General features: G+C 50.9%; 8 protein-coding genes across 12 annotated transcripts in view; 4 read left to right on the forward strand and 4 right to left on the reverse strand.

The window, feature by feature from the left end:
* Window positions 1-7,474, reverse strand: part of SRRM3 (serine/arginine repetitive matrix 3) — a gene marked incomplete at both ends in the record, with an annotated part of 19,778 nt that extends 12,304 nt beyond the window's left edge. Inside the window, 4 exons of the mRNA XM_080629793.1 lie at window positions 1-42; window positions 150-284; window positions 4,028-4,129; window positions 7,251-7,474. The exon at window positions 1-42 is cut by the window's left edge and continues 39 nt beyond it. Coding sequence (XP_080485919.1) covers window positions 1-42; window positions 150-284; window positions 4,028-4,129; window positions 7,251-7,474 — 503 coding nt within the window. The remainder of the gene's footprint in view (window positions 43-149; window positions 285-4,027; window positions 4,130-7,250) is intronic.
* Window positions 7,475-20,868: 13,394 nt separating this feature from the next.
* Window positions 20,869-31,687, reverse strand: MDH2 (malate dehydrogenase 2). The gene is made up of 9 exons (XM_080629809.1): window positions 31,584-31,687; window positions 29,858-30,026; window positions 29,013-29,096; window positions 27,927-28,036; window positions 27,300-27,425; window positions 26,561-26,638; window positions 25,311-25,410; window positions 24,723-24,874; window positions 20,869-21,120 (listed from the first exon to the last, which is right to left on the reverse strand). Exons 1-9 carry the CDS (start codon window positions 31,653-31,655, stop codon window positions 20,989-20,991), a joined length of 1,023 nt encoding a protein of 340 aa, XP_080485935.1. The 5' UTR covers window positions 31,656-31,687; the 3' UTR covers window positions 20,869-20,988.
* A 193-nt stretch (window positions 31,688-31,880) lies between these two features.
* Window positions 31,881-46,157, forward strand: STYXL1 (serine/threonine/tyrosine interacting like 1; the record flags this gene model as incomplete). The annotated part of the gene is made up of 8 exons (XM_080629897.1): window positions 31,881-31,983; window positions 34,180-34,241; window positions 34,694-34,811; window positions 36,105-36,250; window positions 37,548-37,705; window positions 42,020-42,102; window positions 43,789-43,898; window positions 46,026-46,157. 8 exons carry the CDS (start codon window positions 31,881-31,883, stop codon window positions 46,155-46,157), a joined length of 912 nt encoding a protein of 303 aa, XP_080486023.1.
* A 1,280-nt stretch (window positions 46,158-47,437) lies between these two features.
* Window positions 47,438-54,578, forward strand: TMEM120A (transmembrane protein 120A). Of its 5 annotated transcripts, none has more exons than XR_013958085.1 (12): window positions 47,438-47,542; window positions 48,956-49,074; window positions 49,530-49,646; window positions 50,568-50,627; window positions 51,266-51,361; window positions 51,617-51,706; window positions 51,995-52,060; window positions 52,241-52,302; window positions 52,517-52,609; window positions 52,928-53,028; window positions 53,701-53,769; window positions 53,837-53,897. XR_013958085.1 is itself a non-coding variant. In XM_080630212.1 (12 exons), exons 1-12 carry the CDS (start codon window positions 47,465-47,467, stop codon window positions 53,948-53,950), a joined length of 1,029 nt encoding a protein of 342 aa, XP_080486338.1. In that variant the 5' UTR covers window positions 47,438-47,464; the 3' UTR covers window positions 53,951-54,578. The 5 variants fall into 5 exon arrangements, 4 of the variants coding, with proteins under 4 accessions (XP_080486338.1, XP_080486339.1, XP_080486340.1 ...); XM_080630212.1 differs by having other exon boundaries at window positions 52,928-52,992; window positions 53,837-54,578; XM_080630213.1 differs by lacking the exon at window positions 53,837-53,897 and adding an exon at window positions 53,912-54,578 and having other exon boundaries at window positions 52,928-52,992.
* A 481-nt stretch (window positions 54,579-55,059) lies between these two features.
* Window positions 55,060-83,713, reverse strand: POR (cytochrome p450 oxidoreductase). The gene is made up of 17 exons (XM_080629970.1): window positions 83,657-83,713; window positions 81,742-81,864; window positions 70,882-71,073; window positions 64,325-64,373; window positions 63,455-63,583; window positions 62,712-62,861; window positions 61,774-61,898; window positions 60,859-60,948; window positions 60,588-60,686; window positions 59,940-60,056; window positions 59,292-59,410; window positions 58,097-58,278; window positions 57,812-57,961; window positions 57,028-57,295; window positions 56,151-56,296; window positions 55,864-55,949; window positions 55,060-55,683 (listed from the first exon to the last, which is right to left on the reverse strand). The coding sequence occupies exons 3-17, from the start codon at window positions 71,058-71,060 to the stop codon at window positions 55,539-55,541; spliced, it is 2,034 nt and encodes a 677-aa protein (XP_080486096.1). The 5' UTR covers window positions 71,061-71,073; window positions 81,742-81,864; window positions 83,657-83,713; the 3' UTR covers window positions 55,060-55,538.
* A 4,902-nt stretch (window positions 83,714-88,615) lies between these two features.
* On the reverse strand, window positions 88,616-93,311 carry RHBDD2 (rhomboid domain containing 2; the record flags this gene model as incomplete). Its single annotated transcript, XM_080629991.1, has 4 exons — window positions 93,095-93,311; window positions 91,617-92,018; window positions 91,096-91,246; window positions 88,616-89,024 (listed from the first exon to the last, which is right to left on the reverse strand). Exons 1-4 carry the CDS (start codon window positions 93,246-93,248, stop codon window positions 88,616-88,618), a joined length of 1,116 nt encoding a protein of 371 aa, XP_080486117.1. The 5' UTR covers window positions 93,249-93,311.
* Window positions 93,312-95,970: 2,659 nt separating this feature from the next.
* On the forward strand, window positions 95,971-117,798 carry LOC308227305 (TATA-binding protein-associated factor 2N-like). The gene is made up of 16 exons (XM_080629794.1): window positions 95,971-96,065; window positions 99,888-99,924; window positions 101,048-101,096; window positions 101,289-101,379; window positions 101,458-101,575; window positions 104,250-104,533; window positions 105,335-105,449; window positions 112,173-112,207; window positions 112,815-112,847; window positions 113,458-113,567; window positions 114,096-114,225; window positions 114,890-114,979; window positions 116,342-116,426; window positions 116,517-116,602; window positions 116,707-116,809; window positions 117,103-117,798. Exons 1-16 carry the CDS (start codon window positions 96,056-96,058, stop codon window positions 117,140-117,142), a joined length of 1,416 nt encoding a protein of 471 aa, XP_080485920.1. The 5' UTR covers window positions 95,971-96,055; the 3' UTR covers window positions 117,143-117,798.
* A 5,908-nt stretch (window positions 117,799-123,706) lies between these two features.
* On the forward strand, window positions 123,707-137,933 carry MMP28 (matrix metallopeptidase 28; the record flags this gene model as incomplete). Its single annotated transcript, XM_080629899.1, has 8 exons — window positions 123,707-123,808; window positions 130,582-130,661; window positions 131,248-131,411; window positions 134,095-134,316; window positions 134,871-135,116; window positions 135,804-135,953; window positions 136,439-136,606; window positions 137,533-137,933. 8 exons carry the CDS (start codon window positions 123,707-123,709, stop codon window positions 137,931-137,933), a joined length of 1,533 nt encoding a protein of 510 aa, XP_080486025.1.
* Window positions 137,934-139,422: the final 1,489 nt, after the last annotated feature.

Here is a 139,422-nt window from a genome sequence, read left to right on the forward strand (position 1 = left end):
TTGGGTGGAGGAGAGGTGGAGCTGCTCGAGCGCCGTTTCAGCCTATGGAACAAAGCAGGCAGGGCTGGGGGGGAGCAGGGACAGCCCCCTGTGCTCTGTGCCCCCCATGGGGACCTGCTCCCCACGCTCCCTGCTTGCTGCAGCCAGACCTGTACTCGCGGTGGCTGCTGTCCTCGCGGTAGCACTCGGCCGAGCAGTCGCACTGCAGCAGGCAGCCCTCGCCGGAGTCGGGGTACTCCACCGCGTACTCCTCCCCATCCACACCGTGGTGGTTTTCTATCACGCTGCAGAGGGAGGAAGCACAGCGTTAATCCAGGGATCCCCGTTCCTCACATCCCACTGGAGATGCTGGAGGGAAGCCTGGGACATCCCCTCCGCCACAGCATCCCTTGGTAACGTCCCTTGAGGTCCGCACACAGCAAAGCTCCATGGTGGGGGTGTTTCTGGGGCTCCTGTTGCTGCAGAAATCCCTGCTGGGCTGGCACAGGGATACGATGGGATACGGGTCACCAGGATCTGGCCTCAGCATCATTCAGAGCCCCTCTTGGCATCGCTCAAGTGCCAGGGCTGGGCAGGAGGCTGGAGTCAGCCCAGGTAGGTGATGGGGAAGGATTAGGGTGACAGGAGCTGCAGGAGGCTCGGGGGATTCAGGTGATTATCCAGGAGCTGCCCAGGATGATCCAGGCTTTCAGGCCAGCACCCCAGTGTGCTGCTGGCTCGGCAGCAGAGCTGCAGGAGGGGATGGGTGATTTAACCCCCAGGTAGGTGAGATGAGGTGGGAGCACATCAGCCCTGGAGCCATCAGGGTCTCCTCTCCCTCCTGAGGGACTCCATCAGCATTAATTTTCCCCGCTGCCATGGAAACCATCAGGAGGTTGCCATTGACTGCAGGGCTGCAGGCAGAGGCCCGGCAGCTGGACCACAGGCAGGAGGGACCCAGGAGTCTCTGCCCAGACCTTCCCTCCCAACCCCCACCTCCTTGTTCCTCCTCTGCCATTGGCATCAAACCCCACCAGAAGCCTCTTGTTTGCTCCTGTTCCTGGGGGCTGTGGAACATCTCACACAGGATGTGGCCATCCATGGCATCACAGCAGCCCAGGCACTTGCTTCTCAAAGGAGATTTGCCCTTGGAAACCACTGTGGGCTCCTCCACCCTTCCCACCTGGAGGTGTATGGCAGGGAATGCTGGTGGATAAGGGCAGCCTCACAGCACTGGTCCCTTGTCAGCCTGGCCAGTGTCTATGGCTGAGCCGAGGGATGCTCCCATTCCCAGAAGCAGATCTGAGAGCAGCACATTGGCATCCCTGGCCACAGGGGCCCTGGGCTCTTGAACCCAATTGGAAATGGTTTGGACCAGAACTACAAGCGGATCATCCTCCTCCTGACCACAGGTGATCACTCAAGCGGGTCTCAGGCTCCCTCCTCTGCCGCAGCCATGGCATTCTAGGTCCTCTCCAAGTGACTCCTGCTTTGGCCGTGCCCTGAGGGCAGGAGCAGCCTTTCAGCCACTCACCCAACCATGGGAAGGGGGAGAAAAGCGAGGAGTGAGCAGGGATAATTCCCTGTTGGACTCCGCTCCATGAGCAGGCAGAGCTCCGCGCCTGAGTCTGCTGCCAGCATCTCATCCATTAGCTGTGCTCAGCGGCTCAAGACAGGCTGCTGCTGCCCCAATTATCCCTCCCCGTTCCTGTTTGCTTGCAATCCCACCAGCCTGCCTATCGAGCAGCTCTTCCTTGGGGACCAGGCTGTGCATGCACAGGGATAGGAGATGGAAACACAGGGAACAAGCCAGGGACTCAGGTGGCCACGGCCCTGCTCCATGCCTCAGTTTCCCCTGGGGGTTTGCAGATGATGCTGAGCTATTTGAAACAGGACCAGCTGGTTCAGAGTCATGGTCCCAGCAGCCAGCGACTGAGCTGTGAACACCCACAGAGGCCCTGGAGCAGGACCAGCCCACGAGATGCTTTGCTGGGTACATTCCCAGCCAATACAAGGGCTGGGGCTCTTTATTTAAGGTTTATTTAACTCCCTTGTCCAGCCTCTTCAACCTTTTACACTCAGGACAACCCTTAGTAGGGCCTTCAGCAGCTCAGATCCCTGCTGCTTGATAGAGCCACCTCCTTTAGACCCAGCTCCTACCTGCCTCCAAGTGCATCCAGCTTCACTCTGCCACAAGCAATCCTCTGCTTTGAGGCTGCTCCTTCCAGCTCAGCACTATTATTTATAGCCCCTGGGCTAATCTGTAATGATTACCCTTCCTTTCACAAAAGCAAGCCCAGAGAGGTGACAGCCAGGGCTGTCTGGGTAACTTTAACCCACCTCTGGCTTCCCTCTGTGCTCCTTACAGCACCAGCCCTAATGAACCTGGCTGAGAAGATGCCCTGGTGATGACTGATGCCCCCACAGGCAAAGGCCACTTGTTAACACCTCGGGCTTGACACTCCATGACCCAGGCAGGTTGTTTTCCCCATGCCTTGCTTTTTTCCTGCTTGGAAGAGGACCCTGGATGTTTTGTGCTGCCCCAGCACCACTCAGATGTGCCTCATCCCAGGCCAGGGATGTCCCTTCCTGCCTGGGCGCTGGCGGAGCAGTGGGAGGAAGGCTTTCCCTTCCACCACAGCTTCCCTGCCTCCCCCCTTGCCCTGATTTCCTGCCCCTAATGAAGCATTAATATTCAGTGAACCTGCAGCATCTATTCCTGTCCCAAGTGACCTGGTTTCCAGGCTGATGGATGGTGTGTGCCGGGCCAGCCGCGCTGCCTGGGCCATTAAGAATCGTGCAGATAAATCATCACCGAGCACAGGGCAGACCCTCGTGAGGCTCGGGGACAGCCCTGCCCGGGTCAGCAGCAGCGAGTGGCATGTGTCCAGTACGAGATGAGCTGCTTTGGACTCCTCACCTGAGCCCTGAGCCCCCCAGGGCAGAAGCAGCCCCCAGAGGCCATGTGAGGAGCAATTGGGAGGCAGAGGAATAGAGCAGGAGCCTCTTGGAGAAGCTTCCTCCCTGAGGCTTCTCAGGGTCACACCAGCCGGATAGAAACACAGGCTGTAGGTGAGAAGCAGACTCAAGCCCAGCCTATCCAGCCTGGGCCCCTTGCAATGGAAATAATTACTGTTATTAATGATTATTATTATAATCAATAATGATTGTTACTGTTATTAATTATTATTATATTCAATAATGATTATTACCGTTATTTATGATGATTATTATAATCAATAATGATTATTATTGCTAACACTAATATTTTTAGGATTACAGACCAGCCTGGTGAACCGTCGCCAGCTGAGCTGAGTTACCCCAGCTTCACATCCAGAGACAGGACTGTTCTGCACTACAGAGTTAAGAGCAAGGCAGGAAGCTGGTGCCCTCGCCCGGCTGGAGGCAGAAGCTGTGGTTTCAGCCCCAGGGAGAGAAGTCACCCAAAGAGGCAGAAGCAGGCAGAGGTGAGGCACAGCAACCCCGCTGCTTGGTCTCTGCCCCTGGTTGCTGGGATGGGCCAAGCATTGAGACCTTCTGCACCTTGGTTTCATCATCTGGGAGAGGAGCATTGCAATGCTGGCCTCTGTACAGCACCCTGAGAGCTCCAAAAGACCAATGCAGGACAACCTTTAACCCCTCCAGAGGTAGGATATGGCCAGAGGCAAACCCTGCCTCCAACCAACCAACCAACCAACCATCAAATCAACCAACCTATCATCCATCCGTCCATCCATCCATCCATCCATCCACCCATTCATCCATCTATCCATCCATCCATCCATCCATCCATCCATCCATCCATCCATCCATCCACCCATTCATCCATCCATCCATCCATCCATCCATCCATCCATCCATCCATCTCTATATACTTTCTCTATGTCCATCAATCTGTCCAATCATCCCTACATATACCCTTTCTGTATCAATCCACCCAATGTATCCATCCACTTCAATCCACTTGGAGGCAATCTGGGATGTGCCTCTCTGGGATGACGGATGGGAAGGACACACTGACTGGCCAGCTTGGAGCTGCCTCACTTACATTTGGCGCCCGTGCTGGTCCTCCCTGGTGAGCACCCCTTCCTTCTCCATCAGCATCTGCCGAAAGGTCCCCACTTTCTGCCGGATCTCCTCTTCGGAGTACCTGGATGGGCAAAGACGTGGTCAGAGCTGCTGCGGTTGGAGCGTGGGCTCCCCAGAGACCTGCTGAGGACCTCTATACCTTTGGGAGCAACATGTGGGCTGCTCAGGAGAAGTGTCATGGTGACAGTCATCAGGGCCTGGAGGAGAGCAGGTCCCTCTGAGCTTGGTCCCCTGCCACCACGCTCCATAGAACCATAGCATCAACCAGATTGGAAAAGATCCTTAGGATCATCAAGTCCAACCATTACCCCAGCACTGTCATGCCCACTAATCCATATCACCCTCCCGTCTCCTGCCTCCTCCTCCCAGCAGTGCTTGGCAGAGAAAGGGACATCAGGAAGGGGTAAAAGAAGAGGATGACCATGAGGTTGCCATTCTGCCCCACTGCCCCAGGCTTTAGGGCATGTCCCCAGCAGTGCCAGTGATGCCAGTGCTCCCTGCTGGTGCCTGCATCCTATCACAAGCCTCTCTTGCTTGCCGAGCCAGCTCTGCACTAACACCAACCGCTGACTCAGGCCACTGCAGAGTTATTAATGACAGACACCAATCACTTTGTCCCTGGCATCAAACCACGGTGCTCAGCCACTGAGGTGTCCCCAGGAGGGACCAGTGACAGCCCTGGGCAGGCAGTGCTGTGCCGCATCCCTCAACAGTACAAGGGCACCACAGCATCCCCCTCAACCTGCAGCCCAATAGGATGCACGGTGCACCCAGCATCATATGTGGGGACAGGGTAAAGGGAGAGGGACCCCATGTCACCCCCTGGGAGGGAAGGGGTCTCTGTGTGTGCCTGTCCTCACCACCTACAGGCAGTGCTCATGGCCAATCCTCACTACCCTGTCCCATCAGCATCACTGCCAATGAGGCCAGAAAAATGGGTGCCACAGCCTGGGCAAGCCCTGTGGTCCCCAGTGTTGGCACATCACAGAGCCCATGAGGGACAGTGATGCCCCTCACAGTGCCATGGATGTCCTTGGGTGCTCTGGGTGCAGAGGGGCACACGGCAGCACGCAGCCCTCCTCACTGCCCATGGAGGTAACAGCGAGGAGAGGGCAATTAATATTAACAAGCTCATTTGCACTGAAGGGCTCACTGATTCCCCAGCCAGGCAGGACCGAGTGCTGGAGGGCACTGAGGCTGCTTCCCTGCCTGCGCATGGAAGGGGGACCACAAAACAGGGCAGTACCCCCATATGCTGCCCTGCACTGTTCCACCAACAGCAATGCACCCAGCTGGGCAGAGCGACAGAGCCACCATCCCTGTCCACCCCATGGACCTGAGCCAGCAGCAGCAGCAGCAGGCAGCAGCAGCAGGAAGATGTCTGCCCGGGAAGACGAGCATCACTGCAGCACATTACAAATGCAGCCAATGCTCTTGGAGGGGGGACACGAGGCCAAACAGGAGGTGACAGATGGGCCTGCAGGGGACAAGGCCAAGGCGAGGAACCCCCTGCACCCAGCAATGCTGTGTTGGATGCAGGAGCACCAGCTCCTTCACTCCTACAACGCCCCAGCACTGTTTATAACCCCATTGCAGGAGGTTTGTGTTGGCATTTAGCACATGAAATGGGGTTGTGAAAGGAAGAAAATCCGCTGACACCTGATTCTGGACAAGAACCCAGCCTGCAGGCAGGGAATAACAGCATGGGGAGCCCAGAGCAAGCAGCAGCACAGGCAGGAGGAGCCATCCGCATGTATGGAAACGAGAGTGCTTAAATCCCTGCTAAACCTCTGCTGTCGCACCCGCTCATCCCTCCCCAGGGATTCCCCCGAGGCCATGGCCAGGATGCAGCTCCCAGCCCTGGTAGAAACCTCGGGGGTGCAGAGTGCTTCCGTGGAACCCCCCAAAGAGCCCCTGTGCAGAGGGGAAGAGCAGGAGCAGGATTAACCAGGTTGACCAAGATGATGACTGTAATTATCTTATCATTTCAGCATATCATCATCATCCCTGTTATTAATAGCCTTAATAATAGCAAAGGCAATTACAGCAATAACAACAATAGCGGGTGCAGCATTGCTATTACCCATCGCACTGATGGTACTACTAGTAGTAAGATCCCTAGTAGGAACCTGACAGGAGGCTCCCCAAAGTGCCAGGTCAGCCTTATTTATTTCCATAACGACAAATTAGGCACCCTCATTATTCCAGCCTGTGTGAGACAATTTAATTCTAGGTCATGCTTGTGCTCTTAATGAAAGCCTTGGCGAAGCCTTCCCTCAATCCATTTTCCTCCTCCCCAGCTGATACCAGTCTGTGTGTGCCGGAGAATTTCTTCCATCCATCAGGTTTTAGTGAGCTGTCATGGGGGGATCAGGCTGTTGGGCTGGTGCTGGAGCTCCGGGGCAGCCATGGGTGCAGTGGGGATGGGGGTCTCCTCACTGGTCCCCCATTTCTGTCTGCCCCCAGAGACAGGGATGCGCTCCAGCCCTATGGGTTTTCCCCCAGTTCTTTGCTTCCCCATGGAAGCGAAGCAGCTCACAGTGCCCAGACAGAGGCATGGCAGGATGGGGGGATGCTCTCGCCCCATAACTAGGGGGAGAGAAGAAGGAAGGACAAACTGAAGCACCAGAACAGCCTCACCAGACACTAAACCCCAGCTCTCCTTCATCTCCTCAGTACAAGACACAGATATGTCCCATCCCAGGGTTGGGTGGCACTGATGGCTTTCATGGCCTCGAGCAACTTGGTCCTCCTTCCGGCCTTGGGTTTCCCGGGACAACAAGCTGGAAGCCCATATTTCCAATTGGAGGAGCCAGAGTGAGCCTCCAACCTGTGTGTGGATGCACTCCCAGGTCTGTATCTCTTGGAGGCATTTACCTTCACAACCAACCCACCAGTCCACCCCAAAGCTGTCTGATCCCCCCAAAAGTGGATTTACTTGTTTTTAACAGGGCTTTGGACGACATGGTCTGGTGCGAGGTGTCCCTGCCCATGGCACAGGGCTGGAACTGGATGATCTTAAGGTCCTTTCCAACCCAAACCATTCTATGATTCTATACTTGGACCAGGGGACATCTGCCACATCAGCTATAGAGAGGACAAAGGGGGAGAACAAGGTGCCACGAATGAACCCCAAGCCATGGGCTCCACCTCCAGCCCAGCCCCAACCCCCCGGCACTCACCCCTGCTCCTCCATCATCTCCTGCAGCTCCATACACTTGAGCTCCACGCGCCGCTTGCGCTCATGGTCCAGGATCTCCCTGTGAGCCTTCTTCACCAGGGTGGGCTCTGCCAGGCGTGCCTCCTCCTCACCCTTGTGCCACGCTCCCGAGGCTCCGGGCTGTGAGAAGCCATTGGAAGCTTCCTGGGGTGAAGGCACTTCGGCCCCGTTGTTGTACAGAGCCATGCTGGTGCGGGTGGCCTCGCCACCAGCACTGCCTATAGGGACAGAAAGAGCCGGGGTCAGTCTCTGCCTCGGTTTCCCTCTCAACCCATCATGGCACAAGGACCTAGCCAGGACCTGAGGGCAAAGTTTGTCCCACAAGAGGTGTGGGCGCAGCAGGATGATGGGGACAGCGATGCAGACACGTGGGTCTTCTGCCAGTGCCCTTCCTGCTCCTTTTCCTGAGTGCTTCGGTTTTCCCACCTGCAAAGCAAGTGGGGCTATTCCCATCACCATGGGAAGGGAAGGAGGATGCTCTGCACCAGGCTCATGCCAGGGAAAGCCTGGCAGAGTGTGGGTCTGCAGCCCTCAGATCATAGGGACAGACAAGCGGGGTCCTTCCAAGCCCTACGGACAACGTCAGCCAGTGTGGTGTGGAGCAGGGGCAGGCATCCATCCTCACAACCCTCTGAGGACACCCCCAGGCACTGTCCCCATCCAGCAAGGGGATGGAAACTAAAGGTCAGGTATCCCCTTGCATCCCCCCGCTGCACTGGTTAGTGTGGATGCAGTTGTGGTCCATCCCAATGTCTGCACCAGCCACCAAGTGCCTGCAGATGCCCTCTGGCAATGCCCTGGCACCCTCTGGCACATCAGTGCTGGCTGCAAGGAGAGGTGAGACTTCCCACTGGCTCCTGCTCTTCCACATTCACGTGTCCCTGCCTCCTCCTCACTTGGCTCCCGAAATAGCCCCTTGGAAAAGGACAACTGTTCCAAGCAGTGCTGAGGCTCCAGGTGATGCTCCTGAGCCTGAGGGAGGAGATGCTCCCACATCTCCTGGACCAACCAGACAGCCAAAGCCCTGTCTCAGCGACCTCAGGCCACCAGCACACATGTAAGCACTCATTCCTCAGTCTCCCCATCCCGTCATGCTCCCCTGCACAAAGCACTGTCCCTCTCATCCCCAGCATGGGATGCTCCCAATGGAGATACGCTGCCTTAATGACCAGCAGCAGCCGGGTTGCCTGAGCTCTACCAGGGGCTCCTACAGTTGCATCTCCTGCTAAGTCCTACACAAAGAGAATCACGGGTGAAGGCAGAGCACACTCCAACCTGGGTTTGGGCTTGGAGACAGCTTTTGCCAGCAGCCACTTCTCTGGGGTGTTTCCACCCCAGGGATCCAAGGATGGATGTTGCCTGCATGTTGTTCCCTATGTGAGAAGCAGGCAAGCCTTGCCCATGACACCAAGGGTGCCCGATACACGCTGCTCAAGGATGGGGCTAAACACTGGCCTGGGGAAAGAGGGAGATCCCAAATTGCCATGGGAGGCTTCGAGGATGTTTCTCTGCTCTTTGCGAGGAGAAAAAGCCTCAGGTCCCTCCTCACGGGTACAGCCAGGCGGGAAGGCAGCTCCCACCCCATGGCATTCCCAAGGGACATCCCCGGCTTCCCCACTGCCACCACCTGCCCCACGCACTCATCTATGTGCTGCCGAGCCTGCCTGGGGAGGACAGGAGCTGACTGCTTAATTACAAGCCTTTATTCTTCACTCTTCTCCCCATGATTGCCATGCAGAGGAGCCATCAGCCATTTATTCCCATAAAGGCAGGGAGGAGCAGGCAGCAGGACACACCGCCGGTGGGACAGGAGCCATTGGAATACCCAGAGGGTCCCTCAGCATTCCGTTGCCTGCAGCAATGGGGCAGCACCCACATTTCAAGCCCTACGACACCCCACAGAGAGGAGCTGCCCTGGGCAAGAGATAGGAGAGATGCAGCAGAATAACATGGCTTAGGGGCTCCTTTTTCATCAGGGCATGAAGCCATAAACCAGGAAGGGAATGGGGGAAGCTCCCCCTGGGAAACCTCTATCCAATAAAGGGCTCAGGGGAAGAGAGAAGGAAGGAAAGGATGCTTTCCACAGCAGCCTCTGCTTGCTTTTCCCCAGTGGGAAGTAATATTATCCTGAGCCTGGCAGTGGGTAAATTCACTGCTGCAAAGCCTTGCGAGCATGTGGGATATACAGCTGGGCAGGTAGATGGAGGAGCATGTGAGATAACCCAGCAGATGGATGGGTACTTGCACGGTGTGGGAGACATGCAAATCCCAATGGGAAATGCTCGCTGTATCCATAAAAAGGATGCGGTTGGAGCTATCCTGCTGCAGCCAGGGATGGACACCGCACTGCATCCTGGTGTCTCCTCAGCCGTGAGCAATATCCACAGGGAGAGCTGATTCCAGAGGCCTCAGCCACAGCATGAGCAGGAAGACAAAGGAGGAGAAAACCCATCCTCAACCCCCCTCCAGCTGCCAGCAGCAAAGCCCTGGGTGGAAAACGGAGCCAGTCCCACCTCCCTGGTCACAATGGGGACAGAAGGAGCCCAAGTGCCCCAGGATGACTTCTGTGCCTTCCCTGTCCCTAAAGGAGACCCCTAGTGATGCTCTGCACCCACAAGGGACAGCTTGGGGACACTGTGGTCATCACCACCGCAACCTCCATCCATTGGCCACCATACAATGACCTCCCGGCTTTGTCACCTCGGCCCAGCACCAAACCCAGCACCAGATCCATCAGTGCAGGCACAGCCCTGCCCCACCAGCAGCAGCTCCCGCCTGGCTCAGCACTACCCCCAGTAATGAAGATGATGGTTAAATATTTCATTATCTGTCTGCAGTAATTACCCACAGATCATCTAGCCCCGGAAACCACTGCCCTGTGCATCCCAGAGGGAGAGGAGGTGCCTTGGGGCCAGCACTGCCCTGTGCTCCCATGCTAAAGGCTGCAGGATGCGGCCAGAAACAGTCCCCCCAACCCAAGTCCCCTTAGTGCCCGCCAGAAGGGCTCAAACTCATGGGCTGGAGCTGCTGGGGAAACTCCCATGCAAATCCCTCTCTTTCCGTTTCGCAGAGCCATTCATCCATGTGCTTTGGGATCCCGATCTTCCCTGCTGGCACTCCACATGCCACCTTGGGGCTTGGGGAAGTCAACACAGTGTTTCAGCTCACAGGCACTTTCTGCTGCCTGCATTAGAGCTTTGGGAAACGTTTAAAGCTGCTCCTTCCCCATTCTCCGTCCTCATCCTCTGTGCTCATCCTCATTCTCATCCACATCCTCCATATCCATTCTTCATATGTATATCCATCCTCCATCTCCATATGCATATCCATCCTCATCCCCATCCTCCTTCTCCATCCTCATCCTCATCCTCCTTCTCCATCCTCAATCCTCCATCATCATCCCTATTCTCCATCCTCCTCCTCCTTCTCTACCCCATCCCACACCTCACACCAAGCACCAGGACCAGCACACTGGGTCTCTCCATGCTGAACTGCACACAGGGTCCTCCGCACCCAGGCACCAGCATTCCCGGTCCATGGAGGCTGGGACAGACACACAGCACTGTGCCCCTGATGCACAGGCAGGACAGGCCCTGCTAGCGTGGGGTGCCAGGACCAGCCTCACCATCCTGGGGCTGATGATTTCCAGCCAAGCTTTGAACCAAGCTCCCTCCCTACAGGCTGGGACCCTTAGGGGTGTCCCTGGGATGTGGCTGTCCCCATATCCCAGCCTGGGCTTTGATGAGAAGAGCAGAGGTTGTGGAGCTCCAGCCGGAAAAGAAAGAAGGAAACAAGGAAAATGAGCAAAAACAGTGTTATTTCCCCAAACTGCCTTTTCCCTTTCATTTCCCAGCCCAGAAACAAACCCCTTCCCAGCTGCCTCTGCTCAAATCCCCCATGGGCACTGCTCACTCAGCTCCCTGACCATGCCCACAGCACCGCAGGCATGGGGCTGTGCTGGAGGTAGCTGCCCATCACCCCTGCCCGCTGCCGCCGCAGGGCCCTGCCATGCCATAATGCAGATGAAGCCACATTCCCGGTGGGAGCGGTGCCTGGATGCTCTCCCGGCATCATCCCTTCGGTGAGGAAAGGTGACAGCGGTGCCAGGCATCCCCCCCCCCCTCCTTGCCTCGGCTCTAATTAAAGCTGCCTCTGGCCGGTGCTCCATTAATTCTCACCACATCCAGCTGCACCAGGGTGATGGCGAGACGGGGATGCGGGCACAGGGTGCAGGGATGCAGACACAGGATGCGGCTCCCTGGACCACTCATGCACTGAGCGTGCCAGAGCTCAGGCCCAACAAGCAGCAGACAGCCCAGTGGAGGTGAAGATGCTCCAGCACCACCAGAGAGAATGGGAGGAGTGGTCCCCATGGTTCCCCTGCCCGCCGGGTCTCCTCAGGGCACACCACCACTTATTGAAATCATCACCCTGTCTCCCAAGCATTAACAGCCCCATTCCAGGCTGCTCCCATGGGAACAGCTGGGAGAAAGGCTTTTTGTTTTCCATAACTTAAAGTGCCAGAACATCACAACAAGGCAGCAGCATCCTCTGAACACCGGGCCAGCACTGCAAGGAGGAAAAGTCCAATGTCGCTGCCATGAATTGGGCTGACCTCCTGCAGAGCTGCCTTCCGAGTGCCAAAACCCACGAGTCAGACCTCTAAGAAAGGGCTAAAAAAGGCAAATCTGGCTGTAAAAGTGTAACTGGTTCTGAGGCTCATTAGAGCTGCATCCCAGTCCCAAGCCTGCAGGGATCCTGCCCATAGGAAGGGACAGCAGAAGGGGCTGGGTACATCCATCCCAGCCCCTCCATCCCTATTTCCCTGAGCCCAGAGCATCCTTTCCTCCACCCCAGCACAATTTGACACCTCGCAGACTTTAAAGAAATTAATATGGAATATATGGATGCTGGCTGGGGGGGTCATGAGCTGGGTGAGGGCTCCCTGCTGCTTATGCATACCTATGTCTGTGCAGATATATATATATAAAAGGATATATATATATATCTTTTAAATTAGATGAGGAGGCTGGTGGAGAAGCTAAACAGTTGCTAAGCAACTGGGCTCCTTCCCAGCTTGGGAATGTGGGGATGTAGTGATGGGGGAGCCAGGGGTGGGGACCGGTCCCCCCCACTGATGGGCACCGCACAGCAGAGATCCATCAGCTCCCCTGAGAGATGCTCTGGAGAAAAGGGATGGATGAGAGGAGGAGCTGGGCTTTGCTCCTGTCCCACAGTGCTGTGGCTGAAGCCTGACCCTCTTGGGCTGTCAGGGGAGGCCGAGCAAACCCCATTCTCAGCTCCATCTGGAGGAGAGCGGATGGGAATGGATCACACCATGATGGGTACCAGCCCCAGGGGACCCTAGGATCCCTGCAGGATCCCATCCCTGGGCCAGGGATGAGGGAGAGGAGGAGAATCATCCAAGTGACAGCACCAAATCCCCATTCTTAGTGTGGTGATGGGTATCCCTATGGGATGCCCCAGCCCTGTACCCCTGGCTACACTCTCCTCAAACCCTTGGGGCCACCTCAGCCATTATTACTATTATCATATTATTATTATTATTATTTAACAATAATAATAATAGTAATAATAACAATAATAGCAATTACTGAGCACACAGGAGCAGGCCAATGAGAATCACAACGGGGTCACCTTCTTCAACAGGGATATAATCCGGGCAAATGACCCCTGGAGCCGAGTGCTGTGGGAATGGGGGGGTCATGTCCAGCACAGGGGGAGCATCCAGCCGGGATTCTCCCCCTCCATGGCTGACCGGGCGGTTGTGTAACGGGAGGAGCTATTCCGGGGTTTGAGCGCATTATATAAGCCGTGGGCCACCTGGCCGGGAAAAGCGGGAGCTGGGAGACAGGGAGGAGGAGGAAGGGATTTGGGGATCACGGACCCCCCCCCGGCTGAGCCCATGGGGTGACCTGCACCCTGCAGGCATCCCCTGCACGGAGACGCGGCGGGGGCACCTCTGCTCCCCCATCCATTGCCATGCATCCACCTGCAGCCGGATCCAGCCGCTGGGGCAGCAGCCACTTTGCCTGGGGTAAAAGCACCATTTCCCTGGCACCAGGGACAAAACCAAGCGAGAGCTCTGCCCCCCCGCCTTGGCATCACCAGCCGTGACCTAGGGATCCCTTAAAAGCTGCCCAACTTGTGTCTCTGAAAGAGTCTGCCTCTGTGTGTGCTGCCAGGATGAGTCCTCGGGCAGGGGGAGGCGGGATGCAGGGGAGGGAGAGGGAGGTAGGGAAAGGCAGGGGGAGGAAGGAGGGATGCAGGCGGGATGGAGGGAAAGGCAGGAGGAGGCAGGGAGAAGCAGGCGGGATGCAGGAAGGATGCAGAGGGAGGCAGGGGGATGCAGGGGAAGCAGGAGGATGCAGGAGGGATGAAGGGGGAGGTAGGCGGGATGCAGGGGAAGGCAGAAGGATAGGCAGGCGGGATGCAGGGGGAAGCAGGGGTATGCAGGAGGGATGCAGGGGGAGGCGAAGGGAATGCAGGGGAAGGCAGAGGGGCACAGAGCGAGGATGTTGTGTGTTTGGACACAAGCCCCGTGCACTCCTGTTCCCAAAATCTCCCCACGCTGGGAATGTCCCCATGCTCCTGCCAGCGGCAAACCCACACGGCAGGGCAGGGAGCCCAGCCGGGGCATGTGAGCCCCTGCACCCTCTGAGATGGTCCTCGGTGCTTCCCATCAACCCGAGGCACCCTCAAAAGCTGGCAGCCCCCGAGTGACCCCCTGCAGCAGCAGCAGGAGCGCAGGCAAGCCAAGAAACATCCATCTCTGCTCCGGGAGGGATGAATGGAACCCGCGGCCCCACACACGGAGCATCCCTGGGAACAAACCTCCGGATCCTGGGGCAGAGGAGCGCAGAGCACTCCCCGCTCCCCATAGACAAACCTCGCCCCTCTCCTCCCGTGCATCACCGCAGGGTTTGAATCGCACCAGGAGCTGCGGGACCCCCCTCCCCTTTCTGCCTGGGGGGGTCGAGCGGGGCTTCGGGGCTGTTATCCCGGCCCCATCTCCAACCCGCACCCCGCAAGGCACCGTCGCCGTCCCGTCCTTCCCAGCCCCAACCCACTGCTAGGGGGTGGGGGGGCCCCTTCTCAGCACGGAGGACACGGAAAAGGGGTACCCCCCAGCACCGGGCACATCCACATCCCTGCGCCTCCAACGCATCACCGCACCGCGGGGTCCTCCAGCCACGCCGGCACCCCCGGGGCGCTGCCTCCCGCTCCCTTTGGAGACCCCAATTCGCTGCCCCATAGCAGCACCGTGACCCCCATCCTCCCCCTTGGAGGGCTCCGCAGCACCCCCAGAACCCCTCCCGTTTATCCCCATCCCCTCTCTGCCCCCCTCCTATGCCCAGTGGGGTCCCCCCCGCCCGGTGCCGGCCCGAGCCAGGCCCGGCCACGCCGCCCCACGCCTCACCTCTCCCCGCCGGGCCCGGCCCGTAGCCGCTGCCGCCGGGCGCTGCCGGAACCCCCCCGCTTGGTCCCGCTTGGCCCCGTTCGGCTCCGCTCGCCCCGCTCAGCCCGGCCCGGCCCGGCCCCTCCCGGCGCGGCTCCTCCTGAAGTGCTGGACAGCTCCGCGACACAGAGCTGAGCGCCGAGACAGCGCGCCGCCGTGGCGCACAGCGCCGCCTGCAGGGCGGAGGGCGCGGCGGCAGCCGCCCCCCCCCCCGACACCCTCCGATAGGCACCGATACACCCCGATAGCACATCTCACCATAAAGCCCTCGGCCTCCATCTCCTCAGAGCTCTCCCAGTGCCCCCCTTTTCCCCCCCACATCTCCCCATCCACCTCCACCCCAAGCCCCACATCTCCCCAAGAGCCCCCCCCAGCGCCCAAATCATCCTCTTGAGGGGCAGCACCAAGCACCGGGCACCCAGGGTGCTGCCCCAGCCAGACTGCTCCTGCCTGGGGGATGCAATGGCCAGAACAAACCATCCTGTATTCCAGCCCGTGCCGTATCCCAACCTGAAAGTCATCCCATACCCTGCCTGTATCCAATCCCAGCCTATCCTGTATCCCATATCCCAGCCTGTATTCCAACCCACCCCATAGAATCATAGAATAGTTAGGGTTGGAAAGGACCTTAAGATCATCTAGTTCCAACCCCCCTGCCATGGGCAGGGACACCTCACACTAAACCATCCTTATCCCACGCTGAATCCCATCCCATATCCCACCCTGTATCCCATCCTATTTTGTATCGCGCATCCCACCCCATCCTGTAACCCATCCCAGATCCCATCTTGAATAAAATTCCATCCCATACCCCACCATCTATCCCATCCCATATCCCATCCTTTACCTCCTCACCCCCCCCCAGCGGGGTGAGCCGGGGTGACTCGGGATGTGCATTTACCCCTCCAACACCTTGCCCAGCACCACACCACAGGTGATGAGCCCATAGGAACGAGCCCACAATTCCCATTTCCTTCAGCAATGCCAAGTTTCCCCTGCCCTGCTCAGTGCACCCCTGCTCCCTCCCCAGTCTGGCTGCTCATTCCCAAGCAGAGAGCAAACCAAGGCACCCGGGTGTTCCTCCACGGTGAGATTGGCCTCGGGAGTGGGATGTGGGGAGGGGAACAGGATGGGGAGACAGGATCAAGCTCTGCTAAATGGAGAGCTGGGTTCAGGAGCTGCAGTGCGGCCCCCGGAGCATCCCCAGGGCTGCTGCTGCTGCCTTTATCCCTGCCACATCCTCCCCAGGACAAGAGCAGATGCCAGCTCCTAGGAGACACCTCCTGCTTGGTCAGTGCCTCTCCTGGCTTAATAACAGAGAGGGAAAACAGCCCGTGACAGGAAAAGCAGCATCCCTGAGGTGAGCCCATGCCCTTCGCAGCACCATTATCCTTCCAGCACCCGCAGCACTGAATAATGCATCAAGCCCTGGGAAACAAAGGAGATGGGGGGGATGCAGCCGAGCCCCGCACAGCAGCAAAAGCAGAGTGGGGACACCCTGGCACAGGGCGCAGCAGCATCATGAGGTTCCCTGGGTCCCTGCTTTGCAGTGGAGCCACTGCGGGGTGAACAGGAATGGAAGATTTAGTGTACACACAGCCAGGAATGGGATGGAGACAGGTAATAGGTGGGAAAACCAGAGAAAAGCAGCGAGAATAGCAACCAGGCAGGGAGAGAGCTCAGGGATGCAGCCAGGAGCACGGCATGAAGGGACGATCCAGTGCAGGACAAAGAGGGAGAGAGATGGAAGGACAGGGAGAAGGGATGGTGATTGCAAGCAACCAGGCAGAGGCACCCGCCGCTGTGGGGAGAGGAAGGGAATAACCACTTGAAAGCAAGCAGGGATTTGGGAAGGAGGGGGAAAAGAAGGCGATAAATCATTAAAGGAGATCAAACAAGGCAGGCAGCAGAACAGGCCTAATTGCAAGGATTCACATCGGGGCTCAGCAGCTCCTGATGCAGAAGGAAGGCAGCCGGGAGCGGCTGTGCTGCTGCCCCTGATCAAAGCCCAGCACTGCCTTGATGCTCAGCAAGGGAATGTCAGCAAAGAGGGGGAGCAAAGCAAAGGCAAGAAGGGGAAGGGTTTGGGGGCACCGTTATCCCTGGGTTATGATGGAGACTGGGCACCCGAGCAGCCTGTGTGCATCTAGGGTGACCTTGGGCCAGTCGATCGTGGGTCAGTGGCTGGAGGCTCCCATTGATTTGGGGTTGACCCATGGCCGCACGGTCATGCTTGGTGCTGGGTGGCATCTCCTCCTGCTCCCTTGGGGCTCTCTAAGCCTCAGCAGGGATTTATCTTCCCTGTGGATTTAGCTGGCTGCTGTTTGAAGGCCTGGAAACACTTCGTACTGCTGCAGATCAGGGCAAGCTCAGTCCTCCCAGAGCATCACCCAGCATGAGTCCCCTGCTGTATCCTTCCCCATGACCAGCTCCCATCCTATCCTCGGTGATGCCATGGATCTGCCCCATAGTCCCCAAGGACCCCCAAAGGCAGAGTGGTAGCAGAGCTCAGCTGGAGCATGCTAACCTCTCCTAACAAGCAATCAAATCCCGCCCCGGCAGGAGTCCCTGCATATTAATCTCACTGCGTTATCCAGCCATCTGTTCCCACAGCCAGGAAAAGAGCAGTCCCTTTGCTCTCCTTTATTAACAGGTTTCCCTGTAAATGCAAACAAATCCTCCCATCCCGGTGCCACGCTCCAGCTCAGCTTTGAGGCACCCAGGAGGGAAGCGACAGCTCCCGGGCATCAAGAGTAGCGAATGCAAAGGTGGTGATTTCACACTGCCCGTGGCCAGGAGGGGGCTGACGGTGCCTGATCCTCCTGCTCACATCAAAGCCTCTCTCTATCACCCTGTAAAGAAGGGGGAAGCTGCAGGGGAGAGGAAATACACCACGTTGGGGTGTATTTCCCTCTCTCCCTATTCACCCACCATCACCCTGGGCAGGATGCTCTCAGGATGCAGCCTGTGTTGCTCCATCAGAGGGAGGTTTTGCACACTGACCTTGCTCATAAGCAGTGCTCGGTGCACAGGAGAGGCTCTGCATGGCCACACATGTAGGATGTTGCATGTGTCCTGGTGAAGCCAAGTGAGACCTGGCTCTGCCAGCCAGTGAAGAACTCGCTTTGCCCACTGAGCAAAGCATAAAGCCTCCCACAGGGGATCAGCCACACAAAGTCTGTTGTGAACCACCAGCCCCAGTGAACTGAGCCTGACTGCAGTGACAGGGCACCAGCATCTTTGCGTGGTACCTCCAGCCCCTGGGTTTTGCTCCTTTCCAGGAGCTGGGAAGGCAGCCAAGCTTTAGCAAGGCAGAGGCTGCAACTGTCTTCCTGTTGTTTGCCCTGATTCTTTTAAGCATCACCAAAAAGCCAGTGACTGGCCCCAGGCTTGGCTCTGCCTGCTGCAGGTATACCAGGGCAGCAACCCTGGATGGATGGAGCTCAGGGGATGGTTGGGATGGAGCTCTGAGGTGGCAGCTCTGGACTCCCATCCAAGGCACCAGCCCTTAATCAGAGTCAGGAAAACAGCATTCCCAGGCATGAGGGACACAGGGCTGCCCGCCTGCACTCTGCTCTGCAGCCACCCCACCTGAAGCACCCCTGGCACATTGTGCTTGATCAGGTTTAAAGACTCAAGCTGCAACGCTCACCCTTTGCTTTTCTCCTTGTTCTACCCTTCCCTGCATTTTACCACGTGGCCCCAGCAGCACAAGAGTGGCAGGTGGGAGCAAGTGGCCTGGCATCTGGCCATCTGGAGTAGCTTTATTTATTACTCTTACTACGCATCTCCTCTGTATCTCGACATCTGGGCTCTGGCACAGAGCTGGGCTGAGCTAGGAGGCACCTGCTCCATGCATTAAGTGATGCTGCGATGGAAGAGGTCAGATGCTTCAAGACCCTCAAGACAAAAGCCTGCTCAGGAAACAGGATGAAACACAAGAGCACTGACCAGTGCAGGTTCTTCACCTCCTCCAGACCTGGTCACTCCCCTCCACAGGAGGTAAAACCCCCAGAGTTAGTGCTGTGACTCAGCAAGGCGGCCGTGCTGCAGCAGCAGCTCACAGGACAGAGGATGAAGGTCGTGTGTCTCTGAAAACACCAGGCAAAAACCAGTTAAACCCAGCTAATTCCCACTTCTAATTCCTATGAGCACACTCCAGTTCCTTTCCCCCTCTGAGAAACCTGTTCAGAGAGAAGGGGTTGGATGTCCCACACTTACCTTTGCCAACCATCTGTCTTCACAGTGATTAAGTTATCCACCACAGCAGTGTTCAGCCAGGGGAACAGCATGTCTGACCAAGCAGGGAACACCTACACAGGTTCATTTCTCACCTTCATCCAATGTCCTTCTGATCTCCATCTTCACTGCAGAAAGCCATAAGAAGGGCATCTCATTTCCCTTCCCAAAAGGACAGCACATTTCCCGCACAGGCACAAGGAACAGCTGCAACTCCAAGCATGAGGCATGGGACTGGGAGGAAGAAAAGCCCAAGCAACCCCAAAACCCAACAATACAGAAAGGGAAGGGAGGTTGTTAATATTAAGGGGATTAGAAGGAGACCCTGAAGATCTGTGAGTCAGCAGGTGCTGGGAAATAATCCTCTTCCACCTCAGCTCCACTTACCCATGGTTCCCCCGAGTCCCTACTGGTATAAGCAAAGCTTCCTGCTTGTCCATGCAATTCCCACAGATTTCAGTGGGATTGGACTGCTGACACAAGAAAAAGGTGGAACCACCTGAGCCACACCATGAACCTCAAGTTCTAAAACCTATCTCCAACCCTCAAATCTGCTTCAGCTGCTGTCTTAAAAATAGCAGGACTACAAGAAGTATATGTGCTTTTCCTCCTGGTTGTAAGGCAAGGCTCTCCCTGCAGCCATTGGCTTGGTGTCATAGCTGGCCAACGTCTGGCCAGTCACCACTCTTCTGTGTCCTCCAATTCCTACATCCTCCTCTGCACCCCTCCAACATTATATTTCATTCTATTAATACCACCTAATAATTACTTTGTTCCAAGCCTGCTGAGTAATGACTGCCAACGCTTCTATTACGTACTATTCCTGTAAAGAATCCATGCTTTAATACAGTGAATTTCTGCAGCAATGACAGGAACTGTGCTTGCTATCCTCTCTGCCTCCGTGTTCCATAGGGCAAGGAAAGAACCAAGCCCTTTATTCTCCATCTTCAAAGGTGTCACAACCGCATCATCCAATTCAATGACAAACTAGTTAAAAATCAAATAAATAAATTAAAACCCAGTTCAGAAGAGAGTTAAAGTGGGAGGAATAAAAAGGCAGTGACCAATGAGCACCTACTACCTTTAGGTATCTTCCTTAGAGGCTTCCACACCAGGTTCTCTTGCTCACCTCAGTTCCCCCAGAAGTGCTGGGCTTTGGAGTTTCCTTCATCTAATCAAAATAAAGTCTGTTCAACTTGGAATTTGACCTACATGGATTAAAGCAATTCAAAGCAATAGGGTGAGCAGCACATGGAGGAAGAGGGAATTAATAGGTTCTTTCCTTAAAGTTTACCTTCAAAGAAGTCAGTGCAGAACTCATCATCACCATCTTCTTGCAGACATTTGTTTTTATATCCACAAGAGGATGAATGTGAAAGAAGTTTATGCAGACACTAAATCAAGGCTTTTGTTCCTAACTAGAAAGTCACTTTCAGCATTTTAATTCTTCTCCTGGAGCAGGACTGATGTTTCAGCTCTGTACTAACTCCTTTGAAATCAAATTACATAAGAGACTAACGCAATGCCAGGTAACAGAGGAAACAGCACCTCCTGAAAAACACCTCTTGGATCATTCAGTTACACCTTGCACAAGCCTCTTCTGTCCATCTTGATCTCACTTCTTCATGCCTGGGTTCCCAGCTCCTGCACCCAACAAGCAGCCCAAGCTAAAACCCAGGCAGCAGCAGAGTTGAAATTCATCAGTTCACCCACTTTAAGAGGCTGTTTCATCCCTCCTGAAACTGATAACTTGAGACCTACAACTTCAACCTTCAAAAGCCCAGCACACCAGGACAATTCCAGATGGTACACTGAAAAAATGAGACCGTTTTATTGATGATCAGACTCAGCACTGGCAACAATCATTAATCTAATACAGACAGACTTCAATCAAAGCAGGAGCTTTGAATCAGAAGTCATAAAGTGACATGATGCCTTAATAAATTAAGGAAGTTGTTAATTCCTCTCCATTATCAACTCTTCACTTGAAGTTCTTCGCAAACTCCTCTCCTTTCTTAATAGAAGCCTTCAGTTCAGACATAGCATCAGCAACCATCTTCTGTTCAAAGGGGGTGATCTTGCCAATGCCTAGGTTCTTCTCAATTCCATTTTTCTGAGGGAAAGAGGATTTAAGAATTAACCATTCATCAAATGACCTACAGAGTAACTTAACAGCTCTGATTAGGTATTATCAAGCTGAGATGAAGACCCAGCCCGGGACCTCTGTCATCTCCAGTCTGCCAACCCTGTGCTTCCTTGCAGGGCTCAGAAGCCTCTTAATATCTATAGCAGCTTCTACAGCCTTCAAACTTCTCATTCACTGCTCAGAAGTGTGAAACTTGAAGCCAGTCCATCAGCTCCTTCAGGAGACTGACAGCAACTGCTCCTTCACATCTCTTCCTACCTTCAAACCCACCATTTGCCAAGAGAACCTCTCTACTGGTGCATGCCCTTCACTTGCCACTGGCTTGCAATCTGAGACTGAGCGAGTTGAGAGTCTATGGGTGAGAATTAAGGGGCAGGCTGGCAGGGGCGATACTGTTGTGGGTGTCTGTTACAGGCCACCAGATCAGGGTGAGGAAGTTGACGAGGCCTTCTACAGGCAGCTGAGAGCGGCCTCACAGTCACAGGCCGTGGTTGTTGTGGGGGATTTTAACTTCCCTGATGTTTGCTGGAAGGACTACTCAGCAACCCAGCCACAGTCCAGGAGGTTCCTCCAGTGTATGGATGATAACTTCCTCATGCAAATGGTGGATGAGCCAACCAGGAGAGGAGCGCTGCTGGATCTCATCCTCACTAACAAGGAGGGTCTGGTCGAAGCAGTAAAGGTTGAGGGCTGCCTCAGTTGCAGTGACCACGAGATGGTGGAATTCAGGATCTTGTGTGGTAGGGCCAGTACAACAGCAAGTAGAATTGCAAACCTGGACTTCAGCAGGGCAAACTTTGGCCTTTTCAAGCAATTGCTAGGGGAAATCCCATGGGCAAGGCTCCTTGAAGGTAAAGGGGCCCAAAATAGTTGGTTGGCATTCAAGGATTGCTTATTCCGAGCTCAAGATCAGAGCACCCCAAAACGTAGGAAGTCAAGGAAGAGGGCCAGGAGACCTGCGTGGCTAAATAAGGAACTGCTGGGTATGCTCAAGTGGAAGAGGAGAGTTTACAGGTCATGGAAGGAGGGGCTGGCCACTTGGGAGGAATATAAGGCTGCTGCTAGAGGATGTAGGAAGGCAGCTAGGATGGCTAAGGCCTCCTTAGAATTAAATCTCGCAAGAGGGGTCAAGGACAGCAGAAAGAGCTTTTTCAAATACATAGCTGATAAAACTAACACCAGAGGTAAGGTAGGCCCACTGGTGAATGGGGTGGGTGCCCTGGTGACAGAAGATACAGAGATGGCAGAGTTATTGAATGCCTTCTTTGTCTCTGTCTACTCTGCCGGAGGCAGTCCTGAAGAGCCCTGTACCCCTGAGACCTCAGATGAAGTCAGGTCAGTGGAGCAGTTTGCCTTAGTCGATGAGGAGTGGGTTAGAGACCAGTTGAGCAATCTGGACATCCATAAATCCATGGGTCCAGATGGGATGCACCCGCGGGTGCTGAGGGAACTGGCGGAAGTCATCGCTAGACCACTCTCCATCATCTTTACCAAGTCTTGGGAAACGGGAGAGGTGCCTGAGGACTGGAGGAAAGCAAATGTCACTCCAGTCTTCAAAAAGGGCAAGAAGGAGGACCCGGGTAACTATAGACCGGTCAGCCTCACCTCCATCCCTGGGAAAGTGATGGAACACCTTATCCTTGATGCCATCTTAAGGCATGTCAAGGATAAGAGGGTTATGAGGGGCAGTCAACATGGCTTTACCAAGGGGAAGTCATGCCTGACCAACCTCATAGCCTTTTATGAGGAAATAACATGGTGGATGGATGACGGCAGAGCGGTGGATGTGGTCTACCTTGACTTCAGCAAAGCATTTGACACAGTCTCCCACAGCATCCTCATAGCTAAACTGAGGAAGTGTGGACTGGATGATCAGGTAGTGAGGTGGACTGCGAACTGGCTGAAGGACAGAAGCCAGAGAGTTGTAGTCTATGGGGCGGAGTCTAGTTGGAGGCCTGTATCTAGTGGAGTGCCTCAAGGGTCAGTATTGGGACCAGTATTATTCAATATATTCATCAATGATTTAGATGAAGGAATTGAGTGTACTATCAGCAAGTTTGCTGATGACACCAAGCTGGGAGGAGTGGCTGACACGCCAGAAGGCTGTGCTGCCATCCAGCGGGACCTGGACAGGCTGGAGAGTTGGGCAGGGAGAAACTTGATGAAATATAACAAAGGAAAGTGTAGAGTCCTGCATCTGGGCAGGAACAACCCCAGGTTCCAGTATAGGCTGGGGAACGACCTGTTAGAGAGCAGTGTAGGGGAGAGGGACCTGGGGGTCCTAGTGGATGGCAGGATGACCATGAGCCAACACTGTGCCCTTGTGGCCAAGAAGGCCAATGGCATCCTGGGGTGTATTAGAAGGGGGGTGGTTAGTAGGTCCAGAGAGGTCCTCCTCCCCCTCTACTCTGCCCTGGTGAGACCGCACCTGGAATATTGTGTCCAGTTCTGGGCCCCTCAGTTCAAGAAGGACAGGGACCTGCTGGAGAGAGTCCAGCGCAGAGCAACTAAGATGATTAAGGGAGTGGAGCATCTCCCTTATGAGGAAAGGCTGAGGGAGCTGGGTCTCTATAGTTTGGAGAAGAGGAGACTGAGGGGTGACCTTATTAGTGTATATAAATATATAAAGGGGGAGTGTCATGAGGATGGAGCCAGGCTCTTCTCAGTGGCAAACAATGATAGGACAAGGGGTAATGGGTACAAACTGGAACACAAGAGGTTCCACTTAAACTTGAGAAGAAACTTCTTCTCAGTGAGGGTGACGGAACACTGGAACAGGCTGCCCAGGGGGGTTGTGGAGTCTCCTTCTCTGGAGACATTCAAAACCCGCCGGGACACATTCCTGTGTAACCTTATCTAGGTGTTCCTGCTCTGGCAGGGGGACTGGACTAGATGATCTTTTGAGGTCCCTTCCAATCTCTAGCATACTGTGATACTGTGAAACTGCTTCAGAGTTCCACTCCTAGGATTCCAAGATCCCATGCCTACATCCAACCCTTCTCCTTTACCACCCCTTTACCTCCATTCCTTCACAAGCCAGCACCTAAGACAGCATTAAACTACCCATTTCACCAGCCAAGACAGGGCTGCAGCATCCTTGTTTTTCATTCCACCCCCAGGGTAAGCGTGAAAAAAGGAATGCTGCTTTCACAGTTCAGCAGAGGTCCCGAAAGCAATTTATTAATCCTAATCCACGCTATAGTTCTCCATGTGCCTCAATTTCTGATGGATCTGCTTGTAGCAGATCAAGCTGAGGAGACAGGATTGCTGACTCTGGTTAATAATATGAAAGCCCCCCACAAACAGGCACTGACTTGAGGCAAGCATGACCTAAGCTGGGCCTGAATCTCTAGTTACTCAGCACAGACTCCAAGCAGATAAAAGCAGCTTCATCCCTGTCAAGCAGGAGGTATCTGCCTAAGCACAATATCCAAATGTTCAAGGACTGTTAAAGGCAGGCTCAGCTGTTAACCTCAGCGATACCTAGCATTAGACTAAACTGAAATCACTGAGCAAAAGCCACAAGCCTGTAGCTGCTGTTTGTAAGCCTCATCATTTAAAGTACATACTCCCAGGAGCAGAGGTGTAGAGAAGTAGGGGCTCTCCGTCTCGTCCGATCGAACAAAGGCACATTCGATGACCCCTTCCTTGCCATTTATTGCATTCACCAGAGAGAACACAAAGCGAGCACCGGCATAGGCCATAGACAAGGTGGCAGACCCTGTAAAAGTTAAATCACTTTTAGAACAGGTCATGTTGGAATTGCATACTTTCTTCAGCTTCAAAGGCTTCCACATGTTCACAGAGCTGCAGTGTCAGACTTCAAGCTCCCAGCCAGCCAGATAAAGCAGCAGCTTTTGGCCAGCAACATGGTATTCAGTTGACCAGACTGATAGGAAGAAACAGCTTAATCTGACAGAGCAGATTCTTTCTAAAGCCATACATGACACATGATCAGCTAATGTTTAGTCTTACCTACATACTGAGCTGCTTCTAGTGCCACAGTTCAGGCAGTCACTGACATGACAGAGGAGCTAGATTTGTAATCAGCAGCTCCCAATTCTGCAGCACAGCTGTAAATAAGATTAAACTGAAGAAGAGTGCATCCATTCAGCTAGCCAAGAAGAATTACTTGGAAGCTGTAGTCAAGAACCAACCTGCTCCTGCTTTAGCTTGAACAACTTCAGTGCCAGCTTCTTGAATTCTCCCTGTAAGCTTCACCAGCTGATCTTGAGGAAAGTCCACTTTTGGTGTGCACTACATTGGAAAAAAAGAAGCTACTATCAAAGACCAGGACCCCTCCAGATTCAGCATAAGGCCAACCACACGATGCTTTCTGTACTGTTACAGTTGTTACCAACAGTTCTCAACCGGGAAAATCACTTACCCCAGATTGTGTAACACTGAGGCTGCTGGTTATTGCATGGACTGTAACAGGAAACATGCAGCCATGCCCAGCTAAAGGGCAAACCACAGGCTGCCAGCAAAACCACAGCCTGCCATGGTTACTCACTACGGTGTAGTCCTTTGCACTAGACAGATGCTCTCCAAGCATGTAAAAGGCCTTAGGAATTTTAAAAAGCCACCTTGTAAATATTTGGGTCACTGTGGCATTATGGTAGTCAAGAGCCTTATGAAGGATCCAGTCTGCCAGCAGTATTTAGGAAGCTACTGAACCTTCAGATACAGCTACAAAGTATGTTAAGCACAGCTGTGTAGGTCCCAATTGACTAACGGGAACACCCTCTCAGGATTCAGCTGCTCCAAAGCTCATGCTTTTATTCCCTAACAACATCCTTCTGTGAAGCATACTTTACTCCCCACTTAGAGCAAAGCTCTTTTCTCCCCCTTCTTACAGATTAATTGGCCATATCCTAGTTATTTCCTCATGAAGCTGGAGTCTGCTTTAGAGCTGCATTTCATTCTGCCTTAGATCCCTGAAGGGAGCCTCTCCCTGACTACCAGTAACTGCTGAAGCAGGCTTCCCCACACAGCCTGAGCTATGCCTCCTCATTTCAACGCTGTGTGCCAAAGCAATGTTTCTAGTCCACCAAGGCAAAATCAATTTCATTTTCCTGCTGAAGACAGGTACAGGCATCATGAAACACCTGTCACAGAAAATAAGAACCAAACCAACCAGTGTTGAGACATCTGAACACCTGCACTACACCTCAGTTCTTATCCCAAACTCCTTCAGAGGAGAAAGGCTGGAACTGTTTAAACCACCCAAATGAGCTCACTGCCTTCCAGCATCCTGTCCCTCACCTCAGAATGAAAGCTGCCACAAGAGCAGGGAAGAACGTCTCTGCTGTATCTTAGCACATTACATGCCATCACAAAGACACTTTACATCAACTTTAACACACTGATGAGTATAATGCCACCCACATCAGTAACTATGACTTACCTGAGAGATCAGAGGGATGATAGTCTTCCCAGCATGGCCACCAATAACTGGAACACTTACTCGAGCTGGATCTAAGCCCTAAGGGAAACATGAATACACTTCCAGCTTCTGAAGTGTATTAGCAAGAAAAAACATGTAAAACCACCCTGCTTCATTTTCTGCTGTGGGTATTCAGACACACTGATAAACCAGTGCTACACAGGGCAAGAGTTTCAGAGGCAGTACTCCAGAAACAAAGCTGAATCTATGGAACTGAACTTCAGGTTACTCTGATAACTTTAGACAGGTACAGGATATCATTAATGCAAGTTCAGATAAATAGCAGTGCATGTGCAAAGTTCACCAGGGATATTAGGAGCAGGAACCTGTTAACACCTCCTGATAACTGCAGAATATCCTGTAACACGCAGCACTGGTAGTTTGATCTGCAAACACACATTACAAAATACAATCCCCTCCTCCAGCTGCACCTGCAAATGCCAACAGAATGAAGACGAACATGTAGCTTGCTCACAGGGGACAGCTATGAAAAGGAAAGGTCAGACTCTTGAACCACATATTGCAGGAAACCCTATCCCAGGCTGCTCTAGAGAAGAGAGCAGGGAATCACTGCCTTCACCTCTAGCTCTACAGAAATCTGAGCTCCTTCGGCCCTCTGCAGTGATTTTAAACAGTGTTGATAGATCTGATGACTGAAACAGGCAGCATCCTTCCCCTAGCATCTGTCACTATGAACTACCTTTAGTTCAGCCACAAAAGTATTCGCTCTGACAATGTCCAGCGTTGTAACACCGAAGATTTTCTTGGGATTATACACTCCATGCTTCTTGAAGACTTCAGAAGTGATTGGGATGGTTGAATTTACCTATAAGCAAGAACAGGCAAGCATTTGTTGAAACTAGTGTAATAATGAAGCCAGTGCATGAACTGAACAGGGCAGTAAACAACCTGAAGTCAACTGCAGCCAATTACTTTAATTCCTAAATTGAAGAGCAATTTACAGTCAGGAACTCATCCATTTTAAATAACCATTAAGACAATAAATTTGCTCATTCACATTACAAAGGCTGTACCTTTAGGGAGCTAAGACATTTATTCCAACTAAAACACCAGCATGTACCAGAACCATGGGCATACCAATGTAGAGATACTAAGCACCTTCATATCCAAGTCTCCTCTGACTTAAATACAGCCCAGAAAAATAGGTTAGCAGAATCAGGCTTTTACTCCTTTTCTGCACATAACACTGTAGGCATTGAAGATACTGGTCAAAACTAATAGGAACTCAGATTACTGCAGTATTCTCAGTCTGGGGTGGAGTTTTTCCCCGCCCTCTACATTTTCAAGGTCTCCACAAGATGCTTACCGGGTTAGAAATGATACAGATCATGGCTTCTGGACAGTGCTTTGCACAGGCAGATGTCAAAGTAGCAACAATGCTAGCATTGGTGTTGAACAGGTCATCACGGGTCATACCTAAACACATCCAATACAGTATTTTAAGTTACTCATAGTCTACTTACTAATGGGCAAGCAACCCAGTCAAAACTCTGCTCTGGAGAGAGGAACATCAGCTTCTGGATTCATGTATCAAAAAGAAATTCTGCAGCTGCAGCAATTAATTGGCTCCAAACAGAACTCCTCTCACTAATAGAAGATTTCTGCCCTTTCAGCTGGAGCAGCCTTTTTCAGGAGCAACCCACCCAAGTGTCAACCAGCAGGACTTATGTCACCCAGGCAGCTTGAGGTACAGTGTGACCACACTGACACCACTGCATAACTGCTCCTAAGATGAGTTGTTCTCCTCTGCAGTCACGTCCACAGCTACAGTCTGAATGCCAACTGCTCTGTGTACAATACTGCTGGTTGCTGCAAGTGCCACCTCTTATTTCTGCTGCAGCAGCTACTTTAACCATGAAAAATTAAGAATCAGAAAGAGCTAAGCTATCAAGTCTAGGGTTTTCTTACATTCCCAATAGGGTACTGAAAAACAGAGCAGAAATGGAGCAGGTCAGAGACATTCCAGGAAGCCTTACCAGCATTAATTCAGAGATGCCCAGAGAAGTTAGAGAACAGTTAATGCAAAACAAACAGATTATTTCTGTTCTGCTGAGAAATGAAACAAAGAACCAGGTTTTTCACTATAGCATTGCTCTGGGCAAAAAACATGAAGGGAGATTCAGGATCACTTGCATGAGAAGTCTTTGCACCTCATCCCTACACAGGAACCCCAGAAATCAATCCTGCCCATTTTAGGAGGGACAATCCAAGAGACAGGCTAAATGAGATACCTGATATGACAACAAGCAAACTCTAGGTCAGTGTCATTAATAGACACTTATATCCCAAGCCAACACTACCACAAAGCACCAGATACAGCTCTATTTGAATAACACTACTGCAGAAACACACTTCAATGAAGCCCTAGGGCTTTTTAACAAAGAGAACATACCTGGTTTTCTAGGTACTCCTGCAGGAATAACTACAACATTACAGCCCTTCAGACATTCTGGCAGCTGCTCAGGTCCCATGAAGCCTGAAATGGAAGACATTCAGGCATTATGTTTTGCCAGCTATTCAATACCTGACACTTTGAAATGCAAGATTATGCCCAGAAGCACCCAATTCCTTATTTAACTGAGCCTCCAACTCAGCCTTATGCCGAAAAGCAAAGCAATACAACTACGAATGGATCCTATTTGATGTTATATTGTTTCAAAACTTACAGAATGAGTGCTGAGAATCTCATATTCATCTGTTTCAAAACCCCTCAGTTCCTCCTGCTATATGTATTTAACTCTCCAACCCCCTTCGCTTGCATTAGTCATTGCAGATAGGCACCTTCAAGTCAAATGCAACCTCTTGGTGATCCTTGGATAAAATGAAGATCAGTAGATTATGTTTTGATTTCATCGGAACTTGACAGCCATCCCTTCAGAAGAGCAGCACACAGAACTCACACAGACACCAGGGGAGCTTCAGTCTATTTGCAGTCAAACTTTTTAATTCAATGCTCAGGCTTTCCCCCCCTCCCCAAGATGATTTTACTGAATGTTTCTTGCCAGTTATTACAAATTCCCCTTCAACAGTGAAACCACAGCCCATCTTCATCTCCATACATGTCAATCTAATCAGCTAAGCCTTCACTCCTCACACACTGCTTGAGTAAAAGCTACTTAAACTGACACTAGGCTTCAAGATCATGTGAAGATTCCCCTTCACAAGCAACGGGCATCTTCAAGTATGAGACAACACCCAAAGGACCCCTTCAGAATCACTTCCAGCAGTGCACAGTACCTTTCACATTCGCTTTTGTCTCGATGTGGCTGAGGTCAGCTGCCACGCCTGGAGTGTGAGCAATATCATAGAGGCTGAGCTTGCTCACCAGCGGGCTGTTCTTCAGCAGAAGGGAGAGAGGCTGCCCAATGCCTCCTGAGGCCCCAAGCACTGCTACCTTGGCATTGTTCTGAGGACAAAAGATGACAAACCATTCTGGTTACTGCAGATGTAGCTGCATCAGTGACGTTGGGGATTTCACCACTCTCTCTTTGCTTTTAGTTTTATTTCCCCATGTTTTTATGCGGCACCACACAAACTCAATTGCCTAAGTCTACAGAAAGTGACCATCAGGACAGCTTCCCGAAGATCCTTGAGGTTTACTGGTAAGGCAAATGTTCTTTTGTGATCTGAAGCTCAAAAGGGAAGCAAAACTAGGCAAAGTACCCAGAAGATCACCTTTCTTCAGATGGAAATGTCTGCCTGAGACTAATACCTGCTACCTTGTGGGCCTAGGTCTGACTTAGGGCAAAGTCTGGTTCTAGTTTTCATTGCCAGTATAAGAAGAAAGCACACCTGCTCATTTGGCAAATCAATACAGGTGATAGATCATAACAAATGCAATAACCATTGTATATGAAGAAAATGTGTATGCCTGAAACAGATTCAAATCAGTAGCTGCAGCTGCCTTAGGACTGAGGCCCGAGAGCACTAAGTGACTGTAATTTCCAGCTTTGATAAAAGGTGGCTGAAGCCAGTAACAGAAACGTTGGTTTGCTGCCCTGGTGAACCAACCTGAACTCTAATGTGCTCACTGTGAGGAGGTTAATCCTCTCAAAAATGCCTCTTCTCCTATTTGTAGATGAGAGGAAACCAACTTTCAAAGTCCAGAACAACCCTAAACCGCAACACTCTGTCACAGTGATGGAGAACCAGAGGCTAACGCAGAGACGTGACATGGTAATACAATTACCGCTGATAAGGACATTCTCTATCACACTGCATTACCAGATAAAGCCATAATAGCTCTAAGCCCCAACATGAACTGCTTAATTATTTTACCCTGACAAGAACTAATCGACCCAGGAGCTAGATCAGCCTAACCTCTGCTTGGTTCTCTTGCTATTGCAACAAACGTGGGTTAGCATAAAACTTCCCAAAGGGAAGCATGGTCTAACACTAGTCACTGCAATGCCCAGTATTTATGGCTGAGCTGATAGCATGAGGCCAAAACCTCATTGATAATGAAGAGAATTCCTAGCAAAACAATCACAGCAGCCTCTCTTGCAAAGCATATCCTTAAATAACCATTCCGTCATATGCCACTGGGTGCTGTTCACATTAGAAGACAGAGGCCGGTCTCTATGTACACAGCCACAGTCCTCTGCTAGCATTAAATCACACACTTTCAGAATATTAAGGATTCAGAATTTGTTATTCAGAATATATTAAAGATTCAGAATATTAAGGTTTCAGAATACGATTTATTGTTAAACCCCAAACCACCAGCTTTAGCTCTTAAAACGTACTGAAGGGCACGAAGGCAGCAGCAAACAAGCCTGAGCACGGCCCATGCCATCCTGTCCCGTCACGACCAGACCTCACCCCTGCCCGGAGCCACAGCTTTCAATAGCGCAGAGGCACAGCCCCGGCCCCTCGGCTGCGCTCCCCTCCCTCAGCACTCGGACACCCGCAACCGCCTCAGGGCGTTTTATCCGTCGCCGGGGGACTCAGGCCCGGCTCGTACCTGCGCGGAGGTGGCGATGCCACGGAGCAGGGCACCGGTACCGGCTACGGGACGGGCGATGCGGGACAGCATGGCGCGGGTCCGTGACTCCAACGACCTCCACGACACAGCGCCTGCGCAGAAATGCCGCTACTCTCGCGAAGCTTCAGGTCTCCGCTCCGCTGGCCGGAACTCTCGCGGGATCTGACAGCGCCCCTAACGACCGCCGAACCTCAGTGGTAACCGGCAGGGCCGTTGCCACGACAACGTAGCCAGGCGGTTTGTGAGCGGTTGGCGACAGTTGAGGTTCTCGGCAGGATGGCGGGGATGGAGCTGTGCGAGCCGAGGGACCTCTACAACATCCTCAACCAGCAGTGGCTGCTGCCGCGGGTGGCCGACCCCTACTACCTGTGCCTGCTGGGTGAGCCCGTGGAGCCTGACACACTGACACATTGACACTGCCTGACCATGCCTGCAGCCAGGCATCACACGCCAGCCTGGACCGGCATCCCAAGGCAATGGGGTTTGTGGGCTCCAACTAGGGGAAGAGCACATGTTGCTTCTTGCTGTTACTAGGGGTTGCAGTTGGGGTGTTTCAGGTGCCATGACATGGTACTCTCTGGTTTGTATCACATACAGCTCTTGCTGCTGCGATCTGTCCCAGGGATACATGGATACACTCTGCCACTCCCAGGGGTTGTAGAGGTGGATTTCTTGACTATCGCACTAAGATCGCCCATAAGCATTTTCATCTTACATGGTGCCAATACCCCCCAAAGGGTGCCTGATATTGTAATATTAAATGCTTTGGTGAGGGAGTCAGCCAATTTTGAAGTGGGGTTGGGTGCTCCTCTCCCCATTTCTCGGATGTTCATGACCTGAATGTAGCATGTGGCATTGCACATAGACTCGCACCAGTGTTGGTGTTCATTATATCATAGAATCATAGAATGATAGAATAGTTAGGGTTGGAAAGGACCTTAAAATCATCCAGTTCCAACCCCCCTGCCATGGACGGGGACACCCCACACTAAACCATGCCACCCAAGGCCTCATCCAACCTGGCCTTGAACACCACCAAGGATGGAGCATTCACAACCTCCCTGGGCAACCCATTCCAGTGCCTCACCACCCTCTCAGTAAAGAATTTCTTCCTTATATCCAATCTAAACTTCCCCTGTTTAAGTTTGAACCCGTTACCCCTTGTCCTGTCACTACAGTCCCTGATGAATAGTCCATCCCCAGCATCCCTGTAGGCCCCCTTCAGATATTGGAAGGCTGCTCTGAGGTCTCCATGCAGCCTTCTCTTCTCCAGCCTGAAGAGCCCCAACTTTCTCAGCCTGTCTTCATACGGGAGGTGCTCCAGTCCCTGATCATCCTCGTGGCCTCCTCTGGACTTGTTCCAACAGTTCCATGTCCTTTTGATGTTGAGGACACCAGAACTGCACACAATACTCCAAGTGAGGTCTCACGAGAGCAGAGTAGAGGGGCAGGATCACCTCCTTCGACCTGCTGGTCACGCTCCTTTTGATGCAGCCCAGGATACGGTTGCTTTCTGGGCTGCGAGCGCACACTGCAGCCGGCTCATGTTCAGTTTCTCATGGACCAACACCCCCAAGTCCTTCTCTGCAGGGCTGCTCTGAATCTCTTCTCTGCCCAACCTGTAGCTGTGCCTGGGATTGCTCTGACCCAGGTCTAGGCCCTTGCGCTTGGCATGGTTAAACTTCATCAGGTTGGCATCAGCCCACCTCACAAGCGTGTCGAGGTCCCTCTGGATGGCATCCCTTCCCTCCGGCGTATCAACCGAACCACACAGCTTGGTGTCATCAGCAAACTTGCTGAGGGTGCACTCAATCCCACTGTCCATGTCACCGACAAAGATGTTGAACAAGACCGGTCCCAACACCGATCCCTGAGGGACACCACTCGTTACCGGTCTCCAGCCGGACATCAAGCCATTGACCACAACGCTTTGCGTGCGGCCATCCAGCCAGTTCTTTATCCACCGAGTGCTCCACCCATCCAATTGATGTCTCTCCAATTTAGAGACAGGGACGTCATGCGGGACAGTGTTGAATGCTTTGCACAAGTCCAGGTAGATGACATCAACTGCTCTGCCCCTGTCCATCAGTTCCGTAGCCCCATCATAGAAGGCCACCAAATTGGTCAGGCAGGATTTCCCCTTAGTGAAGCCATGCTGGCTGTCACCAAGCACCTCCTTGTTTTTCATGTGCCTTAGCATGCCTTCCCGGAGAATCTGCTCCAAGAGTTTGCCAGGCACAGAGGTGAGACTGACTGGTCTGTAATTCCCCGGGTCATCCATTTTCCCCTTCTTGAAGATGGGGGTTATATTTCCCTTATATTATATATTATATATTATATATATTATATATATTATATAGCCACATGTTACATGTCCACATGTTGTATGTCCACATGTTGTATATCCACATGTTATATATCCACATAGAAAGTCTCAGCTTCTAAAAACCTGTATCTCTTTCTCTGGTTGATGTAAGTGCCTGAATTCCCGCTGGCTGAATTACAAAGAGGAATCAACCTTGAATCATCAAACAGACCAATTGCTCTGCCTTGGCTGTTTGGGTTTGTTTTTCAGATGTCCGCACTGAACGTGAATACAATGAGAGCCATATTCTTACAGCCAGGAGGATTGCACAGGTGAGTCTGTGTAAACCATCCCTGGATTTCGCAATTAGCAGTGAGCCAAAATTGGCTTAAAACCCATGGGAATTTTTCCCAGCCTGTTCTAGCCATATTCCACTTCTGCCACTGGGGGGTTGTGTTCCGTCACAAAGCAAAGGCGGCTCCAGTAGCCCAAAGGACTGGCATCAGGAGTTGTATATCAGGAGGAACATTGCACAAGAGCTAACTTATTGTAGCCTTGTCTCACGAAGGACAAAGTGCTGGCATCTTTGCTGCTGTGGCTGATGAAGCAATCTGGTGTAGTTTGCATCACTACTGAATTCTATCTGGGTGTTCCGATGTCAAGTACATGCATAGACACAAATCTGTACCATAGCTATAGAGTAGCAGGTTGCAAAATGTCAACAATGTCAATGCCACAAGAGTGGAGCTGTGCTCCTGATAAAATTCCTCTGTGATTTTGGCAGAGTCTTACGGGGAAGTATCTGGTCCCGCATTCAGAGTTGCTAGCGCGTGTCAGATACTGTGTGGTGTATGACCACGAGACCAGCTCATTGGATTGCCGTGACTCTGAGGAAGAAAGAGGTATGTGTGACCCACGGTAGTCAAGACCTCGCTATCAGATAGATATTCTTTCCATTCCTCATTGCATTTTATGAGCTTATTGGAAGAGATACGAATTTACCCAGTTTTACTTGAGAAACGAACATCTGTGCTATGCCTCTGGTTTTTCACTGTCTTGTGTATGTTCTTAGGCTTCAAAACCCCAGATTTTCTTCCAAAGCATCCTGGCAGGCCTGATTTCCTAGCTGTAGGCTGATCCCTCTGAAGCCTTTTATCACGTGTGAGGAACGGGTTCTTTTTCCCCTATATTACGCTGAGATTAGGCTTGTCCTTGCCTTTCAGAAATCAGGCTTTGTAACTCAAGTTCCACGTCTTCACAGTGTGAGCACTTCCTTCTTGGAGGATTACAAAAGGCTTTCACATCATCTTATTTAAAAGGACTTTGCTTTAATGGGGGTAGTGATTTGATGGGAGTTCACTGAGAAATGTGAAGAGCTGGAAACTTTGCCATGCACTTGTTCGGCTTTCCTTGAACCATGGAAATTTTTACCTCACACACATCCTTTGGTAAGGAGTTCTGCTGGGTGCAGAACCACTTGTGTGTGTTTGTTTGGCTCCTATTTAGCTGTATAAAGGCTACTGTAGTTTTAGTCAAGATTTTTAAAGACAAAAGCATGGGAGTGTAAGGGGAATGAATAAAGCAAGAGTGTTCATCACTGCATAACAGTGATGAGACAGTAGCAAGGGAAGGTGTGAAGAGTCAGAAGTGGGTTTCTATTGTGCTGATCTGTTTCCAAATCAGTCATAGCTAGAAGCAAGGGGGATGGATCCCTTGGGAGAAGAAGTGGGAGCAGTCATCATACATCATTTCCTTCACTGAGAGGAGTGTTTAAAACATGAAGAATGGATTCAATATACGTCATTCTCTACCCCTTTGCCTAAAGCAGACTAAAGAAAAGAGCTTCCATAAAACTAAAATTAATAGATCTAATTTGATAATACTTCCCCATTATGGGAACTTATTACAAGCATTTCCTAATGCATAATGGGGAGGAGGAAAAATAGCTTTTATCTAGACCTACAGAAGAAACCAGGAGAGGAATAAAAGCTCAGGACAAGAAATGACAGGCAGCATGCCATGTTACTGACCTGCAGCAACAGTTAAAGAGTAAGTGTAGCTTTTAGCAAGGCGTTTCTCCAGAGCATTAGATGAAATGAGAAGGAATTTGCTGTGGGTGTCAGTGGGACAGAGGTAACCCTCAGCACTGATGGAGACACTCTAACCCTGCCAAAGAGCTTTTTGATCTCATTTAGATGCCAAGGAAGGAACTGCCATCAGCCATGCTAAAGGCTTAGAGCAGTTCACCAGCCACCCCGTGCTCGTCCTACAGGGAGGATACAAGAAGTTTTCAGCTTGCTATCATTTCCTGAGGACTCAGAGGACTCTGTGGATGCCCTGGGTAAGACGAGACTAACTTGCAAATAGAAGACATCAGCATTCATATTCAGCTGGTGATAGCTAATTATGGTGGCTTAAACCTCACATCAGAGTCATTTTCAACAGAGGAATCCAATGTAATTTGAGTGGCCGTGCTTGCCCTGAGTCTCACCACTAATTCTTTGACCGCCATACTTTGTCTTTCTTTCCTCTTTTATTGCTGGGAGGGTTTCTCTGATAACCCTGAAACTGGCCTACTGGAGAGTACAGACAACTGAACAAACAGTAGTAAATGATGAAAAGAGGCAGGTTCCTCTCTCACATGTGGTTGTCAGGGATGGTGCACAGTAAATATTTTCAGATGGAAGTACAAACCCTATCAAGCACTGTGTTCCATGTCTATAAAGCTTTTCATTAGAAAGGATCACAAACCAGGTGCTGCTGCATTGTTTCAAGAGGCCCAGAAAGAAAACAGCCATCTACTGCAGCACTGGTGTCCTCATTGTTTGGTTTCACCTAGGAACATTGATCTATTTAGCTTATGAGAAACAATTACCCTTTTTTCACATCTAAGGACCTGAGGCAGAGCAGATTTAGAGGGTGCTGTACAGCAGAGAGCACCTCATTGCAACATGACTTTTGTTTCTGTGGTTCCTAGTCACTTCTGATTCACATGAAGTGCCCATGATACAGTGCTAACCTGTGGGACGCTGCAGCACAACATTGAAAACCAGTTTGCTTTGTGCTCCTCTGTGAAGAGTAGCAAAGTGCTGAACTTCCCCATCAGATTGAGCTCTCAGTTTAAGCTGTTGCTCTCTGTTGCTTTAAATTGTGAGGCTGCTGCTTTGTTCTGCCATAGCATCAGCTGAGTATCAGGAATGTAGAGGCACTGCTGGCAACCCACCCTTCACATGCAGACACAGGATGCAGTTGCACACTTGTGTTGTGCCACTCCAGGGCACCTGCAGCTCTGCAGGTGGCAGATGATGCCATTCAGCCTTGCGAACAGTAACCAGGGAAAACATCAAATGAGTCTGTTATGCTGCAGTACCCCAGAAATGGAAAGACTCCTGTTTAGTTAGGGTTTGTTTCAAGTAAGGCCACAATGGCAGCAATGCTGTTAATGACTCTCAGTACACTAACAAAGACTTCGATATACACAAAGTCCAGATGATTGAATGAGTCATTAGAGCAGAATGTGTCATGGGCTGTTGACTAAGTTTGTGTTCAGTACTTCACATGACTTACGTTTAAGAACTTACGAAGCAAATGGAAGCAAATACGCTCTCTAAACTGAGCCAATGGTTTCTCTCCGGCAGGAACTTGCTAAGCTCCAAACATACCCTGTAGAAATACTACCTGAAAGGTTATATATGGGCGATTTCAAGCAGGCCTGTAACCAACAAATACAGAAAGACCTGAAGATCAAAGCACAAGTCAACATCTCCGAACAGTGTGCAAAATTGTACGTTAAATAGTGCATTACCCTCACCAGAGTCTGTGCCTGTGGAAGGAGGGAGGTGATGCAGCAGCAGAGCCCATTCAGAGAGGAGTCAGTGCCTGGGGACTTCCGGGGAAGCCCCTGTTATTTGCTGCATATTTGAGTGCTGTTTCATGCTCTTGTTTCTGATCTGCACTCCAGAGCTAGCACAGCAGCAATGCAGTCCTGCAGCCCTCCACCATGACATGGGTGGGTTGAGTGACAGGAGGACTGGGAAGCCCTTGGCATTTCGAGTCTGTCACGTTCTACCCTCCTTCACAAAGAACCTACATCTCTGAACAGCTTTCAGAGCAAAATCTTACAAACACATCAGTGTAAAAGCTAAATTACTGATGTTTCTCAGATAAGGAAGCTGTAGATTAAGTTAAGATATCAATGCTGATACCATGTGGAATGGAAAAACAGTAATTAAACTGTAAAAAAAGTAAAAGTAATTAAAAGCAAGGGGCTTCCTCCTAAATCTGTTGTCCCCACCCAGAATTGCTTTGCTGTCCTCCAGGGGGCTAAGAAGGAAGGGCACTTGCACCAGAAACAACCGGCTGGTGCACCAGTAAAGAAGATCACTACTGGTGCTGCCAGCAAAAAGAGGCGGGTCATAGTGGTAGGGGACTCTGCTTTGAAAGGGACAGAAGCACCCATCTGTCAGCCTGACCCACTCTCAAGGGTCCTACCTGGGGCACGGATCAAGGATGCTGCAGAGAGGCTGCTTGCTCTAGTGAGTCCCATGGACTATTACCCACTTCTGGTGATCCATGTGGGTGCTAATGATATAGATAGCAGTAGCCTGGAGAACATAAAGAAGGACTACAGAGCCCTGGGAGAGGTGGTTAGGGGTTCTGGAGCTCAGATTGTCTTCTCATCAATTCTCCAGGATACAGGGGAAGACCTTAAAAAAGCTAGGAGGATTGGCCAGGTTAATAAATGGTTAAAAGGGTGGTGTCATAGTCAGGGGTTTGGGTGTCTTGAACACGGAACCCAAGTTAGTAGGCCAGGTCTACTGGGGGCTGGTGGAGCTGGTCTGACAAAGAAGGGGAAGAGCAGTTTTGGTAGGAGGCTTGCCAGGCTGGTCAAGGATGCTTTAAACTAGATGTGTTGGGGGAGGGGGGTGTTGTTCCATCCCAACACACCCAGGCAGTTGCCAGCACCTAAAATAAATGCTCGGAGCGATGCAGAGATATTCCAGCCGCTCCAGCCAATGAGCCGGCTTCATTTGAAGCTCAGCTCAGATGCCTGTATACAAATGCCTGTAGCATGGGGAACAAACAAGAGGAATTAGAGATGTGTGCATGTCTATGGGGGTATGATATAGTAGTCATCACAGAAACATGGTGGGATGGCTCCTATGACCGGAGTGTTGGAATGGAAGGTTACAGGCTCTTTAGAAAAGACAGGCCTGGCAGGAGGGGAGGGGGAGTTGCTGTTTATGTTAGGGATAGGCTGGAGAGTATGGAACTCTGTCTGGGGACGGGTGAGCAGTCGACAGAGAGTTTGTGGGTCAGAGTTAAAGGAAGAACAGCAATGGGAGACATTACTGTGGGGATCTGTTACAGACCACCTGATCAAGAGGAATTTGTGGATGAAGTGCTCTGTAGACAGATAGGAACAGCCTCACGCTCACAGGCCCTTGTTCTCATGGGGGACTTCAACTACCCTGACATCTGTTGGAGTGAAGGTACGGCCTGGCACAAGCAATCCAGGAGGTTCCTCGATTGTGTGGAAGACAACTTCCTTCTGCAAGTAATAGAGGAGCTGACAAGGAGAGGTGCCATGCTTGACCTTGTGCTCACCAACAGGGAAGGGCTGGTTGGAAATGTGACGCTCCAGGGCAGCCTTGGATGCAGCGACCACGAGATGGTCGAATTCAAGATCCTCAGGACAGTGAGAAGAGCGTGCAGCAAGCTCACTGCCCTGGACTTCAAGAGAGCAGACTTTGGCCTCTTCAGGAACCTGCTTAGTAAAGTTCCATGGGATACAGCCTTAGAGGGCAGGGGGGCCCAAGACTCATGGTTGTTATTCAAGGATCACCTGCTCCAAGCTCAGGAGTGTTGCATCCCAACTAGAAGGAAGCGCAGCGGGGGGCCAGGAGACCTCCTTGGGTGGATAAGGAGCTGCTGAGGAAACTTCGAAGGAAAAAAGAGGCTTATAGAAGGTGGAAGCAGGGACAGGCGGCCTGGGAAGAATACAGGGATGTTGTCCAGGAACCTAGGGACCAGGTTAGGAAAGCTAAGGCCCAGTTAGAATTAAACTTGGCTAGGGGTGTGAAAGATAACAGGAAGGGATTCTACAGGTATGTAGCGAACAAAAGACAGACTAGGGACAACATATGCCCCCTCCGGAAGCTATCAGGAGAACTGGCTACCCAGGATTTGGAGAAGGCTGAGGTTCTTAATGACTTCTTTGCCTCGGTCTTCACTGGCAAAGGCTCTGACCACACCACACAAGTCTTGGAAGGCAGACGCAGGGACTGTGAGAATGAAGACCCCAGGCCCACTGTAGGAGAGGATCTGGTTCGAGACCATCTTAAAAACCTAAATGTACACAAGTCCATGGGACCTGACAACATCCATCCGCGGGTCCTGAAGGAGATGGCGAATGAAGTTGCTAAGTCATTGTCCATCATATTTGAAAAATCATGGCAGTCAGGTGAAGTTCCCTATGACTGGAAAAAGGGAAATATAACCCCCATTTTCAAGAAGGGGAAAATGGATGACCCGGGGAATTACAGACCAGTCAGTCTCACCTCTGTGCCTGGCAAACTCTTGGAGCAGATTCTCCGGGAAGGCATGCTAAGGCACATGAAAAACAAGGAGGTGCTTGGTGACAGCCAGCATGGCTTCACTAAGGGGAAATCCTGCCTGACCAATTTGGTGGCCTTCTATGATGGGGCTACGGAACTGATGGACAGGGGCAGAGCAGTTGATGTCATCTACCTGGACTTGTGCAAAGCATTCAACACTGTCCCGCATGACGTCCCTGTCTCTAAATTGGAGAGACATCAATTGGATGGGTGGAGCACTCGGTGGATAAAGAACTGGCTGGATGGCCGCACGCAAAGCGTTGTGGTCAATGGCTTGATGTCCGGCTGGAGACCGGTAACGAGTGGTGTCCCTCAGGGATCGGTGTTGGGACCGGTCTTGTTCAACATCTTTGTCGGTGACATGGACAGTGGGATTGAGTGCACCCTCAGCAAGTTTGCTGATGACACCAAGCTGTGTGGTTCGGTTGATACGCCGGAGGGAAGGGATGCCATCCAGAGGGACCTCGACACGCTTGTGAGGTGGGCTGATGCCAACCTGATGAAGTTTAACCATGCCAAGCGCAAGGGCCTAGACCTGGGTCAGAGCAATCCCAGGCACAGCTACAGGTTGGGCAGAGAAGAGATTCAGAGCAGCCCTGCAGAGAAGGACTTGGGGGTGTTGGTCCATGAGAAACTGAACATGAGCCGGCTGCAGTGTGCGCTCGCAGCCCAGAAAGCAACCGTATCCTGGGCTGCATCAAAAGGAGCGTGACCAGCAGGTCGAAGGAGGTGATCCTGCCCCTCTACTCTGCTCTCGTGAGACCTCACTTGGAGTATTGTGTGCAGTTCTGGTGTCCTCAACATCAAAAGGACATGGAACTGTTGGAACAAGTCCAGAGGAGGCCACGAGGATGATCAGGGACTGGAGCACCTCCCGTATGAAGACAGGCTGAGAAAGTTGGGGCTCTTCAGGCTGGAGAAGAGAAGGCTGCATGGAGACCTCAGAGCAGCCTTCCAATATCTGAAGGGGGCCTACAGGGATGCTGGGGATGGACTATTCATCAGGGACTGTAGTGACAGGACAAGGGGTAACGGGTTCAAACTTAAACAGGGGAAGTTTAGATTGGATATAAGGAAGAAATTCTTTACTGAGAGGGTGGTGAGGCACTGGAATGGGTTGCCCAGGGAGGTTGTGAATGCTCCATCCTTGGTGGTGTTCAAGGCCAGGTTGGATGAGGCCTTGGGTGGCATGGTTTAGTGTGGGGTGTCCCCGTCCATGGCAGGGGGGTTGGAACTGGATGATTTTAAGGTCCTTTCCAACCCTAACTATTCTATCATTCTATGATTCTATGAAACTGGTTCTGTATTACAAGTGTCTCGGTGTCTTACTTATAATAATGCTAATTATTATAATGCTAACGATGGCGATGATGTAAAGCTCACACATGTAACAGCAAAGACAATTGTCAGCTTGCCTCCAACAAACATGTTTCTCAAAGCTGCTTCTCTGGTTCATATCACATAATGTGCTCTTTTTCCAGGTTTGAGGACAGCGACAGATATCTCCATGTGTCTGTTCCAGATACACTTGAAGTAAATCTTTTTGATTCCTTTCCCACCATTTGTCATTTCATAGGTGAGTTGTTCCTGCTCTGTGATCCCTGAGACCTTGCTTACTGTAGGGTATTAAGTGGGAGCAACTGTGATTCACTTGAACAGGAAGCTCAGACAGAAGGGTCTGAAGCTGTCAAAATCAGTATGCTCCCAAGCAAGCCCACACCCCAGTGGACATCTTTGCCTCTTACCAGTCCAAATCTTCAGCCACCAGAGCTTTATTTGAACCAGAGAGTGACACACATTAAAGAACTCACCACAGTCTTTGTGATTTGCAGTGCAGACCCACTGTAGAGCCTGGGAAGACTTTCAGGTTGGACGGCACAAACCTGCCTTCAACTGATTACATCAGAGAGGGCAAGAAAAGACATGCTCTCCAGCTCAGTGCCCATGGCAGACACAGCTCCCACAGCTCCATCCTGTCATTGTGTCCAACCCCATCATTATCTTTTATCACACTCATGAAGTAACACCAAGGCCCTGCTGAGCTGAGCACTGGACCAACCCAGAAGCAAAAGACCACTTTGTCCCCACAGACCTTATCATCCAATATGAGAAATGACAACTGGGCACAAAGAGAGAAAGAAAGAAATGATATTTGAGGATCTAATGGTCCTGAACCGATTCACATGCATTGAAACCCAAATAGAAAAATCCACTTCCTTGCCTTTCATTTTGCCCTGGGTTTTTCCCTGTAGTATTTCAGAAGACTGTAAGAGTTTATGAGCTGTAGCTCTTGTGTTAGTGTATGCTGTTTACTTGATGGTCAAACTGTTCACTTGATAGTCTAAAGTAAATCACTTAAGCTGGAACTGTTATGGGTGAACAGTACACTAAAGCTTTCCCCGTACTCTGAGAGGAGTGTGAATATCATCATGCCAGGTGTATGTTGGAGTGGGGCCATTTCTACTCAGGTCTTAGAACAGAACTAGTGTCTCACGATAGAAATAAGTTATAAAATACTGGTCTGATGCTTAAAAAATAATCGAAACCTCACAACCTCTTCACAGCAGTAAAAGAAGAACCTTTGCCCTATGAATGCTAGAGTTCAGTTGCTGATAAAAACATGCCATGCTGCCTGCTCTGGAGAGGGAAGGAAAGCAATCAAAAGGCTATTGATAAAATATGCAACCTTTCAGGCATAAGTAGCAGAGTTACCGTGGTCAGGAGTGACTGACAGCATCCTTGGGCTTAGCTTTTGGAGAAAATGAGTTTGCTCATCAAAACATCATAAAACCTGTGCCCTAGGTGGCATGTATGCATTTCTTACTAGTAATCCCCATAGAAAGGTAAGGGATTTGAAGTCTAAGTCCCCTCCAGCTTGAGTGGACAACAGGCTTGCATTCATTGGCAATTTCAATACCTTTAAACCTTTCTGGGAAGAGTTTGAGGAGTTGATGTGGTGCTGACGAAGCTGACTGCTCATGGTGGACCACTCTTCTTCAGCTACTTGATGGAAAGGTGACACTGATGTGTAATAAAGCATTGACTGGTCATTGCCATCTAGTTCTGGTCTTCAAAGCCATGTCTTAACTCAGGCAAATGCTTCCAGCAACAGGGGCTGGCAGTGCCCATCTGCTGCTGTCAGGGCTTGTGAGGGTCCTGTCACCCAGGCTGGGAGCCTGTCGGCTGTCACTGCATTAGTGCTTGGCTGCTGGAAGCTTGATTTCCCAGATTCCTAATCCGTGATTGGCATTTATTTCGCCAGATGCTCAGATGGATTATGGAGCAGTGCTGGTGTTCTCCAAGCAGGGGATAAGCCGGAGCAGCACAGGAGTCATGGCCTATCTTATGCATTCCTGCGTGTTTTCCCTGAAGGTAAATCACTGTTGTATTTCCCAGAGGTACTGGCTGGATCTGCAGTTTATTTCTGCTTCTGTAGCTTCATTAGTGCAGTAATGAGAGAGGCATTATCTATGCTTTCATGCAGGCTATCCACCTGATAATGTAACAGATTATATTACACAAGATCGCATCTTCTTAATACCGTTACGGAGGTGGCTCACGTGTGATTTTAGAGCTGTGAGTCCTTATCCTGGCACCTCTGATATTCTTACATTTCCCTACTTAACTATGGGGCTATACAAATAAAGCTGTGGTTACAGAACTTAGTATTTCTGCTCTCCTGGATCTGAGAAAGACAGGATCTGGAAGCTGCTGGAGTTAATCCCATCTCTTAACACCATGGGGTTACAGGGAAATTTGGAACCCAGCGCTTGCAGGGCTCTAACTCACCACTGACTTCAGCGCCAATCCTATTTTATTTCTCCAGAAGCGATCCCCTCGCATAGATACTACTGTAGAGAAATCCGGAATGGGATAATACTGGCTCTGGAGGGATATACAGGTTAGATGGCCAGCACCTGCTGTTCTAGAGCTCTGGATAACAGAAGAATAATAGTGAATGATGGCTGAGAGTGACCTGGCTGTGCTTTAGCCTGGTGGCCTCGCCCCTGGTGCCAGATCCTTCTTCCCTTTGTGTGCAACACTTGGGCATCGTGCTGCCATAGGCACCCTCCAATGGTGCCTGCTTAACACAGAGCCAGCTAGTTCCCATGGGAACTGAAAAGCATCTCCTTAAAAGCCTTGTCCTTGTTTGGAAAATGTTTCCTCCTTTGGGAGCCTGAAAGGATTGATCCAAACTCCACTGAAGCTGGGCCTATATCTAATCATTTAATTGATCTTGTGCAAACATAAGGGGAAATCTTTTACCATTGCTGGGTGCCAAGGGGTAATTTCAGGCTGAGCATGCCAGCAGGGCTGCAGACACTGCTGATAACGTGAGGTGTGATTGCTCCTGCACACTGATAACCATTCACATGCTGCATTACTGCAGTGCCAAAGTCAAAGGCTGACCCTCGCAGATTTCCCTCCATTGGTATCAACAGGTTGGTGTCAGCATTTCACCAAGTGCCAAAAAGAAGGAGCAGGAAAGGCTGACCCGGCAGCAGCATGCTGCGGCTGGCTGGGGTGCTACTTGGCTGGGAAAAGCTTTCCTGAGGGATTCCCCTGGCAGACAAGTTTGTGTCTTGCTGACGAAAGCAGTGCAATAGATTCCCATGGGATCCTTCAGCCAGTCCAGCCAAAGAGCTTTGAAAGCTTCCAAAGATGCAGATGTTGCAAAAGACAGACAGATGTGGGATGTGTGGCCCCTTATTCGATTAGTAATCGATCTGTTGAGTTCAGGGGAACCACAGGCATCCACGCTGTGGGCTCAGAGGGGTAAATATTGGAATATATCAGCCTTGGAGCCTGCAGAATCGCTGAGATTAGAAAAGCAAACCAATGGAGCACTGTCTGCTAACCTTTGGTCTCATTAGGCTTAAGCAATCCTCCAAGTGTGGGGAGCAGTCTGTTTTAAAAGTAGGAAGAGGATGGATAAACCCAAGGATGCAGCTGGAGCAGAGCACTGGGATCCTGGTGGATCTACCCTGTGTGTAGCAGAGCTCTGAGCTGATTACTTGGAACTCACAAATAAGATGGCTGTAATCAGTGCAGCGGGGTAACTGAAGTGTCATAGCTGCTCTATCACATCGGATCAGGCCAGTCCAGAAACATGATAACCTTTGTGGCTTACTTGTGAATAGCTGATAGTTCACTGCTTTGCTTATCATCAGTGGAAGAAAGAGAGTTTTAGGGTAGAAAATCCAGGACTGCAATGTTCCATCAGTGTAAACTAAAGGGAGATACCTGCTGGGTAGTGAAAGCAGCCTGAGCTGTCCTCGTGTCCAGGAGAGCAGTGTGTGAAGGTGACAGGCTTGGCTGAAGCTCATACCTGAATCTGTGTGTCCCTGCTTTAGTAGCCGAAGTCTTACCTGCAGGTTCTTACAGCCAACACAGGGGATCAATACAAAGCTGTGCTGTCTACAAGTGCAGCTGTTTCATGTAAATCCCTGAGATCCAGTTCAGATTCTTAATGCTGTCCTGCTTTTCTTCTGTTCATAGAGCGCTTGGAGCTATGTCCTGAAGTGCAAAACGAACATGAGACCACACCAAGGCTTTGTGAAACAGCTCTTAGACTGGGAGACCAAACTGTACAGGACCACGATCACAGACATCTCTGAACTCAACTACTGAAGAGAACACCCAGCAGGGAATAGCATTTCCCCATCTGTGCCACTGTGCTGGTTGAAAGCTGCTTGAGCTTCAGATATAATAGAAAGGCTTTCCTCTTCAGCTCTGTGGTTTTGGGGATCAAGTTTTGAAGCCATTTAGGGAACTCACCTGTGCTGTTGAAGGCAGCAAGGTTGGGAGAGCAAATCCTGCAGGATGCAGCCCTTTACGTGCTGCTCATCTCTCTAGTAAGCTAAGGGGATGGTAACCATGTTATTGGGCACACTCATTACCCCAGGTACAGGGCAGCCATTCGGGATGTCCCTGAAAAGGTTTGTCAATCCATAGCCTGGGATGGTAAATTCAGAGTTTGACTGCGATTGCTTCCAGCCCGGAGAGGTGATGGCAGGATTTCCCTGTGTCAGTCCCAGTGGAAGCTGGAAGTCCCTGCGTTCTGCATGCAAATTCATACCCAGACCCTCCTATGCTGGCAGCAGGACAGCCCTTTGAGCTGCAAAGAGCCCTGTGCACTGGGAAGGGGCTGTGATTTTGCCTTTAGTCCCTCCTTATTTCCTTAGGCCAGGCTGCTGTTTACAAGGAAAACCAGAACACAGCTCACAGCCCGGGAAGCCAACTGTATCCTGGGCTGCATCAAGAGGAGTGTGACCAGGAGGTCGAAGGAGGTGATCCTGCCCCTCTGCTCTGCTCTCGTGAGACCTCACTCGGAGTATTGTGTGCAGTTCTGGTGTCCTCAACATAAAAAGGACATGGAACTGTTGGAACAAGTCCAAAGGGGATGTGCAGGGGCTGGAGCACGTCCTGTATGGAGACAGGCTGAGAACATTGGGGCTGTTCAGCCTGGAGAAGAGAAGCTGATGGAGATCTCAGAGCAGGTTCCAGTGTCTGAAAGGGCTACAAGGATGATGGGGAGGGGCTCTTCATCAGGGACTGTAGTGACAGGACAAGGGGTGATGGGTTCAAACTGGAACAGGGGAAGTTCAGGTTGGGGATAAGGAACAAGCTCTTCCCTGTGAGGGTGCTGAGGCGCTGGCACAGGTTGCCCAGAGAAGCTGTGGCTGCCCCATCCCTGGCAGTGTTCAAGGCCAGGTTGGACACAGGGGCTTGGAGCAACCTGCTCCAGTGGAAGGTGTCCCCGCCCGTGGCAGGGGTTGGAGCTGGATGAGCTTTAAGGTCCCTTCATCCCAACCCACTCCCTGCATCCATGGATCCTTCACCCTCTGCTCTGGCCCGGCCCTGCCGCTGTCCCCGCCCCCTGGGCGTGCCGGAAGCGGGCGGGCCGCGAGCTCAGGCCGCCGGGTCAGGCCGCCGCCATGTCGGCCATGGCGGGCTCGGCAGCCGAGTGCCTGCGGGAGTGGGAGGAGCTGCAGGACGGCTTCCAGCGCATCCAGGTACGGCGGGACCGGCACCCTTGCGCCGGGGCCGGGCGCTGAGGGCAGCGGGGTGAAGCGCACGGGGGCTCCGGCTCCACTCAGCTCCAAGCCGGGTGCTGGAGCAGGGATCCCACCGGGAACACAGCCCCCTGTACCGGTGGGGCCCGCAGCGGCTCTGTGGGACCCCGGGGCGCTGGGTGCAGGGCAAGGAGCGGGCAGGACTCAACGGTCACCCAAGGAGAAGGTTGGGCAAGGGTCCTGTGCTGCATCTGCACCCGTTCCCTTTCCCCCTCCTTCCCTCCCGGGAGCGGATGTGTTGCGGCTGGGCCCGGATCTGGGACAAGGGAGGCTTTGAGAAACCTCCTCTTGCTCCATAAGGGTTGCGTGGATGTCCCGGGTCAGCCCCTGCTCCTGGGATGGGTCCTGAGCACGGCTGAAGGCGCCATCACAACAGCCGCTTGCGCTCAGTTAACTCCAGAGCAGGAGAGGATTCCAGGTGGGGATCAGGAAAGCTCGATGGGAAAGTTCATGGAGAGACTGGGACATAAATCACTGCCGGGGCACTCTGGGCTCCATGCCCACCCTGCCGCTCATCATCACCAGAAGGAGAAGGGGTCCTTTGCCTCCTCTGCATCCCCGTTTCACCTTTCTCCTTTGAGAGCTGATGATGAGCTGCTCGATAACAGCCACGGCAGCTGAAACGTGTGTGTGTGTCAAGGTCTGGTCCAAGGGTTGGTGTGAGCAGCACTGAGTCCCCGGGGGGAGGTGGTGCTGAGGCTGTGCTGCAGCTGACCTGGACAAGCAGCAGCATTGATCCAGCGTGCTCTCGCCTTCCCCTTCTAAATATAGTGAGGAATAGGATCTGGCCTTACCCAGGTGCGGTTGGGTTACCACTGCCCTGGGGGCTGGCTGCAGCCTCCTTGTCCCAGCTCCTTCGGGGTGCTTGGGATGGAGCCCCGAGCTGGTGGTGCATGAACCTCCAGGCAGGGAATGTTGCTCATCCCATCCCTGCAGCCAAAGCCACCGCTCCTGTGTGGCTGTGGCTCTCAGTTATATCCCTGCCACCAGCTGTGTGTTTTCCCCCTGAGGCTTTCCATTCCCCTATGCCACAATCAATGGATTCCCAATGATGGGAGCATCCCTGCAGCGGGACCATGTTGCTGGCTAAACTTTCACAAGGGGGCCAGACCCAAGCCATGGGAAAGGCAGGAGCAGGCTGTGCCATGTGGATGTGCATGCACCTGTAGATAAATCCTTTGGGATTGGGGATGGGCATCCCCAGGGGCTGATTCTGCCCTCAGGCTGTCCCCAGACACGCCTGTCCTTATGCAGACAGCTCTAGGTACCAGTGCCCTGCAGGTGAAGTTAAAGGCAGCAGATACCTTCACAGAGGGCAGGCAGCTGTAGTGCGTGGTGTTCTCTGCTTCCCAGGACAACCACAAGCTGTACAAGCAGAAGCTTGAGGAGTTAACCAAGCTGCAGGACGGGATCTCCAGCTCCATCGCACGGCAGAAGAAGCGGCTGAAGGAGCTGGCATTGTCCTTCAAGAAGTAAGCTGTTGTCCTGTGAAGGATGGGACTGTCAGACCTCACAGCACAGCCCTTCCTGCAGCCTCGCTGGTAGCAAAGAGCTGTGGAGCTCTGAGCTCACCCAGGAGGATTTCCCTCAGCTCCCCTTTCCTCTGCCCCCATTTGTGCCTTGTTTGCAGCTCAGAGCTTCCAAGGGCTTTGCAGGAAACCTGAGCTGTACAGAGCTCTCCTCATCCTTCCTGGAGGGTGAAAGGACCCATCTGGCCTCACCTCGCTCTCATTCCTGCTTCCTTTCCTTGAACAACATCCCAGCCTGACAGAGGAGCTCGCTCTGCACATGGAGTCATGGACTTGCCTCCTGCCCATCCTCCCTGTCCTTGCGGTGTCCTTGCCTGAGACAGTCACGTATTGAGTTCCAGCGCATGCTGAGTGTGTTTCAGATGCTATCCTGATGCCAGCACATTGCTTCCTCCCAGATGCAAAGCCCATGCGAGCCCCGAACAGCAGGAGACCATCCAGGAGACCCAGAGCCTGATAAAGGAGAGGCAGAACGTGTTCTTTGAGATGGAGGCCTACCTGCCAAAGAAGAACGGGTAAGAGGCACCTTGTCCCAGGGGGAAACACCACATCCTCCATCCGCAGCCTTGGGGCTGTCACCCTGCTCCTGGTGACAGCGTCACAGCCGCACTGGAGGATGTCTGGGCAGGAGCCAGGCTGAGCCTCTGCCTGCTGGTGGCCTGCATCTGCCCTTGAAAGGTGGCTATGGGCCAGGGGAAGCCCTGGTAACACCCCCGTACGCGTGGGACATGGGGTGTTATCGGGGTTTAACCACACCAGCAGGCAAGTACCAGGCAGCCACTTGCTCAGTCCCCCCTTGGTGGGATGGGGTGAATAGGAACAAGGTAAAACCTGTGGGTTGAGAGGTTTAGTAATGGAAATAAAGTAGAATGTAATAATAATAATAATAATCATAATGAAAAGAGAGAGGAATAAAGCCTGAGACAGGCAGATGATGCACAATACAGTTGCTCACCATTCGCTGACTGATCCCCAACCAGTGGCTCCCACCCAGCTCCCCCCAGTTTCTGTATTGAGCCTGATGTTCTCTGCCATGGAATTACCCCTTTGGCCGGTTGAGGTCAGCAGTCCTGGCTCTGCTCCCTGCCAACCTCTTGTGCAGCTCCTCACTGGCAGAGCACAGGAAACTGGGAAGTCCTTGTTGCTAAGAAGCACTTATCCTAAACCATCGCTGTGTTATCAGCGTTATTCTCACACTAAAGCCAAACCAGAGCACGGCACCAGTTCCTAGGAGGGAAATAACCCCTATCCCGGCCCAAACCAGGAGCGGGGTGTGCTCAGCCATGCGTCCCCATGCCCTTGGGAGGCGATGCCAGCGCATTTGTGCCAGTCACATTGCCTGGCAGCTCCAGGTGGGAGACAGCTGGGAGCTCCTGGATCCCATGGGATGGCTCTGCAGAGCACTGCCTGTCCTAACGCCTCTGCTCTCTCCCCAGGTTGTACCTGAGTCTGGTGCTTGGGAACGTGAACGTGACGCTGCTCAGCAAGCAGGCCAAGTACGGCTCCTGCACCCGGTGCTTTGCCTGGCTGGGGACCCCCTGGCACCAGGGAACAACGGCAGCTCCTCCGGGATGAGCTGCTGCGTGTGCAGATGCATGGCCTGCGTGGTGCGGGTTCTGCATCCAGAACCAGCTGAGCCCTCAACTCCTTACACCATGGCTGCTGGGCTGGGCTGGACCCTCAGCTCTGACAAGCTAAATAGGATCCTCCACCGATGCCGTGCCGGGTTTCCCCTGTGTTAGGGACTTCCAGGAGAGACAGACCCATGCAGCCACTGGCAAACCCCCTGCTCTTCCCTTGGGGAAACACCAAGGGCTGGTTTTGGCTCCTGAGAGAATCCCCATGGTGGGACACCAATGCCAGAGGTCCCCAGCCGTGAGCTCATGTTCCCTCCCTCCATTCCCCAGGCCTCTCCTTGGAGACACATCCATCTGCCCAGAGTCCTTGATGGTGTCTGACCTTGTGAAAGCAGCCTGGTGTGCTCTGCTCAGGAATACCAGGGAGATAAGGCCTTTCCTGAGCATGTCCTAGTGATCCCCAATGGAACATCACTTTTGCCCAGCCAGGTGGGATGGGAGGACACAGATTTCTAGCAGCCACCTTGCTCCAAGCCTGTCCTTGTGTTTCCCTGCAGGTTTGCCTATAAAGATGAGTATGAGAAGTTCAAGCTCTACCTCACCATCATCTTACTCATTATCTCCTTCTCCTGTAGGTTCCTTGTCAATACCAGGTGAGTCTGGCTTGGATACTGGGCAGGGATCTCCTCCCAGAGCCCTTGTGTCCTCCTGTCCCATCCTGAAGGGTCCAGAGGAGATCCTGGCAAAGGATCTGGCTGCTGCCCTGGAGTGGGGGTGGCTTTTGTGGCTGCTGTGATCTCACTGTGGCCATGGTGATGGTGGGGAAGCAGCTCTCACTGCCTTGGTGGGCATCCTGCTGTCCCAGTGCCTCTGCTGCTGCCTTTACACCCTGCTTTGTGTGACACCAGGGTGACAGACGCTGTCTTTAACTTCCTCCTGGTGTGGTACTACTGCACCCTCACCATCCGGGAGAGCATCCTGATCAACAATGGATCCAAGTGAGTCCCATGGGCTTGGGAAGGGGGCATGCAGCAAGTTGTCCTCTGTAAGGAGAAGTTGTTGGGAGTTGGGACCCATCACGTAGCTCCGTGCTTCCCAAGGGACCAGGGTCCTCCTACTTGGGGTGTGTAGCAAAGCCTGGGGATGAGCTGTAGGAGAGGGGCAGGAGGAGCTCCCCAAGCACAGCTGGTGTGGGAAGGTGGAGCAGCAGTGGAAGGGGCCCTGCTCTCCTGATGCGTGTTTGGGTGCTCAAGACCTGACACCCCTTCTCTCTTTCTGCCTTCCAGGATCAAAGGCTGGTGGGTTTTCCATCACTACATCTCTACTTTCCTCTCGGGGATCATGCTGACATGGTAAGTCTGTGTCCCCCATCTCATGGGGGTCCTTGCTTGGGCTAGGGATGGCTCAGGTGCCTTCACAGCCCCAAGCCATGGCCATAATCCTGCTCTGTGGGTCTAACAGTCAGCTCCACGTGCTCCTCACCAGGCAGGGTTGGCTGGGCCTCCTCTTACCCCACACCTGTCTCTCCACAGGCCAGATGGGCTCATGTACCAGATGTTCAGGAACCAGTTTCTCTCCTTCTCCATGTATCAGAGTAAGTGCTGCCATGGGGGGGTGTGACAGAGGGCTGGGCATGCCTGCCTGCCTCCATTGCATGGGCAGACCTGGCTGTAGCTGCTCCCAGCTCTTGGGCTCACCTGGGTTTTCCCTTGGCCTCCATCCTGGTGTTGGGATGGGCAGTGTGGTGGTGTCCCAGCGCCAGGCTGATGCCTGGGCCCGCGCTAACCATGGCCATTCCCTCCTTGCAGGCTTCGTGCAGTTCCTGCAGTACTACTACCAGAGCGGGTGCTTGTACCGGCTGCGAGCACTGGGCGAGAGGCATAACATGGACCTGACCGTGGGTAAGCTCGGATCTTCCCAATCCCAGCGGAGCTGCTGCCACCACTGCCTCCATCCCAGCCTGGTGCTGGGCTCACTGGGAGCTCTGGTTTCTGGTCAAGGCAGTGGTGACAGTGGCTTTAGTTTCGGGGTTAGTTTGACTCTGGTTTATCACTGGCAGAAGCAGGGAAAGCTGCAAGTGAAGCCAAAGCTCTGAGAGCAGCATCTCCCATGAGGCAGCAGCATCCCATAGGGTGGATGGTCCCCTGCTCCTGCTGTCCTGGGGCCACCGGGCCCCAGCTGGCATATTCTCAGGCCCTCAAAACCTTCTTCCTTTGCAGAGGGTTTCCAGTCCTGGATGTGGAGAGGCCTCACATTCCTGCTTCCCTTCCTCTTCTTCGGTCATGTGAGTGCACACTGATGCAAGAGGCCAGAGCCTCAGGTGGGAGCAGATCCTGCTGTATTCCTGGCAGCACAGGTCATAGACTGTTTTGGGTTGGAAGGGACCTTGAAGCTCATCCAGTTCCAGCCCCTGCCACGGGCAGGGACCCCTTCCACTGGAGCAGCTTGCTCCAAGCCCCTGTGTCCAACCTGGCCTTGAACACTGCCAGGGATGGGGCAGCCACAGCTTCTCTGGGCACCCTGTGCCAGCGCCTCAGCACCCTCACAGGGAAGAGCTTCTGCCTAAGAGCTCATCTCAGTCTCCCCTCTGGCAGGTTAAAGCCATTCCCCTTGGCCTGTCCCTACAGGCCCTTGTCCCAAGCCCCTCTCCAGGTTTCCTGCAGCCCCTTTAGGCACTGGAGCTGCTCTAAGGTCTCCCATTAAGGAGCCTTCTCTTCTCCAGGCTGCCCCAGCCCAGCTCTCTCAGCCCGGCTCCAGAGCAGAGCTGCTCCAGTCCTCCCAGCATCACCATGGCCCCTGCAGGCTGCTTTAGCTGCACAGTGTGGATGCTGGGAAGTGCTTTCAACAAACACTGAGCCTTTTCTTCCCTCCAGAGCACCCGCAACCTCCACCACTTGTGTTGGTGCTTGGTGTTTGTGCCCAAAGGTAGCAGTTGGGTGAGCATCAACGTGGGGCTGAGCCTAAACCCCCCTCACTCTCCTCTCTCCTGCAGTTCTGGCAGCTCTACAATGCGGTCACCCTCTTCCGGATGCTCCAGCACCCAGAATGCAAGGAGTGGCAGGTAAGGGGGGGTCCCTGGGCAGAGGGTGCCCCTCACCCATTGCTCCTGCTCACCCATCCCTCCATAGGTCCTCATGTGTGGCCTCCCCTTCCTCATCCTCTTCCTGGGCAACTTCTTCACCACCCTCCGTGTTGTGCACCAGAAATTCCAGAACAAGAACAAGGACATGAAGCAGCACTGAAGTGGGGCAGCGTGGGGGCCAGGACTGTTTCTCCCCACCAGCTCCATCTCCCATCTCTCTATCTCCTTGATGCCGTCCGGACTCTGGTGTCTCACCCCATTCCTTGGGTGTGGGATGGGAACAGACCGTGTGTTCTCTGCAGTGCTGGATCCGTGTCCCTGTCACTCCTCTGGAGTTGGGAGCATCCTGCACCGCCTGCCCCATCTGCCTTTACCTGCAGGGGAGCTGCGTGCCCGGGGCTGCTGCTCCCTCCTCTCTGCCCTGAAGACAGTTACTGGTCCTTGGGGTCAAGCCCAGCTCTGTTAGTGCTCCCCATCCCAATGCACCACTGGGACAAGGCTGTGTCCAAGGGTGATGGCCACCCCTTCCACAGCTCCTGGGGTGGCCAAGGCCCTCACAGGCATCCCTCTTTATGTTCCAAATCAGCTGGAAGTGCTGGCTCTTACCCCAGCTCCTGCTTTACCATCAAGCCACAGGGCAGAGGTGGAGGAGCCACAGCACCAGAGGGGTGGGAACACCACGAGCCTGATCCAGGCTTCATCCTGGAGCTGTGCAAACAGCACCTTCGGCATCTCTGGAGGATGCGCTTAGGACAATAAAGGGAAGGTGCTGCCTCGGTCACTGAGGTGGTGTCACAACAGCTCCTGTGGTTTTGGCTCTTGTGGCAGCAGGGCCCTGACACAGAGCATCTGGGGTGGGAGGGGGGGAAGAAACATCACCAAGTGCCCCTGGGGTGAAGGGTGCTGTGGACACCTTCCCTTTGGCCAAGCTGAGCCCAGCAGGACCTCAGTGTCCCCAGAGATGGGAGAAGAGAAGCTCTGACCCCCCCTCGAGTGCTGTGCCCCAGTGCAGAGCCATCGCTGTGGCCCAGCAGAGACTGAGCAGGAAGCAAATGACACAAAGAGGGGTTTTATTCCAAGGGCAGATGTATTTAAATAATTTAGAGCCATTGGACAGCCTGAAGGTGCCTCCCCCCCGCCCCCCCCGATTAAATCACAAAAGATGTTAAAATAAAAACTATTTATAAAATGACTGTGCACAGCAGGAGGAAGGGGCTGGGCACAGGGGAGCTGCAGGGCCCCTGAGGGCTGAGACCCCCCCAAACAGAGGCATCCCCTCCCTGCTGCAGCAAAGGTGGGCAGTGGGGATCGGAGCAGGGTCCCTGTGGGGTGCTGGTGGCACAGGGCAGTGCTGTGCCCATGCTGTGCCCTCACACCAGCCCCACAGCACAGGGCAATGCTGGCTGCTCCACACGGGACAAGGCAGGGAAAGACCCCAGAGCTCCCCCAGCACCATCCATCCCCTCTGCCCTGCATCAGCCACATCCCTACCTCAGTGCTGGTGCCATGAGATGCTCCCTGGGTACCAGCAGCACCACAGCCCCAGCTACCCCACTGCCCCTATCAACCCCATCCACCCCAGGGCACGCAGCCTGCCCTGGGGCTGCCATGGCCCAGGAGGGGTTGGGAGTGACACCAGGGTAGCTGGGTGCTGGGGACACCATCACCCACAGCAGCAGCGGGCGAGCAGGCACTTCCCACCTCCCGTGGGCCCAGGCTGGGGACCTGTTCCCTCTGCGGCCCCGCTCTTAGCTCCAGACATCCAAGGAATACCGGCCCTTTGTCATCAGTTTCTTTACATAGTCCACGGCCTGGGGCTGGCTCATGTTCCCAAACTCGGCCACGATCTCGTAGAAGGTGTTCTGCACATCCCGGGCCATGTTGCGAGCATCGCTGGAAGCAAGGGGACCATGAGGGAGGCATCAGATCCCCTGTCACCTCCTGACACCCAGACAGGGACAGTTCCACCCCAACCCATCGCCCTCCCCTGGACAAGGACAGTGTAACCCTGATAACACCGAGTCCCCCTCATCTTCCTGAGAACAGGAATGGTTTCCCTGCCACTGGACCTACCCGCACACGTAGATATGAGCATTCCCCTCATGAACCAGCTTCCAGATGTTTTTCTTGTTCTTCTTCAGCAAGTGCTGAACATAAATCTGGTAAGAAACAACGCAGGAGTGAGGCGAGGGGAGCAGAGCCCCACAGCCCGTGGGGAAGCAGAGCCCATGGACATGGCTGCACAAGACAGCGGTGGTGCTGGGTGCTCCTATGACTGCAAGGGGAAACCTCCAGCCCTTGGGGTCTTTCTCCACTGATGGGGGGCAATCAGGCACACAGGCAGGGGAGCAGGGTGGTACCTTCTCAGCCTGGTCCCTGGAGAAGGCGACGTGGAGCTGGGTGAGGACCCCATCCCGCTGGAAGCGGCCCAGCTCCTCACGGTACAGGTAGTCCTCGCGCTCGTGGCGGCAGCCGTAGTACAGCACCGTCTCACCCACCTCTTTGCCTGCAGACACACAGCACCATCAGCTGCATCTGGTAGCCCTGTCCTTCCCCCTCCCCTAATTCTGCCAACCCAAGGGAGGCAGAGACCTTGGAGCATCTCCAGTGCCTAAAGGGGCTATAGGAAACCTGGAGAGGGGCTTTGAACAAGGGCCTGTAGGGACAGGACAAGGGGAATGGCTTTAACCTGCCAGAGGGGAGACTGAGATGAGCTCTTAGGCAGAAGCTCTTCCCTGTGAGGGTGCTGAGGTGCTGGCACAGGGTGCCCAGAGAAGCTGTGGCTGCCCCATCCCTGACAGTGTTCAAGGCCAGGTTGAACACAGGGGCTTGGAGCAAGCTGCTCTAGTGGAAGGTGTCCCTGCCCGTGGCAGGGGCTGGAACTGGATGAGCTTTAAGGTCCCTTCCAACCCAAACCAGTCTGGGATTCTGTGACTGCTTCTGTTCCTGAGGGGAAGCTCGAGGACCTATTCTCAGAAGCAACCATAGAAATGAGTCTAAGTGATGGCTGTGGTTACCCAGAGACATGGGGGCAGAGGACAAAGAACTGACTCAGGTCTTTCTGCCCCCCTCTATGGCCCATAGGAGCACAAAGCATCCTCACGCTGAGCGAAACCCGTTCGCTGCTGTTCACCGGGCTCTTGGCTAAACCCATGGGTGATGTGAACAGCATGAGCTGCACCACCTGGTGCCACAAAGCACCCTCCTGCAGCGGCTCCGGTCCCCGGGGGCACTCACCCTGCTGCTTGAGCCAGGCCCGCTCCTGAATGAAGCCCATGAAGGGAGCGACGCCGGTGCCCGGTCCGATCATGATGACGGGGGTGCTGGGTTTGAAGGGCAGGCGGAACTGAGACTTCCTCACATACATGGGCACCAGGGAGCTGCTCCCGTTGTCGGTGGGCACCTTGCCCTTGAGCCAGTTGGTGGCCACCCCTTTGTTCACACGCCCCGTCTTGGTCTTGTACTCCACCGTCACGGCACAGATGTGGATGGAGTTGGGGTGAACCTGCAGGGAAGGGTCAGTGCCAGGCAGAGACAGCCCCACAGCTCAGTGTGTTCAGGGAGCAGGAGTTTAACCCAACAAATCAAGGCAGAGCAAACCACCCACTGGACCCCACACGGGGCTTCTGTCTTACACCCAACTCATCGCAGGAGCACTGAGCTCCCCCCTCAGTAATGCCAACAGCCTCAAGGGCTTCAGGCACAAAGCAATGAGTGAATTTCGACCAACCCCTGAAGTGCCACCTTCCTTCCAAGCCGTGAAAGCAAGGCCTATGAGTGAAGAGGAGCAGGGCTGTACAGGAGGGTGGTGGTATCCAGGCACAGCCAGGTGCAGTGTGGGATCCTCTGCACTCCCTGTGGCAGCTGGGATGACCCCCTCTTCTCATGCATACAGAGAACTAAAGGTGCCCCTCTCACAGAAAGCATTGCCAGGGTGAGTTCCCCATGTGCAGCCCCCCCCATGGCACCGTGGGGCTGCAGCTGAAGGGGTCCCTCAGCAGCCTCAGCCCTGCACACTCACCTTGGAGGAGGAAGCGATGGAGTAGTAGCGGGCTTGCAGGCGGGGCAGGAGCTCACACAAGTGGTCAATGGGGGGGCAGAGCGACTGCATGTCCTGCAGGATGGCCAGGATGTTCCTCCGGGCTTCCACCACCCAGCTGAGGTACAGAGCCTGTGGGCAAGGAGGGCACAGGCATTACAACTGCCCTATGAAAGCAGCAAACCCCCAGCTTTCTGCATCCCTTCTGGGGACACCCCGGCACCCAGCTGAGCCCAGCAGTGATGCTGGGAAGGCCACGGGTGCCACCTTGCCCTCGGGAGCAGACGATGCCATCTTCCGGAGGCGCTCCTGCTCGCTGGGATCTGTGGCGTACTGAGCCAGCTCATAGAGCACATTGGTGCGGGGCGGGTTGGTGATGTCCAGGTAGTACGTGAGCGCTGTGCGGTAGGACGTGGGGCAGGGGAAGGGATGCTTCTTATTGGATTCCTCTGCAGAGGAGGGAGAGGAAAAGAAACTGCAAGTCAGCAACCACACGCTGCTATGTCAGGTTTCGTGCCAGCAGATACAGGTAGTGGATGAGAGCTGGAGATAGAGCAGGGGAACAGGCTTCAGGGAGCCCTGGGCTCAATCAGCCCTGATCCCACGTTAAAGCAGCTCCATCTCCCAGTAACCCATTTTGTGTTCCACAGATGCTGCCTGGCAGCTTATCAGCAAAACAATATACCCTGTGCTTCACCAAGTGGGGCTCTCTGCCCTGGGATACCCATACACAGAAGCACTCAATAAACTCCAGACCAAGCAGGGTGCCTGCTCTCCACAGCTAATTTGGCCTCACACATTTATGCCTCCTTCAGATCTGGCCTCAAAAGTGTTCTCAGTCTCCTTTGGCCACGGACAGTTGTGCTCAGAGCCCCCTTGGGAAAGGTAAGCACCAGCAGACAAGGCTGGAGCCATCCAGTTCCACAAATTAAGAGGTCCATCAGAGACAGGAGCTCTCTTAAAGCTTCTGGGCGACCATATCCGATGCCTCAGGAGCAAGATGGGCAGCAGCTGCCATCTCCCTCCTGCCAGAGGCCACCTCTGCTGGGAGCCCTGCCCAAGAAGAGCTCTTTGTATCAGCACAAGTGCTCCCTGCTGTGCCTCCTCCAAGGGCTGAATAACAGCATCTCACACACTATGGCCCCTGTTGAGCGCCGGGGCTGCTGTGGCAGAGGGATGCTCTGGTGGGCTGATGCTCTGTAATTAGGAGCGTGCTGTTGCATAATGTGTTGTTGAATGGCACACAAGTGCATTTCACAACTGACCCACTTCAGCTGGCTCGCAGCAAGCAGGCTCTGTGCCACTGTTAAAATGCCATGGCATTCTGAGTGGCAACAGGACATCTCTGTCTTCCTGGAGGTGCCCTATGGGACCTGCAGGTGACCTGGCTCCTGCTCTGGTGGAAAGGACAGAGGCCACAGCTGCAGGAAAACTGCAAACATTCAGGGTGATCCATACTCACCATCCAAGTTGTTCAGGGACATGATAGTGTCCAGATTCGTGCCCAGGATCTCACCAATCTGATTGACCAGAGAGGAGTCGTTGGCTGGGAACACAGCCACGTGGTCCCCGGATTCATACCTGGCATGAGAGCAGGAGGAGAGCAGATGAAACTGCTTCCCATCCACCCCAACCTGCTCAGCTGGATGACAAACGGGCTGGTGCAAGGGGCAGCAGGACCACACCAAGATCTGAGCTGCTACACAGTGCCTGCACAATCAGGGATCCCAATCAGCCACCAGCAATAGCAGAAAGGACCATTGTGGAATAATGGTTTTAGGAACCAGGGTTTTCACAAGGAACCTCCAAGATAACAGCAGTTTTTGCTACAGATTTCAACCAGGTCAGACTTCCAGCAGGCACAGGCCAATTCTGTGACAGGCAAGGAACAAAGCAGCTCAAAACCTCTGTAGTGCAAGAGCTGGGAGCAAGTCCTCATGTGGGGTACCTGATAGGTGGTACAGAAGCCCAGAGAGGCAGTGTTAAGTGGTTAGGAGAACAGGGTCCCCTGCTGAAGTGCTGGATGAGGCCAGTGCCACATCCTTGTTCCTTGCTCCTGGTGCAGACTGCTCCTACCAACATAGAGGCGCAGTCTCCCATGGGAAGCTACCTGATTTTGGAATTGGAGATGTCCAGCTCCAGATGCATGAGGTGCCGCTCTCCACCCTCGTTCAGCTTGCGGTTCTCTGTCACCTGGGCCAGGAAGGGGTTCTTGGCATCAAACGGCCTGGAAGGGAAGACAAGCACCCCCTGTTACCCTCCTCAGTGCTGGCTGCATCCAGGCACGTTCCCTCTGCCCCCAGGGCAGGCTCCCAGCATGTGAGTACAGGACTGTCCTGGTTTGTGTTTCAAAGCGCACCACAGAACTAAACAAATGATGCTCCTGCTGCTAGCCAGGGACTGTCACACCCCAAAGAAATACTTCAGGTTGGCCTTAATTTATACAGCTCATCTCCCCACAGCAACAGGGCAAGCACCCGTGGTGCATTTTAGCTACCCCAGGTGAGGACAGGCTCTGAGTGACCTCAGGAAGTCATTTGTACCACCCAAACAGCACATGTGAACGCAGCCATCCTCACACAACTTATGGTTCATAACTGGGGAATCTGAGAGCCCCAGTGGAGATCTGAGCCCATTTCTCTCAGGCAGAGACCTCCCCACAGCTGCATTGCAGGAATGATCCTGCCTGCAGAGTGGGTGGTGTTGGGAAGAGCAAGGATCCATCAGTTGATCCTGTCCAGGGTGTACTGGCACTTACGGCTTCTGGTTCTCATAGCTCTTGAGACGACCCATCTCACCGGTGTAGACCTTGTTCATGTTCACATCTGTGTGCACCACCAGCTCATACTGCCGGATGCTGGAAGAGGAAGGGGGAAAGAGGACAAAGTCAAGCTGGAAATCACAAGGTACAGCTGGAAGCAGCACTTCACAAGTCTGGAGAGGGAAGAGCAGCTCAGGGCTGGTGGCACAGCCGCAGTCAGAGGTGGCCAATCTCCCTGGCACTCAAAAGAACCTGCTCCCATACCCACCTGGACTCTTCTCCTGTAGCCTCCACCCCGAAGTGCTCACACACTGCTGGCCAGAACTGCTCTCTCCAGGTGATGAAGTCTTCCTCCAGGCTAGCCAAGGCAAAAGAAAGATTCAATGAGCTGTGGCTCGCCAAGATCCCTATGGACTCCCTGCCTTCACGATGGGAAAAGGCATTTGTCCCTGGACCCAAGCAGTTTAGTACCTCCCCATGCCCACAGGGGAGCATCTTCAGGTTCCTTGGGAACTGTTGCTATACCAGGCACCCCTCCCTTCACCTACTGTACCAAGGAAGGCTCCGTTGCCCAGGTTCATCTTTAACTCATCTCCCCTTTGCCTACTCCTGCCACCAGGTCACCCTCCTCGGAGGCAGATTCCACCATAGCAATGCCTATTGTTCTATGCTGAGCCTCCCACGCACAGCACATCCGTCCATCAGATCTTGCTGCCCTTTGAGGTAAAGCCACAGGATGATGTGATTTTCCCAGGTTACGCTGCTACCCACAGGGTGCACCCAGAGAAAAATCATTGTCCAAGGTGGAAAATTGCTGCCTTCCACCATTAAACAAACAGTTCACAAGGAAACAGTTTTCCTGCACCACAGGGATAGATAAGTTTATCCATACAGGCTGGGTTAGCAATGGAGCTGCGGCAGCGCAAAGCAGACTGCAAAACCTCTTCAGGTACGTAATTATGGTCATTTAAAGGTGATGTGGGATTTTCCAGACACAGGATCCCCTAGGATACTCTAAGGGTACAGGGATCTGATTGTGGGTGAGAGCAGACAGACACAAATTCAGAGGCATGCCAGCTCCCATAGCTATCCCTATGGAGTTTATTGCTGTCTCAGCAGTAGAGCCAACTCCCTGCCAAAGTTCCTTCCAACATGCTTTGGCATTCCAAGCCAAGCTACTCACTTGCCATCATCATCTCCCAGCCCAAGTTCAAAGATACGCTGGGCTCCAAGTTCTTCCAGTCTCTTATCCACATACTTCCCCATGGCATTGAAGTGCTCGTAAGTCTTGTTCCCCAGCCCAAAGACCTGGAAGGGAACACTGATGAGCATGGAGAAGCAAAGGATTGACTCCTCCCACCCTGTTGGCATCCTCTGAGCAGTATCACTCAGTAAGGGATGTTGAAGACAGACAGCAAGACCTCTCCCAGCTCCCCATCAGCTCTTTGTGGGCCTTGAGGAAGAATCTACCACTGGAGAGTAATCAGGAGGCACCAGCACCCCAGGCATGTCAAGAGGATGCACATATAAAAGCTGCCTGCACCATCTCCTCAAGGGACCAGTAAGAGCCTGGACACCCATTGCTGTCCCTTGCCTCCCACAAGCAGCTCAGCAAATGTTTGCTCACTGCTTTATAAAGAGCAGCTTAACATCTCCAGCACTGGCTTTTCTCCTCACTTGCAGTTAATGTGCTGCCTAAGGAATTTGGCTGGGGTTTAGATGAGGTGGCTGTCTCAGCCAATTATTCAGCAGAGGAAAAGAGCTCCCTCCACACTGCACCAAGTGATTTAATTTGTGGGAGCAGATCTGGCCCAGGGCTGCTCAATTAGCTTCTGAACAGCAGAAGCAGCCTCTAACTCATTTAGAGACCTTGACAGCCTGCTGCCTGTTTGTGGCAAGACATTCCCTGCAAACCCTTGTGATTTAGGGAGCGAAGAGAGTTCTCCAATATTTGCATTTAAAGCCCACAAAGAGATGTTTGCAAGTGTCCATGAAAAGGGACTGCATCTGACACAGGCACAGACATCACACTGTGTCTTCACCCAAGCCATGCGCAGGCACAATGGAAGGCTTCTGACTTTGCTGCCCAAATACAACATAAACTGGAATGGAGCCACTTACTGCAAACCGGAGACCGGACAAGTCAGCATCAGCCTCCTGCAGCCAGTCATAGAAGTCTTGGGCATTGTCTGTGGGGTCCCCTTCCCCATACGTGGCCATGCAGAACACAGCTAAGGACTTATCAATCTCCGAGAGGCGACTCAGGTCCGACTGCAGCCAAAGGAAAGAATAAATCCTCAAGGATCCTGCAGTGTGGTTACTGGGCAAGCCTATTCCTACTCTACAGCTCTGGTGTGCAGAACAGCACCATGCAATGGCAAGCAGCTGATTACAAATGGGATTGGGAAAGGCCAAACCCACCCAAAAGGGCATGGGAAATAAAGGTAACCACCCTCACTGACTGCAAGCCAATACTTCTACCCCACCAGAAAAAATCATGGGATTGTCCAAAGCTTTAAGGGACCAGGATTGTTGTTCACTCTGGAGAACACCACAATGTCAATGCCTCTGCCCAAGACTGCACCAGTATGGGATCAATGCTAACCACTGAAGGAACAGAGCAAGTTTCATGCTGCCAGTGGATGACTCAACTCCCAAACACTCCAGGTTACCTTCCTCTTTCAGTCATATTGCAGCATTCCACAGCAAGGACCAAGCCCATCTCTGCATCTCTCAGGCTGATCTTTTCTTCCCTAAATGACACCACTAAAAGGGCAACTTATCCCTTGGTCCGGCTCCTTCTGGGTTTTTAGGGTTCACTAAAAGGATGTTGCCTATCCTGAGGCTGTTCATGGTTAAGTTACCAGGTCATACTCCTCTGGATCTGCTGCCATGCCCCGCAGGCCGTAGCGATGAGCATCTTTGGAGAGACGATTGGCAAACTCCTCTGCTGTACCCGTCTGGGAACCATAGAAAACCACTATGTTCCGCCCCTGGAGAGAAGGAGAAATCCCTGTTAAATGATGATTATTCATTCAGCAAATGCATGGATGAGCACATCTTAGAGGCAAAGGAAACACCTAGGATTAGGAGCCCTGCACAGCAACCTAAAGGCAACCAGGAGTCTGCGCTTGTACAGGACTCCCCGCTGGGTCTGTGGCACACAACTACAAGTGGTATTACGAACATGACTCTTGTCAGCCTCAGAGAGGTGACTCAGATCAAACACCCAAAGTAAAGAATAAACCCTCGAGATCTACCCTCAGCCTCAAGGCTGCAGTGTGACTCCTGTAACAGGGAACTCCCTGGATGAGAAAGGCTCCCAAAGCTCTGGCAAAGTGCCTAAGCACCGGAGCTCCTACTCTGCCACAAGCCAGCTGCTTTGAAGTGAAACAGGAAATACATCCAGCCCTTGCTTCTTCCTCTGCTTCCTCTTGTGTCCAGTCCAGCACAGCCAAAAGCTGCCAGTTCTGTGTACAATTCCCATTCCAGAGTGAGCCAGTTTGGGAACAAGCACGCACATGAACAACAGCCAAGCAATGACTTTAAAGTCTCTGCCATTTCCCTCCTGACTTTGACCTCGTGTTACTCTCTTTTTGCACCACAATTTCACTTCAATTTTGGATGCATGCGTCTGCATCCAAACCAGTCCTCTCTGTGACAGCTAGACAGAGGGGAAGGAAGGACACGAGCTCCCTTCTCAGCACCCCATGGAGCCAGAGCAAGCAGCTTACCGTCTTCTTCATCTTCTCAATGAAGCTGCTGTCTCTCACCGAAGCTGCTCTGAAAGACAGGAGGAACATCCTTTCAGATGAACGTGTTCATTCTTTAAGGTCAGAAATAAGCAATTGAAGAAAAGTGGCCCCAGAATCTCAGGACAACTGCCCAAAGGGGTGGGAGTCCCCATCATTCACTCTTATTTACCCAGGAATGGCCATCACTCAGCTGGGGAGCTTCTTCACACATGACCATGGAGCAGGGTCTCAGAGGGGGGAATGCGGACCCCCTGCCCTACCTCCATCAGTAAATCCACAGGCACTCAGCCCTGGGTGTCAGAAAACCTTTCCTCCATCAGAGGTTTCACAGCTGAGCAGGTTACAAGGACCTCACAGAGCTACGATGCATGAGCAGGTCTCCAGATAAACCTCAGGGGGCAAGCCACGGTGGGAAAGAAGGGAATGGAGAGCTCCCTGCTTCCCTCATTGCAGCAGCTCAGTCCTAAGCCATGCCCCCCAGGGCAGATTCCCCAAGCTTGAAGTCAGGCAGGCCTAAATCCAGCTGTTTCCACCCCAAAACCACAGGCCAGACACAAGTCCCAGAGCTGGAGAGCCCTGCAGAGCAACGGACATAGCTCATCAGACCCACAGAGCCTTAACAAGGGAGCTGTTGTCTGATGAGGTCCTGCAGGGCTCCCACGCTGGGGTTTCCATTTCCAGCATGGATCTCCAGCACAAAGGGTTTGCTTTATTGCATGGAGGCAGCTTTCTCTAGCCTGGAAGAGGGATAACCTACAGCAGCATCAGTAACATCAAGGCAGAGATTCACACCGCTCTGGCTACTCCATTAGGTAGGGAGCCAGAAGAGCTTTGCTATCCTAAGCACAGCCATGGGTTTTAGAGCCCTGGAATGAAAGCAGCCCAGCTCTAGGGAACTTCACAGGCAGAGGTGGCTCTAGCTACAGTCACATTAGGTGCTGGGTCTTTTCAAGGCAGGAGGACAAGTGCCAGGAGCTCACTTGCTGTCTTTTTCCCGCTACTGAAGCTCCAGCAGTGGGGAGGAGGAACGTGGGACCAGCTCCCGTTTCTCTTTCACAATGGAGGAATGCAAGGCTGGGTGTCCTGTGGGAAGAGAGAAGCCTCCAGGCAAAAAAGAAATGGGGTTTGGCTCAGGCCCATGTGAGAATGCGCAGAGCTCACCAACAGCTTCCTAAACTCTGCAGTCCAGAGGGAGGGAGCTCTGTGGATGCGCAGAGACATTCACAGGGCACACATGCAGAGCAGCAGGGTGGGGGACACAGGCAAAGCACACCTTCAAGCACCCCCTTTTACCCAAAGGGATCCAGGAGCTCCACAACCAGGCTTGACAGCTCCAAGCACCTACAGCCTCATACAGCACACATAAAAGATGAGCAGACCCTACCCAAAAAAGCCATTCAAAGCAGAAGTGCTCCCAGGAGAACACTGCTTTGCACCCCCCAGTTTGCCCTCTCTGAAGTTACCAGTCTCTCCACACTGTCATTTGTCCCCTGTTGGGAACAGGGATATCACAAGCACCTTGAGAGCAGCTCCAACACTGTCAATGCTGCCACCAGGACGGGGGTTTTGGCAGAGCTGCCCCCCAGCGCGCTCACAAGACTCAGCTCTCACTTTGCTTCTGGCTCCCCAGTGAGCATCTCTGGTTCACTGCCCTCTGCAAACGGGACCCAATTAAAACCACTGCTGGGTCAACTGCTAAACAAACTGCTTTTAAAGGAGGGAAAGAAAGTGTTTTAAATCCTTTCAGTGGCTCCCTTTGGAAGGGAAAAGGGTGCAGCACATGGAGCTGGTCCCTTTTCAAAGGAGCAACCCTGCACTGAAGTGTTGTGGTGTGGAACAGTCTGCGGCTCAGACACAGCAGAAATAATGAGTCTGGCTTTTATAAAGGGCTACACAGCTCCCTGGAACTGCTTCATCAGAGTGGCTTGAAACTCTGAGCTGCAAAACCACACAGATGCCAAAGACACAAACGACAGACAGGAAAACTTAGACATGTGTTTGCAGCGGCGACTGCTCACACAGCTTAGATAGCTCAGGGTAGCGACTAAGAGAGTCAGAAGTGAGGGGTGAGGGAAAGGGGATTAACTCCATTGCATCGAGTCTTTAGCTTGTACAGACTGCCTAGCCCTGGTGAGAGCCCCCAGCCACTTTGATTTCAGGAGAAAGAAAGGAGGGAAGGAAGTTCCCAACAGCTTAGCAACAATATCAAAGTCTGCCTCAGCTGAGCACCTCCCCTTCAGAGAGCTCCCATGCCCGTGCCTGTCCTCCTGGAAGCACACGCACATCCAGAAGTGAGAACACAGCCTGGCCATCACACAGAAACCAAGCACCAACAGCAGGGTCCAGCACAGCATCTCCCCTTCCTTCTCCTCTTGCCCCAGGGGTGAGAGGCACCCCATTCCTCCCAGCTTTGGGGTGGGAAGAGCCACCCTCTGAGCCGGAATGATCCCATCGGGCAGTAACTCACCTCTCCACAGCAGCCTCTTCTCGTGGGGCCGAGTACACACAGCCCATGGTCAGGGCAGGGAAGAGGCAGACAAAGAGTCGCAGGGCAGCCGTGTCTGTCTGCAATGGGAGGTGTGGGGGACGGATCTAACTTAGCTCTGGAGCAACACACGCACAGGCCTTCCCATTCTGCTCCTCCTGGGCTTTAAAGCCAAGTGTCAGCCTTTTGTTAAGGAGAAGAGAGCCAGCACAAAAGGTCCCAGCACAGGTCATAGCAGGAGTGGTCCTGTGCACTCAGCTCCTCATGGTGGGGCTCTGGAAGTAACCGAGTGGATCCACACAGCCCTGAGAAACTCCAACATCTGGCAGCAGTGGCAGAAAGGAATTAGGAGTAGGAGTGGAGAATGAAAGCTCCCAGGATGCTCCGCAGCACACGTCCCTCTCCCATCCGCATGGAGCAGGGGGACGGGACACAAAACCCTTTCCCCTGCCCCGTTCCCTTGGAAACTGTTTATATCACAGCTGCTTTTAGATATATTCTGGTTTGAAAAGAAAGGCAAAGCAACGCTGTGGCTGAATGAAGTGATTCCAGACACTGCATGAGCAACGCCACGGGTAACTATGGCAGTGCCATTGCGGAGGCAGCTCAAAGGAGTTTGTTCTCTTCAGGATCCCATTAAATTAAATTAGAGATGGTCTATCTCTTAACCCACACACAGGCAGTGAAGAGAGCTAATTAGGCTGAGGAGCTGGAGCAATTCCTGCCACAGGAAGCCCTACAAGCACCAGAGACTGGATTGCTCTATAGCTGTGGAACAGAGATAAGCCAATTTCTGCCTCAAACAATGTTAAGGATGGGGGGAGAAGGGAAGGGGTGACACCCAGCATACCAATGCCTGTGTTTCCTCAGTCTGCACAACTCCAGGGTGGGCACATGAGAAAGGAAAGGAATCCATGATTGAGAAACACAGAGGAGGCAGAGTATAAAGCAGTGCATTCCCCAGCAATGCCTCTGTGAGGAATGTGGTGGCCACAGGGAGCCGCTCGCCCTAATGACATCTGCAGAGCAGGCTGCAGGGAGGCTGCTCCAGAGGTTTCAATTAAGCCTGAAAATGGTCACAACAAGAGCAGTTCTCAGTTAGCAGCATCCCTGCCTGCCCACACACACACCTATTACACAACACAGGTACAGGACATCTCGTACGCAGGAAGCCTCTGCATGGGATGAACTCTGCCTGTTCCCTGGGTAATTGGACAGGAAAACAGCTTTAGATGTAAGAGTGAAGGATCAGCAAGCACCTGAGCTGTGGTTGAACCCAGAGAGGCATTGTCAGGGCAAGGTCATGACTGTTCCTGTGCCGTGCAGGCTGATGGAGCCATGCAGAGCCAATCCAGCCCAGGTGCCATACAGAATAGGGTATTGTGAGCATGCATCTATTCTTCTACAATCAAGGGCAGCTGCAGCAGCATTTCCTTCACAGACCCTGCTGAGATAACATGGCTTGATCAAAGCATGCTGCTCAGCAGCAGCTCCCAAAACCCCAGGAGAGCACTGAGTGCTCAGGTCAGAGGCTCTGCTTGCACTCCCCCACGTTGCAAGCAAACCCATCAAAGCAGCAGCCACGGGGATGTGTCTGAATTGCTGTTCAGCACTTCTATCCTGCAGCCTTCCAGGGCTGAAGCTGAAGGCCAAAGAGACACAACAGAAACCATCACTCAGCACCATCAGATAAGGTCTGGAACAGTTTGGAGAGTGAAGGCAGAGCTGCAGAGAATGTGCTGAAGGAAAGCAGCACTTCTTTAGGTTAAGGTTCTCCAGCTGGAGAAAGCCCCACGGAGGGCTCTTTGTCATCATGGGTCTGGAACTGTTTCCCTGCCTGCCCATGGATCAGCCTGCTACATCCACAGTGCTATCCTGTATCTTGCCTATTTGCTTGTTCATCAGAAAGGAAACTCCACCCCAGCCTCAGGGATGACAGGAGGGAAGGAAACCCCAGGCTGAACAAGCTGGTTTTCCCCACTTATTTCCCTCCTGGTTCCAAGTGTCCCATAAAATAAGACTGCAAAAGCTGCAGGAAGTAGCTGTCTCTGCCCCAGAGGATGGATGTGCCACCAGCCACAGCCTTAGCTTATGGGTCCCCTCTGCCCATAGACCGAGCTTGCTACAATGACCACAGCAGCTCCACTTGGACAGAGGTGCTGACCATAGCTGAGTTGCTCTTGCAAGGAGCAGTCGCACAGTGCATCTTCCATGCAGATGGAGAAGGCAGCATGGACCTCAAGGAGGAAATGAAGGCAGAATGCCTGAGAGTCAGCTCAAAGACAAAACCTCCAGCCAGTCTCAGATGGAAGCCCATGAGAAGAGGTCCTGCAGCAGGACAAGGTGGTAACATACATGCAGGAAGGAGTCGGAAAGCTTCTCTGCAGCACAACTTCCCTGCCAGGTCAAGGCAGCCTCTGGAATCGCTGCATGTGATAGATGCCGGGTGGAAATAGTCCCGAGGATGGGGGGCACAGGAGCTCTCCAAGTCCCTGTGCCATGTCAGGATCTAATTTCAGATGGATAGAGCCACTTCTGAGCTTTCAGCACAGAGCAGCCATCCCCATTACAATCTCCAGAGGCAACTGCATGCACAGATGCACACAGCCTTCTCCTGCAGGCTCAAGAGGGAAGGTATCCAACTAATCCAACACAACAAATTCCCAAGGTAAGGCTGAGCAGGCACAGAATAGCAGCCTCGTGTGCACCCACCAGCACAAGATCCCACAGCCAGGGACACTACTGCTTGTTCAAACCTTCCCAAGCTAGAATAGGTACTTTCCATCCTCCTGTGACACCAGTGCACAGCCTGCCTGGGAGTTAGTTGTGTGTTACCCCTCCTGTTACCCAGGGACTTCACAACAGACCTGGCATCCCTGGCTTGCCTTCAAGCAGAAGGCTCTGCCACCACAGAAGGTCAGAGCAGAAACAATGAGGCCAAACCTGCTCCTTTCCAATTCTGACCTGAATTACAACACAAGCACTGGGTGATGAGCCCTGTAATCTGAAAGCAGCGTAACCCACTGAGGTAGACATACAGGTCTGAGATAACAGACCACAACTGCCTGCTGTGTTTATTTCCTACGCACAGGGTAACAGGAGCATCAATTCCCTCCTGAAATGGGCCTTGGCTTATCACCAAACATCCTCATGTGAGCAGCCTTGCATTACAAACCCAGAGGCTTGACCTTTGCTGTGTGGTTACCTTCTGCAAAGGCTGAATGCTGGAAAGCACAGAGCTGGGCTGAGGCTGGCTTTCTCTGGGGCAAACTGCACACACACAGGAAGCAGATCCCATGAGACTGAATGGAAAGGTATTGCACAACACCAGCTCCTACAGTGAGTTTCAAACCTTGTAGTGCTCTTATCAATGCTCCAGGAGGAAACAGAAGAAATGAGCTAAAAAGTCCAGCAGAAAACTGGTGTTAAGTTTGGTATGGGACAGAGACAAGGAACCAAAAGCATCCAGATCTTCACCAACACTGCTCGCTCCTGGCCCTAAGCCCTTTGCAGAAGACAGGGTGGAACAGGACTTCTCTCTCTCCAAATCCAGTCTCCTGCTGCTGCGGTAACCTGGCATCTGAGCCAAGCAAGTTCCACAGGAGCTGCCAAGCAGCTCATGCTCAGGAACTATTTCTTCTCTTCATAGCTAAGGGTAGACAAGATTTGATAGGAAACCCGCATAAGAGCACGTCCACCTTCCTCCAGATTTATCTAAATATGACTTTTATCAGGAGACACAGAACAGCCAAAGCAAATCCTTCAGGGTCTGAAATATAGCCAAGAAGCTCTCCTGCCTTGCTTTGCTTGGGAAAGGCACATTACTGATGTGGACCATTCGGTGGGGTAAGGCAGAACTGCTTCTCCACAGGGATTTCTGCATTGAGAGGTGAAAACACAGCTCAGAAGGAACGTGAGGGGAGAGAAACCCATTTTGAGACCAAGTCCCCTCACTGGAGCACCTCTATAATCCATCTGCAGAGCCTCTAAGGCCTCACCACGAAGACAGACAGCTACATTCACCCCACGCTGCCCGAGGGTTGTTACTTACACTATCTGCATCTTGGGGAGGTCTGGCACTTCCTCCTTTTTCTTGCGGAAGAACAGCCAGTAGGTAAGCAGCCCGGTGATGAGGGAGATGAGGAACACGTCTGTCATGCTGAAGAGAGAGTCCTGCTGTGCAGTGCTGTCAGGAGTGGAGATGTGAGGTCCCATGTTGGCATCCCCCATGATGGTCAAGGCACTGTAAGCAAGAAAAACCAGATGAACACCAGCAGTGACACAGTGCCACAGATCACAAGAGCATGAAGGGTCAATCAGAGCATGCTTTCTCACTATACATTTAGTCCTAGGAACGCAAGGCAGCCCAACAGCTCTTGGGAGCAAGGCTTTCCATCACAATACTGTGAGATCATTTTGTATCCCAAGGTATTTCCCTGTCCCACCAAGCCTTTTCCTTCCCAAAGCATCCATGCTGACCCATCAGAAGTGACTCCTGCCCTCCCTGGGCCAGCAGCCCCATATTTCAGCCAGGGAGCACAACCAGGCCCTCACTAATGCACCAGCAAAACTCAGTAGGGACTCACAGCCAGCCTTTACTAACCCCTTACTCATCACAGAGCCCATGGGATATGAGTGAGGAAAGACCCCACTCTTCCAGTCACCCCACACATCTGGGGCTTTCTCCTTTTTCACAGGGTGATACAACGCCCTGGACTTACTGCTGGGCTTATGAACTGCAAAGCAGGACTGTGGCATGGTACTTCTGTGAGCAACCCCACGTTAGGTCGTTACAACACAAGTGATGAATAGCTCTGATTTATTACCCACCTCCACATGCAGACTGGATTTATTATCCACCTCTTTTTGGGCCTCTGGCTTCCCAGCCCCCTCCACTCTCTTCCCCAGTTTGACTTACACCTCTTTGAATTACTCCTTTCTACTTGCCAAGGCAGAGATAAAGTGACTTGTGGCCATACCCAGAGTCTGTGGTAGCACAAAGCTGAGCGCCCAGCCCTCAAGTTCTGCACCAGGCCTATGGCCCCTGACCTTCCCCCGGGAACCACCCATCATTCCCTCCCTCCCACTGCTCTGCCAAAGCTCTGAATTCCCCTGACCCTTATCCAGATGGGAAGATTATCTTCCCAATGCACAAGGACGCACCGTGGCCAAGCAAACAGTAATCAACTCAAAGCTTGATTTGTAAGGGCAAAGTGACTCTCTTCTTGTACTTGGGCACCCCGCCAGCCCAGAAGACCATGGACATTTGAACTTACACACAGAGAAGTGACTCAGAGCTCAGCGTGACTCCGTCACCAGAGAGAAGGGACACATCCCATGGCTGAGGGTAGAGTTAACCTCTTCAGCAAAGCTGGGCCTGCTGCATTAAAGCTCCCAGACAGCTTTCCTGGGTGGGGTGAAAGAGAAGCAGCAAACTTCAGGCTGTGCCTGTGCTGAGGAATAAACCTGACTGAAGTGATGCTAATGCATTCAGGAGTGGGGGAGAAAAGGGAAGGTGATGCTTAGGGAGTCCTAATGCGGGACAGCAGGTAAGGTCTTCAGCAAAGAACCACCCCTTGTTGTTACCCCCACAAAGTTCAGCCCTAGAGAACATGAAGCACTCTGCCACAGGCCAGCAGCTAGACAAGGCAGCCCTAAGGAGCACAGGGAGAAGCCCACAGCCACCTGCAGTGACCATGGGCAGGCTGCTGGGTACTTCTGCAACACAACTAATTCTTAACATCAAGTTTAGTTCTTAACCTCCAGTTTAGTTCTTAACATGAAGTTCAGTTCAGCAGAGAACTAGGCAAGTGACTGTACTACAAAGGGCACCAAAACCCTACTGCAAAGCTTCCCATTTGCTTCCCAGGGATGACATTAAGCAGATGACATCTGCGACTGCAGATGAGCAAATTGCCCATTTCTCTCCATCAGGTCACCCTGTTCTCCCTCCTTGCTTTCCAATGCTGCATCTCTGAGCCAAGCAAGAGCTGGGTGTTCTCTCTGTACAGCTGTAGACTAAACTGTTAGTTAAAGCCTCCACAACTAGAGCTTCATTGCCAACAAGGCACAGCTCCCAGCAGGGTCTCTCTCCTCCTCCTTATTCCGTTCCAGTAAATCACTAAGGAGCTGGTCCAGCAACTGACACCAAGGGAATGCACCAGTGGGGGGAAAAGTGTTGCTGGTTTATTGCCTTCATTCCCTATTGCAGTATTACAACAAGCAAGACTCCAGAAGTTTTAATTGCAAGCTCCTCTCCTCTTACTCCAAACCTTTGCCCAAAGCTATAGGAAAAAATAACAAGGCTGACAGAGCCCACCCTAAGCTGGTTTTGGGCAGGAGCTGCACCTCTTCCCTTGCAAGCACCAAATCCAGCACTGGCAGCAGCCAAGCCCTAGGAAAGGCCCCTTGCACAGAGCACAGCAGCATCCCTTGCAGCAAACTGCACATGGAGGAGAGTTTCAAGCTAGACACATCTTTAGTGAGCCAGACTGGGGTGGAAGGGGTACAGGCTGCATATGCCTGGCCGCACAGCAATTCCCTTACACAGGGTGAGAGAAGGAGTTCATGGGCTCATGAGCAAGGCAAAGGCTACATCTCCCATCAGAAGTGCATTGCTCTGCCCAAAGCAGCAGAGCTCCTGGGGACAAGCAGCAGCCAGGAAGGGGTTTGCTTTACAAGGTGGTCTGCCCTCCCAAGCAGTGATGCCTTGGAAAGAGGCAGCCTTGGGAAGGCAGCTCCCAGGAACGCAGTGTGGACACACAGGGGAGAAAGCTGCACTGTCTCCTGGCCTTCACCACGCTGCAGCTCTCCAGCTCTTCAAAGGGGAAGCCTACAGCTGCCAGACCACCTGTGGCTCGCTCCCTCCAGCCAGAGGGAAGAGCACCATGTCTGCAGACCTATGAGACTGGTGCATGGACCAGTCTTGCCTTCTCTCTTCATCCACAAGTCTTCGTAACATACAGGTCATATATGAACCTCTAATCCTGGAAGGAAACACAGTGATAGAACCAAAGACACAAGAACTGCTTTAGTTTTGATGATGGGCTCTATCTGGTCCTGGATAGGTACTGTCAGCAAGTTTGCTGATGACACCAAGCTGGGAGGAGTGGCTGACACGCCAGAAGGCTGTGCTGCCATCCAGCGGGACCTGGACAGGCTGGAGAGTTGGGCAGGGAGAAACTTGATGAAATATAACAAGGGAAAGTGTAGAGTCCTGCATCTGGGCAGGAACAACCCCAGGTTCCAATATAGGTTGGGGAACGACCTGTTAGAGAGCAGTGTAGGGGAGAGGGACCTGGGGGTCCTAGTGGACGGCAGGATGACCATGAGCCAACACTGTGCCCTTGTGGCCAAGAAGGCCAATGGCATCCTGGGGTGTATTAGAAGGGGGGTGGTTAGTAGGTCGAGAGAGGTCCTCCTCCCCCTCTACTCTGCCCTGGTGAGACCGCACCTGGAATATTGTGTCCAGTTCTGGGCCCCTCAGTTCAAGAAGGACAGGGACCTGCTGGAGAGAGTCCAGCACAGGGCAACTAAGATGATGAAGGGAGTGGAGCATCTCCCTTATGAGGAAAGGCTGAGGGAGCTGGGTCTCTATAGTTTGGAGAAGAGGAGACTGAGGGGTGACCTTATTAGTGTATATAAATATATAAAGGGGGAGTGTCACGAGGACGGAGCCAGGCTCTTCTCAGTGGCAAACAATGATAGGACAAGGGGTAATGGGTACAAACTGGAACACAAGAGGTTCCACTTAAACTTGAGAAGAAACTTCTTCTCAGTGAGGGTGACGGAACACTGGAACAGGCTGCCCAGGGGGGTTGTGGAGTCTCCTTCTCTGGAGACATTCAAAACCCGCCGGGACACATTCCTGTGTAACCTTATCTAGGTGTTCCTGCTCCGGCAGGGGGATTGGACTAGATGATCTTTTGAGGTCCCTTCCAATCTCTAACATACTGTGATACTGTGGATATTTATTTATTCCAGTCCTGTATCCAAGCTACAGGGATAGGAAGGTGTTTGCTTAGATACAGCAGGAGAAAGGCAAAGGATATGGAATGAGACCTCATATCTCCTCTCGTAAAGGGATGTTATAACTCAGGGACTATTTAACTCGCTTCCCCCAGCACAGGAAGGTTATTCCTCAATTTATCTCATTTTATCTAGTTGGCTGCAGCAATTATTTGCGAGAAGCTCACTGCAGTTCAAATACATGTCCTGTTCTAGCTTCCCATGAAAAGAATCCTGACTCTTACTGGGAATACAGCTATCCTGGAACTCCTGCAGCCCCTGACAGAATCACACCAGCTTTTTGAAGGAGAAAAGAAACAAATGTATGATGCAGAGGTAAAAGTGCTCCTGATATCAGTTTTAAGGGTAGTTATTTTATCTCTAATGTTTATTCTATCTTTAATCAAGGTAAGACAAGTTTCTATTTCCTTTTTAAGTCATGGCTCCAGTTCTTGGATCCTTGCTGATGCACACAGTACCTGGTGTAAAGCAATCAGTCTCAGACAAGGTATGAGGCTTCTATGTCACACAGAAAAGTCATAGAAACACAGAATGGTTTGGGTTGGAAAGGACCTCAAGATCATCCAGTTCCAACCCCATGCCACAGGTAGGGACACCTCACACTAGACCATGTTGCACAAGGCTCTGTTCAACCTGGCCTTGAACACTGCCAGGGATGGGGCATTTACCACTTCTTTGGGCATCCTGTTCCAGTGCCTCCTCACCCTCACAGTAAAGAGCTTCCTTATCTCCAACCTGAACTTGCCCTGTTTCAGTTTGAACCCACCATCCCTTGTCACAACACTTTGAAAGATGACAATGAAGCTATGCTCTATTTTAGCACAGCTTTTCACCCTCTGAATGCACCTTCATTCATGTGAAGTTGCTTGATACACAGCAGCTCACAATCATTCAAATCACAGGGACCCTCTCTGCACATCTCCATGCTACCAAACACACGTACCTCCTTCTCATATTAAAAACATGTATTTCTAATTCCCATGCCCATCTTTGAAGGCCTGGAAGCACTGTCAGTGCCAAGCATCCTCAAATCCCCCACCAATTCCATATAGCCTAAAGGTGCTATCAGGTTTCAGTGTTCAAAACATTACAATAGAAATATAATATTACAACAGACAAGACAGGATGAGGAGTGTTCCAAAAGCCAAGTGGTCAGCAACATGAAGAGATCTATTCTTCCCCCTCTCTTGCACACAGCTGACAGCAGCATCAGGAGATAGGTCAGCAGATACGCCCTAAAAGCATGCTGGAGCACAGCATTACCAACACAAAACGTGGCTGGGAGGGCTCCCTCTCTGCCAGTCACATTGTACTGACCAAACAGCCTTGGCTCTGAAACTAAGCTGGGCAGGAAGTTGGGACTTTGTGAGCTTGAAGTACCTTCTTTATGTGATGTCTGTTATGAGTTTCAAGCATCTCAGGACAATTTCACTTCCCAGTTCCAGACCAGGACTATAACTCTTGCTCCAAAACTGAGTGACCAAGCTCTGCGCTTGACTCTCCTCTGCCCTGTGCCACCATACCCTGTTCCCATGATAGGAAAGGAGAAGGAAGACTGCTGACCAAGCACAGCCAGGGCTGCCCACTGATCCCCAGGCTCCAGCTGACCACAGCTTGTAGCACCAAGAAGCTCCAGTGTTGAACTTAGATGAACCCACAATTGCAGAGATAGGCACGAGTCCCACTGTGCCCTATGGATGCTGCCTGCCCTGGCACAGGGCAGCACGGAGGCTGCACCCCCATGTCCTATGCTCCTGAGCTTATCCAAACAGCCAGAGTTTTCCCAACAGTAACCGAGTGGCATCAGCACCCTTTGGACACCTGCAGATAGAGCTTGTGCCTGCAGCTCCTGTGTTTATCTTGCAATATGTGCAGGGAAATATCCGTGATGAACTGATGACATACCCACGCTGTGTCATCAGTCACCCTCTGCCCAGCACTCACACTGCTGCCAGGCACCACTCAGAGGGAGCTGAGCAGGGCACTGGCTGTCTCCAGCCCACAGCAAGATCCAGGCTGTCCCAGCTAAATAAACACTTACAGGGACACCACATAGGCGGTGTGAAGTCAAACCATGCCTGCAGCAATGAGCTCCCCTTGTGTCTCACAGCAACACCATCACACTGCACAGAGCACCCAGTCCCTCGCCACTCACCCAGCAGCAACACTCACCAAAGGACCTCTTTCCAGTTCCTTGTAAATGGGAATCCATGCACATCACGACCACATCCAACAGCAACACACCCTCAAAAAGCCAGCGGCTCTTTCAGACAGGCTTTCTCCAGTGCAGACTTCCAGTAGTATCCTGCACAAGGCACCAGGGAAGGGACAAAGGGGCACTGCTGGCAGAGCTGACTTGGCAGGGCACCCTTCTTGCTCTCCACAGCCACATGACGATGACTCTCATGGCACTGACTCAGCACATGCACTGCATTAGCGAGCAAAGCAGAAGCATCGCTGTCATGGTTTCCACCACTGGGAGCTCAGTGTGGCTGGGGATGTCAGCACTACCATGAGATCTGCCACAGACACCTTTTGGATCAAGAAGGAGCAACCCAAATTCCCTAGGTGTACATGGGTGACATAACCAGACCTCCCTTCCCACCACGTGCCTTGTCTGCCCCAGGGATCACCCCTCCTCTTGTGCTCACAGTTCCTGCACAGGACCACAGCACAACACAGATCAGGGGCATGAGAAGAAGCCTTAGAAAAGCCCAGTTTTAAACTAGCAGTCAGTTCTTCTCACTGGCACCACAGCACAGCCCCTAAAACAGCTTCAGGACAGATGGAAGACACCCAATGGCAATGCAAATGGGAACTCCTTCTCTTTGTACAGCACTGACCTGCAACCTGAGCTTTAGAAACCACGGCAAAAAGAGAAGACTGGAAATAGAAATGAACTAAAACACCTGGGAGGTAAAAGAAAACCACTCCTGAGCCCCCTCACAGGTCTCTGTTCCTGTTCACAGCACCTCCAGTGCTTGTCAAGAGCTCACACAGACAGCAGCAGCACCATAGGAAACTGCAGTGAGCCCCCAGTGCTCTGCACATTAGTAGCAGCAGAGGAAAAGGAAGAGCCTTGCTTACAAAGAGCAATTCAGTCTCGTGACCAGCACAGGGCTGTCTTCTTTTACCCACCAAAGATGCAAGGCAGGCAGGTTATTGACATGTGTCAGGAAGAGGAGCCCCACAAGCCCATGAGGAAGGGAAAGAGGCAGCAGCAGCAAAGAGATGGTGGAGATGGCATTTCTGCCCTGGGCCCTGTCTCTTCCAAATCCACTGCAGTGATGACTTTCCTGTGTGGTATTAAGCCAGGAGACCCTTGTAGCAAAACCAGATCTTCTTTCATTCCTCTTTGGGTATGAATGCAACTGATTGGAAGAAAAAATTCTGTTTATATCAGCCAGTGCCAAGCCTTGGCAAGTCTCAAATTACCTCTTTCTGTTCTTTCTTTTTAGTAAAAGGAGACCTGGCAAGAAAAGTGGCCCTTTCCAAACCAAAAGCAGACCACTGAAGCAGGCACTCAGATCCAGGTTGTTTAACATTGCCTCCAACAGCCCTTGGCTTAGCCTTTTCTCTGCACAGAGATTACATTCCCCATCAGTAAGATTTGGCTGTGCTTGGTGTGGTCCATGCAGGCTCCGTGCTTTGGGTGGGCTCACCCCTGAGGGGCTGTGCTGCGGAGGGCAGGCATGGAAGGAGACCTCAGGGCTTCCTCAGCCCATCAGCCTCAGTTCAACCACTGTGAACCAGGGTGGCCATTGCACACAGCATGCTTTCCTCATCACAGTGATAACAAGCAGTGATCCAGGGCTCACTTCCACCAATGCTACAACATCAAGGCTTGGCTTTCACTAGAGATGAAGGCTCACTACACCTCACACTTCCCCATCGCTTTCTTTCCCAGCACATCCCACAAGTTCCCATTAACCAGCTCAATAAAGGGTGGAAAGCAGCAGAGTCTCTTTCACACAACAGTGGGAAAGTGCCTTTCCACCCGACGCTTCCACCAACTCAGAACCCCCAATCTAAACAGAGCAGCACCTTGAGCACAAGGATAAGAAACACACAAGCTGGGGGCAGGGGCTGTGAAACAGAACAAACTACTCTTGCTGTGCAAGGTCTCTCCTAACCAGACCTTGACACACCAGCTCAGACAGCAGCAGAATGTCTATTTTAGGCAGGAAACAGATGCAGAGCGTGCATCAGTCAGTCTGGAGCTTGAAATATTGCATATTTGAGCTTTCACTGTCACACGTGGACTTGTTTCTGGCCAGCAGGTCTGATTCAAGGACAGCAGAGCAGCTGGAAAAGCAAGGAAGAGAACAACAAGGAAATATTTTACTGAGGCAGAAAGCAACTCTATGGGTATGTCAAAGTAGGGCTATTGCGGAGAGCCCAGTACACTCAACCAAAGGACTTAAGGCATTGTCCATCACAAAAATGAATTCAAACTTGCCAAACTGCCTTAAAAGAAAGCAACCTAGAATTACTGAATTTGCACACTTCGTTTCACCAGATAAAAGCCTGTCCTTCTACGTTCAAACAAGGATGTGGGTCATCCCACCAGCTTAGGCACCTGAACACCTTTCTTCACACAGCTCAACACGAGCCAGCGCTGAAAAACAAGTGTTCAGGGTTATACAACCACCAACACCTGAGAAGAGCAGGTAAACTGAACCTCCTGCTAACTAATGCTGTTCCAATCTCTACTCCTAGGGAGGGACAAAATGCTCCATGCTTCAGGTATCACCTGAAAGAGGAACAGGGGTCTCAACCCCACCAATATCCAGGAGTTGGGACAATGCTGCAGGAGTTATAGACCACTCTGTTGCCAACTACCATGGGCAATACTCAAACCAACCACGCAGAAGGCCACACGTGTTGAGGGTTCGTGTGACAAGTGGTGACTTTGCCTGAAGTCACTACAGGGAGGGGACAGCTCAGGGTTGGTAGCCATAGACTTTGACCTCTTTCACCAGGAGGAGTTTGGACAGCAAAACCTCCTAACACTGCTCTTGTTTGGGATGTTTCCTTTGAAACTCAGAGCTGGAAGACCATCAGAGGAACAAGGTTAAATAGATGCAAATGTATTTAACTGTAAAGATCTCCAAATAGAACAGCATGCTTTGGGGATTTACTTAGAGAAAACCAAGCACTGTTTGTATAAAACTGGGACACTGTGTTCGTAAGACAGCTTTCCACTGAGGATGCAGGAGCTCTTCAGACATTACATGCCTGTATCCTATGGTGCTGTACAGGAAGGAGGTGTTACTAGCAGATGTAAAGATTGTGTAGTAACTCAGTAAGAGTTGTCCTCTTGGTCCCAGACCCAGGCTCCACATCTGGCCCACCCTATTAAAAGGGTGTGCAGTCACCTACGAACCTCCCTGCCTGCTATGGGTAAGGCAACCTGAGCTACCTTTCATCTTTTTGACCATTCATGACATACAACTTTCCAGTCCCCTGCAATCACACCCAGTCACGTGCACCAGAACATCAATCCTGTATGCAAAGCAGACATTCCTGTGCCAGAAAGTGACACGAGCCACAGGACAACGGAGAAGTCAGGCAGAGAATAAGCAAGGTCACAGGCTGAAAGGCTGACCTCGAGTTGCAAAAGCCGCAGCTCTTCAACTCCACACTCCCAGTACAGTCAACATAGGCAGAAGATACTCAACACAGGCAGAAGATACTCAACACAGGCTTTTCCTTTCCCTTTGTGAGGCAGTCTGCTCCTCTTACCTCCAGCAGTTATGCACACAGCCCTGTTACACAAGCAGGGCTTGCACAATCCTTGCAGGCATTTTATCAGCTCGCTCTTCCAAAGCTTGGAGTTGGCTAAAATGAAGAGATGCTAGCAACGACCCGCAAAAGCAAGTCAATGGATGTGTTTCTCAAGCAACCACGCAGCAAGATCCAGCATTACCTGCCAGCTACCACAAAGACAGAGCTACCAACTCCCTTCAGCTGGTTATTAAACCTTTCCAGCAGGCTTGCACACAGTGCAGGGCCAGATTTGCCAGGGAGAAAAATCCAGTCTCATCTTCAACTCTGAACCCCTCCATCTCCTACCCCATACAGTGAGAAAGGAATGGAAAATCGGTCAATAACTCTGTTCCTTGCAGAGGAACAACTGGAGGTGCACACATGGCTGACGACTAAACAAGCATACTACAGCAATCTGCCACCACAGGTCAAACTCAGCCACCCTTTGGACCTGTGATGTGGGAGAAGCCACTGGAGCAAAGTGTACAAGAGCTTCTCTTCCAATCCATTTGGATTCCATAAGCAATCTGCAGCCACGGTTGACTTGAATGTTTACTTGGGGAAAGGAGCAGCCTGTAATTATTTGTTCTGATAGATGAAATTTCAAACTATAAAGCCCCAGTCTTGGCAGAGGTGTGCCTGACACTGCAGGGCTTGTGACTCACCCTCAACAATCGCAAGTAGAGAGTAATCTCACCACTGGGATCAAATGATCACATTGGGAAAGCAACTTATGCAAGGTCTGTGAATTGTGGTTTTAAAGGTAGGAGAGCCCACATCAGGAAACTGAACTAAATCCAGTCAGCAGAGGTAACTGCCAGGTGGCTTTCTCTGTACCCCAGGAAAGGGATGGGAGAAGGTGGCAGGAGTGCAGATTCAAGCAGGGAAACTTTTCCCTATTGCGCCAGGACTGAGCAAACACTTTACCTTGGCTGCACCACAACAACCAAAGGAGAGAGTAAAGATCAAAGGGGATCTCAGTTTGGACACGGTTCCACACACTTTTCCTGTGGGTGCCCTGAGTAAAGAGACCATCACTCTCAGTCACCCTCCCCAAACCCAGCTGCACCCACAGATGCTCCATAACCTGCAGTGCTGCAAAGAAAGAGGTTACCTTGCACCTACGGCTCTGCAAGCTGATGGGGGCAGTGAGCTCCAGCAAGAAGGGTGGTGGCAGCAGGGAAAGCCTCCTCAAGACAAGCAGGTTTGGTTGTGTGGCCACGTTGAGCTCCTCCAGCTGCTTAGGAAGAAACAAAATCAGAGCTGCAGAAAGCACTTACTTGCTCAACCCTGGCTACCCAGAAGGAACCACCCCAGCGACTACTGAACTGAACAGTAACTGCAAAGCAATGACAACACAAGAGGTTTACAATGCACAATTAGTGCAGGACTAATTAACAGAGGGTTAAAACTGTTTGACACTACCTCATCCTTCCTGCCCTTTCTTCTCCAAGGCTTTCACACTAGAAGATTAAATGGAAGTGCTTAGTTGTGACAGTCTGTTCTCTCTCCCTGTAGCACTGCTATTCTCCCTACCTTTTCATACATAGCTCTTGTGCACCACCATGTCCACAGGCAACACAGAGGGTTCTGTGAATCCACTCTTTGCCATGCACATCCTGTTTCAGTGCAACCAACCAGCACAAGATGCACCTGAAGGAAAACCAAGAGCTGCACTGGGACAATGCCATGCTCTCCAGGAGGGGTCTGACTTACCAGCCCAACCACCAGTTTCCTCCCCTGCAGCAGATTAACCTGCAGATTTGCTTTGCATGTGTCCAACAGCTCATTGGGATTCCTCAGAGAGCTATGGAAACACCAGAAGAAAGCACATCCCCTTCTATCTAAAGGGATGCATACAGCAGGGCACTCCACTCCTCACAGCTCTGCCCTAACCAACACTAAACTTCTCAGGATCCACACAAAGCACGCAGCACTGTGGAAGAAGGGATGCCCCCACCAACACTAGCACTGTTTCACTTCCAGAAGTTAGAAGCAGAGACCTGATCCTGCCTTGTGCTTTTCCAGCCTGGATATTATTCCCACTTTCACTATTTCTCTTCACGCTCTGAAAGCTGGCCCATGGTTGAGACACATGCAAAGCAGAGCACGGCACGCTCCAAGCTGCTTATCCCGCAAGCAAGACAACTTCCTAAGAACCAATTCCGTGCTGATAACTATCTGCCAACACTGTGATCCAGGTGTCTCCATACCCTCCAGCTTCAGTATTCCCAAACAGGGGGGTTTCCATTATGTCCTTCCACAAGCACATTCCCTAAGGGAAAAACTTCATGCTGCAAAGCAATTCCAGCAGGAAAAGACAGGGCAACCTTCCCAACACCCTAGAAGTTAGGTAGAACAGCAGCAAACCAGCCCAGCGTGCAGCAAAGGTGTCACTGAGAGGCAGGAAACGCATTCTGCAGCGAAGTGCCAAAGAAATAACTTCATTTAAGGCTTTTAATCCACAACAGCCTGGAATGGGGTAAGCATAAGCAGTGCTGTGGATGCAATGCAGGGTGGGCATCACCCCGGAGCACTCCCCTGCCTTGCATCTCTTCCACCCGACCTAGCCCCTGCCCTACAGCCACTGGGGAGACAGGGACACCCCCTACACCCCAAATAACAGGGGGCCCACACATGCCAGCCCCCCATACAGGGGATCCCAGCCACACCAGTTCCCTCCAGTAACAGGGGGCCAGTCACACCAGACCTCCACCAATAACAGAGGCTCTCCTCATCCAACCCCACCCCCCCCCAGTAACAGGGGTCCAGTCACATTAACCTCTCCCCAAATAACCAGCGGCCACTCACACCAGCCCCCCATACAGTGGACTCCAGTCATCCCAGTAACACGGGCCAATCACACCAGTGCTCCCACCCCATGCAACAGCGCCCCATTCACCCCAGTGCCCCCCAATCAGGGGGTCCAAACCCCCCCCCCAACAGACCCCGGCCCCCCTCTGCCAAAGGGGCCCCCAGACCTGGCCCCCCCCGTCCACAAGGGCTGACCCCAAGCCCCGCGCACTCACCGCGGCCCGTCCGGCGCAGTCGGCGGCGCCCCCAGTCCCGGCGCGGCCGGATCGCACTCACTCTCGCACACGCTCGGAAGGGGAAGGGGAGCACGCTCCGCCCCCACCGCCCGCCAATGGGCTGCGAGCGCGCCCGCCCGTGAAGATCCCCCCCTTCCGCCTCTGCGGCGGCGCAGTTGGTACGGCCCCACGGCGCCCAGCGTAATGGGGCGTCTTAAAGGGGCAGGGAGTAGCGAGTCGGGTTGGAGTTAACGGGCAAGGTGGGGGGCATAAAGCGGGCTTAGGGGAGGATGATGGTGCAGGAGAAGGGATAGGATAGGATTAGGGTGTGTATGGTCAGGGGTGGGGGTCAGGTTTGGTTTGGGGTTAGGTCTGGTTTGTGGCTGGTTTTAGAGTCAGGTTTATTTTGGGGTCAGCTTTGATTAAGGTCTATTTTGATTTAGGGTCAGGTCTGGTTTGAGGTCAGGTTTAGGGTTAGGTTAGATTTAGAGTCATTTAGGTTTGGGGCTGGTTTTGGGGTCAGGTTTGGGGTCAGGCTTGGCTTGAGGGTAAGGTTTATTTTGGGGTCAGGTTTTATTAAAGGTCTATTTTGATTTAAGGTCAGGTTTGGTTTGGGATTGATTTTAGAGTCAGGAGCGCTGGGCATACGCAGGGCCAGGACCCGCAGACCCCTGGGTGCGCACTGTAGTGCTGTGGGACCCCCAGTGCCCGGTGTAGGGCTTACGGGAGTCTGGGGCACCAGCACCCTCCCTCCCTGTGAATGAAGGGGCCGCTCCCCCTGGTAGAGCCAAGCCCGCCGATGATGGAGCCGCAAACCGGACGGGTGGGATGCTTTGGGGAAGCCTCGCCTCCCGCTGCAACCCCGGGGGTTGCACAAGCAGCTCAGCGGGACGGGTTTCCCAGCCCAAACCCCGGCTCCCGCGGGCATATCAGGGCTGGGGCTCTCCCCTCCCCTTTCTTTGTGCTGCTGGATCACGGCTCTGCTAAGCCCAGCTCAGCCCCACACCACGCTCCAGCATCGTGCATGGGGTCACCTCAGGGCTGGGTCCCCTCCCTGGCGCATCCAGAGCCGCGCTCCTGCCGCTATCGCTGTGTTGACGCTGGCTTCAAAGTCAATAAAACCCTCATGGAAGGTGCAAAGTCTGCGGTGGTGGAGCCAGGGCTGGCAGGCACCCGAGGGGGGCAGGAGGGGGGCGAGGAGGAGGCTTGGACCCAAAAAGCATCAGCTTTGGGTCAGCGATGCCCAGAGCAGCAGGGATACCCATTCAGGACAGCATCCAAGAGGGCTCAGGGGCCACCCGGGGAACATTGGCTCTGGGACTGACCCCACAGAACCTCTCTGGGGTCACAGACTCTGGTCTGTGACTCTCCCCCATGGGGTGAATGGCCACAGGTTAAAGATCACCTGCAGTAGCCCCGAGGAGACAGCAGGACAGAGCTGCTCCATGGTTTGGGGTTATCCCAGCCCATCAGGTGCCCGGAGCAGGAACAGGCATCACAGCACAGCCCATCCCATTCTATTCCTGCAAGGAAGGGGCTGGGCTCCCATCACATCCAGCCCAAACCCTCCAGAGGACCCGGAAGCCCGCGGGGACCTGTTTGGCGAGTGCTTTGTCTCCATGCATACTTATCCCACACTCCCTGCTCACACCTCTCTGGCTCTCCTCCATCTCCAGCACAGGCTGGGGCTGAACTTTTGCCCATGGAGCTGCTACAGTGCTGGCAAACAAACTGAGACCCCATAGGACCAACACAAAGGTGGTGTTTGGCAGTGTCTTGGCCATGACACAAGTATCTGCATCTACATCTGCATGCGTGTGCTTTGCCACAAATGAATGAGCAACAGGAAAGCTAAGAAATACAGACCTGATTTTCCTCCAGCGTCAATGCCAGGCTTCTCCGTGCTCCCACACGGGGCAGTGGTGCAGGTCCAAGTCAGTTCTGCTTTCCTCCTTCCTGACTGCTTGTCTCTCACACCATGCGGGTGAGGAAGAGCAGAGGGGATGCAGCCTGTCGCCAGGCTCCTCTCACTCTGCAGTGACCCCCTGAGGACACAGGGGCAACACAAGGGGCTCTCTGGACTCATCCTGTCTCCAGAGTGGATGCAATCCTGGCATTGACAGAAGTGGCAGTTTTACTGGGAATGCAGGCAATAACAGCAATAACAACCCCCCCGGCACAGCACGTCCAGGCTGAACTGGGAATTTATCCATTATTTTATTTTTTTTCCTTCCCCCCCCCGCCCAATTCCGTTTTAAGAACTTTGCTTCTCTATCTCCCCTCCGAGGCAATGACCTGGTACTGCAACATGCAACCACTAGCGCTGTGAGCTGAGCCCAATGAGATGATGATTTTTACCTCCCTCTCTTACAAATTCCTCTCTTCAGCCTTAAACACGTTTGCAAATGTCTCATCCCGACCTCTTCCTTTCATCCAGCAGCTTCCCTTCCCTGGGTGAGGAGTTCTGAGTTTGTCACCAGCACTGGGAAACTGGGATTCGCTGGGACTCCACTGCTGGAGGAGCAGAAGGTCCTCAGCTGACTGTACAAGAGCATTGCACTTATTAGTGTATATAAATATATAAAGGGGGAGTGTCATGAGGATGGAGCCAGGCTCTTCTCAGTGGCAAACAATGATAGGACAAGGGGTAATGGGTATAAACTGGAACACAAGAGGTTCCACTTAAACTTGAGAAGAAACTTCTTCTCAGTGAGGGTGACGGAACACTGGAACAGGCTGGCCAGGGGGGTTGTGGAGTCTCCTTCTCTGGAGACATTCAAAACCCGCCTGGACACATTCCTGTGTAACCTTATCTAGGTGTTCCTGCTCCGGCAGGGGGATTGGACTAGATGATCTTTTGAGGTCCCTTCCAATCTCTGTATCACATACTGTGATACTGTGATACTGTGATACCGTGCAGTGGCTCTCGGGAAAGGTAGGGAACAGACTTCACCAGGGAAAAGAGGGATCATTGCAAACATCCCTCTGAAGGCTGCTGAGGACAGGTACATCACAAGTGACACGCAGTCACCACGGCAGTTGTGCAGCTGGATGTGGAACAGCCCTGGGGACATGGTGGAAGAGATCAGAGAGAGCCCAAGTGATCTGCCAGGGTCACCAGGAACTCACAAAGGGAAAACCCCAACCTGTGGCTTTGTGCCCATCCCATCGTGTCCCATCCCCTGGGCTCACCTTGTCCCAGCACGGAAAGGTCAGTGGCTGGTACCTGCTCCCCTGCACATACTCCCACTGCCTGGGGATGTAAAGGTTTTCTGTCTGTTCCCCACAGCAGCCAGGCCTAGGACTGTTCTCACTGCCACCAGTGATGCTATGGTGATTCTCACAGGCCAGGGCTCTCTGGACCACTGTAAAGCCGTGACACGACTGGCTGGAAAGATGCCATCGCTTTGCTGGCTCTGCAGGGAGAGTGATCTCTTACCAGATCAACTGATAAGAGTCAGAAAGGAAAAACAACTGGTTTCCAGCCCCAGGAGCGTTTTCCAACGTGCAGTACCGCTCACTCCCAGTGTGTGTCCTTTGTCATCGCCTCACAGGCACGAAGCACCCATCAGACCAACACAGCGGGACCCACAGCCCCCATCCCAGCTGGAGGGGCAAGCAACACCTCCCAACTTGAAAGCAAACTCAGAGACGCAGTAGTCTTTCAGACTGTGTTTCAAGCTTACAGTTTGGAGGTATACAACATTTGCAATTGCTACTAGTCCTCATCAACCTTTCCACCATGTTTCTGGAATGAACAGTGATAAAATTCCTAGTTTGCAGGCAAGGATCTCACAAGGAGGAAAACCAAGGCACTAAGAGTGGAGTATCAAGGTGTCAATGTTATCTATAGCATTTCTTTCCTGATATCAAAACCATGCTTTTAACTTCCAAATAAGAGAGCACAGATTCCTCCTGGGCATGGCACAGTAAAGCAGCCACACAGCTGGAAACAAAGCTCAAGTCCCACCAACTCAACCAACATCCTTTGTTACTGTCACAGGCACCAAACACTGCATCCTGCTTTGAATCCCTTACTGAAACCTCCCTTATCCCTTTCCATCAGCTCTGAAGAAAACAGAGAGAGATTGTGCTAATATTGGTGGGAGAAACATCTAAAGCTGAGCAGTGTGAACACCCCCAATGGCATTGCCACATTCCAGTCAATTCTTCTAACCCACTGTTAAGGTCCCTCCCAGCTCCTTGGATTTATACATTTACCTCACAAATGCCCAAAATCTTACTGAAGAGGCACATAGGCTGAGCTAGCACAGGGCTGTCAGAAAATGAAGGCAATATGTTGATGCATGCACAGACTGCAGCTAAAAAGGACCTTCAGCATTTCAGAGCTGTGTTTTGGGGGGCAGAAAGGGATGCTCTGTATTCTGCCCTCTTGCTCACCCCGGTTTAACAAGCCCCCTTCAAGGCACACTCTTAGTGGAGAAGTCACTAGTAGAAAAGACATTCGTCCTTCACTCAAATATTAAGTTATAAATTAAGGCTTTCATGATTTAAACCTCTTTAGGGTCCTGTAAACAAGATAGGACATTAAGGCTAAAAGATGGAGCACATCCTAACACTGCAGCCTAGTTAAACCCCAGATTAGTCCAGTGTTTTGACAATTGGGTTCCTACCTTGAGTCAGGGAGCTGATGCACTACAGCTCGAGTGGAAGCATGGAAAAAGGCAGCTGCTAAATCTGCTAAATACAGCAATGAAAACAAGACTCCAAAAGGATGAGAAGCAGAAATGAGTCCCACCCCCAGCAATATCCAAAAGAGTTAAAAAAATAATTATGAAAGAAATATAATAACGCCTCCCGGGCCAGGGAGCAGGGGAATGGTCTATGTTGGACCTACCAGCCCTTTCCACAGTCACCCCAGATACAGAAAAGATGCCAGCAGTGCACTGCTACACAATGGTCCTGCATGGCACAAGAGTCCTGCTGCTTTCTAGAGGATCAGTATACCTGGACTCTTGAAAGTTCAGTTGGAACAGGAGCCCCTGTGGGTGCTGGATACCCCAGTGCTTGCTGAACACTAGCCAGGGGCACCAGGCCTGCAAGTGTCCGTGGGTCAGTCAGGCATATGTGTGGTGAAGGGGAGAACTGGCAGCACTGTCCAGGCGAGGCTTCCGTGTGAGACTGCATGTAGCACTCTTCAAAGGCACCTCCGGCTTGGTAGGAGGAAGACATGAGGCTGTGTCCTGCAGCATGGCTGTGCTGAGATCCCTCACCACATCCTGGAGCACAGCTGTGCTGAAACCCCTGGCTCTGAACACTGGGATGCTGCATCTGGAAAGCAGGAAAAGCTGGAGGTGAAGAGCAGTAGTAGCTTTGGGTGGGGTAAGTGCCTGGTGAAGGGTTAATCCTGGAAAGGAAGAAAACAGAAGGTTACAGTGTGTTCAGAATTGCCCCGAGGGCAGATTTCCTCCTGACCAGTGCTTAGAAAGGTCACTGCAATCCATCAGAGGGATTCATTACAGGAGAAGCTCTAATTATAATCAGCACTCAAGTAAAAACAGGTTTACTGGCCTCCCAGGACAGATGTTCCCACTTCCAACCCACAGCAATTCCACACCCACTGAAAGAGCTAGATTCTTGGTCTCTGTGCAAGGAATACTCAAGCCAAACTGCAACGTGCTTGAAGATTAGCATACACATCCTCCCTGCCTTCCACTGAACAACACATCTGCTCAGTTATTAATCAGGAGAAGCAACAGCTGCCAAGTGTTATTTATCAAGAAGCCATAAAGGCCTTTGGTGCGAGTAACAGACCAGGGTATAGAGTGAAAAGGGAAGGAAGAGAGAGTTATATGTAAAATTAATCATTCAGAAGCAAGGCCTAGAAACAGCCTTTGCCAACAGCAGGCATGACTCATCCCAATGGAAGTATCAAGAGAGGCAAGCTGCCTGGAAGCCAAAGCCTCTGGGACTTCAGGAGTACTGCTCAGCTCACGCTCAGCACTGAATCAAGACAATACTCATGAAGAACATGACTGCCAGATTCCCAGAAAGAATAAAAGAGTGGCTCATGCTGGGGGTTTGGGGCTTGGATTTTATTTTATATGAGGTGTGGGTTTGGTTTGGGGTTATTTTTATTGTGATGCCAAAGCCTGGACCTCCTGGAAGTGTCTCCTGTCTGGTGGCAAGTTGATACCTGAAGTCTTAGGACAATTTAAAGAGAAAAACCCAACAAAAAGCCATCAAGAGCTTTTTCTTGGGAATAAGAATCAACCTAATACAAATTAATCCCCAGACACACATATAGAACTTGTGTCTAAGACACAGAGACATGCAAATTCAGCTGCAGGAATGGAAAGATCCTAGAAACACCTTCCCACACCCTGCTTGAATGTAAATGTTTATGTAAATACCTTCGAGGCAGAACAGTCTATTTATGTCATCTCACCTGAGGCAAGCAGGTTTAGACACAGGGCTGAGGTGCTGTGTGCAATAGTCATCAGCAGAAGCGTGAGACTGATGCAGACACAGCGCAGCAGCGAGACAGTCCCTCCTCCCAAAAGCAGCCCTTGCACAGAAGGCAAAGACTGAAACCACAAATGCTGCTGGATCTGCCTGGCCTCCCCTGCAAGCGCTCACATGTCTGAGTGCCCCAATGGATCTGGGGTACCCTCCTGCTGCAGGCAAGGGTTTGTTTTATGGTTTCCCCACAGCTGAGGGCAGATGCAAACACTTGGGAATGTTTCCATCACAAAGCTTTACAGTGAGCTGATGGCTTAAACAATATGTAGAGTTTAACCTTTAATAGAAAGCTGAAATCACATCTTAGAATAGGGAAAAATTGACCTACATTTCCAACCTGTTTTAGAATACAAGGGTGTTCTCATGGTTTGTGATCCACCCAAACCTAAAACCATTCCTGAACGTCAGACGCAGGCCCCAAGGTTTGTTTTTGCTAATGCAATCTTGCTTTGACACTGAAACAATGCATTGAAAAGCTTACACTGAACTTCATGACATCTTCAATTTATAACGTTCTGCTCTTGCAGAGGTTTGGACACAACTCACCTTGCAGCATTCCTGGGAGGAGAGGTGGGGCAAAGAAAGATAAAGATCATGCGTGAGGGAGCCATACAGCTCCCACTGTAAATCCTAATGTTGGGGCAGAACTGCACAACTTAACTTTCAGGTCAGCCCAGCTGCAACACCTCTGCACGTGCACACACTGCCCTTGCAGCAGGTGAGAGGTAGATCACTTCAATTTAGCTTTCACTGAAAGACCTGGTTGAATTAATGTGGGATAATGTATTCGTCACAGTAACCCCAGGCCAGCAGTGTAACATCAGTATGTTCCTCCTAACACCTAATACATGAACACAACAAGCACAATACAGCTCTTAAAGGCAACTTAATGCCTCTACTTAGGCTTCAAATTTCCCCTCTATCATAAGATCTTTCACAGGAACTCCTGTACTTACTTGCTGCTTTCGAAGGCTTTTCTCTCTGCTGAGGACCCTGGGATATATTTCAGCCCTGGTATCCTCTTTAGCAGACTGAAAGGGAACACCCGGTCCAGCTTAGAGCCCACGGACTCTGGAAAATCCAAGCAGAAAGAGTAGCCAAGCCCATCTGAAGTCAGCAGCATGTTAAGGAGGACCACAGAAAAAGCCCACTTCTTCCTAACACAGTCATATGCAATCCCCCTCTGGCCATGAACCACTTTCCCTTGGAGAATCCTCCCAGTTCTACCCAGAGCCTTCTCTGCTCTGTGTTCTCTGCATGCACCAGAGCCACAGGGAAGTGGAAGCACGAGGCAAAAACCAAATGCAGAACTGGGTGGGATGAGGACCAGCAAAGCCAGTGATAGTTTAATGCAGAGCAAGAGCCCAGGAAACACCATAAAGCCAGTGAATCTTGGCAGTAAGAACCGCAGGATGTCCTCCCCCTCCTGAGCCAGTGATCCCACTCTGGTTCAGGGCTTCACACTTGGAAAGGATACAGGCTTCCCCAGCTAAGAGCCCACACAGGTTACTCAAGAGACAAGAATGAGGGATAAACCATGCAATGCAGAGCATACACCATGGCACCAGCACCACTGGGACTCTAACCCCAAAAAAGAGAGTCCTTTTCATCCGTGAGCGGGTGGTGGAGACACCCAGCATAGCAAAAGCTACTGGCATGAATCCTTTGGCATCTTCCACCTCTGACACCCTCGAGACAATGGGCTCAAGTAAGAGGTAGAGGAGGGCAGAGAGGACAGCAAAGGTGACAGTGAAGAAGCAGTGCTTCACAGTGCCCACGTTCTTCTCAAAGCTGCCAGCAAAATACCAGATGATAATGGCACCGCAGGTCAGGGATATCAGGTCTTCGTAGACGAAGATGTAGGTAATCAACCTGTAAACTGAGCACACCAGCACTTTAGAAAGGCACAGGCAGCAGTGCATTTCTTTACAACCACTACAATGACACACTTGAGCAAGAGGGAGAGTGAGCCTACAAGGATTAATGGCTTTCATTTCTATCCTGGTGTAGAAGAGAACTTGAGGGCTTTAAAACCAGGCATAAATCATCAGTTAAAATAACTGCTATCTTGGGTATCACAGACATAGGGACTGACTCCTGCTGCTTCCTGGGAAGTTGCCTGGAAAAAAGAAACAGTATCTGTGGTAAATTTCAGTCTCATTAAAGGAGAAGGCAGGAGACATAAAAACGACTGGTGTTGTAACTGGGACTTTGCTTAAAGGATGAACACTACTTAAACTGCCAGGAGGCTGGATTTCTCACCAAAAAATGCCTGGAAGTTACCAGAAGTAACCTCAGGTTAGCTCTTCTCCTGGGCACCCAGTGAGGATGCAGCCAGAGAGTTCTCCCTCAGTCCCACAGTCAGCAAAACAGCAGTTGTGAGTACAACCCGGTGCAACCCAACTACACCCTTTGGACACATCAGATGAGATGGGAGAATTCACCCATCAGCTCAGAGCACTGCACTGCTAAAAGAGATCACTCCCTGGGGGCAAGCAAGAGCATAGGAATTAAAAGAGTGAAAAAAATCTGTCTGGGAATAGCACAGGGAAGCAAACTGAGGAAAGCAAACCCCTCCAGCTCCTAGCAGTGTACCCACACTGCACAGTGTCACAGAGATAGGGCCGAGGGGAAAGCAGTCTGATATTGGGGAGCTGAGATGGGTGCCCAGCAAGCTGTAGGTGAGGAGAAGGGCCTGGGGCAGGGAAGAAAGGGGCACGGTGCGAGTCATGGGGAAGCCATGGAGGGAGCAGCAGGCTGGGTGAGGGACTTGAGGAAGTGCTCAGAAACAGGGGGTGAGGAGGGCAGACCGAGGGGCTCAGTGCTGGACCCCCCGACCCAGGGGTTCTGTTCAGGGAGGCCCGGAGAGAAGGGAAGCAAAGGCTCGGTGCGGGGACCTAGGGAAGGCCTGGAATGGGAGACCGAAGGTGGGACCATGGAGGAGCCCCCTCTCACCTTCCCCGGCGCGCAGGACCGCGGGCCGCAGCACGGCAGCGGAGCGGGCAGTGGGAGCTCCCCGCAGCAGCCCGGGCGCGGAGGCACCGAGCGACAGCAGCAACGTGAGGGCAGCGGCGGCCGGGACCGGAGCCGGAGCCCACCGAGGGGCCATGCTTCCGCGCACCACCCTTCTTCCGGCCGCCGCCGGAAGGCATGGGCCGTTCCCGTGGCAACGCGAGGCTGTTACCATGGAGACGTGCGGGCGGTGTTTCTTTTTCTCCCTCCTTTTAAATTTAAATTTTCACTATTTCTTATTCTTTTATTTCCGCTTTTCCAGAAAGGAAAAACATTCCCTGGAGAGGGGGCAGCCGCGGATCGGAGCCCGCCGGCCCTCCCGGTAAGGCCCTGCAGGCCCTGCTGCGCCGGCAAGGCCTGGCAGGGTTACCGGGGGTCCGGTTAACCCTGGTGGGATGGACCGCGCGTTTCCCTTTGGGATGGAGGTGGAGAGGAGCAGGATGGAGGGGCTGCCCAAAGACAGGCATCCTCCATGTCAGTGGTTACGAACCTGCTGGAACCGCATCATGGAGCTTTGCTGTCTGTCTATAGTGTGTGTGCAACAAGGGAAGCAACGGATGGGGTGAAGCCCCTCAGTGAGAAGAGAAGACAGGAGGGGAAAAGGAGAGAGAAATAGAGGCTTTGCTCCAATGGCAATGGGATACCCCAACAGTGAGTGGAGCAGCTACGTAGCACAGACACTGCAGCCCCCAGCTCCTCCTCCAGAAGAGACCCCACTCGCTGGCTCATGTCTAAGGAGAGAACAGTGAGGTCTCATCCACGTGGGAAGGAGCCTCAGCATAAGGACATGGAGCTGTTGGGGCAAGTCCAGAGGAGGCCACGAGGATGCTCAGGGGCTGGAGCAGCTCCTGTATGGAGCCAGGCTGAGAACATTGGGGCTGTTCAGACTGGAGAAGCTGATGGAGACCTCAGAGCAGCTTCCAGTGTCTGAAGGGGTCCTAAATGGATGCTGGAGAGGGACCCTCCACTAGGAACTGTAGTGATAGGACAAGGGCTGATGGGTTCAAACTGAAACAGGGGAAGTTCAGGTTGGAGATAAGGCACAAGTTCTTCCTTGTGAGGGTGCTGAGGCGCTGGCACAGGGTGCCCAGTGAAGCTGTGGCTGCCCCATCCCTGGCAGTGTTCAAGGCCAGCTTGGATGGAGTCTTGGGTGATGTTGTTTAGTGCAAGATGTTCCTGTCCACGGCAGGGGTTGGAACTGGATGATCTTAAGGTCCTTCCCAACCCAAACCATTGTGTGATTCTATGATTCACCTTCCCATACCCCCTCTGATTTTGCAAAGTGGGGAAAGAGTTTGAAGGGGCTGGGATCGCCTCCAGCCAAGGGGGGTGAGCAGAGCACTGAGAGGCTGACATCTTTTCTCCATCCCAGCTTCAAAGCTTTTGACTGGGAGCAACAGGAGAACACATCACGGCTGTGTCAGCAGGCTCACGGGAACTCATCGCTCCATCTCAATTAATGCCATTTTCCATTCATGGGAATCCTTTAGTCTCTCAGAAACACCAAGGCACTGAGAAACTCTACACAGAGCCAAAGATCCCACCAGCATTCCCACCCTGCCCCTGACTGGATGGAGCATTGTTTGGGATCTGCCCTAATCCCGCTGAGGGGTCCCAGGTTGTTGAAGGCCAACGGTGCAGGAGATGTCGAGGCTGGAGGAGATGAAGCTTTTCAAGGAGGAACCAAAAGCCGGGCAGAGAGCTCAACCCCCTTTTTTGTTGTAATCATTCTGGCCACTGCTTGCTCTGCAGAAATGGATTTTAGGCTGTGGCAGTGGGATTTGCTTCCTGCTGCTATGCCCAGGGGGGAAGAAACAGCCCATATTACTTGCAAATCTGCTCAACCCATTAGTTGAAACCAGAGAATACCCTTCACTGTCTTGAAAAGCAAAAGATTGAGGGTAAAACCTCTCTGAAGCATGTGCAGGCTGCCACCAGACAGAAAGCGTGCAACTGTTGGCTCTCCCTCTCACAGGAAGGCAGCTTGATCTGAAAGGAGAGACAGGACTGCTGAAACCCCAGCCGGATGGAAGAATCAATGCTGCTTTCACTCCTGTTTTGGTTCGTTCCTCTTTAATCTTCCTTTCTGATGTCCCTCCTTTCCCAGAAGTGGCTCCCAACATCATGACCCCTTTGCTTGGAAAGCCACTCTCCAAGTCAATATTTGCCTTTTTGAGACAGTCAGAAACTCTGCCGAACCTTTCTCATTTTAGGACCCAGATTTTGGATGTTTTCTTTTAACTTTGTCATAGAACCGCAGCCTGGTTTGTGTTGAAGGGACCTTAAAGCTCATTCAGTTCCAACCCGTGCCACGGGCGGGGACACCTTCCACTAGAGCAGCTTGCTCCAAGCCCCTGAGTCCAACCTGGCCTTGAACACTGCCAGGGATGGGGCAGCCACAGCTTCTCTGGGCACCCTGTGCCAGCGCCTCAGCACCCTCACAGGGAAGAGCTTCTTCCTTATATCCAACCTATATCTCCCGTTTAAGTTTAAACCCATCACCCCTTGTCCTATCACTGCCTTAGCATCCTGCCCCAAATGGCGATGCACAAGCAGGCACATGCCCTGCTTCGCTCACCAGCATCCCTCTCATCACCCTGCGTGTAAATTAAACCGATTTAATCATATATCAATCTCCCTCCCCGCGCATCCCCCTACAGCGTCGAGCACATCCCCTGCTACCCCCATCACCGCCCCCCCCTCTCACCGCGCTCACTTGGTACGGCCCTTCCCCTCCACCCCCATTTCCCCACACGAGTGGTAGGCGCCGCTCCCGCCGATTGGCTGCGGGGCCCCGCAGTCCGCGCGAGCTGCGGGTGCCTCAGTGTGCGCGCGTCTGGCGCGGCGCTCGGTCTTTCCGTCGTTCTCTCCCCTTCAGCCCGGTTACCGGCCGCCGCCGCCGCCATGGCTTCGGGTAGGTGCTTCCAGGCCCGCCAGGCTGCGGGAGGGGGGCGCTGGTGGCTGTTCCGTTTCCTGTCGCTAAGCGCGGGTGTGGCGGTGTGGGCGCGGAGAAGGGTGGGCGAGCGCCATGTGGCGCAGGTGTGGAGAAGGCCGCGGCCATGTTATGGGGAGACGCGGTTTCTTCATTCCCCCCCTGCCCCTCACACCTTCCCTTCCCCCCGCTTACCGCCCGCTCGGAGCGGGGGAAGGGAGGCACGCCCCCTTTTATCGAGGCCACGCCCCCTCCCCGGGAGCCCCCCTTCCGCCAGCCCTCCCGGGGCCGCCCCTTTTCGGCCTGGCCACGCCCCCCCGTGTCGCAATGGGGTGGGGGGATCCCAAGGGGGTCCCCCCAGCCTGTGGGTCCCCCTTTGGGTTGTGCCTCCCTCCCCAGGACGTGAGATGTGAGCCCCATTTTGGTTCATGAACCCCCCCTCCGGTGTGAGATGTAAGCCCCTCCTTTAGGGTCATGGTCCCCCTTTGTGTTGTGTGTTCTCCCCCACTGTGTTGATCCATCCTTCGATGATGCCACTCCCCACACATGATTTGTGTGCTTCCCTCATGGCATGCAAACGGCCCCTTCCTGCTCCCCAGGCATGGGACCCACCTTTGTGTTCCAGTATCTGCTGTATCTGCCCTATGTTCTGCTTTAGCCACCAGCACAGTGAAGAGGTAGCTCCATGCTCCCCTACAGTGGGCTTAAAATTGGCTGTAATTCTCCAATGGAGGCCCTTAGCTGGGTATGGAGACAGCAGCTCTGCTGTCCCGGATGACTTGATGCAGCCCAGCTTTTCCTGGGGCTTCTGCAAGCACGTTGTGTTGCTGGTTTTCATCCCATTGGAGGTCTTAGCAGCAGTGGTGTCCCTGTGAAGCCGTGGATAGGTAGTGTATCCTGGAATGGGAGCAGGAATTCCCCAAAGCCGTAAGTGCTTTGTGGAGTGAGCCGTGTTTTGTTAGGCTTGAGCCATCTTAGTGTCGTCTCACATATACATATATGAATGATAGAGAGCAAAACCAAAGCAAGGTATGTTGAAGGAATCCTTTGATGCAAGGAACAATTCTTTACCCTTAGGAGAAAGCCTGTCCAAAGATACTGTAAAATGAGTTCAGACCATGAATTCTTCACTAAATGGGTGAAGTTTGACAGTAAACGAAAACCTTTCTTCCCAGCCTTCAGATACATTGCAGTCAAGCACCTGAGGGTCTCCTCTGGTTTTAGTCTATGGTGGTGTTCAAATATGGGGTTCTTTTTCTGATGAGAATACAACAAAAGCAACGCTGCTGCTTCATATGGATTGCTGTGTGTGAGAACTTTAGTTTTCAAATACATGCAGCAGGTTCCTCTATCTTAAGAAGAACACATGTCCTGGGTGGTGCAGGGTGACTGCTGTGCTGTGCCCCACTACATCCACAGGAGAGTCTTCTTGGAGCTTTCTAAACGTGCAGAAAAAGTGTTTGTATATCCAGGAATTCCCAGAATAAACTGTCTGTTGTTTCCAAAAATCCTTAACGGTCTCTTGTCCCCATGGAGCCCACCAAAATCAATCCAATCAGAAGCCTGTAGGCTAAGAGATCCAGTGAAGGATGTGTAAATAAAGGAGAATCCTCTGATTCTGCCTATTCCTATTTTACAGGCTCCTTATGTGGTTGTTTCCAAAGTTTTTCCCAAATGTTGTGGTTTGGCAGAAGTTTAAGTGAGAAGCTAAGGAGATTAAATATAGTCATTCACTTTATAGCTCATTGCATCCTTAGTCAAGAATTCTTTCTGATACAACCGTTAATATGCTTTCCTTTAATTAGCAGCATTAATGGCATATAAATTTTCAAGTTAAACCAGAGGTTTGAAAGTGGTTGCCTATTTAATACTCATCTTTGTGATCATTTAAATTGAAATAACATCAAAATTTGACCTTCATCTCATTATGAACACTCAACATGTTGGAGCTGTACTTTTAGGTTGGCTTTTTAATTGCTTTTCATTATGAAAAGGCAATGAAATCTTTGTGTAGCAGTGCAGAAGGAGAATGTTTCACATCTGAGTGAAACTCCTGTATAGGATGTGTGGAATGAAACATTCTTCCATCACATCTTAGCTTTTAGTAAGCTTTTCTCTTGCAGAATATGAAATTTGCCACTTTATGTTGCTTTGAGGAGATACTCTACCATTAAAAATGCTGCTTCATGTCTGAAGAGCTTAGGTGATACCCTCATCTTGGAATTACATACACGTGTGTTTAAGTATATGTGTAAGTAGGATCTGATTTATAACCAGAGGTTATAATGAACAGGCTTTCAGCAATTTGAGGAGTGTTTTGATTGGAAAATGGTTGTAGTCATTCCTAGTTTATGACAGTTATCTTGCATTGTAATTAATTCTTGATTTCAGCTTTTCAGTCAGTTTTAAGAGGTTAGAGACAGAGCTTTGGGGAAAGACTGAAATCGGGGCTGGAAGCAGAAACGTTCCTGCCAATTTTTATTAGACCACAGCACCACAATATTTGTACAAGTCCTTGAAGTGATTTGAAAGGAAGAGAAGAATTGCAGGGCTGTTACCCAGAGTGACAGGCTGGTAGAGAAAGGGAAATTCCCACCTTCTTGTCTGCATTTTGACAAGAAGGTGGGAATTTCAAGCAAGAATGTCAAGAGGAATTGAGACTCCCTCCTAAGCAGCAGATGGATGGAATCTGTGTAGTTAAGAAGCTGGTGGGGCTTTGAGCAGCTTGGGGGTGTGAGGGTATCTCTGAAGAGATGAAGCCTGCTCTTGACAGTCTGAATTCTGAAGGGTCTGAGGTTGATAGAGCAATGTGTATGTGTTCTGGGTGCCTGCATCTGTTTGCTGGTTTGGGAAGCTGAACCAGTAGGAATGTGTGTTTTCCCCTGGTTAGTAAGAGCTTTTAACAGAGAATTGTAAGAATTTGCATTACAAAATTTAGATACATGCAGACATAAAAATATGAGGAAATCCATCATTTTGAGATTAACAAGCTAAAATAATATGATAAACAGACACTGATAAGTAAAGACAAACACCCTACTGAATTCCAGCTAGCGGGTAGTAGGGGTTTGCTGTACTTTAAATACAACCAGTCAAACCATTTCAGTGATTTTTATTTTAACTTCAGGTCATCTTTTGAAATCCATATTTTTCCAGTGTGTTTCCAGAATAGATATTCTCGATAACTGATGTTTATATTGGAAATAATACCCATAATGCCTGCCTGGCATGTTGTGTTGTGTGAATGAATTTATTCCTGCACGGTTTGAGCTATCATTAATGTTTCTGGTTTTGCAATGTTAGGGAAGGGAAATGTCATGGTTCCTGCATCCCTGATTTTACATCTCCATATTCTGCCTGTCTCTTTGCCCTTTGCTAGGCAGAGTTTTCTTATGGCATCTTAAAAAGGGGTTCAGTAGGACTGACCTGCTTAGCTTTGCTTGACTGCTAAAGCTGCTGCATTGTTTCTGTTCATTGGTGATGGCACTGTCTTTGATAGCCATTAGAGGGGGTTTTACAGGCCTGGATATTTGAAGAGGCTCCTTGAAAATGGAATTCATATCCTTCAAAAAGAAAGTTCAAAGTGGCCATTCCTGTGTCGTGTTCCCTGCACCCTGTGCTCCTGTTCTTCCAGTCTTAGCATTTGCTAATAAAGAGGAAGCTGTCTCACTCTGCATGGGAAGCAGTTGCATTATCCAGTGTATTTGAACCTTTTTCCTTCTCCCCAGATTTCTTCCTTTTACAGTAAGTAGAAGAAGAAAATGTTAATTTTAAGTTCTCAATATGACTTAATTCTTTTTCTAGATTCTGGAAGTTACAGTCAGTCTGGGAGCCAGCAGAGGTATGTGTGTGTGTGTGGGGGGGTGTTTTGCTGTTAGCAATTAAATCTGCAAAATAAAAGGCTATTTAGTATTCCCACCATGATGTTTGACTCTTCAAGCATAACAAAGTGTTTATATGTTCTTGGAGTTATGGGTGCAGAAAGCTTGCTGCCCTGGGCCTTTATTAATATATCTTATAAACCAGGGGAAGAAATCTTCCTGAAGAGAAGACAATGAGCAGGTTTATATTGGAATGACATTGAAAGAACTTAGGAAATGTCATGAATATAGAGAAGTATTTTTCATGTAACTGCCTTAAGCTGTTCAAGATTTTAGCCAAAGCTATGTAAGTGGAAAGATGATGGGCCATATAGGTGTAAAGAATATGTATCGTATTTCCTTCTATATTTACTTCTGTACTTGTATAGAAGTGAAATTTCAGTTTTCCATCTGATAACTGTTCATAATTGTGAAAATTAAAAGCCTGCTCATGAAATAGCTCAAGTTTGGAGGGTGGGGTGGTATAGTATTTTCATTGGTGAAACATAAGTGGTTTTATGGAAGTATGAAAATCATGGCTAATACTGACTGTGCTAATGAAAGTCAGAAGGTTCTATGTGTATAGCACTGTGTGCGTTTGAGTTCATATCTGAATATGATACGAGTTTCAGCACATGGTGGTTCTCTCTGTTCACGAAGTCTTAAAGTGACAGAATAACAAGTAAGTATGATCTCAAATGTGGGTGTTTTTGATGATGATATTCCTGAATAGTCCAACAGATGCCAACTTGGCAATAATTGATTAAAGTAAAATTAACTTTGTAAGAGTATGCTGCAAAACTTAAAATGCTTTGGTTTCACATGATAACAGTTTCTGTGATTCTGAAGAATGTCAAATGACCGTAATCCCAACTTTTATGTACTTATATTTGAAACGGAGCAGAAATTAGAATAAGCTTTTCTGCCTTCTGACAGGCAACCGTGGTAACCAATAATTCATTGATTCAGTATGCCTACAACTGCAGTACGTGGATTAAACACTTGGTTTGGAATGAAAAGAAACTTAACACCAAAAATACCTTTTCTTTCCAACCCATGTGGAGGGCACTGTCAGCATTTACTAAATGCATTTTTCTCTTACAGCTATTCGTCCTATGGCAATCAGAGCAGTCAAAATTATGGCCAAGCACAGGTAAGGTGAAAAAATCCATCATGTCTTTCATAGCAGATGTTCCTTGAGTAAAACTGATTGTTCCTGGGTGACCATATATGGGCCAGGAAGAATTCCTTTCTCAGCTTGATGTCTGCAGTTGTGTCTAGTAAAGGGCAACTGTAATTAGCTGCTGGAAGTTACACTTATGTGAGGACGTTCTTGAAATTACAGGGATATTCTGGTTATGGGCAGAGTGGAGACAATTCTTCCTATGGACAGAACTATGGAAGCTATCATGGGAGCTATGGACAAAATCAAACAGGTTTGGCTAGCTTGTTACATTCATTGGCAGTAATTAAAAGGTGAATATTTACTAAAAATTTTCTTCCTCCATTCCCAGGTTATGGACAAGATTCCCAGGGATATGATGATGAATCCGGTTATGAAAATCAGAGTCAGAGCTCGTACAACCAGCAGTCTTATGGCAGTCAGGGGCAGCAGAAAGGGTCGTCCAGAGGGTAAGGAGGCTGAGATTAACAGGATCTATTTACAGTGCTGACTAGTAGTTGTATGTTTTTAACTACAGCTATAGCAAATTTCATTGCTAAAAAAAGGACAAACATCTGAAAATCCACATTCTTAAAACATTTTTAATGCCTGAAAGAGCAGGAGGAAAAGGAAGAATATTTCTTTGTGTAAGAAGGATGGGATACAGTTATTTTGAAGTCAAGGAGTATGAGGAGATACACTTCAGAAAGTCTTTGGATAGTGACTAAAATGAAGAATGAAACTGGTAGAGAGAGTATTTTGATTAGGAAAAAGATGTATCAGATACCTCTCCAGTCGCGTTCTTTTGTATGAACTTACAATACTCCTTTATTAACTTCAAACAAGCTGTCAGCAAGGAAATTCTTAGCTGTTCTTAGATTTGCAGGCTTCTTATTTGACTTAGAATGCCTTTTCTTTTTGAAGGAAGAGGAAAGGATTCAGAGATGTCATTCAAGAAATACCTTTTCCAACCAAGTAGGATTCTCAAAACATGTTTTTATATCCTCATCAGTAACTTAAATGTGCACTCTGGTTCAGTACTTCACACTATTGCCAATGTATTTTTCTTGTAAGGGATATTGTACCTCCAGTAAGTTTCAGGAGGATTAATGATACAGTTTTGAAAGTGTGTTGGAAAATACAACCCAGCTGCCCTTAACTGCTTACAAGGCCACATTTTGCTTGAATACCTTTGTTATCTAACTTATAAGCTTTGTGCGTACACCCTAAGGTTGCTGCTTCCATTATGTCTTAATTAAGGATCATATGGCCTTTTAAATACAGTCTGTACTAAACCTCATTCTTGTTTTCAAGGTCCAAATATTTTTGTGTATTCTTGCAAACTGATAAAGCAGTCTGGACTTGAACAGATCTGTACTGGCTTTCTGCTTTTGTAGTTATCATTACAAAACGTCTTAATGTGAACAAGCAAGGTCTTTATCTGTCAGCAGTAGGTGCTGTCATTCCCTGTGTCTTTTACACATCCCTAACAAAGGCTGGTAGATGGTTAAGTTTTGCTTTGCTTTATTTTCTGAGCATTTTAGAGCTGTACAAAGGACTACGCAATAACGTGGGGTTTAACTGTCGACATCCAGTGGGGAAAAAATGCAATAGAGTATAGATTCTCCAACAATTTGGTTTTGATCAGGAAAACAAAAAAGAGACCTTGGAGGGGAACTCTTCAATGTATGGTTGCAACAAGTAAGGGGAAGTTGAGAAATTAAATGGTGATGGTTTTGAAGAGGATAGCCACAAAGTTGTAGCTCTCACTTCCTAAGGGAGGTAAGGAAGGAAAACCAGCAAATAGTGGATGCTCTCAACGATGGTTCTTTCCAGGTTGTGCAAAGTGAAGCTTACTTGTTCTTAAGATATTAACAAAAAGTCTTCACAAGCTCTTTGCCACTGGGATTAGTTATATTAAAGCTGAGATCTAGGCTAGGACTGGGGCAGAGCAGACTAGATGGTTATTTATGCCTGTGGGGTATTTTGAGATGGGTTGAATACAATGGACTTCACCTTAGAGTGCTTTGAAAAGCTAGTGGAGACTCTCTGTAGGCTCTTAGGTTTTATTGTTTGCTTTTCTGAGACATTTTGGCTAGCAAGTATGATTACCAAAGACTGGAGAGGGGCAAACATAGTGCCTCATCCTTTGGAAAAGGGTGGGAGCAGGGAGGAGGAAGAGAAGAAAGGGTGGCAGAGGTTAGTGATTAACTTCAGTTACTGAAAAAACAATACAGTTAAGCCACAGCTATGTACCCAGGGGGAAAACAAAGGTGTGAGTAACAGCCGTTGTTTCCTGGATGCAATTTCTCATCAACCTATCTAATGTCTTGCTATGAAAGGGTAACCCAACTGGAGCTATTCTCTAGATTTTTATAACACTTGTTTCTACAAGGGAAGCATGATGTAGGTGAGATCTCTTTGTGATTGCTCTGAAGTTGTTACTAGTCAGAGAAGAGTTACAGCTGCCTCTTAGAATGTGTAGCCATGTTGTATTGCAATATCCTAGATGTGATATTGGTCAGTGTTTCTGATGGAAGTTGGTTGGATAGTGTATGTAAATGACACTAAAGTGAGGAGAACTGCAAGTATGATGGGGGACATCACAAGAGTTAGAACAGTTCTTGGCCAAATGGTAGAAGGCCCAGGAAAATATAAGCTGCAATTCAGTGAAAGCAAAATTGGGGCACTTTTTTGTTTCATAGGCAGCAGGTATGAGCTGCATAATACAATATGAGCAGCAGGCATGTTCCCTGCAGTTCTGCAGAGAAGGATTTGTTGTTCAGCAGCTCATGGGCTATCCATCAGCCCATGTATCCATCAGTAGTCATGCTACTGGGAGAGGGGAGAAAGCAGCGTTGTACTGGGGTATGTACAGCGAGTGATGCTCATAAGTTACATTTACAGTGGAAATGGAGAATGCCTTGAAAGCAGTGGTAGTGTACAGTTTTCCACCTTGTCTTTATCAGAAGCCAGATACATCCCGACAGAGGCGAAACACAGTATTTTCCTATCTGTATGCCAGTAATGATTGAGAGGTAACTGGGATTAGGAAGTTTGAGCAATGTCGTGAATTATCAGCCATTATTTTGATCTCTATTCTGTGAACATTTAGCTATTAATACCAATTCTGTTTATTTTAAGTGGAAGAGGCTCTTATGAACAAAAGTCAAACTATGGTCAGCACCAAAGCTCTTATGACCAGCAGTCAAGCTATGGACAAAACCAAGACTCTTATGACCAGCAGTCAAGCTCATATGACCAGCAGTCGGGCTATGGCCACCAGGGCTCTTATGACCAGCAGTCGGGCTATGGCCACCAGAGCTCATATGACCAAAAGTCAGGCTATAACCAGCACCAAAGCTCATATGGCCATTCTCAGCAATCCTACCAGTCTCAGAAGGGAAGCTATAGCCACAACAGCCAAGGTAAAATTCACAGGTTAAGTTCAATGTTGGCTAGTAAAATTGAGCAGAAATGCTGTGAAATAGTTGGATTGTATTCATGGGCAGTTGATTTAATGAGTAGTTAAAACTCTTTTTTTCATGTTACTGTTCTTGGGGAATGTTTTATTTGTTAAGACTTTCAAAACATTACGCAGAGATGAAAAACTTGGGGCCCCAAAATAGTTGCATTTGTTGGAGGCAGCCTCGTGGAGTCCATATCCCTGAGTTCTGCAAAATCTAGATGGAATTTTCTTCCTAAGCCATTTTCAACCTTCTTCCTACATGAAGGTGGCACGTCTTGATCAGTCATGAAGGGATTTGCACTTCACATTCCAGCTTTATGCTGTGTAGGTGAATTCTGAGATAGAAGGAAATGAGAAGTTTAAGATCAACCCTTCTCTTTGCAGTAACTTCACACCAGCGGCACAACCCACACTCTTTATCCTTGTTCTGTCTTCAGTGATGCCTTTTGCAAACTGGGAAGGTGATACGGAAGTAGAATGCAAAGTATATTTTAGACAATGTGTTTAACTTTGGGAAATGGAGTGTGAGGAACAGTGTTTACATTTGAAAATATCTTGTGGCTCTGGGAGCTAAGAGAGAGAACCAGAGCAAACTCAAACTTTGCTCCATTACTTTGTGGTGTAGATAACATAAGAGATTTAGGAGTTGATGCTTTCCTGGTTTAAATGGCAGAGCAGGGGAGGAAAAGCTGTAGGGTGGGAATTTTCACTGCAGTTTGCACTACAATTCACTCATGTTTTGTTCTCTTCATTCCTCCAGATGATCGTCGTGAAAAGAGTAGGTATGGAGAAGATAATAGAGGATATGGCGGGTCACAGGGAGGAGGTAGAGGGGGATATGACATGGATGGAAGAGGTCATATGTCTGGATATAGGTAAGTGATCTCATTCCTGTGCCTGCAGTTCCCTACCCTTGTTTCTTATTATTTAGCTGGCTTTAATTTTTGCTTATTATATGTCTATTCCAAATATGGCTCAGATTTAGATTTTTTTTAAAATGGGAGGTTTCTAAAATTAAACCTTTCTGCACTGCACAGAGACACATTTTCCCTAGGAAAAGCTTTCAGATTATGACATGTAGCTGTGTTTTATTTACATGAGTTGCAATACACAAGCTGCCTGAGCCTGTCCCTTAAAATAAGATACTGTAAAACCTGGAACAGTTTGTTTTCAGTTAGAAGAAAACTAACAGCCAGGGATTGAGAAGGTTTTACACAATTCATAGCTAAGGTAGCTAACATTTTAGCAGGGAAGTTTTGACTTTACAGTGGCAAATAATTACACTAAAGGTGGTTAAGTATCTTTCTGCTTCCTAGTAATAGCATTACTTGTTCTTTACTGGGTTGTTTTGTGGTTTGGGTGGGTTTCAGTTTAAACTTCTATTAAAATACAGTTTGTATTATTGGCTTAGCGGTCAGTTTCAACCCATTTATTTTAAGTAGATTTTAAATATTAATAACCCTGTTACCCCTTCTGCCATTGTGTTAGGCCTTGCTCTTGTCAAGAAAATTTATGTGCATATTTAATGTAGTGCATGCAGATGATCTCATGCATAGGCCAGAGTTTGGGACCTTTGCTTTAAATCCTGTTGCATTAGGCCAGATGACATTTATATTTCTTAATAAGCGATCACAATTTGCTACCCTTTCATTCCCTTTGTGAAGTGGTTGGGGGTGTAGAGTGTTCACTGATGAAAAGTAAGGATGTGGGAGCTTCCAATGAGCTGTGGAGTGTTGCTTGTCGACACCACTTGCCCTTTAATAGGCTGCACGGTTGTGGGCTATTGCTGGAACTCCAGACAAAGAACTCTTAATTGTACAACACTGAACTGATCTTAACTAAAGAAAATAATCTAACAGTGTGTTAAGACTTGGTTGGTTTTAAAGTATTGATTTGAAAACCATAGTTTAAATTTGCCTGCTTCTAAGGTGGTCTCAAATTGTACTTTGTGACTTGTCGCTTCAATGACATCGGTGAACCCTAGCACTCCTAATTAGGGGTGGTAGCATAATTCCAAGCGTGTGTTAATACTTACTTCATGTTAGAGTTTGCTGGGGTTTTATATAGTAGAAACTTAACCAGCAAAGTAATTTCTAAATTAATTTTCAGTTAAAACTGAACAATTGCTTTTAAATCAGCTTTTCTTTGTGGATGAAGGTTTTCCATATTCCTATGGTAAAATCTGGGTCTTTAACAAAACATCTTTAGGTGAGCCCTTTCCAGCAAGAGGAATGAATGTGAGCTTCAGAAAACCTACTTTGGGTAGATTTTTATCACTTTGAAACAAACTTCTGTCTTTGCAAGTTGAAGTGAATGAAATTGATGTCTGTGGAAGTAAAGCCTCTTCCCATGTTTTTCCAAATTGTAAGGAACATCTCGTCACACATCCATGTAGTAGGTGATACATGGGTTGTTATGTATTACCATTTTTGGTCAAACCAAAAGCCACTTTTGGCTTTTTCACTGGAAAGGCAAAAGAAAAAGAGTGGGAGTGAATGGAGAAGTGGGGGAAAATACAGCAAAGTGGGAAGGTATTTGGTAGGAATTCTGTTCACTTCTATTAAGTGATGCAGTCTTTGGTGCTGTTTGTAGTGAAATTTCTCTGAAACTACAGTGTCATATATATTTATTCAGTCTTTCTGCATAATTATGGTGGAGAATTCTGTTTCTGATGTGTTTTACTGAAGTCATTCCTAATAGGAAGGGGTAAAGTTTAAATTAAATACCAAACTTGTATAATCAAGAAGAAAATAACTTTTAATAAGGAAAGAAATAATGTTTAGTCCTGTGAAAATGTGGGGTTTCAGGGTAGTTTCTTGGGTTTATTTCCCTGGGTTTATCTTTTTTCCCCTCCCCTAAAAGCTTGTGTCGGAATGTCAAGTCTATCTCCAGTAACCAGTTAGCATTTCAGATCACATTTTAATGCTTAACATTGTATCGTGAATCCATAGCTACTAGGAAATAATCTGTCTAAAAGTCTGGCCTACACAGATACTTGTAACCATGTAGGCTTTGACTTTCATAGTGCTTAGAAGGTAATGTGTAACTGAGTTCTATCAACACACACACACAGAAGTAATTTGTTCTTTGACATTACTAAAAACATTAATAGCTAACTCAAGACCATAGCAAAGGAATCTCTTCTGTGTTAGCAAGCAAGAAAGATTTTGTCTGGACAGGGAGAACATGTTGCAGCTTGTTGCTCATTGTAAGAGCTGTACTCAGTGGTTGGTGTTCGTACAGCTGTATTGCCTAACCTGCTCTGTTGGGCTGGGTGCTGCATCCCCCTTACAAGCATCATCCTGCACTTGCAAGACAGTGACTTTGCCTGCAGCATCAATTCTCCCACAGGAGTCGTGTGAGTCGCAGTGGCCTGTATAAACCTACCGTGCATGTAGGAACCTTCAGAAGGGTGTGCAAGTGCTAAACATTCTGGAATACTCGAGGCAAAGTCCAGTTAACATTTTCAAATTCTAAGAGCTTAAATTTCTTTGAATAACCTTTCTAAAAGTACTTCAAAGCCTCATTGGCAATGTTAAGGTATGAATTGTTATTCCAAAAAGCAGAATGATTTGAATATGTACTGTAATGAATGCTTTCAGCACTCGTTTTTCTTTTGTGCCTGTGCAAAGTCAGGCAGCACTGAAAAGAAAATACCTTTCGAGAAGTTCCTGTTCAGATTCTGTATCTGATGTTACGATAGAGAACAATCATTTTCTTCTGTGTCAGATGTTCACTTTTTAATCTCAGTAACTCAGGGTTTCAGAATCATTCAGGTATTTTTTTTAATGGCCTTGAATTACATCTTTGGGGGCTTTAGTAGAATTTTTCGCCCTTTCATTGCAAAGCTTGACAAATTCATGGTCTCATTTGTATTCTGGCTAAGAAGCAGAATCTTTTCTGTGTTTTTAAACCCACAGTAGAAGAGTCTCATCTTTGAGCTCTTTTGATTAGGAAGCAGGTACACCAGGTCTGGAGAATGCAGTTTTACACCCAGTTATTCTTCCAGGTCTCCTTGTAGAGTTAGTTCCCTTGTTGTTAGAGTCCTTGTCTGAAAAATAACGAATTAATTGTTTATTGTGGTTGTGGGACTGAATTGTTTTGGTTAAGCAGGTTAAGTGGGAAATACAGTAGCAATACAAAGCAGGTTTGTGCTCTTTCATGTTGAGAAAGCCATTTGGGCTGTTGGGTAGCTGTACCTGTGACACTGTCCTTCTCTTAGAGTCTGGGGACTAAATGGGAGAAGCTCGGCCTTTGAGTCAGCTTGTGCAGTCTGTGTGGTGGAACTACACAGATGCAGTTTAGAAGAGGATTTACTGCTATGTTAGGGTTTGTCATAGAAATCCCAACTTTGCTCAGCATAGATTTTATTCTCTCATGCAGAAGTGATGTTGATGTGCTATAAACCAAAGTTACCTGTGCAGCCTAACTGTTGTATCAGCTATGATGAATGGGAATAAGATTATTGTTACAAAAAAGAAGCTACAGCTTAGTGCAAGTGGTTTATTTTACAAGTGTGGTTTGTGTTCAGAATTAGTATTTTGACTTGTAATATTCATGCTTGAGCTCAGCCTTTTATAGATAGACTTTGGGAAAACATGAAAAGAGGCAGTAAATACAGGCAGGGAAAAAAAAGCCATCTGTTAGTGACTTTATTGGTGCACTGAGCATTCCTTTCTTGTTTGTAAAAATACATTCTTATGTGCAACTCCCACACGCTTGACAAGACAGATACATGTTGGAGACTGAAATCTGGTGCCTGAGTTCTTGGTGCTGCTTCTGCCATTTAAAAAAGGTATTTCTTGTAACTGTAGTGTTGAGCTTGCCATGTAACTGTGCCTTTAACTTAAAGAGTGATTCCCAGCTGAAGTAAGCAATATTCAGATGCACTCCAGTTACAGTCAAGTAGGTGATGTTTAAATATATGACCAGGTACAGGGGGAAAAGAACATCTGATGATGTTTCTTTCATAGCAGCAAGTTTTTGTCACTATGAATGGTGCCTCACAGACACTCTGGCTGCTTGCAGTGCGGTCACTTACCTTTATTGGTGACATTGCTGAATTTTAGCTGCCTGTTCATGATTCTAACATAAGGTGTTAAAACTCCAAACTCCAGTTGGTTGCCCATGTATTTGGCCTATGGTAAAGCAGTAGGAAGTGAAGCACTGATATTAGGTTTTCCACATGCTCTGTGATGATGGTGTGGGAACTAATTCAGTCAGCTTGAGACTTGAATTTTGGGTCTCGGGTGAATCTGAGATGCTTGCAACCAGCTTCTGGGTTTGAGTTTGCTTGCTGCAGCATATCCAAGGGCCTCCTGGAGATCTTGGGTAGCTTTGCCCAGCAAGCTCGGGAAGGGAACATGCTGCAGCTTTATAAATCACATATTAGATGTGACTTAAAAATGGGGGAAAGCATTAATCTGTCATCAGTCAAAAAGTATTTGACACTGAACTGATGCAGATTTTTGCTGGGTTGGTTAGTCAAGACTAAGCAGAAGATGCCATGCTAAAGCATACTTGGGCAAAACCCTATTTCTACAGGCATTAATTAAATCTAATTAAAATATGGATTGCACTTGTTAGTATGGGGTACAGAATTACTGTATTGCAAAGTTGGAAATGAGGCATTTGATGTCACCTCCTTTACATTTTATATACCTAGCTCTATATCACTTCTCAGTATTGTGGTGCATGCATTTTTACCCCAGCATCCCAGCAAAACCCTGTGAAGTCCTGGCTGTGTTGACCACAAATTTACTTTCTGTATGTTTTTAGATCGTTGGATTTTGTCCTAATTTATGGCCCTGCTGCTGTATACTTAGAAATCAGAAAAGAGATGTTCTGGATAATGCTCTCCTGATGAACTGGGGACATAATCTAGGGCTGGAAAGCTTGATAATGTTTTCATGGTTGAGTTAAAATCCTAGAAGAACAGGCATCTGACTGAAAATTATTATAATCAAGTTTTTCTTTTAGCTGAAGTGAATTGGAGGTGGCAGAAAGGTATTTACAGTCAATTTTATGATCACTATTGTGTTTTTTTTTATCATCAGTCCTTGAAAATAGCCAGCTTTGACTAAAGACCAGCTCTGATGTTGCATGTGGAATTTAGTCATTTTACTTCTTTAATGAGCAGAATGAGTTACATAGGAGTAAATGACATTGCATAAGAGAAGTCCCAGTAAAAGTGATAGCCTGTTGTGCCAAACATCTAATAGTCATGTTACATACTGCCACAGAATGGCGGTCACCCTTCAAAGAATGTCTCTCTTAACACAGCTTTGATAATAGTTGTTAAAACCTCGTTTCTTTTATATGCCTCACTTGGGGCAGATTTTACCTCATAAATGTGAAGCAAGCAGTACCTTCCCTTCATCACTTTGCATTTACTGTAACAGAAAACAGATGCACAAAGTGCCAAGAAGTTACTCCCTAATTTTATACCATTGCCCCTTGCCGGGGTGCTTGTCCCATGGTTGCACTCTGGTGTGTTGGCAGATAGACTGAATCAAAGCCTGGAGTGACTTTAGTTGTGAAGCACAGTGGTGAGGAGGCTACTCATATTAGCACAGTAGTTCCCTAGCTACTCCACATCATGGTTTGAACTTATGCTGGCTTTATTTTAGCTGCTGAGTGTGAAGGCTATCAGGATTAGGTGAGCTGCCTAATCTTAAGGTAGCAGCTATGCCCCCTGTGTGAAGGAGGCAAGCAGGGTTGTTGCACATGGCAGCATGAGGCTTTCTGATGCTTGTTTCTTGACTTTCTAAACAACCCAGTGGTCATATTTTTCCTGAAGGCTTTGAATACTGGTTATGTTAAGTTCATAACATGGATGCACTTAACAAATGCCGGTGTGAAAACTCCTGCTAGTACAAACATTGACATTGAAAAGAGTGAGGGTTTATTTTCATGCACATAATTAGAGGCATGACTCCTGTTTCAAACCCCCTTCTACCCTTTGAAAAGTGATGTGTGTAATCTCTTAACTTGGTCTACATTTTGTGCCACAGGTATCAGAATGAATGAAATAAAACTTCACGGCCTCTGCTTTTGAAGTTCACATACACACACCTTCTCTGTAATGTCAAGTGCTAATAGTAGGTCCCCACAGACCCTTTCTCAGAGAATGGCTGATACTGATCATTTGCCCCTTGTATATAAATGCATTGCAATGGAGGTTAACTAACTTCAGCTCTTCTTACTTCGAGGGAAGTCCTAAAGCACTGATTATTCCAAAGGAGCAATTACACCCACAATTAAAGCCCATTAACCTTCATGAAATAATGTGTCTGTTTGAAACCCCAGGTTTTAATAGCAGGCATTTTGCCTTATGGGATGGGAGAGAATATTGAAGCAACAACATGTGTGTGGGTTAGTTTAAAATACTCTTCAGGGCTTCTCTCCTCCAGTGAATTTATTCACTTTCATGTAATTTAAGCTTTGAACGTGAATGAGTGGTGAGGAGAACGTAGAGATGGTGCTTTAGCTGCCAGACAGTAACTCTCAACTTGTGATCAGTTAACTGTAGATTGAGCCTTGGGCTCAGCACATAGAGACTTAAGGAAGAAATCATTTCTTCAATTTTTCCTCTGCAGTGGTGGTGACCGTGGTGGCTTCAAAAATTACGGTGGTAAGTGCCGAGTATCCAAAAATGTTTCAGTGGAAATCCTTTATAAATCTAAAAGCCACCAATAATATCTCGTTACTATCTCCTAGAAGCATTATGGTGTTTCGGTGAGGCTGGTGTGTTCATGAGTTTCTTTAAATAGCCAAACTTTTAGCCATAAACTGCATTTCTCCTTTGTCAAATTGCATGAACGAATTTGTGGAGACAGTGATGTTCACCGGATTGTTTCTTTTCTGTTCTTTTGTTTCTGTTCTTTTACGTTACAAACGCTTCTAGAAAGGTTCTAGAGGTAAAAACTTAAACAAAGCGGTAAACTGCTTGGTGATGTGACAACCAGCAAGAGAACACCAGCACAGCATCAGTGTGGCAACTGCCACGTGCTGCAAGTTAAAGAACACGTTAACGTCCCACAGACACCTTCTGTTGAACGTTTTAAGCTAAATGGCCTCTAAATCTCTGGTTAATGTTTTAGATCTTAGCTGCATTACATACGTGCTTTAAATATTTTCTTGTTTCTAAAAAAGTCACTTGAAAATGTTTGCTAAAAATAGTCTTTTTTTTTTTTCCTTTTCTTTTTTTTTTTTTGTTTTTACTTAAACCCCTTTCATAGGTCAGAGGGATTATGGACCGAGATCAGATGCTGGTAAGAAAACAAGCAGTGGGTGGGAGTACATTGTAGCTCTGAGGTAGTTGCTTTTAAAATGTATTGCTAGAAAGATGGATGTGGCTGCAGTTCCCATGGCTCAAAAGAAATCTTAACTAAAGCTTCTCTTCCTTGAGATAAATCTGTTTTGTGAAAGCACATGTGAATTTTGGATGCCTTTTCGTGGAGCAAGTAAGAATTTGCTGATGAACTTTGAATCCCTTTGAGCCCAGCAGCTGCTTTCAGTGCCATACCACTTCCACTGAACTTGAGTTATTTAAAACATAGGCTGCTTTGATGGGTTTGGATGTCCTGGCTCCATGGATAAGTTGAGTGTGTGGCTGTCCTGGGTTCAGCGGTAGCAGTGACTGCTATGCTGGTCAGCTATTGAATGTACTCTGACCTACTGTGGCATCTGTAGGTGCTGTGTATGTGTGTTTGAAGTTGACAGTGTTAACTTCAAAATGATGCTCTCAGCTCATCTTTTATTTCATGCAAGTTGTCTTTGAGATTTAAGGGTCTGCTACTGGGCAGCATAGACCTGAGCTTAAAATGTTGCTTCTGTTGCTACCACAGAAATGCATGGTAAATGTAGCTTATTTTGTCCTAGATTCAGAGTCTGACAACTCTGATAACAACACCATCTTCGTGCAAGGACTTGGAGAGGATGTTTCAACAGATCAAGTGGCAGACTATTTCAAACAAATTGGTATCATAAAGGTATGTGAAATGAGAAATCATTGGTAAGAAGAAAGAGGACTTGCAGAGCTAGTGTATTGGAAAAGTACTGGTATCATTCAAGGCAGATGCTCACTCTGACTCCCAGTTGTAGATAGTATTTTTATCTCGGTTCCCAGATAATAGCTCATTTGTAAGCTGGCAGCACTACCACCATTTTTTCCAGTGACATTTAGGTTGCTTCACATCTCTTTAGTCTTTATAATCCTTAATACTGACGCTCTATCTGTTGTACCACTCCCATACTTCAGCACGTATGCTACTGTGTTCTGTGGCTGGTTTTTCTGTTTCTGTGATTCTAAATTAGGGCTTCCTACACTTGACCTCATTTTTTCCTCTTAAAACTGGGCCCATCATTACATCCTGGAGAATAGCCAGTCAGTATCCTTCAGTCAGAAGCATCTGCTTCTGCAGGGTAGCTCCAGGAGAATCTTCCTTCTAGTGATACTTAGCTTTGAACTAGCTTTACCAGTATTTCTCCTATGCCAAGTGTACAACCTTTCTTTTCAGACCAACAAAAAGACTGGCAAACCTATGATAAATCTTTATACAGATAAGGATACGGGCAAACCAAAGGGAGAAGCGACAGTATCTTTCGATGACCCTCCTTCTGCTAAAGCAGCAATTGACTGGTTTGACGGTAGGTGAGAGTACCTGTTCTTCTGGTTATTTATGAATGAAACATGCAGTTGAAGAAGCAAATCAGTAACCTCATTGGGAACCCTATGCTGGTTGTTGTGTGGCTCTTACTATTTTCTGTGTGCTGGCTTTCTCATTTGGTGGAACAGCAGCTTGTAATTAAGACCAAAAATCTATAATGAAACCATTAAGATTTGCTGCTGTACCTCAGTCATCCCTGCCCAAGTATGAGAGGTGGCATCATGTCACTCAGCAGAGTATAACTTCTTGCTCAGACCAGCAGAGCTGTAATCTGTGTCAGCAGCTGGAGGGGTTTCCTATAGTGTTAGTATTGATACTGTTAGTGCCGTGGTGTCGTTTTTAGACTTTGGGGATGGCTCTAACAATTTGTGCCAAGTGCTTTTATATATACAGTGAAAAACAAGGGTTTTCTTAAATTGTGGGTTCAGTGGAGGATGACAGCAGATCCCAGAAATACAATGATATAAAACTTTGCATTCTTGATGCAAAAATACAGTGATACTCTCTGATAGTAGTAAACTTGAGGAGGGTCTTACAAGCTTTGTATTCAGTCTGTATGTGCAAATCACTTCCGTGCTTCTGAACTTGCTGCCATGCCGTTGAGAGCTGTATTGATCTTTCTCTCGTTTCCTGTCTTTCCGCAGGAAAAGAATTCAATGGCAATGTTATCAAAGTTTCTTTTGCAACCAGAAGGCCTGAATTTATGAGAGGAGGTGGAGGTGGTGGACGTCGAGGTGGGGACTGAAATCTGTAAAATCCTTGTTTTTTAATAGTGAAATGCTTTTTAGCTATTCTTGGTTTATAAAAGTTGACTTTGAAGCAGTGATTCGTCGAGCATAGGGGCCTTTGGGATTCTGCCATGGAAGGGAATAATGAGGCTTGAACCAGGCACACTAAACTGAAATCTGTAATCTCTTTTGCACAGCACAGAGTTTACAGTCTCCTTTTGAACTGGAGAGTCTCCAGATCATGTCTCAGCATTGCTTTGAAAGAGATAGAGTAACAAGGATGTTGAGGCTATGCAGGTTGCACATATATAGGTGTGAATTCCCAGTGAGTATATTTACTCATTACAGCAAAGCCTTGAGATACTGTGATGTTTCCAGATGGTATCAGGCAAGGTAAATTATTCAACTGCTACTGACTTAGAGCAGCAGTTGGATGTCTGACTCCTTCAATTAAATGGATGTTTATCTCCCTGATTCTCTGCATAATACAGTTCTGTGAGTAGCCCATTGGATATTAATTACCATTTTACAGGAAGCATGCTTTGTGTGGTGGCTGTCAACAACTCCTAGTTCTTAAATCAGGCAGTTTTGTAGGCTGGTACAAAAATGATTCTTCAAGAACTTCAATTGGTATAAAAGTTCTTACTGTGTTTTGCTGCAGAAAGCAAGAACTGTGGTGTCCCTGTGCTTGTCAGATGCATCCTGGCATAAATCCAGACAGTTTGGGGTGGTTTTGGTTCAGTGACTAAGCCTAGCCACGTGTGATGGATAGACATTGTTAAATCTTTATGAAATTTCATTAATACACACAGTATGTTTATATTCACCCATTGGCAATTCAAGTGGATCAGGTTTCCTTTTATTGCTGAAAAAGAATATATAATAAATACATGGTGGAGCAACTTTTTCTGGCCACCACATGCTGTCCTTGCTTCTTTTTCCCCATCTGCCTGAGTTAGAAATGTGCCTGTATAGGCATATGTATTTCAGCTATGCAAACACATCAACTTCAGGACATTTCAGCTATGCAAATACATCAACTTCAGGACATCAAATGCTGTTGAGATTTGGTTGTGGCTGAAACATGTGTTTGTCCAAGTCTTCTACCTAGTAAAACCTCAGCTGGTAGATGCTGAATTCTGCCGTGGTACCATTTACTGTCCTTGGCACTCCCTGCTTCTTCCAGAATTCCTAATATAGTTTCAGAGGCTTGCCTAATGGGGATGTATTTACATTAAACACTTTTTCCACCTGTAAAGTCTGTCTGTCACTCAGGTCTGAAGCTAGTGACAGTCCTTAATAAACGTTTCTCATGTATAGATCAAAGACACTTCCCCTCCTTTATTCTGACTATAATTTTGTCTACAGGTTCACGAGGTGGATATGGAAGAGGTGGGGGCTTCCAGGGTAGAAGTGGGGAACCCAAAAATGGTGATTGGGTTTGTCCTAACCCGTAAGTGTCATTTCAATTGGGCAGTGGTGTTTCATGGATGCTCTCTGAGTTTCTTAGCAACTGAGTCTGGGGGATCCTTGTCTTTTCTAGGGGCTGTGGCAACATGAACTTCGCTCGCAGGAATTCCTGCAACCAGTGTGGTGAGCCCAGACCAGAAGATTCCCGTCCATCAGGAGGTGTGTAGGGAACAGCTGTCTCTCTTCCGAAGCATTTCAAGTGCTCCTGTCCACTGCAGCCTTTTGGATAACCTGGCTGATGTGTTGGTTTGCATCCCCTCCAGATTTCCGTGGGAGAGGTGGCTATGGAGGAGAAAGAGGATACCGAGGGCGCGGTGGCAGAGGCGGCGACCGGGGAGGTGGCTATGGGGGTAAAATGGGAGGAAGGTAAGCACTTGCTTTGTCCTTGCTTGGTGCTGGAGCAGACAGGCTGTGGAATTGATAGGGATGTGGGAAAGGAATGTTGTTTATGTGTGCATGGACACTATGCTGTGAAATACCAACTCCACATGGGAGCTTCCAGAGGAAGGAAGTCAGTTGAGTGTGTTCTGTGAGTGTTTTCGGATGAGGCTGTCCAAGCATAGAAGGATACGCAGAAGTTGGTGTGGAGATGTATGGCTGAAAGGACTGTTTGTTATTTGCTGAAGGGGATTCCTTATAACTTTGCATTTCCCTTTCAGAAATGACTTCAGAAATGATCAACGCAACAGACCTTACTGAAGACCACTGTGAATGTTTTGTTTGTCTTCTTGATGCGTTTGATAGTGAAATTGCCAGAGTTTTGCCTGCAGCTTCACCCATGGCCTCTTTGGATAGTGGAATTGAGTGAAACTAGAGTTTTATTTTGGTGGGAGGGATTGGGGTGGTTTGAGAGGACTTTTTTTTTTTTTTTTTTTTTTTTTAAGCAAGACATGGAAATTTAATCTTGATTTCAACATTCTTCTCTTTTCTCCCCCCCCCCCAATACCTTTTCAACAGGGCCCTGAGAAGAAAAAGGATAAACTGTAAAATATTGCCAAAATATGAAGTGTTTTGTAATACAACAATAAATGCTGATTGTTTTATTTGTGAAATCTCACTGGGGCAAGTTAATTCAGTTGCATGTGTTTCCTTATGTGCTCCCTGGCTTCCTGTGTATGACCTAAGTAGTAAATAGAATCATAGAATCGTAGAATGGTTTGGGTTGGAAAGGACCTTAAAGCTCATCCAGTTCCAACCCCCTGTCACGGGCAGGGACACCTTCCACTAGAGCAGCTTGCTCCAAGCCCCATCCAACCTGGCCTTGAACACTGCCAGGGATGGGGCAGCCACAGCTTCTCTGGGCACCCTGTGCCAGCGTCTCAGCACCCTCACAGTAAAGAACTTCTTCCTTATCTCCAGCCTGAACTTCCCCTGTTTCAGTTTGAACCCATCACCCCTTGTCCTATCACTACAGTCGCTGATGAAAAGCCCCTCTCTAGCATCCTGTGGTGAGCCCACTTGCTGTCCATACTTTCTATCCCAGACTTGCAGACTTGTCCCTGGCTCATTTCTCTCTGAGGATGAAGTCCTGCTTTCCTGCATTTCCTGCTACCCATGCTTTGGTGCACCCTGCAGCCTTCAGGAGGAGCAGGCAGATGGCAGTGTGTTCTCATGCTGCCAAGGAGCATGTTGTGACCAGCCCAGGCTCAAAAACCAAAGTGGGAAGGCTTTGAGAAAGTCGATTTGCTATATATTGCTGTCCCTTTTAGTGGCTGCTTTTGAAATGCTGGTGATGCAAACAAGTGCTGCACTCATCTTTAAGATAGGATGGAGGTGACACAGATGCAGAAGGCATGTTGTAAGCCTTTGGGATTCAGCACTGAAGCCAAGGTTTGAAGAAGCAAGAGCTCCTGCTTGTACTAGGTCAGTGCGCACTACAGAGGAGAGGTGGTGGGATTCTGTGAGGAGCTGGCCACAGTCAGCTTGTGTTCAGTGCTGCCTCTTCATCAGAAGCCTCCAAGAGAGCATCTGGTTAGCAACAGCTTTTGTTCATGTTTGAAAGCCAGCTCTCTGCCCTTGGTGTGCAGTCAATGGTGATGGGAAGTTCAAACTGGGAATCACCCATGGCTGTAAACGTAGTATTTTAAGGTTTCTCTTTGAAAGTGCAATTGTCAAAAATAATGGGCAGCTTGTTCTATGAAACACTGGAACTGGAGGTGTCTGTGCGTTAGTAATGCTATAAAATTTAATGGATGAGGGAGGCAAATCATAGGCAAATTCAGTGTCTTGTTCTACCTAAGATTTAAGATCTGAGGCCTGGTACACCTAACTTGGTACTGTCAAAAATGAGCCAGGCTGGATAAGTTGGGAGTGTTTTATCACAGTTAAGCTGGTGTGATGGTTTGAGTGAAGCAGGCTAGAGGTGCTCTTGCACCTTGGATCTGAGGGAGCAGTGGCTGCTGGATGGGGTGATGGGGGAAGGCAGTGATGCAGCTGAGAACAGAAGGGGCTGTGTCACTGCCTGAGGTTTCTTGCCAAACACAGTTGTGCTGGCAAATTGCAGGCACCTCCTTACGGCTGCACCTTGATCCCATCACACTGTGAGTGAGTGGGGAAGGGCTGGGCTGAGCAAACCCAATGGGGCAGAGGCACTCTGGTCCTGCACATTCCCTGCTGTCTCTCTTGCTTTTTCCCTCTGGGATTTTCCCTCTGGGACTTTCAATACCTGGAGCAACAGTTCTAGCTTCCTTTAATCCTGACTCAACTTCCAGCCCTGCTTTCCCCCCCAGCCTAAAAGCATTTATGTCCTTAAGCAGTCACTCCCCAGCTGGATCACTAACCACACCAGCATTCAAGTTAGCCACAAAACTGCTGGAGCTGTCACCACCTTCCCAGCTTTTCCAGCCTGGCAAAGATACTGGATGTTTGTTCTATTCATGTCCTGTTCTGCACTGGGGCAAGCACAACCTGTGTTCTACATGGCTTTTATGACTGTGAAGACATCTTCACCAGCTGCTTTGTCTCATAGAAAGCTAGCAGGGCAGAGAAAGGGAGACACCAGGTTGGTGGCATGCATGTGTTTCAGTTGGTTTTGGTACGGAGAGTTAAATTAATTCATAGAGAGGCCTAGGAAGTGATGTTCTGTAGATGCAAACCCAGGTGAAGGTTTAACGATGCCATTGCCCTCCCAGTTCTTTCTGCTCAGTCCTTTTGCATTGCACACACTGCCTATAGGATAAGTTTTCATTGAGGTTAAAAGCAAAGTAAAAACCTTTCCAAGAAGCCAGTGTATTAAGGATTGAGTGAATTTTAGCTTTTCCTGAGATGGAAGCTTGGAGCTTGCTGTTAGCATCCTGCACTCTGGTGGTTAAATACAGGCCTTATCATCCTGCTGGGGATATCCCTGTATTTAGTTAAATTCGCTGCTCCTATTTTAGGGACTTACTTGTAATACTGTGCAAAGTGCTTTACTAATGGTCAGCTCTCTCCACAAGAAGGCTTGGGGTTTAAAGGTACCAGAAGTGGTCCTCTGTGAGAGCTTAGTAGGATTTCATCTTGTAAACCTATAGACTAAGGAGGGGGAAGGCTGTTGATGTGTTGGTGGAAAACCAGGAGTGGCTATCCCATTAGAAGGGGCAGTTTGGGACGTCTGAGCTGGGAACAGCTTTGCTCTGCTTCCTTCATCTCTTCTTAAGATCTATCCCCCAACTCGCTTTATAAGCAGCGAGGGTTTAGGTTTGGAAATCAGTCCTGTATGGAATGCTGGTGGTTTATTTATAAAACACATCCTGCACTTGCCAAGCTCAACAACAACTTTATAGAGAAACGGAGGGATGCCAGTGTGGAAGAGGCATGCGATCCCTGCGGAGATGAAATGCAACTATTATAGCTGAACAATTTAAGACACGGCCAAATAGTTTCCATGCTGGATCTATGCAGCCAAACCCACCTCACCCTTAGAAGTAATGCAACTTGAGTTGCTCAAATACCACAGTCCTAGAAGAGATATGGAAGCAGTGACTGAAGCCAAGAGCTCGGGTCTAGGGGGTTTTGAGGCTAGGATTCTGCCCGTGCTGCTTTGCCTAAGCTAGAAGTTGCAATTCCCATTTCCAGGCTAACAAAGAGCTCGTGTGACCTTGTCCCCAGCAGATAGTGTTGTTAATGCTGTTGTAATAAAATGCAGCTGCCAGAATGCACCCAACGTTGCAAAAGGGCTTAAAAATCCACATCTTGTGTCACTTAGGTTGCACCCTGCTCCTAGAGAGAGGGATGCATGGATTTAGCTGTCCTCTGAGCTAATAACCAGTGAGGCTTAATCTGCTCCAGCCCCTGCAGTACGACTCACACTGGTATGTTTGCAGCAGGACTTGTTGGCTGGATGCAGCCTCTCCAGACCTCCCAGGATCCCTGCACAGGAAAGGGAAAGCCAAGGGAAGCATCTACAGCTTTTGCATTTTCCTGTTTCCTAAACACCTCTTCTGACAAGCATCTGCTTCTGGCTCTGTGTAAGGCAGGACCCTGGACTGGGCGGGCTCATTGAATGTATCAAGTCCTTTGACTTGTTAGAACTCACCATGATGGAAGCACCCATGAAAACTCTGTCTGAGCAGAAAAGCTTGACCTTTGTGATGGCTGAAGCCAGGGGAGCACAAGCTGCTCGTGCCTTTCAAGAATGTAGCCTTGCAGATGAGGGTTGGTGACCATAGCAGGCAGGGGAAGCCACAATTGCCCATCTCATCGACACTGATGTAGTTGCAGAGCTTCCAGCAGCAGGGTGAGTACATCTGATGCTACCCAGGGGCCATCCTACAGCTCCCGGCTGCTGCAGCCACTGTTGAGCAGCAAACGTGTGAAGAATGGCTGTTGTACAGGCGCGGTGTCTCAAGTGGATGGAACAGAACAACTTGAATGTGCTCTTAGTGCAAAGCACTCAAAGCCTTTACCTGGCAGCACTTGCGCGTCACATCCGTCCTGGGTAGACGCTGGCATGGAGGAGTGATGGTGTTGCTATTTGCTTTATCAGTTGTGGTAAACAGTAAGAGCCGTTCCAAGAAGCATCACGTCACTGGAGTGCTGTTTCCTAATGTGTGTTTATGGGCTGCTCACGGAGCTCACCTCAGTCGGAAGCAGGCAGTGATTCACTCCGTGGTGCCTGACTTGTTCTGCCCTGCACCCATATAGACAGACAAGGCTCCTTTGGTCCAGACGGGTGTCTGTGGGAGCAGCAGCACGTCCTCCCTGATGTTCTCAGGTGAATACACTGCTGGTATTAGATCAGGAACCCTCTGCGTCTCCAAATTCAAGCTGTGAAGGCATCTTAGGAAAGGGTTTAGAAATGAAGCTGCCTGCCTGCAGTGAGACCTGTGTGAATCTGAGGGAGATGGGATTTTGTCTAGAAACCTGAGGAATCAGGAATGTTTAGGCAACCAGAGCTTGTATGGATCTGTTTATCACCCTCTTCCACTATTGGTTAGTAAAGCTTCATCAGCTCTTTGCCACAGGTTTCACTTCTTCAGTTTCAGTTTTAGGGTACAAGTTATGAGGATTCTCTTTCTACTTCTCCACTTTAAAGCTTTTACCTAATGCTGAAAGAGCTGGAAATGTGTTCACCTTCCCACAAGACAGCGTCTCTGTTCCTGATACTGCTCTGATTACCGCACCTGGGTAAACAGCTTTATCCTCCAAGCCAGCAGCCTGTGGAGAGCTGTGATTTGGCGTCTCCAAGGCTGGGCTGGATTCTTCTCCATCTGAATGCTGAATCCCCTCAGGACCGCAGCAGCGGCCCTGGGAAATGCCAGGTCAGAAAGCTGGCTGCTCCAGGGGCTGCAGGCTGCCCTCCCAGAAGCTTCCCTGCATTACAATGAGCAGAGGAGGGAGTTTCCTGCTCCTCCTGGAGCCCAGCCAGTCACTTTCTCATCATCCATGTTCTTAAGTGGAAGAGCAGATGGATCAGTCGCTTCCTAGATACGAACCAAACACGGATGCGTTTGCAGACAGAGCTGCTCTTGTTTTGAAGGGAAGCATGGGGCTGACCTGGGCGAGGAGCAGCCCTGTCCTGCTCTCGCACCAGCCCCTCACCCCTGCCAACCTTCCTCTATCCTCTGCCAGCATCCCGTCAGTCATCCCCAACATTCCTCCTTTCTCCCAACTGTTTATTCCCCCAATCACGTCCCAGCAACTGCCTTATTTTGCCATGTTATGCAGATCTCTTTCTCCCTCCATCAAATCCCGCCTGCCTTCCCGACATGCTAATCCCTGTGCAGCTGAAGGCAATGTGGTACAGGATCCCTGCGGATCTCTTCAAGCTGCACTCACCAGATGTTCCTGAAACTTCAGCTTTTGGCATGATTAAAAAGAAGAGGAAGAGGCCTGTGAGCTGTAAAATAGGTGTATGGTTGAAGCTGGCATGAAAACAGAAGCAGATATAAGTCACATCCTATTTCCCCCCCCACCCCATACTGAAGCAGAACCAAAACATCCTTTTGCTTTTGTCAAACTAAAACACAACAGTCAAACAAAACACTGCAGGGAGTAAACAGAGCTGTTCACTTGTCACTGGAAGCCACAAGATCAGGAGCTGTGCACAGGTCACAGTGCTGATGCGGGTGCATTGTGTTGCCTGCGGTGGCAACAAGCCCTTCACTGCCCAAGGCCTGCTGCTGTCATGGCACTGCTCTAATGTGGGCTTTGTCCAGCCTCCTGTGCTCGTGGCTAGTACTGTTGGAGCAGGATGCCTTGCGTCTGAGCCCTCTGCTGCTCTGCATCCTCAGGGCCTGGACCACAGATGAGCACAGGTTTAGGAAATGCTGGGCTTGCTTTCTCCTTCTCTGTCCCCTAGGTTCAAGCCCAAGCCTTGCTGCCACGGCTGCTGGGGGGTTTGTCCCAGCACCCAAACCTGCCCATGCTCTGCTCCCATCCAGCTTGGACCAATAGCCCATGCCATGGGATGCCTCCTGGCGTGGCCACGTGCGTGTCCCGCTTTGCCATGGCTGGGGTGAGCTGGTGATGCCTGAGCACAAAGCACTGATGCTGCACAGGGGAGACGGACTAGAACCCACCCCGGGTGCTCCTGGAGCCGGGTGGGTGCAGGACGGGCTCAGCTCCCTCCCATCCCTCCCTCGCTGTGTGCAGGGGGACGCGAGGCGAGGGGCAGGGGACGGGGGTGCGCGGGGAGTCCTGGCCGAGGGCGGGCAGTGCCGGGGCTGCGGGAGCGAGCGGCGGAGCCCAGCCCTCGGCCGGGGCCGGGCGGGGGCCGCCCCCGGGGCCGGGCGGGGAGAGGCGAGCGGAGCCGGTGGGAGGGGAGCGGAGCGGCGCGGTGCGGGCATGGGGCCGCGGGCGGCCGGGGCGCTGCGGGCAGCGCTGGCGCTGGGGCTGCTGGCGGCAGCGCAGCCCGGGCCGGCCGCTCGGCAGCGGCGGGACGCGGAGGTAGGACCGGCACCGGGGTGCGGGGGACCGGGCTGCCGGGGGAGGCGCCTGCGGGAGCGGGGTGTGTGCCCCGGTGTGCCCGTGCTATAGGGGTGTGTGTGCCCATACTATAGATGTGTGTGTGCCCCGGTGTGCCCCTGCTATAGGGGTGTGTGAGCCCATGCTATGGGGTGTGTGAACCTGAGCCATAGGTATGCATGAGCCCGTGCTATAGGGGTGTGTAAGCCCTTGCTTATAGGGGTGTGTGTACCCTTGCTACAGGTGTGCATGAGCCTGTGCTGTAGGTGTGCGTGAACCCATGCTATAGGGGGGTGTGTGTGCCATAGATGTGCCTATGTGATAGGTGTGTATATGCCATGGGTGTGCCAGCCTCAAGTATGCCCATGCTATAGGTGTATGTGTTCCAAGGGTGTATGCATGTCATAGGCATGTGCATGTCATAGGTGTGCCCCTGCCATAGGCATGCAAGTGCCATATATGTGTGCATGTCATAAGGCTGCCCATACCCTTGGTATGTCCATGCTATAGGTGTGTGCAAGCCCCAGGCATGTCCATGCTGTAGGAGTGCCAGTGCCACAGGTGTATGCCTGTGCCATAGGCATGGGCACGTCCCTGAGGTACATTCACACCATAGGTGCATGCCCACGAGGGCCTGACGTGTGTGCATCCATGTGTGCTGTGAGTGCCTGTTGTGTGTATCCCGCACAGGCACGTCCATGGGTGGCAGGGTGAGCCCCGTGTGCCACAAACTTCCCATCTGCGGGCAAATCCCAAGGGACAAAAGCCAGGCTTTCCCCTCCTCTGCCTCTCCCCAGGGCTGTGCCATTGCCTCTGTTTGGATTTCCTCTTTTTGTCCCCCTGTCATTGTCACTCCATGCCCCATCCGTTCCTGTTTGGTTTGGGAGGACGCAGTGTGAGGTTTGGCTGGTGAACAAAGGTTGTGTTGGGCATTTTCTGTTGTTTAGTCACCAATCCACTGCACGTTTGCACAGATGCTTGATCCGAAACCCCAGCAAGTCCTAGTGCATTAACTGGGGTTCCACATGCAATAAATGCTCAGAGGGTTGTTTTAATGTGCAGGCTTCTCTGGGAGATGCTGTTCTGAAGGGGGGATTTATCCATGTGCTTGTCCCTGTGTGCTCTGGAGAAAAACAAACTTGCAAAGTTCTTAGTGCTCAGAATTCACTTCAGATTCACTCTAAAAGCAGCTCATAGTTGGCAAGAACTGCCTTTGGGTTCCTCGCTGGTGACTTCCTATCTCCCTGCCTCAGTTTCCCCAGTGTGATGTGCTGTGCTGGCCAGGGACCATATACACAGTGGAAACAGAATCTGGGCTAACAAAGCTTGTCTAAATGAACTGGGCAGATAATACTGCTTTTAAAGGGGGAGCTGAATGTCTCACGTAGCATCCAATAGCTCTGCTGACTTGTGGCTTTCAGACCACCGCCAGGCTTTGCTTCTGAGGCTTTGTTCTTATTGCTTTTAAACCAGACAAAGTTTGCAGCAATGGGCTCTACGAGTGGGATAAAGCACCCAGTTGTGTTGTTTTCCCGGCTCCTGCCGTGGTTTTCAGCGCCTTTGTATTGATTGCCGCTCCAAGAGAGAAAGAAGAAGTTAGGAAATCCAATTTGAACCATTTATGTGGCAAATCCTGTCGTGACCTGCAGGCTCCAGGCAGGAGAAGGTGTGGTGTGGGATAGTACATAGCTTGGCAGACCTGGGCTGTGCTCAGGATGGCAGTCTGGGGGGTGTGGTAATGCCCGAGTCTCCCTGATCCCAGGGGAATTGTGTGGAATACAAGGCACGAGAGAGCTCACCCCGGCTTGCGAGTGAAGAGCAAGGCAGAGCGCTGGTGGGGCCAGGGATGAAGGGCCATAGAGTCCTTTGTGTGAGAAGCCACAGGTCTGCTGTGATGGGAATCAAAATTGGGTAGAAATCTGAGAAAAGATGGGAATGGGAATGGGAATGGAGAGCAAGACTGAGGGACTGGGACAGTCTCATTCTGGCTTGTTTTCTATTAGTGTCTTCTTTTCCTATCCTGTCCTCCTTCCCCCTCCCTTACTTTTCCCTATCCTGTCCCTCTTCTCCCTGCATGTGACCTCCGACTTTGCAACCCAAAGGCCCACATTTAGCCTGGGCTCTGAGCCATAGTTGTGCTTAGAAACGCTCCAGTGTCCGGATGAGCTCCTTTATGGAGCGGGCTTCCAGTCAGGATGCTGGATGCTGAGCGCAGCCTGGCTGGAGTGAGGGTCTCTCGTACCCCCCCAGCACATTCTGGTGCTCGGGGTCAGCTGGGACCCCCGTGTTCTCCAGGGAACCCCCACATTGACATGAAGAGGAAGAAATCCTTCTCCCTGGGAAGAATTCCTGCTTTCAGCCTCGGCGCAGCAATGGAAAGAATGGAGGAGAGGAGGAAATACTCAGGTGCCATCACCCCTGTGAGGCACTGCCGAGCTCTGCACAGCTGGGAGAGGATGTAAAACCCATGAGACGAAGGCTTCTGAGACAGCGTGGATGTGGGAAGTGGTTCCAAGGCACTCGTGTGCTGAGCAGCTCCTGAGTCACACAGTGTGAACAGCCCCGCTTTCTTCCCAGCTCCATTCCCAGACAATCCCTGCCTGTTACAGGGAATAACCCCTGCCAGGCAGGGGGTTCCCATCCCAATGGAGGGCGAGGATGGAGAGTCTCGCTTCCTTTCTCTCCTCTGACATGAAAGCAGAACCAGGATGCGTGACCAGACTGGTTTGTCAGCTGCTCTGGTATTCGCAGGGGAAGGTTTGGCCAAGCCCTGTTCCCCCCAAGTGCTTTGGGTGGCATTCGCATGGCTCTGGAGCTTGTTTCAAATGCAGGAGTGAATTGCAGTGATTACTGATGAGATATTCCTCTATTTAACACACACGCAAGCAGTGATTTGCACCCCCACAGGCAGATAACACCAACCCTGGTGTATTTCATGGTGTTTCTTTCCTTTCAAGTGATGTTTATTGCTCCTGTCCCAAAGCATCCCTCCTGTCCAGGCAGAGGGAGGAGCAGGGAGCTCAGCATCCTGAAGATGCTGGTTAGTGAAACCAGGAGGGGTTTTAGTCCTGCTTCTCAGCTTCAGAAGTGTGGAAACAAAAGGAGCTTAACAGAACCTGGGTGCAGCATCTCCCCAGCTCCTCATCTTCAGTGTGAGGAGATAAACTGCTGCCGAAGTAGCTTTTCAGGAGGGGTAGGTGGGAGAGGAGATTCCTTCAGGACCAGATTTGGCACAGGAGGGGAGCAGCCAGATGGGGCTTGGGGTTTAATCACCCTCTGTCATTAACAGGCAGAATTAGCCGATGTTTCACTGTCTTTCCAGCAGGAGGATGCCCAAGATCTGTGCTTGATAATCTCCCTTCTTGTGTGTCTCTGTATGTAATATTTATACAGATACTTACACACACACTTAAACAAAAGACCCAAGGACTCTGCCAAAGGGTTTGCAACTGCAGGCAGGAATGTGGCTTGGGAGAGAAGAGACAAATGAGTGTGTTTAAATAACTCGACATCTTCTAAAGGCAGCTCGCAGGCAGGCAGCAACCCAGTGGGCAGGAGGAGATGCTGGGGTCAGCTCTGCTTGTGTTTGTGCTTGAGGGAAACTGTGGCAGCAAAGCAGGAGCTGCAGCTTCCCCTGTGTCTGTCTTGGTGGTGCTGTGGCATGGATGCAGCCTGGGCTGATGGGTACCAGGGCTGGGGATCCCCTTGGGCTGCTGTTGTCTCATGATTAAAACCCAGATCATGGGCTGATGTAACCATGGCTTGGAATTCCAGCCCACCCTGCGGCAGGATGGGATCGCTTCCCTCTGCTGCTGAGGGATGGAGGGGAGGGATGGGGTTGTATCCATGCAGAGCACAGGGGACCACAGTCAGAGAGAGCCCAGTGTGAGGCTTCTCCACCACTTAAGTGGTGGAAAGGTGCCAGAAGCTGAGTGTGTGGAGCGAGGGCATGCAGGACCGGAGCCTGCTGTCTCTGCACTGTTGTTATCCCGGTTTCCAGGGAGGGAGGTCTGATTGTATTTACTGCTGGCTGTGTTCCACTGGGATGCCTGTGGTCAAGGGCAAGGTGTTTCCTTGGCTGTAGCTCTCCGCAGAGATGATTTCCAGGGCTGTTCCCAGCTCCACATCAGAGCCCTGTGGTGGGAAGGGTCCCTCTGTCTGTCCCAAACTCTCCTCCTGCTCTCCCTGCTGCAGCTCCGAAGGCTTTTCCACCCCGGCACTGGCTCCTGGGCAGCAGGATCTTTCCTCTTTTCCCTCCCTCGTGCAGAGGGGGAGCTGGGCATATTTCGTGTTAATGTTCAGCCCTTGGTTTCCTGCTGTTTTTCTTTCCCCATTGTATGGAAAAGAGCATTTCCCTGTCTGGGGCAGCAGGGAGGTGATTTTCCCAGCATGGCCAGGCTTTACATTGCAGCCTCTGGAGAGGTTTAATGGGATGTGCCAGCTTCCACACAGCCTTAACAAAGCCTGGCTGGTCTCAGGGGGATCTGCAGGGCATGGGCAGTGCTGGAGGGGGTCTTGAGCACTAGTTTCGGCACAGGACACTGTGCTATGGGGCTCTTGGGTTCCCCTGTAGCCTTGCAAAGCCTCTGGTCCTCATGGGCCAGAAGCTACAGGGAAACTGCTGCTTTGGTTGGACTTGCAAAGCTCAGGGAGACATGGACAGATATAATAAAACCAGAGGCCTGTGTACATCGTGGTGCTGCTCAGGAGCAGCTGCTGCGACAGCCGTTGCTCTTTGCCATGTATGCTGATAGTCCAGATGGGGTTTCAAGCCTTCATGAGATCATGGTGGGGAAAACCCCATTTTCATGCTTGAAGAATGGGCTTGCGTTAGGTTACAGGGGAGGAAACAGCTTCAAATTGTGATGTTTTAGATGATGAGTGAAAGCAAAACTGTGCTAGGAAAGGTTTACAGACTGGGGCTCTGTCTGGGTGCTTTGGAGCTCACATTTATCTGCGGTGATGTAACTGCTGGGATTATCACCCCACATCCATATATGTAGCTGGTGCTTTTCTAACTGAAGGAGAACATTATGAAGACAACTGCAGAGAAGAGGCCAGATCCCTCCTCCTCCTCCTCCCCAGACTACTCTTCAAGCCTCGCTGCCATCTATCCCTGTGAGGCTCTTCCATCCCTGTATCCTCCTCCCCTGTGTGTGCATCCTGAGTTGCTGCTGTATTTTGCCTCCTGGTACCCATGTAAAGGGGAGATTTATCCCCCTGTGGCTGTGGAGGTGACCTGTCCAGGCTCAGTGGTCCATCCTCATGCAGAGGTGTTGTCGCTTCACCCAGCAAACAAGCTCATGCCCGACTTAACCTCAGTAGGATGGGGTGCACAGTGTCTGGGTGACACTTTCACTTGGTGATGCTTTCACTTGATGCTGCTCCAAGATGCTGGTACCTCCAGCTAAGTTGGAGAATGTGTTCGGTGGGGAACCCAGCCAGGTTTTGAGGCTGGGGCTGGGTGAAGAGCATGTCCCAGCAGGAGGCTGTGCTGGTCCTTGCTAATGGAAGGGGATGCTCCAGGTAGAAGGGGTATAAAGGAGGAGATCAGACTCAGCAGCTGCAGGAGCACATGGAAGGTGCCTGCCCGGCCTGCGGGGAGCTGGCAGTCACAGGGGATGAGTGTGTGGGGATGACGTGATGGTGACTGTTAACAGCAAGTGAAGGGTTTGGGCAGGAGGAGGAGAGGGACAGGCCCTGGAGCACCCCAGGGCTGCCATATCCAGCAACCATTACCGATCCCTGCCAGGCAAAGCATGGCCGGCTCAGTGCTGCCTGTGCCCAGGAAGGGATAGGGGGTGCAATGGGATTGAATCACCCTCCGGAGATGAACAGTCAGGAACAGCATCGAGTGCAGGTTAACACCATCCCCCTTCTTATCCCTGCCCTGAGACGAGCAGGGAGGGAAGAGACTTTAAAAGCCCAAGTTTTTCCAGTTCTGCTGTCCCGGGGCAGCCCGTGGCATTCCTGGTGCTCAGCCCAGGTCTCCTTTGGGATGTGGGAAATGAAGCAGCCACTTTCCCTTTCTATTGATCATTACTTGAACTCCAGCGGTGCACTCACAGGATGCTGAGCAGCTTGTTTGTCCCCTGCAGACAGCCCCGGTGGGTGTGGAGCATTCCTGGGACCAGGAATATTCACTTCTCCGGGAGCTGGGGCACGGGCTGAGCAGAGGGAAGCCGTTTATTTTCCTTAACATGCAATTTCTGTGTTGGAGCCAGTTCAGAGCAACAATCTCCGTCCATGTCAAGGGCCGATAAGAAGAAGAATGGTTTGGCAGAGCAGATTGCCCCCAGAGCGTCTCCGCTTTGCAGCAGCACATCCTGCATGGGGATGGGGGGAGGCTGCAGCCTGACCCTGTCTCAACCCACTCTTCGTGTCCACAGCACTTGAGCCTTTAACTCAGTCATTGTGTTGAGCTGAGGTGATTCAAGCTGTGGGGTTGGTGGCTCTGCCTGTAGATGTGAAGGCAACAGGGCTTTCTGATCTGTTGATAGCGATGTTTCCTCCTCCGCCTCCATCACACCATGGCCGAACACCACGAGCCATCAAAAACACTGGGAAGAGACACACATAACCCCATGTGAGCGCAGGTTTGGGGTGCGGAGGTGCCAGGAATAAAATAACCAAGCTTTTCTGCCCAGGCCCATCTTTGCAGCACTGTTTCCCACCCCATCTCCCATTTTCCCTTATTCCTAAGCCAGTGCCTGCCCCTGCTCTGAGCTCTGCCTCTCCCATGTCTCTTCTTCCAGCTATTCCTGGAGAAATACGGCTACTTTGGGAAGCAGGCTCCCAGCACACACAGCCCTGATGAGTTCACGGATGCACTGAGGTACGAGCCTTTGTTTAACCCAAGCACTAACGCAGCAGCTCCGGCTGCATGGATGCTGCTGGCATCTCACACGATCTGATGGTAAAGCACAACCAGTCCCTTCTGGAGGAGCTGGTCCATGCCCAGCTGGATGCTGGGTGTTGGCAGCTCCGTGCCTTGCTGTGCTGCTTTATTTCCCTTTTATGGCCTGGTGCTCCCCATACAATAATATCTGCAGCGAGGCCAAGGTTGGGGATGGCTGGGAGATGTCAGGGGTGAGCAGACAGCCCCTGCTCGGGCTTCTCCTAATGAGAACACGTTGATTCTGGGAGCATCCCTGGCCTGACCCTGCTCAAAGTCAAGTGCAAAGTCAAGCAACTGGGCCTAAAGGCTGGAAAAGACATTTTTCAGGCTCTTCTGTCTACTTTTGCCCTGCTAGGAGGTGGCTCACTGGTCAGATGTGGTTGCAGAGCAAAATCCCTCTTGTTTTATCACCTGGGTGTGTTTCTGTTGGAGGGGCATGAAGCTCATCAGGTCAAACACGAACATACCCAACCCAGCTGCAGGATATCAGATGTGTGTGCTGATGTCTCCCTTCCTTTTCCAGGGATTTCCAGCGGGTGACCCACCTCCCTCTCAGCGGGGTCCTGGATGCCCCCACGCTCCATCAGATGGCTCTGCCGCGGTGTGGCACCGGTGATGGGGAGAGCCGCACTGCAGGGACAATACGGGCATCCAGCACCCGGCGCCACAGGCGCACTGCACAGCATGGTGAGCACTGGCTGTGGGGCACACAGAGAGGTTCTCTGATGAGCTTTGACACTCTGGATGTGTGTTGGTTATCCAGCAGTAACCACAAAGCCTGTTGGTGCTGGCGCTGCCTGGCCAAAGGGAGGTGTTCCAGCCACATTAAGGGGTTTAACTCTGCTCCGAGCAACTTCTCTTGCTGCTGTGTGTCCAGGATTTGGCCTCTTGTCTCCCACAGGCTGCCTCCTGGGCTTGTGGATGAGTAACTGGATTCCTAGAGAGCAAGAGGGCTGGGGCCAGCTGTGCTTAGGACATGGGAAAAATGAAGGCGAGATTAAGAAAGGGCGCTGTGCCTTGTCAGGCTGTCTCTGCATGTGGCAGGGCTGGCGATGGACGGCCCCAGGAGACATCCCCATCATCATCCTCCTGCCTCTGGCTTTCCTTCCAAACCCCTGATACACAGCATCACTCCTGCAGGCTCCATCCTGCAGGCAGAGGGGCTGCTGTGCCCAGGACGTGGTGATGAGGCAGAGACGGGGGGTCTTTAAAAGCTCTGGTGGTCTGGTGGTGGCAGATCTGTGCCAGCAAGCTGGGGTGCAGTGCCACTGCAGGTGGCAGCGCCTGCAGGCAGAGGGATGGGAGCGATGTCACGGCAGTGCCTGCAGGCAGTGGGGTGGGAGCGATGCCATTGCAGTGCCTGCAGGCAGAGGGATGGGAGCGATTTCACGGCAGTGCCTGCAGGCAGAGGGATGGAAGTGATGCCATGGCAGTGCCTGCAGGCAGCAAGGGGGGATGGTGCCCACATGGCTGGTGGCCCCAGCCAGGAAGGCCGGAGGCTTTGTGCTAAGCTGGCTGTTTATCCACTTGGAGCAGGAAGCCAATGCAGCTGAGCCAGCAAAGTGCTTTTTTACCCACCCATCTCTCAGCAGGAAATTTGGGTCTGCAGTGCAGGGCACTGGGAAGAGGACCCTTGCTTCCAGCTGCCTTGCTAGGCTTTCCAGGCACTGGAGCTGGGTGGGAGCTCTGCTGACCAGCAGGACCGTGGCCAGACAGCATGTCGTGCAGCCAGCATCCTGGATTTCCCCTTAGGGAGCTCCCTGCTGTCATTACCCTGGGCTTAATGGCTGTGTGTGGCGCCCAGCCCTCCTCTTGCTGAGAGCTGGCCCCATTTACCTCACCCAGCCTGGCCTGCTGGTGCTCTTACAGTGGAGATGCTCTGGCTGGAGCCTCCTATCCCCTGCCTGCTGGTGCCATCCATCCTTCTCCAGCAGGAGATGCTCTGCTCCTGTGGAGGGAAGGATGGGATGCCAGGGCTTTATCTCAGGCTGCAGACATCCAGGCAGGTATTCAGCCTTTGCCACGCAGAGATTGTCCTGGCTTGGAGGCTGTTGCTGCAATGAGCAGAAAGAATTGATTCTGCCCCAAGGAGTGCAACCAGCTGGGCCAGGGCTGCTGCTCAGAAACTGGGGAGAAGGAAACAGAGATGGGGTGGGATTGGATGGTTTGGGATGGGATGGGATAGGGTGGGATGAGATGGGATGGTTTGGGATGGGATGGGATAGGATGGAATGCCTGTCAGGTTTGTGTAGCTCAGACCCTCAGCAGTGATTCTCGGCGTGCTGCCAGCTCCTTTCCCACTGTTCTCCGCACAGCTGGAGCAGACACTGGAGATCTGTCCCTGCTCCCACGCCTCGGCACAGGCGCTGGCACCTACACCTCCCCAGCGTGGCCCCATGGCGTCTTTCCCACTCCTGGACAGCCCTGGATGCACGTAATGGTGGGGCCCCGGGGTCCCCACAGCTGTCGAGGAGGAGGAGGGAGCTGTGATGTTCTGGGAATGAGCACACATCTTTGCACCTCTTCGTGGTGGGACGAGGGTGGGCAGCTTAGGGGGATCTCACAGGCTCATCTCCTTCATTGTCACCATCTGCTCTGGTGGCATCCAAGCTCTGTCTGCCCTGAAAGGGTTTATAAGGAAGCTATGGGCAGTAAGATCTGTGGTGCTGGTAAATCGATGCTTTTAAAATGAATGGTGAGCAGTGGTTTGTTCCCGCTGAGATACCACCGGCTGGGCTTCCAGGCAATGACTTCTGCAGGTAGAAATGGTCAGGATGCCCTTAAAAGCAGTGAAAAGACTGCCCTAGCCTGGAGACCTGCCTGCTTCTCCTGGCTCACTGTCTGCTGTGTGCACATTACACACACAGGTATGTGTTTGCTGCCAGCTAAATGCTGGACTGGGGTCTCTGGGTGGGTGATGGAGATCAGCATCTGTCTTACAGCAGAGGTGGCTTTGCTTTCTCTCCCTGGAATCCAGTCCTTGGGCTGCATCTTCTGGTCATAAAGCTGGCATCAGAGAGCTGCAGGTCAGGGACTCATGTTGGATTGGCCCATGGTGAGGCAGGAGGGGTTCAAAGTGGGTGCCCCAGCTTCTCCTCTCCTAAAACAGGATTTGGCCCCTCTCTTAGGGTTTGGTTGCAGCTCCAGCCGTGGGAATGTGGGTAGGATCCAGTGGTGACACCTTCAGAGGTGTTTAATGGGTTAGGTCCTGGTGCAGGATGCCGATGCTGGTGGTGGGACACCTGGATTGACTTTCACCTTCAGCTTGGAAAAGCTGTGGCTCTTCCCAGCACTGGGATGCATTCCTCCACCCAGGATGGAAGAACAAGCCCAGGTCCCCATCCTTGTGCTGAGCTTGTCCCTCTTGCAGGTGGGAGGTGGTACAAGCGGCACCTGACGTACCGGGTGGTGAACTGGCCCCCGTACCTGCCGCAGCACGAGGTGCGCCTCGCCGTCAGAGCCGCCTTCGAGCTCTGGAGCAACGTGTCCTCGCTGGTGTTCTGGGAGGTGCGGAACAGCCCGGCCGACATCCGCCTCACCTTCTTCCATGGGGACCACAACGATGGGCTCAACAACGCCTTCGATGGGCCAGGTGCTGGTTGCTTACCCCGCTTAAGCTGCTCTTTCACAGCGTGTGCTCTCCCCCGGCAGGGAGGAGGGCTTTGGGGGATGGAGGCAAGGCTCTGCCTATAACCCAGTTTGCTTTCTGATTTGGGGTCTTCACTCCCAGCTCTGCAACTGAAGCTTGCCAGCGAGGCAGCTGAGATGCTCATTATAGGATCATGTCCTCCTCGTCCTGACAGCATCCCCCAGACCTGAGCTCATTGCTTCCACTGAGCCTTTCTGCTTACCCACCATCAGACAAACCCAGGGCTTCTCTCTTCCTGAGCCTTTCCCCAACATGGCTCATTGTGGTGGCTTCAACCAACCGCTGGCCCGAGCCCAGCAAGAAACCAAATGCATGAACCACAGAGCATGCAACTGGTTTGGGTTGGATGTGCTGCTGGAAATAGTCATGGGAAGCTGCTGTGCTCCCATCAAGACTGATGCACATTGAAGCACAGGAGCTGCAAGTGTCCCACTGCCCCTGTTTGTGGCTGAGGCCCTCTCCTGCCCCATGGCCCCTGATGGCTCTCATGTCCCCAGGAGGTGCCCTGGCTCACGCCTTCTTCCCCCGGCGAGGTGAAGCCCACTTCGACAGTGCCGAGCGCTGGTCCCTGCACAGCGGCAAAGGGCGCAACCTCTTCATCGTGGTGGCCCACGAGGTCGGGCACACGCTGGGGCTGGAGCACTCCCCCGTCAAGAGCGCTCTGATGTCTCCCTACTACAAGAAGCTCAACAAGGATTTTGTCCTCAGCTGGGATGACGTCTTGGCTGTACAGAGCCTGTACGGTGAGCACGGCTTCCCCGAGCATCCCTGCAGTGGAGAGTGAGAAGCAGGGATGGGAAACATAGAATCACAGAATCATAGAATGGTTTGGGTTGGAAAGGACCTTAAGATCATCCAGTTCCAACCCCCCTGCCATGGGCAGGGACACCTCACACTAAACCATGCCACCCAAGGCCTCATCCAACCTGGCCTTGAACACCGCCAGGGATGGAGCATTCACAACCTCCCTGGGCAACCCATTCCAGTGCCTCACCACCCTGACAGTAAAGAATTTCTTCCTTATATCCAATCTAAACTTCCCCTGTTTAAGTTTGAACCCGTTACCCCTTGTCCTGTCACTACAGTCCCTGATGAACAGGAACAAGGGCTACATGCAAGGGGCATGGTGGGGATGGGCCTCATTCCTTTGCAGCTGGGGGGGAAGATGCGGTAGGGCATGTGGGATGGGTACCAGGTCCTCCAGGGCGGGGAAGGCTGGGCTTGCTAGGTGCTTGTTTGCAACCAGGGAAAGGATGGTGCATATGTTTTGGGGGTAATAAGGGTCTTTTCCACCACTATATAGAGGGGGACAGGTACCAGAGAGTGGGACAAAGCAGTTTTTGGAGCCCAGCTTTGTGCTCACATAGTGCTTTGGAGAAACCCGTTTCCATGCCCCTTCTCCACAATTCACACGCCTTGCTCCATCCCAGGGAAGCCATCCAAGGGCTTGGCCATCCAGCTCCCAGGGAAGGTCTTCACTCACTTCCAGGACTGGAGCACAGATCCTTATGGTGGGGACCGGCAGCAGAGAAGCCCCAGTGTCTATTACTGCCACTCCTTCTTCGATGCTATAACTGCTGGTGAGTGCTGGACAATGCAACCCTCTCCCAAAATGTGCACTTCTACCCCTTGCCCCGGATTGTCCCTTGCTCCATTGAGCTACAGTGGTGGGAAGGGTGGGTTTGGCTGATCTGGTACAGGCTCCTGGGGCTGGTGGCATCATTGGTGCACATCGCTGCCACAGATTCCATCGTGAGGATGCAGCAATGGCTCGGTGTGTTAGGAGCGGGGAAAACATCCTAACACTTGGCCATGGCAAAGGCTTATTCGCTGCAGGAACTCAAGTGTGAAAGACAAGCCCTGGGCAGGAGCTGTGCTCCTCTCCAGGTTGGAATGGAGACAATGAATGATGAAAGCAGGGAGGTGTGGCTGGAAAGGCAGAAGGGAGCATCCAAAACCTGAGTGTCCCCAAAGCACTGCATGGGGAGGAGAGGGGAACTGGCACATGGGAGCTGGGATGAGGTTTCTCACCCGGGACATCCTCACTCCTCCCTCTTCCCTGCAGATGGGGATCACAACATCTACATCTTCAAGGGCAACCACTACTGGATGGTGCCTGTGCATGGCAACGCCAGCGACCCACAGCCCCTGCAGATGCGCTGGCCTGGCCTCCCTGCTGGTATCGATGCCTCTGCCTGGTCCCAGAGCAGCGACAAGTTCTACTTCTTCAAAGGTAGGTGAGCAGGAGAGCTCCTGCCTCTGCCCTGGCTGCCTGGTGTCCAAAGCACCTCCTCCTGCCCATGATGCCCATGGTACAGAGAGGGAGCATCACTGTGTGCTCGGTGTGCAGAACCCCACAGGAGCCCTGTACATGGCCTTGGTGGTGTCACCCCAGCAGCCTGTGCCTCAGTTTCCCCATGCAGTAGAGCAGCGCTCACTGGTGTTTAACAACAAAACCAGATGCATCAAACCCTTTGGGGTCTCAGGGAGTACATGTCCCCATAACCCATGGAAAGAGAGGAGCTGAGATTGGTGTTTTCATGGTACACACGGTTCCCTGTGCCTCTCTAGGGGCTGAGCTGCTGTGGGGAGCTCAAATGCCATCCACAAGCTGCCTGGGTAGAGGGAGGTCAAAGCAGGCAGCCCGGCTGCCAGGTTAGCCACAGCTTTGAATGGAAACCAGGAGCTGGCTCGTCAGAAAGGGGGCTTTGTTGCTGTGGCTGGGTGAGAGCCAAAAGCCCCTTTGCTTCCCCAGCCCTCGGCTGCTCCCTCCCTCCCTATGGCTGGATCAGGCTGTGGCTTGTGAGCAGAAAGAGGCTTTTGTCTGCCTGCTTTGTGGGGAGAGCTGAGTGCTCAGCCCTGGTGCAGTTCCTGCTGCTGCAGCCCTGCTCTGGGTCTGTGCCCCACCCACTGTGCAGGAACAGGGGGGAGGCTTGCAAGGCAGCAGCATGGGCTAGCAGGCAGCACGGTGGCTTTGGTCTGTCCCTGGGGTCCCTTTCAATGCCTTCAAGCCACCGTGCCTCAGTTTCCCCACATCCCGCTCCGTGGGTGCTGCTTGGATCACCAGCAGGATGGATGTCACAAGGCCCCATGGCTGAGCCCTTCCACATGGCTGGACCGCATTGGGATGGACTCTAACCTCTCCCCATCTCTCCCTAGGAGGGAGATGCTGGCGCTATGCGGGCTCCAGGTTGGATGCAGGTTTCCCACTGAAGTGCAGCGCCCGCGGGCTCCCGCGTCACCCGGACACGGCGCTGCACTTCCAGCAGCTTCGACGCATGGTGCTCTTCAAGGGACCCAAGTACTTTGTGCTGGGTGAGGAGCCCCTCGCCCTGGAGCCCTATTACCCTCGCAGCCTGCGGGACTGGCAGGGGCTGCCCTCGGGCACTGTGGGTGCCCTCACCCACCACGACGGCTCCGTCTACTTCTTCAGGGATGAGCAGTACTGGCGCTTCCACCCGGGGAAGCTGCAAGTGGTGGCCAGCGGCAAATGGGCGGCAGAGCTGCCCTGGATGGGCTGCTGGGATGCCAACGGTGCGCTGGAGGAAACAGGGCTCTGAACCCCTGCCTGCATCCCTCTTTGTGTGACTGAATGGGAATAGTTTGGAGGGGACCACCAGGGTGGCTGGAGCTGTGAGGATGCAGTGGGGATGGAGCCATCAGCCCCAGCGGCTCTGCCGTGGACAGAGGCTGGAGGCTTTGAGAGACAATGCTAAGACTGCAAAGCAAGGGTATAAGCCATGAGACTGCAATGCTCCTTCCTGTGAATGGTCAGGGGATCATTGTGCATTTGTCTTCCACACCAGGACTGGGGGTTGTGGATCCTTTAGCCATGGCCAGGAAAAGAAGTGCCTCACCATTGCTCTCCTTGGGCCCTGGGGCGGGTTAAATAAGAACCTCAAGAATGTTTCTTGGCTACAACAAAAGAGCCCAGCCCAGCTCAGGAGCAGGAAGCAGGGAGCCCTTGGGGATGCTCTGAAGGCACCTCTGAGATCAGACAACAGTGAACAAGCTACCAAAAGGCTCCCTTGTGCAGCCCCCCGAAGCCCTGAGCCAGCCCCAGTGCTACAGCTGTGCCCACTGCATGGGAGCACTGGGCATGGGAAAAGGGGAAACCAGAGGGCTGGAGATGGAGCACTGCTTCCCATGGGCAGAGCATGAGCATTCCTTGCAAGGCCCCTTTGAGATGGCAGCACAGCAGCAGCACCCTCCTCTGTTCTCAGCTCCGAGCAGGAAGGCACATGAGGGCTGCACATCTCAATACAACACATTTGTCCTCAGCAAGGGCACCCTGGATTACAACACATGCCAGTGCTGGGCTGTCCCCTGAGAGCTCAGGAGGAGCCTGCGAAGCCCTCATTAGCTGTAAAGACCAAAGCTTGCTGTGGCTGCATTAAAACCCAGTCCAGTTCTAAGCACAGCTTTCCCCTGAATCTCAAGCGTGGCGCTCGGCAGCTGCTGAGATCAGAAACCCGGTCATTTGCCTTGGGTTTGTTATTTTCCATAGGGATTCCCCGTGTGCTCCAGCTCCCTCCTGGGAAGTTGGGTGCCTCAGAGCTGGCCCGTGGGGCTCATGGCCTGGGAGATGCTATGAGGAATTGTGTCCTGTGTGGTCCATGTCATCGTCCCTGCCATGGTGCCTGCCTGGTAGGGCACAGCAGGGCTGTGGCAGCTACAGGCACAGAGGTGAGGGTGGGCTGAGGACAGGGCTGGCACAGGAACAGTGGCTGTCCAGGGCGCGGGTGGTCCAGGGCTGTCAGTAGAAGGTGGGTGGAATGGCGGGGCCGGTGGAACAGGGCCACGAGCCGAGGTCCTGCCACGCGGCTCCCGCAGCGCGTTCCGGACTGGTGGCCGTTGCTGCAGAGACCGAGAGCGATGGCGCTGCCGAGTCCGTGGCACTGCCCCTGACGCTGGCAGTGATGCTGACCTGCCTGGCGCAGGGGATGCCTGGTGTGCGCTGCGGTCCTGCCCGCCTGCCAGGCGCCCTCCAGCCCGGTGCTCTCCAGCACGGTTCATGCGTCCCCAGCGCCCTCCCTGACTTCTCCTTCA

The sequence above is a fragment of the Psittacula echo genome (genome assembly GCF_963264785.1).
Source record: "Psittacula echo genome assembly, chromosome: 15".
In the NCBI taxonomy this organism is placed as follows: domain Eukaryota; kingdom Metazoa; phylum Chordata; class Aves; order Psittaciformes; family Psittacidae; genus Psittacula; species Psittacula echo.

Bases quoted from the DNA above. Each gene is read 5' to 3' on its own strand.
- MDH2 (XM_080629809.1), bottom strand. From the start codon at position 31,655: ATGCTGTCCCGCATCGCCCGTCCCGTAGCCGGTACCGGTGCCCTGCTC. The intron at 28,037-29,012 runs GTATGTTCTCTT...GGATGTGTTTAG, and splicing joins AGGAGTACCTAGAAAACCAG to GTATGACCCGTGATGACCTG. The intron at 27,426-27,926 runs GTAAGCATCTTG...TCTTGCTTATAG, and splicing joins TCTGTATCATTTCTAACCCG to GTAAATTCAACCATCCCAAT.
- TMEM120A (XM_080630212.1), top strand. From the start codon at position 47,465: ATGTCGGCCATGGCGGGCTCGGCAGCCGAGTGCCTGCGGGAGTGGGAG. The intron at 51,362-51,616 runs GTGAGTCTGGCT...GTGTGACACCAG, and splicing joins AGGTTCCTTGTCAATACCAG to GGTGACAGACGCTGTCTTTA. The intron at 52,610-52,927 runs GTAAGCTCGGAT...CTTCCTTTGCAG, and splicing joins TAACATGGACCTGACCGTGG to AGGGTTTCCAGTCCTGGATG.
- POR (XM_080629970.1), bottom strand. From the start codon at position 71,060: ATGGGGGATGCCAACATGGGACCTCACATCTCCACTCCTGACAGCACT. The intron at 60,949-61,773 runs GTGAGTAGCTTG...TGCCTTGGCTAG, and splicing joins CTGGGAGATGATGATGGCAA to CCTGGAGGAAGACTTCATCA. The intron at 59,411-59,939 runs GTAGCTTCCCAT...CTCTCATGCCAG, and splicing joins ATCTCCAATTCCAAAATCAG to GTATGAATCCGGGGACCACG.
- LOC308227305 (XM_080629794.1), top strand. The intron at 112,208-112,814 runs GTAAGTGCCGAG...CCCCTTTCATAG, and splicing joins TGGCTTCAAAAATTACGGTG to GTCAGAGGGATTATGGACCG. The intron at 116,810-117,102 runs GTAAGCACTTGC...TTTCCCTTTCAG, and splicing joins GGGGGTAAAATGGGAGGAAG to AAATGACTTCAGAAATGATC.